The sequence below is a fragment of the Natrix helvetica genome (assembly GCF_964273705.1).
Source record: "Natrix helvetica genome assembly, chromosome: 2".
Taxonomy (NCBI): domain Eukaryota; kingdom Metazoa; phylum Chordata; class Lepidosauria; order Squamata; family Natricidae; genus Natrix; species Natrix helvetica.
This window is the reverse complement of record NC_138552.1, coordinates 35,692,413-35,826,193: the sequence shown is the minus strand read 5'-3', so window position 1 is coordinate 35,826,193 and position 133,781 is coordinate 35,692,413. Positions and strand designations below refer to the sequence as shown.

The 133,781-nt window shown below is 39.6% G+C and overlaps 3 protein-coding genes across 9 annotated transcripts; 1 reads left to right on the top strand and 2 right to left on the bottom strand.

Annotated features, from left to right (window-relative positions):
* Positions 1-19,805: 19,805 nt before the first annotated feature.
* CERT1 (ceramide transporter 1) lies at positions 19,806-99,941 on the bottom strand. Of its 3 annotated transcripts, none has more exons than XM_081941275.1 (18): positions 99,473-99,941; positions 84,028-84,162; positions 75,779-75,895; positions 45,955-46,062; positions 43,895-44,033; positions 42,307-42,390; positions 39,707-39,864; positions 37,551-37,643; positions 32,723-32,809; positions 32,231-32,323; positions 31,606-31,680; positions 29,008-29,103; positions 27,976-28,108; positions 27,678-27,748; positions 25,948-26,076; positions 25,584-25,713; positions 22,511-22,647; positions 19,806-20,175 (listed from the first exon to the last, which is right to left on the bottom strand). In XM_081941275.1, the coding sequence occupies exons 1-17, from the start codon at positions 99,566-99,568 to the stop codon at positions 22,520-22,522; spliced, it is 1,872 nt and encodes a 623-aa protein (XP_081797401.1). In that variant the 5' UTR covers positions 99,569-99,941; the 3' UTR covers positions 19,806-20,175; positions 22,511-22,519. The 3 variants fall into 3 exon arrangements, with proteins under 3 accessions (XP_081797401.1, XP_081797400.1, XP_081797402.1); XM_081941274.1 differs by having other exon boundaries at positions 19,806-20,079; positions 99,473-99,940; XM_081941276.1 differs by lacking the exon at positions 31,606-31,680 and having other exon boundaries at positions 19,806-20,079; positions 99,473-99,940.
* LOC309385719 (uncharacterized protein) lies at positions 50,997-58,739 on the bottom strand (the record flags this gene model as incomplete). Its single annotated transcript, XM_081940418.1, has 3 exons — positions 50,997-51,630; positions 52,063-52,486; positions 58,653-58,739. The coding sequence occupies 3 exons, from the start codon at positions 58,737-58,739 to the stop codon at positions 51,038-51,040; spliced, it is 1,104 nt and encodes a 367-aa protein (XP_081796544.1). The 3' UTR covers positions 50,997-51,037.
* POLK (DNA polymerase kappa) lies at positions 99,206-127,410 on the top strand. Of its 5 annotated transcripts, none has more exons than XM_081941270.1 (16): positions 99,211-99,352; positions 104,265-104,415; positions 106,415-106,586; positions 108,653-108,772; positions 110,191-110,343; positions 112,942-113,073; positions 114,469-114,613; positions 116,940-117,176; positions 120,820-120,944; positions 121,535-121,701; positions 122,264-122,296; positions 123,551-123,644; positions 124,607-124,778; positions 125,304-126,137; positions 126,699-126,750; positions 126,863-127,410. In XM_081941270.1, exons 3-16 carry the CDS (start codon positions 106,452-106,454, stop codon positions 126,945-126,947), a joined length of 2,484 nt encoding a protein of 827 aa, XP_081797396.1. In that variant the 5' UTR covers positions 99,211-99,352; positions 104,265-104,415; positions 106,415-106,451; the 3' UTR covers positions 126,948-127,410. The 5 variants fall into 5 exon arrangements, with proteins under 5 accessions (XP_081797398.1, XP_081797396.1, XP_081797399.1 ...); XM_081941273.1 differs by lacking the exon at positions 99,211-99,352 and adding an exon at positions 100,008-100,261 and having other exon boundaries at positions 112,942-113,061; XM_081941269.1 differs by lacking the exon at positions 99,211-99,352 and adding an exon at positions 100,010-100,261.
* Positions 127,411-133,781: the final 6,371 nt, after the last annotated feature.

Below are 133,781 nucleotides of genomic sequence, written 5' to 3'. Positions count from 1 at the left end.
CGCATGAGTGACTGTGCGAAGGGCGCTCTGGTCCAATAGGGGACGCAATTGGCACACCAGGCGAACCTGGTGGAACGCCCCCCTGGCCACGGCTGTCACATGGTCATCCATGGACAGCCGGGTATCCAGAAGGACGCCCAAATTGCATACCCGATCCACGGGGGCCAGACGTTCGCCCCCAATGGCCAGTGATGGAGTAAGCTGGTTGAACCGGGGCGCCGGTAGCCACAGCCACTCAGTCTTGGACGGGTTGAGCTTGAGTCTGTTACTTCCCATCCAGATCCGTACGGCTTCCAGACACTGGGACATCACTTCGATAGCATCGTTGGGATGGTTTGGGGTAGAGATGTACAGCTGGGTATCATCCGCGTACAGATGGCAATCTACCCCAAACCCACGAATGATCTCGGCCAGCGGCTTCATATATGTATTGAACAGGAGAGGCAAGAGGACCGACCCTTGTGGCACCCCACAAGAGAGCCGCCTCGAGGTCGACCTCTGCCCCCCTGCCAATACAAATTGCACTCGAGAGGTAGGAGGAGAACCACCGCAAAACAGTGCCCCTCACCCCCAACCCCTCTAATCGATGCAATAGGATACCATGGTCAATGGTATCGAAAGCCGCCGAGAGGTCTAATAGGGCCAGGATGGAGGAACAACCCCCATCTCTGGCCTTCCAGAGATCATCCACCAATGCGACCAATGCCGTCTCCGTGCTGTGGCCGGGCCGGAAACCGGACTGGCGTGGGTCCAGATAATCATTTTCCTCCAAGTGGCGCGGAGACTGTTGTGCCACCACACTCTCTACAACCTTCGCCAGAAAGCAAAGGTTGGAGACGGGACGGTAGTTGGCTAACAGAGCTGGGTCCAGGGAAGGCTTCTTGAGGAGGGGCCTCACCACCGCCTCTTTCAGGGCGGCCGGCAGAAACCCCTCACTCAAGGAAGCGTTGACTAACTCCTGGAGCCAGCCTCGTGTGGCCTCCCAGGATGCCAGTACAAGCCAGGAGGGACACGGGTCCAATAAACGTGGTGGCTCGCAGTCGCCTACGCAACCTGTCCATATCTTCGGAAGTAACAGAGTCAAACTCCTCCCAGAATGGGACCTCACGACCCGCCTCCGACGTCCCTTCCAGACCACTAGTAGGGACCAACTCGCTTCGAATCTGAGCGATTTTGTCCTGCAGATACTCCCCAAATTCCTCTGCTCTGCCCTGCAGAGGAGCTTCCCGCGGCCTCTGTTGGAGGAAGGAGCGGGTCACCCCAAACAGGGCGGTTATCTGCGGACGCAATAAGAGTGGCACAATACTGACGCTTGGCCACTCTTAACGCCACAAGGTAAGTCCGTAAATGGGCTCTCACCTGAGTTCGGTCAGATTCAGAGCGTGATGATCTCCATCTGCTCTCTAGGCGTCTCTTGTGGCGCTTCATCACCCTCAGCCCCTCAGTGAACCAAGGGGCCTGGGTGGTTCGCTGCCGCAAGAGAGGCTGCAAAGGCGCCACCCGGTCCAAGGCCCCCGCGGCCGCACTATTCCATGCAGCCACTAGGTCCTCCGATCGGGTGTGGGTCAGGGCTACAGGAAATTAATGGTATGAACCAAGCATCACTAAGGTTTGAATCAGTATTGTGCAAAATTACAAAACCAGGATAAGTATATGTGTGTTCAGCGATATCTGTGTACTTGAATTGCTTTCCTATTCATATTGTTCTACTCTTTGTTTTCTATTAAAAAGGAATTTAATCCAATTCTTAAGAATGCTACTGCAACATTGTATACAGCAGAAGATTAACAGATATTCCACTGGAGCCAAAAGATGTAAATACATCTTGGCCCATCTCCTCAGTTCCATGGAATAGACTGAGAAACATGGTAGATCTGAATTACTTGGAAGGCAATGTATGTACTTATCAAGATCTCTCCTGTAGGAGAATTAGCAAGTAGAAGAAGCAGACTGCATGCTTTCAAGCCTTAATGCCAAGTTATGTGCCAGTTTAGTTTAGAGGTTAAGGCATCTGGCTATAATTCAGGAGATTGTGAGTTCTAGTCCCACCTTGGGGCAGGAACACTGGCTGGGTAACTTTGGGCTAAGTCACTCTATCTCAGCTGAATATCCTTCAAGGATGGTATTGTGAGGAAAAGAGGAGGAAGGAGGGGTGTGTTTGTTCACCACTTTGAGTTATTTATAAAAATGAAAAAAGCAGTTTATAACTCAATACTACAAAAATAGTAGACAGATCACTTCCTTATTTCCTTTATATGGTCATTTCACAATTTCTCAGCTACTCTTCAAAGGCTGTTCCTCTACCTATTAGATTTCTTTTATTTCCATCAAGGAAGTTGAGTTATGTAACCCAAGATCTTCATTTGAGTTGCATTCTGACATTCCTCGTAAACTATTAGATGAAATCATTCACATCATAGCAATACATTCCAGTATTTTAAACCTATCAAGTGAAAACACCATGGCCTTGGTCTTATTTGTTTAATTTTACGCCTAGATCTTACATTAATGCATATGTCTACTATACATAAAGGTACAATACTAAAATGAAGAAAAAAATCAGAAATGCCACCTACTAATTTGTGTGGGCCTTCAGCCTGGCCACAGATTTCTTCTGCCAAGGCTCAGCCCACAAATGGATGGTTTCCTTAGATTTTTTTTTCATCCTGCTGAAACAAGAAGAGCTACTTTATGTATTGTGACATTGTGCAAGAAAATATTTTTTCCACAAGTCTTTAAAATTTTCTTGTGCAACAAGAAGTCCAACCTATCAAAACAGTCCAACTTATCAAAAACCAGCACCACAAAAATCAGATTAGGAACACAAATTGAAATAGGGAAGAAAATGGTAAGTGAGAGGGAGAGGAGGAGCCAATGTTGCGATGAGACGACATGCGATCTCTGCTCTGAGATCGCAGTCAATACTTTTGCCACTGGGTGGTCCAAATGGACCTAAACTGTCCCACAGAGATGGTGAACAGGAAGAATATGTCTTGCTGATCTCAGGGACATCGCAAAGTCCCTGATTGATCCAAGAGAAGTTCTTCAAGCCGGCAACAAAAAATCCAGCCATTAGGCTGAGGAAGTCAGGGCGGCTCCAAAACAGAAGGATACGGAAGGAGAAAATGTTTCCAGCTGGTGAGGAATTTTTACTGTTTTAAAAGAAACTGCCTATAAAAAACTTACAATTGATTTAAATTGGAGAACAGAAGAAATAAGTGGTGAAATTAAATTTGGAATGGGTTTGGACAGTAGGTTATCTGTTCTGACCCCCTCCTCTTGTATACCAAGACACTCCGACACAAAGTCTCTTCAAAGATGTTTATTGACATACAGGTTCCACCTTGGCAGCAATCCAGCCTGCCAAGGTCAAGATAGCACTGGGCAGCAATCCAGCTACAGCGACACCCCCCTTGGCAGCAATCCAGCTACCAAGCTCCAGATAATCACTTTAGCAGCACTCCTGCCTGCCAAGGTCCAGGGAACAGATTGACAGCAATCCAGGTAAACCCTTTGGCAGCAATCCAGCCTGCCAAAGTACGACACAGATGTGAGCTTCTCCAACTCCAATGATCAGTTGATTCCTGCAAAGGGTGTGTCCACAAGCAGTCCCTTTATAGTCTGGAGAGGAGTCTAATGATCAGCAGCTGAGAGCCATTACCTCTTGTAATTGCTCAATTGCTCCTTACGCCAGGTAGCATGTTGGTAACAAGCATCTAATAGCTCACTGCTGATGTCTGACTCACTGTCCTGTGACTCCTCCCCACTGCTCCAAGGCATGACATCAGGAGCCCCCTTCCTTTGGCTTTCACCACTGCTCCATGCCTCAGGCGCCCCCTGGTGGCCAACCAGCCTCTCTGCGCCCTGCTCAGCGTCGGAACCCTGTCTAGGGTCCCCCACTTCCTCTTGAGCCGACTCAGAGGACACCTCACTGTCGGAGTCTGGTGGCAGCGGCAATGGCAACGGCTGGGCCACAACAGTTATCTTACTTTTTAAATGCTATCTTCACGGATGGAATTTGTGCAAGCCCTTTAAAATGAATGGATTAAGTTTTCTTCTATTTTTTCTTTTCTTTTACTATTCTTTGTAACCTATGGACTAAAATTCTCTGTCATTACTGTGGGTGTTCTTCTAACTCATTCAAGAATTGAACTTCTTTTTAACTTGAAATACAAAAAAGATACAAAGAAACAGAAAATTGCAACATTGGAACAAACACTGGTACTCGGAGGCTGGAGGTTTGTGTATTGGAAACAAAACACTTACTTTTCTCACTGATTATCCTGGCTTGGCACTTCAAGGTCTTACTGCTTGTTTATAGAGAGTGATAAGAAGAAAAGCATACAGATGTCCCTTTGAAGTATATCTTCAACCAGAGAAAGGTGAAAATAAAATGTTATTGTGAATCTATGCTTAATCTTGTTAAAACCTTCCAAGCTAGAGCAGCAGTGTTTGTTAGCTGGAGATAATGGCACAATTTCAACAGCAGAAAGAAGTTTTAAGTCTGCAAAAGATATTCTCAGAAATACAGAAATTATCAAACACACATGAGAGGATAGAAAAGAAGTTGGAAGACAGTGCATCTAACAGCAAAATATGATGAAGTTGAAGATGTTTATCAAGTGGAAAAAGTGGCGGTTAAAATCCTAAAAATCAAAGAGGAAAATGAATATAAAGAAATTAAAATTGCTGATATTTATGGTGATTGGTTTGTCTCTGAAAATGGAAAGAGTGGAATACTGAAAGAGGAATTAAATGTAGGGAAATCTATCCCAGATGGCAAGATACAGAAGAAGAAGAAACAAAAGAATTTGTGGATTTAAAGAGAGAAATTTTATTAGCAATATCATTGATAACACTACCGACAATCAAAGATAAGCTGATTAAGGAAACAGAAGAAGGGCATCGAAATTACATGAGAGATTTTATAAGCAAGGAGTTGCTAAGAGGAGTCCATACAAAGTTGATTAAGGAGATGATTAGAAGACTGACATCACAAATGGCAGAAAATAGACTGTTTTGCTACTGGAAAGGTACAGGTTGATAGATGGAAGAGTATAATTTAAAACTAGCTAAACTTAGTGAAATTTAGTGACAATAGATATAGTTAAATAAATGATTGATAATGATAATAATGTGTACAATGTGTAGTGTTATGATAAGTAATAACTGGATATGAATATTGAATGGTACCCATGAAAGGAAGATTAGAAATCTTTTTGGATTATATATAAAGGTTAATTAAAAAGAACTAAATTAGATACAGTTAAGTTTTGATTATTAGGGGGAAAATATTATGATACAGGATATAGTTAAAGGAGTGATAATGATAACGTATATACAGGTATGGGTACAACATAAGGAAATTGAATGTAAATTGTAAACAGTGATTTGGAAAGAAGGATTAGAAAACTTTGTATTAAATATTATGGATGTTTAGCTAGAATAGGACATAAGAATTCAGTGTTATTGGAGGATTTTAGAAATAGTAAATGAAATGCCAGTATGTGGTTATGTATTAAATCTTGGTATATTTTATGATGAAGGACGTTTATTAACAGTTATAGTCAAATGAAAATGGAAGTATGATGATGGTAACATGTATAAATATCTGTTAAAATACTTGAGTTAATATGAATTATGTTTGTTGTCTGTGGAAGAGATGCACGAAAGCCTTTTTGTAACCAACTGATACATTTTCTACAGTATGTAAAGAAGGATGTGTTGTATTTGTTTTGAAAATAAAAAATAAAAAACATTATTAAAAAAATTTATGGTAAGTGAGCACCTGTCTACCCTAGACGAGTTCAAATCACCAGGGCCGTATGGATTACACCTCAGGGTTCTGAAGGAACTGGCAGACGAGATCTCAGAACCATTGAACTATATCTTTCAGAGATCCTGGAGCACCGGGGAACTGCCAGAGGACTGGAAAAGAGCTGATGTGGTTCCCATCTTCAAAAAAGAAAAAAAATAGATCCAGGAAACTATAGACCTATCAGCCTGATTTCAATACCAGGAAAGATTCTGGAAAAGATAATCAAGCAACGAATTAGTGAACACCTAGAAGTAAACAAAGTAATAGCCAAAAGCCAACATGGATTTGTCAAAAACAGATCATGCCAGACTAATCTTATTGCATTCTTTGACAAAGTGACAAAATTAGTGGACCAGAGGAATGGCAGTGATATAGTTTACTTGGACTTCAGTAAAGCATTTGATAAGGTAGACCATAAACTACTACTAGATAAAGTAGAAGAATGTGGGTTAGACAGGATCACCACCAGATGGATTCGTAACTGGCTGACCAACCGCACTCAACGTGTAGTCCTCAATGGAACTGCATCTGCATGGAGGGAGGTATGCAGTGGAGTACCCCAAGGCTCTGTTTTAGGTCCAGTACTCTTCAACATCTTCATCAATGATTTGGATGAGGGAATAAATGGGGAACTCATCAAATTTGCAGATGACACCAAGTTGGCAGGAATAGCCAACACATCAGAAGATAGGCTTAAGATACAGAAGTATCTTGACAAATGTGAACATTGGGCACTATCTAATAAAATGAAATTCAATGGTGAAAAGAGTAAGGTTCTACATTTAGGCAAGAAAAACAAAATGCATAGGTACAATATAGGTGGTACCTTGCTCAATAGTAGTAACTGTGAGAAGGATCTTGGAGTCCTAGTGGACAACCATTTAAATATGAACCAGCAGTGTGCAGCAGCTACCAAAAAAGCCAACACAGTTCTAGGCTGCATAAACAGGGATAGAATCAAAATCACGTGAAGTGTTAATACCACTTTATAATGCCTTGGTTAGGCCACACTTGGAATACTGCATTCAGTTTTGGTCACCACGATGTAGAAAAGATGTGGAGACTCTAGAAAGTGTGCAGAGAAGAGCAACAAAGATGATTAGGGGACTGGAGACTAAAACATATAAAGAACGGTTGCAGGAACTGGGTATGTTTAATGAAAAGAAGGACTAGGGGAGACATGATAGCAGTGTTCAAATATCTCAGGGATTGCCACAAAGAAGAGGGAGTCAAACTATTCTCCAAGGCATCTGAGGGTAGAACAAAGAGCAATGGGTGAAAACTAATCAAGGAGAGAAGCAACTTAGAACTGAGAAGAAATTTCCTGACAGAATGGTTAATCAGTGGAACAGCTTGCCTCCAGAAGTTGTGAATGCCCCAACACTGGAAGTCTTTAAGAAGATGTTGGATAGCCATTTGTCTGAAATGGTATAGGGTTTCCTGCCTAGGCAGGGGGTTGGACTAGAAGACCTCCAAGGTCCCTTCCAACTCTGCTATTGTATTGTAAGATGCAGTAATTCTGAGATATTAAGGGCTAATTAAAATCACATTATAGATCCTCCAGTTTTTAATAATAGCTGAAGAATCTATTCTATTGGCACCTTCTTAGAACGTCTAAGAAGTACTAAATGAATTTAAGGGTAAATCTACAAACACAAGTCCTCTTTCAAGACAATCAAACATACTCTGAAACAGAGCATTACAACAAGGGATGGCTGCTGGAGGTTTGCAGGGGTTCAGGAAAACCTCTAGCTAAAATTCTATACAGTTCGAAGAACTCCCAAATCCCACTCCTGGCTAGCCCTGCCCCACCCACCTTTTCCCTCCCAGAGGTCCCCAAGGATGCAGGTAAGTGCAGGGTGTACGCGGAGGCTCGGGAGGGTGAAAAACGTGCCCAGCCGAAGTTCAGGAAGGCTGGAAATGGGCCCATTTTCAGAGGGACTCCGGATCCTGGGGAGGCCATTTTTACCCTCCTGGAGGCTCAAGGAAAGCCTCCGGAGCCAGGGGGAGGGCAAAAATGCCCCCTCCCATGGTGCAGAAGACTCACTAGGCCATGACCACCAGGGCCACGCCCACCCAGCAACCGGGCAGAGAACCCTTGCTAAAAAATTTGAAGCCCACCCCGATCACAATGCATGACCCACAGAAGAGATCCCAATATGTTTTGCAGTTCCTAGAACTCCCCAAGAATGCACTGGCAAAATTTGGCAATTTGCTTTCCCAAGAATTTCCAGAAGAAAATCGAATAAGTAAGGTGTGTTATAAAACCCTAAGAAAGTAGGACAGGTTGCGCTCCCTTCCAAGCAAGAAATGCCATAGCCCTTGTAAAGATGAATGCTAATATTCATATCTTCCTGAAGGAGGATTCTTTGTTTATAGCTTCTGCTCTCTCAAATAAGAGGGATTTTTATTATCTTTCCAAGCTCTAAGTTGAACAGCCCTGAATTTGGCTGAAACAACAGACGAACGTAAGCGACAGAGTAGATTAGTTACTTAATATTAATTAAAAGTAGAAGGTCATTTATCATTTGGGAGGCAGGCTTTATAGCAACCCAACCTTATAGCAAACCAAGTACTGGATGACTATAGGTCCAACCAGCTTTGCTGTGGCAGCCTTTAAGATGCTCCAAAATGTCTTCAGGGTGGACAGACTATAGCTGAATCAATGCTTTTTCCCTTGAAATAACACTATATTATCATAAGCATACCTTGATGGCAATGAGAAATAGATGATTGCAGGAATTATTAAAAATCAAAATTATATATAATTAGCAGAAATCGTATTGAATGGCACCCAATAGCACATAATTACCATTTATGCAAATAGACGTCACTCTTCTAAGTTACTCCTTTTAAATCACTCTGAAGTACTGATTTATTGTGGGCAGAATCCTGGGAACTAAGTGGGTGAATCACCTCCTTCCGCTTAGTAAGCATCTTTTCTGAATTATTTATTAATGTATATCCAGTGGTGGGATTCAAATAATTTAACAACCGGTTCTCTGCCCTAATGACTAGTTGGGTAGGAGTGGTTGGGTGGCCATGTGACTGGGTGGGTGTGGCCAACTTGACATCACTCACGTCGAGGGGTGCTTCTCTTCACCTGGCCTCTCATGATGGTGGGGATGCTGCAATGGTCGTAGGTGTGAAAAACTATCATCAATCACTTTTTTCAGTACCACTCTAACTTTGAATGGCCATTAAATGAACTGTTGTAAATCAAGGATTACCTGTACAAAAATACAAAAAGCTTCTTTGCTTGCAAAAAGCTGCCCTAAATATCAATCATTAGATTAAAAAGACCTGCAAGTCAAAATTACAAATCATGAAGGGTGCCAGAGCACCTTGAGGAATTAAAATAGTTAAAATGCAATAACTATCAGCAGCCAATTCTTGCTCGTAAAATAAAACCTTTTAGCAGAGAGGTTATTTAAGCTCTCCAGAAAGAGCACACCCAGGAGAAGCAATCCTTAGATCCATTTGCAATCCATTTATTAAAAATATTGGAGCCATGGACGCAGTCCTTGGCAAAAAGTATTAGCCTGAAAAAGCAGAGATAAACAGTACAAATTACCAGCTATGGATGTGTGAAATGGTAATACTGCTTTATAAAGATGAGCTGGAGGAAGTCTATACCCTGATCAGCCAGGGACAAAACAGAGAAGTCAAAACTGGTTTATTGACTTTACTTAACTAGATCATGAACAGCTGATTTACATGTGAAAAAACACAGCTAACAGAACATGGGATTAGCACTTGAGACTGCAAAAGAGACTAATTTAAACTGTAAACTGTTATGAAAGATGCCTGGGGTAAGTCTGCAAACGTTCCAGGAAATGCAGATTATGTGAATATAATATTAAAAATTGTATAGTTCTTGGAGATAATCATGCAGCTGCTTTGCTCTTCTATTCCTACCAGTATCTCACAGCTCTCGGAGAAATGTCAAAGAGCCAAGTGCAGAATGCAAACTCATGCTAGGTCAGGGGTCTCAAATTTCTTTTTTTTTAAAGACAACAGCTGGGTTATATCTATAGGTGGCTTTTTTTGTACCCTCAAATCAGTTTTTGACTCCTCATGACTCCCTGGACTAGTCCCTGCAGTTTTCCTGGCAATTTTTCAGAAGTGTATTACCATACCCTGCTTCCTACGGCTGAGAGAGAATGACAAGCTTAAGATCACCCAGCAGGTTTTATGCCTAAAGAAAGATTGTAATCTCCAGGTTTCTAAATCCACGGTTATGCCTTGTACACAGTGGCTGATAGTGATGAGATGGATGAATGACAGAAATCAATGATGATGATGATGATGACGACAACAACAACAACAATAATAATAATAAGTGGGTGCAGCAAAATTTCACAAACTGACTACTTACAACGCAATGACCGAGTTGCTAAGATCATTCACTGGAAATTGTGCCAGAAGTTTGGATTTGAGTACAGCAAAAACCACTGGGAACATCAGGTTGAGAAGGTTCTTGAGAATGAAAAAGTCAAGATCTTGTGGGATTTCAGAATTCAGACTGACAGGCACTTGGCCTACAACACACCTGACATAACAATAGTTGAAAAGAAAAAAAGTATGGTTCATTGACAGTGCAATACCTGGTGATGTGCGAATTGAAGATAAGCAGCAAGAAAAAAATCACAAAGTACCGGGACTTGCAAATTGAAGTTGAGTGACTGTGGGGAAAAAAAATTGAGTGATGTCCCGATTGTAATTGGAGCCCTTGGAGCAATACCTAAAGGGCTACCTCGCTATTTGGAAATTCTAAATATATCGGACTTGAACATTCTGACTCTACGAAAAAACCACCCTACTTGGAACAGCTTATATCAGTGATGGCGAACCTATGGCACACATGCCACAGGTGGCACGCGTAGCCATTTGTCAGGGCACGCGAGGCGCTGCCCTGTCAACTGGCCAGCGTGCATGCGCACGCTGGGCAGCTGAGTTCACCCATTTTTAAAGCCATTTTTAAAGCCATTTCATGAGCTTCCCTGAAGCCTCCAGAGCGCAAAAAATCGGCCCTATGGGAACCGGAAGCCAAATTGTTGGGTGCCTATGTCTCACACAGTTTTACACTTTTATCCCAAGTTGAACCAAAGATGCTATAGAAACTCTCAACTAATTCCGGTTAGGAAGCAGTTAGGAATTGGCTGGGGAAAACAAGATGGAGCTCCTTTTCATTTGTAAACATCAGAATGTTCATAAATATAACTCCATTTATGAGCCAAACACTGATTCATAATTGGAGTTATACTCCCACTGAAAGAGGTGTTCCATGTTTGGGCTTCCGCATGGCTTTAAATACTCTCTTTGCTAGGGGCAAATTGCTAAAGGCAAAAATACCGCGGGCAAAAACTCTTTGCATTTTGCAAAGTTTTGAATTCTGTCCTGTTTAAGTGGGCCCTGATTAGATGTATTTTCATTCCATTTCTGTTTTTAAATCTACTTCCTTGCTTTGTTGTACTGCCCAGGATTAAAGTAAGACGGGAGCAACTTACAACATAGGGTCTTAAAAAAAAACCTTTCCTATGAAACATGATTCCCTTATCACTATTTCACTTCAGCCTCTTATCTGGTTTTTGTTTTTTGTAAACTACGTATCAATATTTGGCATGGTTTTTGAATAACAACATGAAACCCTTGAACATAATTATCTGAAACTTGCCAGGAATTATCCCCTCAGCAGTAATTTACCTGAAATTTATTTCTGATTCTGCTGAGATATATGGTAAAAAGGAGATGGACCATTCTCTTTAGAGGAAAAAGCAGAGTTACCGTATGTGTTATCCTCTCATATGGTGTTTTTTTTCAAATATAGCTTAATTTCAGATGAGGGTTAATAGAATGCAGACTAAAACAAAACCAATTAACGACATTGCGTGCATAGGGAAAAAAAACCCCACTGAATTCCAATGTAAGTCAGTGACCCTCTGAACTGAGAATGGACAGAAACTGTAAGGGGAAGTCATGGGTTTACCTGAAGAATTCAGGCATAATAAAGTTACAGTAGCCTATAGTTGGGAGCATAATGAGGTGGTAGAAAGAGAGACCCAACACCTGACAATGATATGCTGAGAGATGCCAACCTACTCGGCACGGACTGGGGAAAAGCAGTATCAACAGCTCTCTACAGGTAGTCCTTGACTTACAACCACAGAAACCCCACATTTCTGTTGGTGAGACATTTGTTGAGTTTTGCCTCCTTTATACGACCTTTCTTCCCACAGTTGTTAAGTGAATCCCTGCACTTGATAAGTTAGTAACCCGGTTGTTAAGTGAATCTGGCTTCCCCATTGACTTTGCTTGTCAGAAGGTCGCAAAAAGGAGATCACATGACCTTGGAACATCGCAATGGTCATAAGTATGAACCAGTTGCCAAGCATCTGAATTTTGATCATATGACCATAGGGATGCTGCAATGGTCATAAGTGTGAAAAATGGTCATAAGTCACTTTTTCAGTGCTGTTGTAAATTTGAACGGTCACTAAATTAACCTTTGTCAGTAGAGGACTACCTGTACGTATAATTGGAGAGGAACCAGGGGTGGGTTCCTGCCAGTTTTAACCTCTTCTATAGAAGAGGTTAAAACTGGCAGGACAAATCTACCAAGCCATTTAGAACCGGTTCCACTCCCTCTCCTCGCCCGTCCACACACTTGCCCCGCCCGCCGCTCACTGATTGGCTGGCTCACCAATCGCCTCGCCCACCTCTAAGAGTCCTATCTAAACCTTAAAGTCTTAAAGCTGTCAGGTTCTAACACCCCTGGGGTTTTTTCTAAAGGCTAGGGGTGCAAGGGTCATGTAACTTGACAGCTTTAAGACTTGCAAACTTCAATGCCAGAGTTCCTGAACCAACATGACTCGAGGAGGAATTCTGGGAGTTGAAGTCCACAAGTCTTAAAGCTGTCAAGTTTGAACACCAAAGTGTTAGGGGTACAAGGGTCTTGTAACTTGACAGCTTTAAGACTTGTGTGCTTCAAATGCCAGAGTTTCTGAACGAATATTTTGGTTGCTAAGCAAGAGCGTTGTTAAATGAGTTTCACCACATTTTACAAGCTGGCTATGCCCACCCGGTCCCATGGCTGGCAAGCCACTCCCACCTGGTCACATGGCTGACAAGCCACTCCCACAAAGCAGGCCACACCTATAGAAGAGGTTCTAAAAATTTTTGAAACCCACCACTGAGAGGAACCCACAGTGTCATGTCAATTAGGGCATAGGGCAAAAGTCCTATATAGACCTCAGGTTATTTGGCTGCAGAACCTATCCATAAATCCCAAAGGAGAAATGCTCAAAGGTGAGTAATGGAGCTGCTGTGGGTGCAATGGTGAGTCTTCATGAGACAAACAAAGAATACAAAGCAACTTAGAACTAAGGAGGAGTTTCCTGAAAGTTAGAACAATGAATCAGTGGAACAACTTGCCTCCAGAAATTGTGAATGCTCCAACACTGGAAGTTTTTGGGAAGATGTTGGAATACCATTTGTCTGAAACGGTATAGGGCCGTGGTGGCGAACACGGAGCCATATGTGCCAGCACACAAGCCATCAGCTCCAGTGCACATGTGTGAACCAGCCAGCTGATTTTCAGCCTTTTTGAGGGACGGGGGAGGCTGTTTCCACCCTCTCCAGGCTTCAGGAAAGACTCCGGAGCCTGGGGAGGGCAAAAAATGGGCCCAATGCGCCAACTAGAAGTTTGGAAACGATCTGGAGGCTTTCCTGGAGCCTGGGGAGAGTGAAAACAGCGTCATCGTCCCCCCGGAGCAAATACCAATCTCAGCTTGGAGGCAAGTGGTGCGGCAAGTGTGGGGGTCTGAATGTGTGTGTGTGTGTGTGTGTGTGTGCATGCTCATATGGGGGCACTTTGCATTATGGGTGCTGGCACATGCATGCACGATTGCATGAGCACTCTTGCATTTCTGGCACCCAACAACAAAAAGGTTAACCATCACTGGTATAGGGTTTCCTGCCTAAGCAGGGAGTTGACTAGAAGACCTCCAGGGTCCCTTCCAACCCTGTTATTCTATATTCTAAATCACAGACCCCAAACGTGCAAAGTAACTATTGTACACTGGAAAGTCGATGAGGGAAGAAATGGAAAGAACATAGAAAAAAGATGGCAACACCAAACATTTTTGTACACTTGCTGAGAAAACAACATGCATTCATGCAGGTTACGTGTACCCATCTGCCTAAATTGTACACCTGTGTACAATGAAAGAGAGAAGAGGGGTAAATAAAAATTTGCAGGTAAAAAGTTTGTCGGCAGGGTTGCATTTGCTGCAGATGCCTTGCGACAAAACATCCAATGGCACTCTTTTTGCACCATTTAACCTTCTACAAGCGAGAACGGTGGCTACACTGAACCACTGTCTGCCTGTACCTTTTTTTTTTCTTTTTCTTTTTTACCATAAGGAGGTTTTTCATCATCCTAGCTCAAGCGCTGCTCTGCAGTAACCATGGAAGAGTCACACCAGAAGCAGAAGAGCCAATCAGCTGCTCTTCATCGCATCACACCAGCTCAGGCAGAAACTCCTGTGCTTTATTGGACTGTTTCGGGGTTTGAAACAGGAGACAATGCAGTTCTGCTGCTTATTCTCTCTGGCGGTGAGCCCCAATAGGGGTAATAAGATGGCTTATTCTCACAGCAGTCCTGAAACTTAACCAGTGCTCTACTGAAAAGGAGAACAAATGTAAAAGCATTTCTGTGCCCTATTAACACCATAGAATTGTGTGTAAGTCCCGTGAGTTGAACAGAAATTACTTGCAGGTACATGCATAATGGGAACATGGCTTGTGTACTTTGCAGGCATTCATCTATTCCTGTGATGTGACACAAAGTAGAAATCAACTTTTGAGGGCTTAGAACAAAAGTGTGCAACGAGAGGATCTGGATTGCATGCGAACATGTATGCGGCATCGATTTGTAACTTTTTAAATCAACCACAACTGTTCCTAGTTTTGTGCTGTGGCTGCCAAGGAGAGACATTAAAATTCTGGGGAAAGATTTTTTTGAAGGAGTTGCTGACATTTGCTACATAAGCACCTCGGGTACTTCATATCATAGACTCTTCTCAAGTCCAGATCATTGCACAGCTTTACTGCTCATGACACAACAGCTTAACCTGTTAGCATTGCACACTGAAAAGTTGACGGGAGAAGAAATGGAAAGAACATTTCAGAAGAATATTTCTGCATGCTTGCTGACAAAACCACATCAACGTATTAATGCGGTCAGCGGGAGTCAAGTTGGACTCCGGGGAATCTTTACCTTCATATCAGAACATTCATCTATAGAATAACCTGAAATGTAACTCTCTGCATGTGCGCTGACCTATGAATACGATAGCATCATGAAGCCAAGAAAGGGGAATGATGCTTCCTCAAATGAAGCACTAGAGCATGGATGAAGTCTTTGCTTTGGGCTAAGGGTCGATGGATCCTACCGTCAATCACAATTTTTGAGATCAAGCTTAAACCTCTAAGAGGATTCTCTAGGAGTAAAAGTACTTTGCAGATAAATATACAAGCATGTCTCATTAACAGGTACTATGAGCTACATGCTGAAAAAGAAGCAAGATAAATTTCATGCAAGGAGACACATTACCTCCCTCCCTGTATAATTGGGTATCATCAACATACCGATGATACTTCACTTCATGGTGATGGATGATCTCACCCAGGGGCTTCATATAAATAGCAGCGGAGAAAGCACAAAACTCTGTACCATCCCACAGAATATGGGCTGAGAGCAGAATCTCTTGCCCACAATCAATACCGACTGGTATCAACCTTAGAGAAAGAAGAGGCAGCACAATACTGTGCCACTCGTTCCCAATCCTGAGAGTTAAGGTTGTGGCTGAGGAAAGTCAGAGAAGAGGACCAATCTCAGATCACTTCCCCCCAAAATTGCCTTCACATAAATTAAATAATTGATTCTCCACGTTCCTACATCCTATTCTGTTTCTCAGACAAATCAGATATATTTATCCCTTCCTTCCAGGGGGAATATCAAAACAGAAAAGAGAAGATAGGAAATTGAAATGTGGAGACTATTTCCATTCATGGGTAGAGCATTAGTAGTTTACTGAAGCAGAACAAGTATATATTATTGCCTCATTATTAAGTCCAATATTTATAATGCAGAGATAGTGTTTAAAGGAGAAGAGAAAGAACTCGTGGCTTCCAACTTTTTTCAGTGCAGTAAGATAGAAAAAAAAAATTACCCAACCTCAAGCTTTTGCTTTACAGTTCTCAACATTCCAGGCCATTTCGATAACAATTATTGCCATTTCTCGTTTCCTAATAATCCAGTCCCATATTGTACACAGCGGTGGGATTCAAATAATGTAACAACCGGTTCTCTACCCTAATGACCAGCTGGGTAGGCGGGACTTGGTAGGCGTGGCCAACTCAACATCACTCGCGTTGATGGGCGCTTTGCCATAGCTGTTACAATGTAATAAGGGTTAACCGGAGAGGCAGTTTCTGTAAGCAGGGCAATAAAGATTAGGCTAGAAACACAAGAATGTTTCCAGCCTTCCTTCCTTACAGGATTCGCCCTGTAAAGTGGGGGGGGGGGAGAATGAGATTTCTTTCAACAACTGGTTCTCCGAAGTGCTTAGAAAGTTAACAACCGGTTGTGAAGTGGCTAAATCCCACCACTGATTGTATAACTGTTTTTAGTGAGTGGAAATACAAATTTGAAAAATTCAAATGCATGTTCATGAAATAATAGCTCTTGCCTTTCTAAGTAAAATATTTCTATTTTACTATTATAAAACTGTATGAGGTGCTGAAATAACCCTGGATTCAGTCTCTCACTCACATCTTTCCCACCATGGATATAGTGTAATTCATTCTTTGTGCATTTGTAAGGGGGGACACACACACCATTGTTGGTGCTAATTAGATAACATATGAACTCAGAAATAGCCAAACCTAAATATTAGTCAAAGCATATAAAATTTGGTTATTCTATTATATATAAACTCTGAATCTCATTTGTTTCTATAGAGAAGGACGACATGTGTGGCCCTTAATATTTTTTATGGCTTACAAAGCCTCCTATGATTAAATATGCGGGGGGGGGGAGAGTAAAACACTCCAGAAACAAATATTAAGCACACCCAACCTCACTTATGGTACCTATCATTACTAATGGCTTTCACTCATTAGGTGCAGAGCCCAGTCACCAAAAAGTTTGGCCATTCTGACAGATCCACATAAAAGCAATAGCCTTTTGCAACTGCATTGTATTAGGAGTAATTTCTTTCTTAGAACAAAATAATGTAAAGCTAGTCTTGAGTATTAAAAAATAAATACAAAATAGAAATGTGTTTGCAATATATTTTAATACTTTGCACTTTTAAATACTGGTTTTCAAATCTGTGATTGTAATATGGAAGAGGCAACTCCATTTAGTCATTTATTTTTAATGTTAACAGGATCATAAAGCTATCATAGAAGAACAATCACATTTTACACACTCGGGACATTCTAGAAACTGATTCATAATTTGAGCATGTCATTCATTGAACATGGTAACTCAAATACAGCTTAATTTATATAAGGAACAGTTGACAAAAAGATTTGTGAAAAATTGACTTAACCATTTGATTAATGAGAACCAGTATAACTTCTTACAAGTCAGCTCAATTCAAACAAGGTAAAGAGAAATTTCTTTCAAGATGACCAAGCATTCCATCTCTAACCCCTTCAAGGATTTTATAACGTTTAGTCCAATTGCAAAATATAAGAATAATAATAAAAAAGGTTTTAAAAAACCAGATAGGTATCAATATGTTGTCCCTTCCCAGCTAAAAAGGAAAGTCCATCATTTGATAGGATTCTAACGTTAATGTTGGTTCTGGTGACCATTCAGTCTTTGGAACAATAAGCTAAAGAGATACAGTAAAGCCACCTACATCCACGGAATTTAACTGTAGAGTTTAGTTCATTAAAAAAACTGTAAGAACTATTATTTGCTCATCGGTTATTATAGCAAAAGATGTCACTTGTGAAGTCTCAGGTGGATGGGTGTGCTAGATGAAAAGAGCCAATAATCAAATGGAAAATAGAAATAAAAATTTGTTCCAGGAAAAAACATTAAGAACTACTAGGCGAGCACTGACTACAGATATTTTATTATACATCCTAAGAAATTTCAAGACAGATTGGGCTGGACTAGCTGTAACGAAGTGACACCACTTGTCTAAAAGTCAAGCTGAGTTTACAAATAGTATCTTTTAGTGTAATTTTTATTTACAGATTTGCAAAATACATCACATTTAGTGCAAATGCAACTAATGACATTAAGATTTATAAACTGCTTTGTAAACTTTTCATCTCTTTCTAAAATAAAGCTATCCAATTAAATAATAGTTATCTGCATGTGTTCCATGATCATAATCAGGAATGGCAAATTGTTGGTTTCATTTTCAGGGTCTAAGTAATTACTTTAATATTGAGGTTCCCATCAGTGGCTATGGTGAGCATGTATTTTTTTCCCAGTTGATTGCAAAAATATTAAACTTATCTGAGGTATAAGAAATGGTATACAAAATGCTTACTGGTGAATAGTAAACAGATCAAATTTATTATCCTTACTCTTTGCCTTGCCAACATTACCCTATAGGCACTTTTTTACATTTTAAATCATGATCAGAATTATTCTGTAGTAAGGCATTTTCCATGCACATTATTTAGAGAAAGGCAAATAAAGGATACTAAAAAGCATGAATTCTGTATACATATACATAAAACAACCTTAGAGTACGCCTGTTTTAGTGTACACATCAGCTTATACTCAAAACTAATTTGCTTCTAACCTTGAAGATTTTCATTAGCTGAATCTTCATTAAAAAGTATTATATTTGTTTTCAGGCATCAGCTACTCTATATGAAATAAAGACTTTCTGCTTTGTTTTCAAAAATATATCCAAATCTTGTCTCTTTCTTTATATATATACACAAGCTGACAGCTAAAAAGGTCATCTGGCTAATCTCACTTTAAAAGTACAACCCAAGGCATTTCCTCAAAAGGACCACCAGTCTTTTCATACAGTTCACCCTTCGTGTATTGCGTTTCTTGATGTTAAAGACAGTTAGATCCTTGACAGTTAACTTCTCATAGCAACTAAGGGGAACTCTCTTTAGATTTTATTTGTTTTCATATCTGACAAGGCAGGTCATAGGGCAAATGTTACAAGTATGGCAAGTTTTTATAGATGAATCTCAAAGCATAGCTTTACTCCACGGGAAACAACGTGTAGGACTAAACAACAACATTTTTTCCCCCAAGACTGGGAATGTTATCTTCAGCAATCCAATTTAACTCAATAAATATTACACAGTGTTAAAGTTCCAATTGCTAGAAAGCAGCCCATATTCACACAATCTGGGCAAGATACAGCAGTAGCTGTTTTCTGGCAGTCAGGTCTTCTTATATAATATCTAGTAATCACTTTAGATATTACCAAAAGATAATATCTTTTTGGGATAATGTTCTGGAATTAAATTTCTATAGCACATATTACACAACTAAAATTAAAAATAGAAATATAAAGATATCTGAAAAAAAATAAAGCTTTTCATGCCTATTCCATCAGACCCCCAGAAGGCCTTCATAGGAGCAAGACTATAGAAAAGGCAAGTCATAAAGATCCTGACAGCCCTCATATTTTAAGAGAAGTTTTATATAATATTTCTCATAGAAACTCAGCAGCAATGAACTATGATTATACAAAGCATACACAAATTCCCTCTGAAAGGACACAGAATTTACTGAAAACCTGATGAGAAAAAAAGTTATAACAATGTTTTTGTGTACATAAAGCACATATGGTATGCTAGATGTGTATTCGTCTCTTGTGCTTTTTAGACGTACACAAAAACAAGAACTGTGCAAGTGTCTTATGAAGTCCCACAGTAAATGAAATTTTCTCAAATTATTCAAAAGTTAAAGCAATGAACCAAGTTGGTGACCCAAAATTGTAGTATTCTCCTCTAGAGCAAGCAAACAGAGCCATATACATGTATCAACACATGTATTTTTATAATTACACATCAACTCAACAAAGTGAACTAGCAGAAGACAGTGAAAGTTCAAGTTCATGGCATTGCAGTATTCTTCAGTTGTGTACAGAATGCAGGACTTGGCCCATAAGACTGTAGATCCTACGTTCCAGCTTGGAGCCTTCATTTTGGTTCATTTCTCCAAATGGAATGTTCACACAGCCTTGTTCCAATCACTAGGTGGAGGGAGAAAGAGGAAAATAGATGAAGCCTCTCACTTGGGTCCAGAACCACTAAAAGATGGAATGAGGCGAATGTCTGCTGCCTCTACCCTTGGTAAGCAGAAAAGCAAAGATACAATAAACACATAGATTGGTTTAAGTCAATTGGTTTAAGTTTCTCTAGTTGAACAAAGACAGCTGTTGAATTGGGTGCAAACATTACAACTAATTTATTTGCAAGGTATTCTATTTATAATATCACAAAATCAGCAAAATTAAAATGGTTTTGATGATTTTTTGATAGTTGGTTCTCTGGGATTTTGGAATACCAAGTACTCTCCAAGTATCGATCAGGTATTCTGCAGGTGTTTTTAGCCTACATCCCACTAAAGCTTCTTCTGTGCAATGTTTCAGAAGTGGGATTTCCTTGCAGTCTTTGCAACTTGTTTAAGATCTGAAGTCAGGAACAATGGTTGCGGTGTCCCTGAGATCAGCAGAACATACTCTTCTCTATCACCGTCTCTATGGGATGGTTTAGGTCCAAAAGGACCGTCCAGTGGCAGAAATATCAACTGCGATCTTGGACCTCCAAGATCGCACGTCGTGTCGTTGCGATGTCAGCCCTCCTTCCTCCACTTATGCTTCTGACAGCTCTCCCTTGTGAAGAAACTGTCGGTTTGAGGACTGGGAAATGAAGGCATCAGTCATTTTTCTTGCAACTGCAGTGGAGCAAAACTGACTTACTAATCACTTTAGGAAACTGCCGATTAACTAAAACTTTTAGAGATCTTCAGAACGATAAGTCTAAAAAGTCATTGGGGGAGTTTTGTCTTCAACTCTGAAGAAAAGAAAAATTAATTATAGGCTTAAGAACTTAAAGAATTTGAGATAAACAGCACAAAAGCTATCAACTATTTATAAGCAGATTAAGAGTGCAGATAAATTTGGAATATTGGCTTTTACTATGAGATTTTAGGATTAACTATAAAAATAAATTGCTTCTTGTGGGAAACACTTATTTTGGGTATCCTGTCTATTGCAAATCATAACAAAGATAAGTAATTTTACAATTTTAGAAACTGGATCACTGGGGGAGGCTAATGATGCTAAGCAGAGAAAAAATGCAAGCCTTTCTTGATGTCAGTTAATACTGGGACTTACAAAATGACATCAAATGTTATAATATTGGGAATATTAAAGATCATTGAAGAATGGAGGCAGACATTAATAATTATAGTATCAACACTGTCAGTAATAATCTCTGCTTGCGTGAACAGACTATGTCAAAAATATCTTAATGAAGGAATGATGATGATGATAATGAATGACAGATCAACATATTCTATGTGACAAGACAAAGAAATGGTGGAACTACAAATGACTGGATTAGGGAATGATTTGTAGAAGGGCTTTACTGGATACCCAAAAGAAACTGGCCAAAGTTTTTAAAAATTAAAAAGAAAATATCAATGATAAAACAAGAGAATTATTTGGAAATTATTTTTTATTGGATGTACAAAAGAGGCTTGCTAAAAACTTCATGAAATCTGTGCAATGAGATAAGGAAGGATGAGATCAAATTCTATGATAATATTTGATTGAAGCTTAAGACATTTAGAAGTAAAAAGGAATATACAGTTGGTTTATTTGATCAAGGTTAAAATAGCTTTTTTTCTAATTTCCTGCAAAGTTCTGGCAATTCTTTGAGGACATTTTGGTGACACGAGTGAAATTTTATGGATTTGCTTATAGATAATACGTGGAATATAGGATGAAGAGGTCTGTTTGCAACCTTATATGGTGTGAAGAGATACTAAATTTGTTTATACATCTTTCCTAAATTTTTATTTTGTTTTCATATTCTATTCTCTTTCTCTCAGTTTATTGTATTCATTTTAATAGCAATCAAAATTCTTAATAAAATTATGGTTTTTTAAAAAACAAAGTAAATGCAAGCCAGTTGTCAAGTGCCTGATCACAATCACGACTGCAGAGACACTGCAACGGCTGCCATTTCAAGAACCAGTCATAAGCTTTAATTTTCAGTGTTGTCGTAATTTCAAATGATCACTGAACAAGTGGTTGGTAAGCGTGGACTACCTGTATAAAGCTAGTTATTTGGTTTGCAGCATGCAAAATCCCTAATTAGAGACAGAGAGAAAGGGAGGGAAGGAGGGAGGGAGGGAGGATTCAGTGAGATTAGGAGCCTAGAAAGTGCTGAGGAAGTTTTCAGAATGTTTTGGTATCAAGAACGTAACCCCAAAATTATAATCATAACTGTAATCTCTTATTTCTCCCAATTGTAAATTTGTCTTATCTCCCATACACCCACATTATTTAAAAATAATTTTAAGAAACATTTCAAATATTTCAGTATATCTGAAGTGACTATATAATTAATGATGAAATAATTATATATTACAAAAACCCAAGGAATTATATATACCTGATAATACTAGAACAAAATAGGCTTCCCAGATGTTTTTTCTTGTACGTATGATGTGAAGCGTTTTAAGAATTTGGGATACTCTCGTTTTGCTACTGCCCGTAGTACAGAAGCTGGTGCCCAGCCTCCAGGATTCACTACAAATAAAGATGAGATATTAAGTGGTTAATATAATTGTATTTTTGTGGAGTGGTAAATTCATGAACAATAAAATCTGATGAGAATGTAAATTACATAAATATTATGCCATCAGCTTTACTTTTGTAATGTTGGTAATATTGAAACACAAACTCATATTTTGTTATTCTGTAATTTCTATCAAGACATAAACAAAGAGTTCCTAACATCTCTTCCAATTCCATTTATTGGACAAATTGAAGAAATTCGTATACAATTCTTATGAGTAAATAAGGAGTGCAGGGAAACTTTTGCCATTGGAAAGTTTGTTTGCACCTGTAAAACCTCTACAGATAATCCTTGCTTAATGACCCTAATTGGGACTGAAATTTCCATTGCTAAGTGAAATGTTGTTTAGATGAAACCTCATGTGATTGCATTGCTTAGCAATGGCAGCTCCAGTAGTTCTGGTTGCAGTTGTTAGGCAAGGGTTATACCATTGTTAAGTGGGGACCTCAGGCTTCCTCTGCCTGAGTTGAAGGTCATGCTTTGATCATAAATCCAGGCAGGCTGTCAAGAACGTGATGTTGCAACAGCCTTAACTTCAAGGACCAGCCATAACTGCATTGCTCAGCATCATTATATTTTCAAATTGTCGCTAAACAAATGGCAATTAAGCAAATATTATCTGTATATTGTTGACATAAGATATATTTTTATGGCTTAAAGGTTAATCAAAGTTAATTCTAGTAAGTACTTGAACAAGAGACTGCCGTGGAATCTGGAAGTACAAAAAATGGCAAAAACCAGTGGCAAACTGCTTTGGTATTATTGCCAAGGATACTGCATGGATGTGATTACATAATCAGAAGGATTTCAATTTAAATGGAAAGAGGTTTGATTTTACCTTTTTTTATAGACATTTCTGTGAATCTTGCTATTCTATTGCTTGGAAGAAAGTTAGTCACTTGCTAATTTTGCCAGGTTTTTTGCCAATTTTTTTAACCATGCCAAAACATTGTGACTTAAAATACAAGATTGAAGCATAAAGATAGCTTATCTTTACTCCTACTTTTTAAGATAAGTTGTACTCTTGACATGTAATACTGGAAACAAAACCAGGACAAGATGGTAAACTATTAACATCTTTTTCTATGAGACTCTGTTTTATAACCTGCCTCTTTAGCATTGTTAAGGACTTATTAAAATAAGCAAATGACATCATGTATACATTTGTAACTTCCCGAGAGAGAAAAAAAGGAAGAGTCGGGCATTGAGAAGAAAAAAGAAAAGATTTTTGACTTGGAGAATAGGGAAAAGGAAGTAGTGTCATAGAGTGAGTCTTGGCTTGCAGCACTTGTCCAAGACAGCCAAACAACCAAAAATGAATGAACTTTTTCTACAAAAAGAAACAGTAAGTAAATTAACTATGTTTCTCATCTATAATACATTGTCTTCCCTGCCACCATAAGCAAATAGATTTGTATTTGATTGAGTGGTTTCCAAGCTTGCCTGGCATTATTTCTTACTTTTAAGCAAACTACTATATCTCACATATTACTTAAAATGAAATAATTTCTATTATTTCTATTCTTTTCATGATGGAGGGGTAACCCCCCCCCCACTGTTCAGCTCAGCTACTTTTGATCTATACAGTCTTCCAAATAATAAAACCTGTTGTTAATAACATTATCTTCTCTCCCCATTTGCCCTTGACTAAGCCAGGCCAGGGGAATAAGATAGATATGCAGAATGAGGCCAAGTCTAATAGGAACAAGCTGTGTTTATTCGTACCTTTGGAGCCCTGCCCAAGGTCCAGCAAAGTGATATTTTACAAAGGCTAGATAGCCTTAAGAGAAGTCTATTAGCTACTATTGATACCGCTGAGTCACTTACTGAGTTTGGTAAATGCAAGTTTGTTGCAAATGCCTGAAATGTAATAAATCACATACATGTAGAAGGATGCCACAATGTTTTGACAGTCAGAAGTCTTTATGGGCCATAAAGCATCTTTTCCAGTCATTAAATAATCAGTTATAAGGACTACCTGTATACCTCCAGCAATGTTGTAGTTTTACGACTGGTCTCATACAACCTTTAGTTAGTGTTGTAACTCTGCATAGACTTTTGAAGTTATAATTTTGTTTACTTTAAAGTGTTTTTTTGCTTTATGATTGACTTCATGCCTTATGCCTGTGGTTACAACAATGCACTTCTATTTATTGTGCATATTGCAAACTTTTGGTTTGGCTAGTTCAGGAGGGAACTGTTTACATAGAAGTTTGATTAAATCTCTGATGGTGATCATCCTCTTATTATTGATTTTGCATGTTATGATACTTTAAGCTTTGAGAGGGGGTAATTTTAAAATATAGTACTTTCAGAAGAATTTTAATCGGAATGTTTTATTTAAACCATAGAGTATCTTAACTACAGATCACTTTCCGTTTATTTTAAATACATTTTAAAAAGCTTGGAGCATCTTTCTGGGAAACGCAGTTACAGATTTTACAAACAAACAAAAAGCATTTGCATTAATTTCATTAATACAATAAACAAATAAACATGTTCATGTGAAGTAAGTAGATCACCTTTTTCCTATAGTAATTTGCTGATGTGTGGGGAAATTTAATCAGCAATACCACCAATAACAAAAAGCCAGTGCTGACAATGAGCTATGGTTACACCACTGTATGTTTTAAAATTCGAGTGTCATTTGGATTTAATTGTAGTTTCAACAGTAAACAATGTCAGAGCTTCCTGAACAGAATTAGTTGTTGCAGTATCTTTAGAAAAAGTAAGTGCCACGTGTCATGTATATAATACACAACTGTAGTATGTACACAGGCCTTTTGCCTTATTACTTGTAAGGTTCTTTATCGGTAAATGAGAAGAAAAAAATCCTTTTACACTAGCACAACTACATACGCATTTCAAGAAAGTAGTCATGCCTTACCATTTGCTACATATGTAATCTTGCATAGGAGGTTGTCTCTGCTTATTTTCTTGTTTCCTTCTGGAGGGCTTACCAATGTCTGGCAAATCATAGCAATATTTATTTTGGCACGAACACATCGATTGTTTGTCTGTCAAGAAACACAATCATTCACATTGTTGCTGATTAAATGCTGACTGTAAAGAAATAGGATGACATGAACTGCTCTTTCCTTTCCATTAGAAAAAAATCATTAAGCGAAATACCCTGGATCTTTTCCATTCTTTTCTTTTAAATTATCCTTGCCCTGGGGTTCACAAGCACCGCAATTAAGAAAGGAATTCTACAACAATAAATACCTTCAGAAACTAACATTTTTACTTACAGGAGCACTATCATGTTCTACAGAGAAGTTGCAAACAATCCATGTTTCAGTGTCGTTTTCATTTAAAACTGGTATTTTTCTAATAGCAGATAAATACAGCACATCACGTTGAGAAGCAGGCCATACTCGCTAGAAAGAAAACATTTATATGTTTTAAAGTATTCATTTAAAAAAAAAACCCACTTCTGCAGTATTCCTAATAGTAGAAAACAGTCATAAATTAAAATGTTAGTATACTGATTGTTACATATATAATCCCAGAGAAAAATATAAAAAGAACTACCTATTCAATAATTCTATGCAGGAACACATATAGGTACATACATAGTATTACAAAATACTTCATTTGTAGACTAAAATATGACAAATAAAACAAAACTTATAACCAAAGAGCAGAAATGTTTAAAATTCAACAGTTCTCTAAGACTCTCATATTGTGTTCTTCTAGTAATGCAATCCCCCACATTTTTGCTTGCCAACAATGCAAAGTACTTCTCAATTTTACATTAAAATTGTTTTAAAGATTTCTCAATTTTAGATAATACAGCAATAGCTTGTGTTGTACTGCTTTATCAATTTTAGAGGACTACTGCTATATTGCCAAAATTTATTAATTTCCAATTTGCTGAAAACAAAAATGTATTAAATACATATCATCACCAATCCCTTCAAATACAATATATAAAGTTTTGGATTGGCATAATGTAATTGTTAAAGAAAAATAATATTTATGGATTATTTTTAGATCTGGTTTTTGATTATGTGCCTGCATAGATTTAAAGAGAATTACCATATATAAAGAGTTGAGTCATTATGTTCAGATCCCTAACAATCTATACACTGAGACTTTCAAGACAGCTGGATTACAAGTTTTCTATACTATTGAAATGTTCCTTTGATTTTAAAATTACATTGTTTGTTCTAATTTTTAAAGCAAACCTGTAATTTAGTTCAATATTATTAAGCCTATATTGCAGAGATTGAGAAAATAACTTGATACAGCATATTTTAAGATCAGAATATTCTGTGATGGAATGTTTTGCACACTTTTGTAACAATTGGGATTTAGAATGTTACATCCAAGCAAGGATAATAATAATAATCAGTCATTGCAAAAGTAATTGTATGCTTATTATTAAGAGAGCACCAAGTACCCTTCATTTTAATCCTGAGTTACAAATATTCTTCTCTTATCAATATGGTAAAATTGTGTTTTTACTGCAAAATCAGTTACCCTTCAAGATGAAGACATCTCAATTTGTAGCTTGGTCTTAGCCATTACTTTGGCTTTCAATGGACCATGATAATTAGGGCATCATTTTAGAAATATTTTTAAATCATGATTTAGGAAATGACTTTCTTCCTCTCACCCATTCACAGATACATAGCATCTGGGGAAAGAGTGAATCTTGGAACTTTGAATACAAAGCTTATGTTCTGTTACTGAGCTATAGTCTCTCCTCAATTATTATTGCACTTGCTTCTCTAAAAACAAATAAGATCCGAATTTCTTGGAACAAAAATACATGATCAAGATTAAAGAAACTTCTAACCAAATTTTGCAAAATAATAACATCAATCTGTAACTCTATTTTTTCCTAATGATTCAGGCAATGTTCTAACAGGAAAAACCAGTTTAGCTAAGACAGAAATTTATAACCTTTAGTTGCTTTCTTTCTTCATAGCACTTACAGCACTTTTAAGTGTTATGAAATAATGCTAAGTATTACCTTATGTGTTTGGTAGATGATGATTGCATTATCAGCTAGAGTTTCTACAACACGGAAATTTTCAATGGTTGCTAAAGACAAGACAAAAAAAAGAAACAAATTAATTAAATTATAGCAATAATACCGTCACAAATCAGTTAGACCACAATTAGCCACATCTCCGTCCTCTGAATGAGTTAAAACTTCAAGTCCTAGAATTTCCACACATATTAGCTGAAAATGAGGAACTGGACTAAGCGGGTGTCAATTGAACAGTAGCAAATACCAATAAATAAACAAACAAACTACTTTTACTTACTTTCCCAATCATTGCGAACATCAACATTCCAGAAATAATTGCAGACCTCATGCCCTGTAACTCCTTTGACTGCATGTGTGGCCTTCAATGGATCTAGAACAATGCCATGTTCTTCTACCTCCCTCCTGTACACCTTTGAATAAATATTAAATATTTTAAAACTTTTTTCATATTCTTAATTCATTTTTGAAATTGGTGGGGAAAATCCTAGATTAGTAAAATTACAATAGAAATACCATTCATTTAAATATAGAACATAAGAACTGACTTGCTGAACAGAAACAAGTCCCATCGTATTCTGCCCTTTTTTTTTCTCACACAGATGCCTCTAGGATATTCACAAGTTGGGGATGGATATATAATGTGTCCCTCTATTGTTCCTCTGTTATTGGCATCTGTAGACATTCTGCCCCCCATGCTAAAGGTACTGAATTTTTAAAGCCAGTAGACCTTGATGGACCTATTCTTCGATGATATATTTAGTTCCCTTTAATCCTATCCAAGTTGGTGGCTATCACATCTACTGATAATTAATTTCACAGGTTAATAATGATCTGTATAAATAAATGCTTCATTTTGTTCATTTTAAATATTGTTCCGAACAACTTTATAAGTTCTAATATTTTGACAGGAGAAAAACTTCTTTTTTCCCCATTTTATTTCATTCAGTTTAATTGTGTCTCCACTTCCTATCCTTTTTTTAAGTTATAAAGTTCCAAACATTCCAGCCTTTTCTAATATAGAAGGAGATTGAGTTCTTTGAGAATTTTTGGAATATTTGTGTACTTTTTTAGTACTGTCATATTGTTTTTCAAGTGTATAGACTAGAACTGTAAACACTATTTTAGACAGAGAGAAACAAAGTAATATGTGTTCTAAATAGCAAAAACAAACAGCATCTTAAAGCTTGAACCAAAGCTGGAGATCCAATTTCGACCTTTTTACTGAATTAATCTCAAGGAAATTAGCAACTCTTTATCTAAGTTATCATTCATTTTAACTTATTTATAAAATATGACATATTCTGTCTACCTTCATTTCACCTTCTTCAACTACTAGTTGCCAGTTAGCATCACCCCCTACATCCTGTAACGAATATGTCATGTGGTTCTGCACCATCTCTTCCACCTTTCAAAACAAAATGGGGATAAATTAAAAATACATTTATGGAAGCTTCTTTTAGCTCTTCTGTAACTTGGAGATAATCACGTGATTGCCCAGAATGTGCTATTAAATAAATCATTGTACAAGTAAATATATAAGTAAAAGGACTGTGCAAAAATATAATATAAACAAAGAAACAGACTTGGGAAAAGAACTTCCATAATCGGGCAAGCAAGCAGGCAAGCAAGCAAGCACAAACAACATGGGATTCAAACAAAAAGTCTCTTAATTACAATACATTAATTTTTTTTGCTTTAGGAAACAATTTATATTAATACCCCGTTTCCCTGAAAATAAGACCTCCCCAGATAATAAGCCCAATCAGGCGTTTGACGGCATGTGCTAATAATAAGCCCTCCCCCCAAAATAAGCCCTCCCTGAATATATTGCAACACAGCAGCAGCCATGAGGTGACCATGGTCGCCGCCTCCCGCACCTCAAAAATAATAAGACCTCCCTGAAAATAAAGCCTATTTCAGGGGTCAAAAGAAAATAAGATCCTGTCTTATTTTCGGAAAAACACAGTATGATTTCTGGATATATTTAAACAGACTTAAATTGACATGTTAAATTTAAATAAATGTAAAAGTAAACATTCAAACTGGGTCTAAATTGGGAGTATGTTCCCATTAGTTTTAGGAACATTTGCCAGACTATTTCAAATTACCAGCAATCCATGTGCTTATCAATATACCTATCTCAATCTGCTTATCTCTGCTTTACTATAACTTACATGACATTAGAGAATGCCATTAAATGACTTTCCTTCCTATCATCAAATATCATTAGAAAGATATGACCTATTTGTTTATAAAATCACACAGCAATCAACCTAAGACCTCAAAGTTACTCTATTCTTAAAATTAGTTTTAAGAATAGAAATTAAGAAAATAGCCTGGAGAGCTACTAAGAACTTCTACTTTGTACAAACTGTACTGCTTAAAAGCTTAATTGGTTGACTGATTCACATTTTTAAAAAGGAACCTTCATTTGATATAAAAGCATTACTTTGAACAACAATATGCAAAAGTAAGAGAACACAGCTGATCATTCCCAAACAGTCTTCAATCAAGTCTCTTTCCTACTGTTAAGTATCCTAAGTTTTCTGTGTATAAGTAATTTAAATACTGTACCAAGTAAACAGGAACTTTTCCAGCCTCATAAATTATATAAGTTGTTCCAATTTTGCAGTCTTTTCCTGCCTATTTGATAAATTTTATTACCTGAATAATTTATTCTGTTAGCAAAAGAAAAGTAAGCTTGCTATACAATATGCTGAAGTCCTGTTTTCAATTACCAGATTGGTTTTTAAGGCAATATCTTTCAACATCTTGATAACTCCAAAGGTTAACATATATTTCAAGGAAAAGGCTTGATTCTTAGGAATTATATACTTTTTTCCTACATACAACCTAGAACCACATTATTTGCAGTATGATTTTATTCATGCAGTATCTTATAATTGAATGAAACAGACGTAATAGAAATCTAACTACATATTTATTGTTTCTTAAAGTTAACTCAACTCCATTTGAAACATTAGAGAGGACTGAAAAAAATATCTCCGAATTCTTTCTCTGAATCTAATATCTTGCAGAAGTCAAAATGTAATATCAAAGAGCTAACTAAAGAAACATCAACAACCACAGAAATTTGGACTCTAGCATGTGTTATTGGGAATTACAAATATTTTACTTTAAAAATATTCTTCCTTGACTCAGTTCTTAGAATCTTACATGGACTTTCTTTAAAATAGTTTTTAGTATTTGAGGGATATTCTCTCCAAAGACCACAGAATCAAATTGTTAAGTAAATATTTAGAAAAAGCACCGTGTTATATATAGGTTATTTAAGGACAGATTTATTTATATTGGAAGCTGGATAGAGTCTGCATAGTATCTTTTAAGTATTAAATATTTTTAAACAAATTTGAGAAATCTTCTCCGACTTGGAGGTCATTAAAAATAGAGGTGTTGGGCACATGACAAACATTGAACAAGAGTGAAAAAGCTGAGTGTTACTCTGTACCAATGTAATTTGCTCATGCCATGATCCAAATGTCAAATGAAAATTCGCATAGTACATCTCCAGCTCAAAGTACTTAAATGTTGGTTCATCAGAATCTTGAATTAATATGAATAATTTTAAATTAAATTTTCTGAATATTGTACAACGTTTGAGAAATTGCAAGAATATAAGGGACATTACTTAAATCACAAGTATTGTTTTTTACAGAATGGAATAAAACACATTTGGAACGTCTTGGATTGATATGCAACAAAACTTTTTCACATTTACCTTCCTCGCACTCATTACTAGAATATACAGTTTCTTCCTATAGTTTATGTGCACTTTGTTTAAAACAAGCGTAAATGGTTAATATAAGAAGAAGAAAAGAAGTGACCATGAAGGTGAAATACAGCAAGAAGACATGGTAAAGCCACTCTGCATGTAGAAATACAGTACCTGGGAGCTGAATCTGTGATCATCAGAGGTACTGACTAGATCAATGGAAGACATGGAGGAAGAGCGACTATAGGGCTAACAGAGACAGACAAAGAAAAAACCAAGTAATCAGAACAAAGGCACAACAGAGCATTTTGTACCAACTTCCACGCACAAGATTATGAAGAAGAAACAAAAGCACCATAAGCAGCAAGTACAGCAGCAAATGCTGACTTCATGCACCTATTATGTATTATACTCCAAACACTGCTCAATAAAGAATTCTTTCTCAGAACACTAAATATTGTTGCCTAGGTTTGGTATACCACATGTGTTTACTAATTCATAATAAACCATTCTCTACCAGAGTGAAAAATGAAAGCTTGCAGAAATCTAGGAAAATAAGAGTCTCTTTTTTACTGTTTAGTTAAACTTAATTTTGAAGCATGCACGCTTAGCAGAAAAACATTAAGTTCATCAATGTAGGAAAAGTAATTTTTCTTCCAGCCGATAGTAAAGCAGTTTGAATGGCTTTATTCATACATAATAGGATCTTTATATATTATATTACATAACCATAATCTATTATGTTAATTGGAACATAGAATTGATTAAACTTTCAGGTCACATTTTGGAAGCATCTTACCTTTGGGACAAATCTATGATTCCCCACACCAGAAAAAGCATCACCAGGTGGCATGGAAGTTGGCCAGTGTAATCTGACTTTTTCACTTTGGGACTATAAGAACAAATATATATATAAATATATTTATTATCCTAGAATTTTGGATGTACCATGAAAACATTAAATAATTTGAAAAACAATTCTCAGTAATAGGCACATTATGGGCTCTCCATCTTCCAAGTTAAGAACACAAAACCTTGAACATAATTCCTGCATTATACCAAACAGCAATTCTTTTATTTTAATGTAAACAATTAAGAAAAAATATTACTACAAAATAACATAAAAGTAATAAAGGCAGGATTAAAAAACAATCAAATATGCTCCTATTTATTCTGAAGCCCATTAACTGTATATTGTAGATGATATTTACTACAATATGTGTATTCTAAAAGGGGCCATGATATATCATAGAGACAAAGTTCTGCCTAGAACTTCATATACTAATATTACCTGTTCTTCTATTTTGTCTTGACGATCTAGAGCAGCTTCAACAGCATCAAAGAATTCTTCTTCATTAATCAAACTGTTGGGACCTTCCTATAGCAAAAATCAATAGAAAGTAAATTCAATAGCAGGTGCAAAATTAAGACAGCTCAAAAATATCCTGCAAATGAATAAAATCACTGCAGCAGATTTATTTGGATCTGCTCATATTGTTACATTTAGATACTTTTATCAGTTTGAAAAGAATATGGGACTTTATTATTTTGTAATAATATTAAAAATGTCTGAATCAACATATAACCTAGAAACCATACTGTTAAGAGGAGAAAGAGAAAAATAAACCAACCAATTGTAAATAAAAACAGATTCACTCTATGAGTAGAAGACAAATAAGAGGCCATCAATAGTGAAGTATAACAGAGAAGACAAAGGAACAATAGACACCTATTATATTTATGGAACGGAAATAGTTTAAACTAAAAATCCTGTACACAATTGGTATCCTTTGACTTATTACCTTATATAGACAAACAGAAAAAAAGAACTGCCTAGAATTTTACAAGTAAATGTTGCATAAAGATAGAAATAAATACATGTATAAGTTTCAAAAATAAAAAAACAGGATATGATCAATCAAAACTAGAACAGGCCATATTACTTTCAATGAATTTACTAAAAATATGCTTAAGTTTTATTCCTATCAAAAATAGTTCAGCAATTATCTCTGAACAATGCACACTTGCGCTGACCATTTAGAACTATGATACATCTTTTATTCATTTATTTATTAAATTTGTTTGCCGCACAAACCATGAGGTGACACTGGGCAGCTTATATTGTTAAATAGAATAAATCAATACAACAATATATACAATAAAACACTATAAAATATAAACGATCAGCTATCACTAACATGTGAGGAGCGAAGGAGTAGGATGAGCAGGGGGGGGGGAGGAAGTGGTATCTGTGATTAATCTATTGACTCCCTCCAGTATGATGTTCCCCCATTGAAGCCTCAGACCAACTGGTAGAGCTAAGTCTTCAAGTTCTTGTGGAAGGTCAATCTCTCTAAGGAGGCAAAATGTTCCAAAGGGTATCAGAGGTGCAGAGAAACCTCTTCTGGACCCTGCCAGGTGGAATTCCTTGGTCAATGAGGTCTGCAGCATGTCTCCTCTGCTGGCACCTATGGGGTGGGCCATTTCCAGTGGGATGAGATGGTTCCTCAAGGAACCGGGACCCATGCGAGTTCCGGTTCCGGCGGCGGCGGCGGCGGGCAGCTCTTTGCCCGCTCTGGCTCCCCGGTGGGCTTCCCCACTCCTTGGGGGGCACAGGACACCCCGCAGAGGGGTCCTGCCGGAGGGGCGGCATCGCGGGGGTCTCCTGCAGCAGCGGCGGCCGGCGGGAGGTCTCGCGCGCGCCCAAGGCACCGGGGAGCAAGATCGGAGGGTGCTTCGCGTTTCTGCGCCTCGCGCCTCGCTAAAGCCGACCGGAGAATGCAACAATAGAAGGACGCAGCTGCGGTGCGGTGAGGTTGCTTCTCTCTTCACTCCCTATTCTGCACGAAGGATTATTCAGCTTTCTTTAAAACAACTTTCGGAGCAAGTTGGAGGCGCGGCTGGAGGGAGGGGTTTCCCCCCCCTTGGACAAGCAGTGAGGAACAATTTTGCTCTCAGCCCCCGGGGGAGGAGGAGGGGGGAGAGCCAATGAATGAAGCCTCACCCAGGTTGAGATGATTTTCTTTTCAATTTAATTTTATATATTAGTGTGATTTGAGGACTTCTGGAACTTTTTTAAAAACTTTGTTATGCCTCTGTGCCCAAAACTGGCAGGGCAAGATGGCACACTTCCGTTGTCTTTATGAACTGTGAAACCTGACTCCACCTTTAAAATTCAGGCTTCCGGTCTTTGTCTCCGTGTCTCCCAGAGGAAACTCTTGTGGATTGGTATTTTTTGAACTTTCTAGGGGAAACTTTTCATCTATTGCCAGACTTATTAGAGAGATTCTCTTCTGCCTGGTTCTCCTGCTCCCGGAATTCACCTGGCTACCCTTCTTTTCTAACTGTTTATCTTATATATGGACTGAACTTTTAACGTTATAAAGGATGGCATCCAAAAGACCACCTCCTGGAAAACCTGGCTTTGCCACGTCTGCTCCAACATCTGCAACATCCAGTCCAGCCACACAGTCAAAGATAACAGAACTGATGCAACCCAAGACTACAGAGATGGACTTTCAACAAATGCTTCAACAAATTTTACAGGGCCAGGAGGAAATCAAGAAACAGCTAAGGGAAATGAAAGATGAAATTAAAGAAAATCAAGCCCAAATTTATAAGAACTCACAAAGACTGAACCTTGTGGAAGGGGGGGTGGAGGAGGTGAAGGGGGTGGTAGAAGCTGTGCAGAAAGGGAACAAAGATCTTGACATCCAACAGATGAAATTAGAATTTGAGAGAATGTCCTATTATCTTAGATTTCAAAATGTTATAGAAGAAGATGGGGGAAACATAAGGGACATCATGACAAACATCCTGGCTGACTACACACACAAAGAAAAACAACAGATGGGGTGGGATATAGACCTGGTTTATAGAGTGAACTCAGCTTATGCTAGAACACACAATGTACCCAGGGAGGTTCACATTAAATTTCTTAGAAAAAGCACAAGAGATGAAATTCTGGGTGTACAAAGGGGGCAAGCATTGACATATCATGATATGGAGATAACCATTCTGAAGCAGATCCCTAAGAAGATTAGAGAAAAAAGGAAGAATTATTCGCAATTAGCGAATAAATTATACCAGAAAGGGGTGTGGTTTAGATGGTTGATGCCTGAAGGTATGCTGATATTCTGGGAGGAGACAAGAATCAGAATCAATTCACCCATAGAGGCGCAGGCCTTTATGGAAAAAAATAAAACACTCCTAGAGAAAACACCAGACATTACAACGGACACGCAGGACACGGGAGGGGCCAGAGCTCTGCCAGTGGAGGGAGATGGGGCAATAGCAAGAAGACTCAGATCACAAAAATAAACAAGAAAATCATATTATTATAAATTGACCGAAAGTGATAATGGAATTATACTTGGATTTTATACTGTAATGTTTAATCTGATTGAATTTAGTAATAGAACTAATATGCTGATTGTAATCAATTATATACCAATGCATTATATATAAATGTATACTATGGGTATGGAGGGAGGGGCGCCTTTCACATTTTGCAACTGCCAAAATTTGTAGACCTGTCCATTTACCCTTTTCCCTATAAATGTTGAAAACCCAATAAAATTTTATTATTAAAAAAAAAAAAAAAAAGGAACCGGGACCCATGCCATGAATGGCTATTATCCTTGCTTATGGAAGATATCCATCCATGAATAAAATGCATCAAGATGAGAAGGATTAAATGGAAGTGATGAATATACATGCAGATTTTCAAACTATGAAAATCTGGCTCAATGCATATCTAAGCATTTACACACAGAAGTAGGATACTTAGGAATGCAGAAAAAATAATTGCAGCCAATCTGCCTTCTATTGAGGATCTGTATACTGCACAAATCAGAAAGACGGTTGAGAAAGTATCTGCAAATCTCTCACATCCTTAACATAATCTATTTCAACTTCTCCACTCAAGATGCCACTAGATATTGCATGCCAAAAGAACTAGATATAAAGATAGTTTCCCCCCTTCGTGCCATCACTCTGCTGAACACTTAATTCCCACAGTACTGTCTCTCGTGTCTCATCTTGTCATTTTTCCTACTATCTTCTCCGATTAGTTTATGACTTATCAAGTTACAAGAAAGGTAACCCAATCATTAATGAACAAAGTACAAAAACAGATTTATTTTCTCTATACTTTTTGTCCATTTAAATGTCACATTTATTTGTTTGTTTGTTTATTTGTTAAATTTATTTGCTGCCTATCTCATTGTGGGGCTAGTCTAGGCAATTTACCTAACCATAAAAACAGAGAAATTAAAAGAACTTTAAACAGAACAGTAGAAAAACAATGAAGCAATAAAATAAATAAATAAACAATGAAAATATGAGATTAAAAGATGGGTGGAGGGAAGAAAGTAATGCGGGCGGGGGGTAGATGGGGTTTGCTATCAATCTAATAGTCTTCTCCAGTATGGTACTTCCTCAGATTGCCCCCCCCCCAACCCGGCCAATTTGCAGAGCCAGATCTTCATGCTCTTGTGGAAGGATAGGAGGGCAGGGGGAGATTTCGTCCGGGGGGGGGGGGGAGGAGAGGCTGTTCCAAAGGGCAGATACTGTGGCAGAGAAGCTCTTCTTCTGGATCTCAACAGCTTTTTTTTTTTTTTTACTGTGTGAATTTGTACTAGGCCCACTCTGCTAGCATGAGTGGGGTTAGTCTGATCTAGAAGGACAAGAGTATTTCTGGAGTTACAGAGCTAAATGTAATGGAATTCATCATTTATAATACTCCTTTACATAATTTCATATTTTATCTTATTGAAGTTGTTCATAGTGATTACAAAACTGAAAGGTAGACTATATTGCTTTTCTAAGCTTTCTTATAAGCAGGATTGATAATTTGGAAGAGCTGTATATGTTTTAGATATACAATATTTAATACAGAGAACACAACAATGAGAGCACTGCGGGCTCTTATTGCTTTTTCATTGTGTACCCAACTCTTGTTTCTAGGTATTCTTAACCTAAGATAAATCATGAACAAACTAATATAATAATGGACCTCCATTGCTCAACATTTAAGTACCTGTTTGAATCTACCTCTAATGGTAGTATATAAGACCAAGCTTGACTTTAAAACAGAAAACCTGCAGATAAATGCATACCTCATAATCTGGTCCTCCAAAATGAGATTTTTTTTTAAGTTCTGTCATTGCATTTTTGTATGCTTCCTCTATTCGCCTCCTTTTTTCAACCTCCTACAAGAATATTAAAAAGAGACAGCATGTTTTAGTCCTAAACAATTCAAAACTTAGACTTTTACAAGTTACTTCAACACACTATAAAGTGTAATAGAAAGGTACACTCTCTAATTACAGTAAATGATCAGCATAAGGAAATTAAGAAGAAACTTTTGCTTTGGGAACAATTAGTTTCAGTCTTTAGCTAATAAAGGTAATATAGCAATGAAAAACAAAGGGGAAAACCTAAATAAATGTTATATGTTTACTGCCTGTTGTAAGGTATTCAGTGATTGCCTTGCCCTCAACAGAAACCATCAACTGGAGAGGGTCCAAATTATCATGTATTATTTTAAAAGTTAACAAGTTACAATGAGAAAGACCACAAGGTCGCATAGCTCTTATGCAGAATGTTGATTAAAGACAGTTTGAGTATCTGTATACATCAGCAGATCTCCCAAAGGGAAAATTTTCCCATACAACTGATAAGGAAACAAAGTAATGAGGAGTCCTTGGTGGTCTCTGAGTTTGGTTGTTTTCTTTCAGATGTTTCATTATCCAAAGTCTGGGTAATGAAATGTCTGCAACAAAACAGCCAAGCTCCGAGAGCACCAGGGATCTCTCATTTCAACCCTGAGCTACAAATATTCTCCTTTATCAGAATCAAGGGAAGCAGAAGAGAGACATGGGCATCTTTTATGGTGTGAAATAAATGACACCATTACAGAGTCCCAGGGAGGACACATAGTCGTTTTGATATATTAGTTGAGCCAAGGATTTATTAAAAGGCTGAGCTGAGTTTACAATGAGAGAAGAAGCGACATGGGAGGCACAGGGGCATATATCTTTAAATGCTGTCACTTTTAAAGTGTTACCTTTATGATCAGTTAGTTGAAACCAGTCATAGATTGTCAAAATAATAAAACCACATATCTAAAAGTGCTCCATGAGAGATATTACACAGAACATCCATATATAAAAGGAAAAAAAAAACTCTTAAACTACACCCATATAAATATGCATTCCATATGCATGTATAAGTATGCATCCTGTATGTACAGTATGTATATGTATGCATTCCATTTTTTAGAATGAAGAAGTTTTTCATTGTCACTGCTTTATGTTTGTATTTCTTTAGGGTGCAGAAATACAAACACAAGCAAATGAAACATTTCCTCAAACTACTTGTGAAGAGACAGGAACACAAAAGCAACAGCTATACAGTAAATGTAGTCGAATTGTCAGATGCAGCAAGCATATCTATACATGTAGAGTTCAAGTTAACTACTTCATTATATTCTGTGTATTATACAGGAATATCCCCAGACTGCTTGCCTTCACTTGGTAACAGATAAAGTTCTATGAAGTTCAGGGTAGAATCAGTTCTGGATCTCGTGCAGCTACATAAGGATTCAAAGCTAATTCCTTACTTCCTCACCTCGCTAATTCCGCCCCGAGTCCCTTTTTGGGAGAGGGGGCGGTTTAGAAATACGAAGAATAAACTTGAAACCTTTTTCCTATTGTCTTGGTGTTTCCTAACATAAATGCTGTTTTTATTCAATCTAATATTACGGAATTCCTTCAACTCTACTTTTTCAATTATTCAAATTCCAAAGTAATATATTCTTCGAAATCTTATAACTAAATATATAATACAATTGTATTTGCAAGCTAGAGGTCATCAATTTATTAACTTATTTTGGAAATAAGCCAATAAATGAAAATGTTCAAATGAGATATTAATTCTATTCCAATTATCAAAGGGTTGAGAGGTGATATCCTTCCAATGGTTTGATGTTGAATATTTAGTAAGTGAAGCTTACTTTGTTTAAATAAAAGAATATAGACACACACACATACACACACTAACTCTTCAAAGTCTTTCAGAACAAATAGACAATTTATTCATACCTTAAAAAGTCTCAGTATTTAACATTTCCTAAAGTAAATGCCTAAAAAAACCAAAGATAGTGAAGCCTACAATGAATCATACATAATTGAATGTACATACAGGTCAATACATCTGAAGTTTTTTTTTAAAAAAATCACAATTTTATCCTTGCACAAGGTAAGAGTCTTACCTTATCCAACCTTTTCTGCCAACTCTCCTCACGTTTTACCATTAAGTCAATACAATGGGAAAGTGTAGCAAGGATTCCAGCTGTTGTTGCTTTGAAAGTTATAGCTTCACCTTTAAAATCTATACCATTTATTCCCTTGGGTGCAACATGTGGAAACACTAAAAAACAGATTATAGATATATCAGTACAAACCTTGATTACTCAAATGAATGTTACCTGAAAAAAGTCTGAATGTAGCTGTGTGCCTATGCACAGCAAAAATCATTTGGCAATTAAAGTTCATTTGGAGAATACAGGGAAAACTCAGTAGGAGAAATGCCTTCTTCCAACTATATTCCTGTGTATTCTGTTTCTCAGTGTTTTAACTCTACTTTGAAAAAATGTGTGGGTGGCAGGAGTGTTAATATTCTTGTAACAATTGTAGTTTGACAGCTTGAAGTGCAATTTAATTAAAACAGAACCACCTTAAAAGCTAGCAGATGCAACACTTAAAACCAATAATTAATGTGAATTTGAATCTAATAATGAACTATAAAAGCATTTTAAAAATAATCAGGGCATGGTAATAATGTCCTATATAATTTAAATATTGTATATCTAAACAGATGAATGTTCCATAGCTACAGCTGATTTCAATATTTCACTGCAACAGCCATCTGTTGCTGAGCTTGTTTGAATAAATGATCTATTTAAAAGTATATGAGGTAGAATGTTACAAAAATACATCGATATATATTAAGGATGGGAAAATGTATCATTCAAATGATGTTAGATGTTGTCATATTAAGACTGGGCCTCTCCATTTGCTAAGAGTTGGGATTTAATCAGGTAAGATCACTATTGGTATACCTAAAACATCTATGTATACATCCTGTCAGATGTTTTTTAAATAAAATATAAATTTGTTTGTATAATCTAACTAACGAGTCAAGCCCATCACAACTCAGTATCACCGTATGTTTTCCGTTTCCTATTTGACAAGAAAAGAAAGACATAGAAAAAAATGACTGTATGGGAAAAAATCCAAAGATCTACATTTTAAAATAAATTTCATTTTAAGTAAATTGTTATGGCAATAACTATGCATAATAGAGTTATTCAACGGATTACAACTTGAAAATACAAAATATTTTAGCATAACAAATAAGATATAAGATAAAAGTTAAAAGATAGTTCGTTAATAAAAACAAAATGCAGTTAATAATTAAAACACTCCTGAAGGCCAGCAAAAAAAAAAATCTAATGAACTTCAAAGCATATTAAGAAAGTAGAGTAATAGATGTATAAAATACATGAAGTATACTGCAGGTTTTCCATATACAGTGGCAGTAATATGCTCTTATGGTATTATTAAAAACAGTTTTATCCTGAAGGCTGTTAATATAAAATAATAATAATATATGTAGGTCAAATATATCATTACTAGAAATTACCTAGATTAATAGCATAATCAAAGCTGAAAACTAACAGAATCAAAATGCAGTCTTCTGTCTCTTATTAGTCTTATAAACTTGTTGAAACAAAATTCTGGCTTATGCTCTGAAGAAGGAGAAAGGGTATCAGGCAAACAGTTCTGTGAGAAAAATATTACATTTAAGATAGATCACCTCTAGTAAGATCTTATATTTGGTAACCATAAAATTTGTGTCACTAATATAGGTAGAACATCTCTCTATAGGGAAATGGGAAAAAAAGCGCAAATATCTGAATAGCATTCTGAAACCAACTAGGCTAGTTGAATAGATATTGGTCAATAGTGCCCCTGACTATTTGTGTCTTGTTTCTAGGCAGTTGTCAAGGTAGAAACCACATTACAATAATCTAATATGATGTAAGCATAGCATGAGTGACAATACCTCAGGTGAATACTTATCAACAGCAGAAATAGCTAAGGCATCACCAATCAGAAATGTTTCTGAATATAAAGACAATGTAGTTACAATGTAGAGTATCAAGCATTCTACTTCTGTTCCAACACCGACTGCCAAGCCTTAAGTTCTATTGTTTTATTTATGGGAGCATCAGCATCATTGAAATCAAATTTCAAAAGTATTATAAGCTGCCTTGAATAGAATTCATACTTAGGCTTTTTCTTAAACAAGACTCGTTCCTAAACTTATAAGAATGTATATAACAGGAGAAAAAAAGACTGAATAAAACTATCCTGAAATTAGCAAGTAAGAACAGGGCTATTAATTGGTTTTATAAAACTGCTAAATAGTTTCAATAACTGTATTAGTTAAATGTAATATATGGTTTGATCCTATATCACTTTGCTTATGAATAAGTCTATTGAATTCAATAACAATTATTTGGTAAATATTAGATAGCATTGTAGGGCTGTATAGAAATGTTAATTTCTTTTCAAGCTTTATAATTTTAAGTAAAATGTCTTAAAATTATAAAATGTAAATTAGTATATTGCATATCTTCTGAGCATTTAAAATAAAATACATATTTAATTAAAATATATATGATTCTATGTTTGTTGGTATGTTTAGCATACAATGCTAAATTACTTCGTGATATACTCATGAAGTACTCAAAGGATCATTAATTCACCAGAGCATTTATATTATCATATATTTAAATATACCTACATTTTTCTTTACTTCCATTAGTATTATGCAAAAAGTCCCCATCTGAACGTGTTGTAGGAAAATCATCTTCATCATCTTCTACCACTACAACAAAGAAATAGATCAATTACTAAGGTACATAGCATAGAATCAGAAGATAGCAGAGAAATAATTTTATGTCAAATGTTAGCTAGCACTTCTGTAATAGTAAACCATGAAAACATTTTACTAAATCAATATCCAAGCAAAATATAAATTCTATGCATCTTTCCAGATATTCATACATGTATACGTTTTATATACATCAAGTAGGAAATTAATATTATTAAAAAGTGACTTCCGGTTTGCTCGGAGGGTCGTTTTAAGCGTTCCGAAGGCTTCAGGGAAGCCTCCGCACGGTCCCTGAAGCCTCCGGAGGGCCTCGGGGGGGGCGGGGGAGGCTCTTTTCGCCCTCCCCAGGCTCCTATAAAGCCTCTGGAGCCTGGGGAAGGCGAAAAATAGCTTTTAAAAAGGTGAACTCAGCTGGCCAGCACGCGCATGCCATAGGTTCGCCATCACTGCTATAGTTGATGGTATCAAAAGCTGATGATAAGTCAAGTAGGGGAAGGATGGATACACTACTCCATTCCATCCATGATAGAGGTCATCCAAACCAGAATTTATGCCATTTTCATCCCATACCCAGATCTGAATTCTGGTTGAAAAGGATCCAGACCTCTGAAGATATTAGGTAACTATCTTTTCTATCACCTTCCCCAGAAAGGGAGAGGAATCGTTGGACAAAGATTGTCTAATACACTGGGATCCAACTGTGGCTTCTTGAGGAGGAAGCAAACAACCCTCCCTTTAAGAGGCAAAGGAAACAACCCCTTCACTCAAAGAACAACCACCACCAGAATCCATTCACATGACACCCTGTGGGTGACATGAAGAATACTTGAGAGGCATAAACCTAAAAAAACATGTGGCCAAGCTCTCAGTCCTGAGGACTCTGTGCACTTCCTCAGATCCAACAGATTCAAACCATTCCCAGACAACCAGCAAGGCTCTTCTCTAGGCATCTCTTCGGGCCAGCATACAACTGGGAACAAATTCCAGTGAATACATAAATTCCCCTGCATACCCCTATAAGAGGATCTCCACATCTCCTTTATCCAGATGGCCCATGTCACCTGAAACAGGGTTAAGGCATGACAATAAGGGCAAAAAAGTAGTGGAGCTTCACTATCTGAACGTAGGTCTTAATAGTGACTCTGTTGATGAGTTTGTCCTTTACTGAGCACCAGCGATGCTCTCGACACCTCCCATTCTACCAGGTCCTTCATAAACATGAGGAGTGATGAGATCCCTGAGAGATGACAGGTCACATGGGCATGATCTGATCAAAGGCCTCAGCTGCCTTATTCGGATCAGCAACCCAGGCTTTGGATGGAACAGGCAGCAGACCAATAGGGATAACCCTCAGTTCCCTATGAAACTGTTCTTGGTCCATTATAGTCACCATAGTTTTATACGATCATATTACACCACCTAAAATGAATGTCAATTTGCAACATATACCATTTTAGAATGACGGAATCATTTAATTTAAGCATATTTAAATTAATACCTTTATCTCTCTGAAGCTCATCCTTGGAGACAGCATCAGCACAGGCATCAAAATATTTTTGTAATGTATCAACTTGTCTGCACAATATATCTCTGAAGGTTTCCATTTCAGCAAGCTTCTCGCGCAAACTGTGGCCCTTCTGAAAAATATTGAAAAATGTTCCATTATATTAACCCAAATATATGTTCATACTTGTAACAATGTGTTAATTCAGTACATATACACTATATAGATATATATGTATCGTATCTAAGCATTTATTTTATGTATCTTGTCTATTAATTCTATGACCATAAACATTTGAAATTGTCCTTTATATATGCAACCAAGTATTAGGGTTGATATAACTGTTTATAAACAGCACAAAAAATATACATTTGAGAGTTATAGTAATGCCAGAGGAATTCAGAGAGCTACAGTACTAAATCATGAGGTAATTCTTATTTAAAAATTGAAGTGTTCTTACCAGTCAAGGAGCCCCTCCTTCAAAAAAGCCCCTCAGTCTTGTGCTTACGTGTCATTCCTGTAAGACAGCCAGCTTGGTCTAGACCTGTGATGACGAACCTATAGCACGTGTGCCACAGATGGCATGTGGAGCCATATTTGCTGGCACGCCAGCTGATTTTCAGCCTTCCGGAGGTGTATGGGAGTTTTTTCACCCTCCCCAGGCTCCAGGAAAACCTCCGGAGGCTGAGGAGGGCAAAAACCAGGCCCAATGAGCCAACCAGAAGTTCGACTTCTGGTTGGCTTGTTTGAGCTATTTTTTGCCCTCCTCAGTCTCTAGAGGCTTTCCTGAAGCCTGGGGAGGGCAAAAAACAGACCAACGGCCCAACTGGGAGTTCATTCCTGAACTTCTGGGTAGCCCATTGGGCCTGTTTTTCGCCCTCCCAGGCCTTCGGAGGGTTTCCTGAAGCCTGGGGAGGGTGAAAACAGTCTTCCCCGACCCCCTGGAGGCCCTTTGGAAGCCAATTGTTTACAAACTTCCAGTTGGCCTGTTGGGGTCATTTTTCGCCCCCCCCCCCCCAGCCTCTGCAGTCTTTCCTGAAGCCTGGGGAGGGCAAAAGACGGCCCCATTGGGCCAACTGGAAATTCAGAAATGATCCGTTTCCAGCTTCCGGAGGCCCTCTGGGGGGCCTCCGGGCTGGTCAGGGGAGGTCATTTTCACCCTCCCCAGGCTTCAGGAAAGCTTCCGGAGACGGGGGATGGGTCATGCACTTATGCGCAGGTGGGCGGGGAGGATTGAATTGGTGTGGGCACGCCATAAGAAAAAGGTTCACCATCACTGGTCTAGACTCTAGTGGTTAAGGCACCAGGCTAGAAACTGGGAGACTGAATTCTAATCCAGCCTTAGGCTTCAAGCCAGTTGGGTAATTTTGGGCCAGTCACTCTTTTTTACTCAACTCACCCCCCAAGTTGTTATGAGTAAAATAAGGGAAGGAAGGAATATTAGATATGTTTACTGCTTCGAGTTACATATAAAAATAATAAAGGCAGGAAATAAATAAATGACCTGCCTAACAAACCAAATCATATGGGTCATATAGTTTTATTGTAATAGCTTTAGGTAAAAAATCTTTCAAGTCTGAATGCACTTTCCTCTTCCCTCCCTGTATCTTTATGCGAACTAGGAGTTTTTTGAAGATATTTATTCGAATTAGTTTCTAGGAATGGGCTTGAAACCCTTTTCTGCCTTGGTAGCAGTTCTTTTTCCTCTCCTTCAAGGCCATTCCCTATTCTTTCTACATTAAGTAATATTCAGATACATTGTTTTTGACTCCATGTATTTTTGCCTACATGAGAAAATGTAACAGATCTCATCATTAAAACATGCATTATCAAGGTATTTTCAGGGTTTATTTACATACACATTATGCCAGGCGTCTCCAAACCTGGGAACTTTAAGACTTGTGGACTTCAACTCCCAGAATTCCCCAGCCAGCCATGCTGGCTGGGGAATTCTGGGAGTTGAAGTCCACAAATCTTAAAAGTTCCCAAGTTTGGACACCCCTGCATTATGCACAAAGAAATAGGTTTCTTTCAAACGGTTTTTCATATCTAACCTTAAATGAAGAGGTCGATGTTGCAGAGTACCCACTTGCTCCAGATACAAGGGACGCCATAGAGCCATGACGTCGCAAGCTTGACTCCGATCCATAGCCAGATTCGGTCTAAAGAACAAATACATGCATTAGTTATGGAATAAAGAGACGGACCTTCACTGAATGAATTGCTCAAATTAGTATTCTAAAAGAAAACAGTGGACTAGAGAAAGGCATCCAAAATGTGCGCATGTGTGTGTTGTGTGTACACACAGAGACAGACACACATACCATTTTAAGACATACTCCATGAACAAGCCATCACCTGAAAACTTAGCTAGTTACAGGAAAGGAAGGGAAAAGATTATTACATACTATTTCAGTTGACCTTACGTACAGAAATTATCTAGTGAGAAACTAAGGAGAAAAATGTATCTTCATTAAAGCTATCTAAATACCAGGAAATAAGGAAATAAATACTTCCTAATCTCTTTTCTCTCCTCTCCCCCATCATGCAGCCCTTCAATAGTGGAAACGAGCAAATAGCTTGAAGGTATCTAGTCTTCCACATACTGGCTATCTGCCTTTTTAGGCTTTAGCTAAGCAAATTGCAGCCACTTAAACAAACAAAGAGCCAGTTGGTCTAGTAGTTAAGGCACCAGGCTAGAAACTAGGAGACCATGAGTTCAAATTCTACTTTAGTAATGAAAGACAGGTGGGTGACCTTGGACCAGTTATTCCCTCTCAGTCCAACTCACATCACAGAATTGTTGCTATGGGGAAAGCAGGAGGAGGAAGGAACGTTAGATATGTTTGTCGCCTCAAATTATTTATAAAAATAATAATGGCAAGATTTAAATTAAATAAAAAATAAACTGAGGTTATTCAGAGAAAGTGATTCTTGTAATAGCTGAATTCTGAATTTTAGTTATGAGTATAGAAAGTCCAGGGACGTGTGGTGGCTTAGTGACTAAGATGCTGAGCTTGTTGATCAGAAAGGTCCGCATTTGGGTAGTTTGAATCCCTAGTGCTGCATAACACAGTGAGTTCCCATTACTTGTACTATCTTCTGCCAACTTAGCAGTTCGAAGGCATGTAAAAATGCAAGTAGAAAAATAGGGACCACCTTGGTAGGAAGGTAACAGCGTTCCGTGCGCCTTCAGCATTTAGTCATGCCAGTCACATGACCATGGAGACGTCTTGGGACAGTGCTGGCTCTTCGGCTTTGTAACAAAGATGAGCACTGCCGCCCACAGTCAGGAACGACTAGCATGTATGTGCGAGGGGAACCTTTACCTTTACTTTATAGAAAGTCCACAACTCAAATTTCTGAACCTTTCTTAAATAATTTTCAAAGCCATTTGTCAGCCCAAATGCTCCATAACTACAGGCTCTGTAATTTACAATACAATAGTAGAGTTGGAAGGGACCTTGGAGGTCTTCTAGTCCAACCCCCTGCCCAGGCAGGAAACCCTATACCGTTTCAGACAAATAGCTATCCAACATCTTCTTAAAGACTTCCAGTGTTGGGGCATTCACAACTTCTGGAGGCAAGCTGTTCCACTGATTAATTGTTCTCACTGTCAGGAAATTTCTCCTCAGTTCTAAGTTGCTTCTCTCCTTGATTAGTTTCCACCCATTGCTTCTTGTTCTACCCTCAGGTGCTTTGGAGAATAGTTTGACTCCCTCTTCTTTGTAGCAACCCCTGAGATATTGGAATACTGCTATCATGTCTCCCCTAGTCCTTCTTTCTCTTAAGCTAAACATACCCAGTTCCTGCAACCGTTCTTCATATGTTTTAGTCTCCAGTCCCCTAATCATCTTTGTTGCTCTTCTCTGCACTCTTTCTAGAGTCTCCACATCTTTTTTACATCGTGGCGACCAGAACTGAATGCAGTATTCCAAGTGTGGCCTTACCAAGGCATTATAAAGTGGTATTAACACTTCACGTGATCTTGATTCTATCCCTCTGTTGATGCAGCCTAGAACTGTGTTGGCTTTTTTGGCAGCTGCTGCACACTGCTGGCTCATATTTAAATGGTTGTCCACTAGGACTCCAAGATCCCTTTCACAGTTACTACTACTGAGTAAGGTATCACCTATACTGTACCTGTGCATTCCGTTTTTGTTGCCTAAATGTAGAACCTTACTCTTTTCACCATTGAATTTCATTTTATTAGATAGTGCCCAATGTTCAAGTTTGTCAAGATCCTTCTGTATCTTAAGCCTATCTTCTGGAGTGTTGGCTATTCCTGCCAGCTTGGTATCATCTGCAAATTTGATGAGTTCCCCATTTATTCCCTCATCCAAATCATTGATGAAGATGTTGAAGAGTACTGGGCCTAAAACAGAGCCTTGGGGTACTCCACTGCATACTTCCCTCCATGTAGATGCAGTTCCATTGAGAACTACACGTTGAGTGCGGTTGGTCAGCCAGTTAGCAATCCATCTGGTGGTGATGCTGTCTAACCCACATTCTTCTACTTTATCTAGTAGTAGGTTATGGTCTACCTTATCAAAAGCCTTACTGAAGTCCAAGTAAACTATATCAACGGCATTCCTCTGGTCCACTAATTTTGTCACATTATCAAAGAATGCAATAAGATTAGTCTGGCATGATCTGTTTTTGACAAATCCATGTTGGCTTTTGGCTATTACTTTGTTTGCTTCTAGGTGTTCGCAAATTCGTTGCTTGATTATTTTTTCCAGAATCTTTCCTGGTATTGAGGTTAGGCTGATAGGTCTGTAGTTTCCTGGATCTAATTTTTTCCCTTTTTTGAAGATGGGAACCACATCAGCTCTTTTCCAGTCCTCTGGTAGTTCCCCGGTGTTCCAGGATCTCTGAAAGATATAATTCAGTGGTTCTGAGATCTCGTCTGCTAGTTCCTTCAGAACTCTGGGGTGTAATCCATCCGGTCCTGGTGATTTGAATCATCTAGGGTAGACAGGTGCTCACTATTTAATATAGTTGGGGTGTTTTTTGAGTTCTTTTAATATATCTATATTGATTACTTACAAAAAGATTTATTTGAGAATATTTAGAAAAAGTAAAGAAATGAAAATTTGAGAAATGAGCTACAGTATTGTTGCTATATAATCTAAGTGTGCCGTGATTTTAAAAACTAACAAAAGTATTATGGATATTATGAAGGGGAAGAGCCAGGAAAAGAATGCAAAAAGAATGACATAGATAAATAAGAAGATAAACTAATTCTTAAAAACTAGTTCTTTGAATTAAATAAGAATGTTATAAAAGTTTCACCACCAAGATAAAAATGCTGATATTTTGCTCTTTATGGATAACAAGCAATTATGCACCATTAGGTTGGTATTGATTCTAAGAACCATAAAGACAGGATGATCTATCTGTCCCTAGTCCAACTCTTTAAGTATTGTCAGTTACCTTCTCTAATATGAAGTTCAAAAGCATCAACATTCTTTCCATCCTGCTTCTTCAATTCCCACTTTTATACACAGATATGTGAATACTATTATACAATAATAATTCTATTTTTTTCAAAGTGCTCTGAAGTTGCTTACCAGTAGCATTTTGTTCTTGTCCTGAATCAGGCTCTTAATTAATCATAAACATTACAGTGTGCAGAAAATCAGGATTTAAGCAAACAAATGACCCTTCCCCCTGCTGGAAAGGAAACAACTCTAGACGTCTTTCTTCTCTCTTCTATGTAGTTCCAAAAACTGACACAAAACAATAAATAATTCAAACCTGAATAGAATGGGCGTTGGTTCTTACCTGATACGCTCATTTTCTGGTAGAGACAGCAGCCAGACTGGGTATGCTCTGTCCATTAACCAATCGGACTGAGTCTACACTTATGATGTCATCGGGCCCTTGTGGCTCCTCCCCAGTTTCAGATGAAGGAAAACTGTAGACTCAAGTGAGACTTGTGAGCAAAAGGTGAAAGTCCATAGTCACTGTATCTCTCTCCTCCGCACAAGGAATTCCCTTGTGTGACCCATACCAGGGCGGGGCTGGCTGCTGTCTCTACTCTACCAGAAAATGAGCGTATCAGGTAAGAACCAATGCCCATTTTTCTGTTATCATAGAGACAGCAGCCAGACTGGGACGTACCAAAGACTGGGCTGTCCACTAGGGTGGGAAATTGTAAAAGAGGTCCATTAGGGTATAAGCACTTGTTGTAGCACCCTGTGCCCAAAAGCCGTGTCAGCTGACGCATACTTGTCCAACTTGTAATGACGTATGAAGACTGTGGGAGACGCCCAGGTGGCTGTCCGGCAGACTTCTTCCAAGGTGGCTTGAGTGGACCAAGCCGCAGATGTTGCAGCGCTGCGTGTAGAGTGAGCTGTAATGTTTGCAGGGACCTGTATGGATTGAAGTTCATAAGATAGTTTAATACAGGCTCTTATCCAGCGCCCCAGACTAGACGATGAAGCCTTGGTACCCAATGAGGCCTGGCGAAAGGAGATGAAGAGAGCTTCTGAGTGGCGGAACGAGGCGGTGCGGTCGATGTAGATCTTGAGGGCACGAGGTACGTCAAGAGTGTGCCACTTGCGCTCCCTTTCGTGATGGGGAGACGGACAGAAATCAGGTAAGGGCAACGCCTGACCTCGGTGGAAACAGCTATTGACCTTCGGTATGAATGTCAGGTCCAGTCTTAAGACAACTCGGTCTAGATGGAACATGCACAACTCATGCCTGACTGAAAGAGCAGCCAAATCAGAAATACCTCTGGCTGAGGTTATAGCCACCAAAAACAGCGTTTTAAAGGACAACAGTTTAAAAGAAGCGGATCTCATAGGTTCAAAGGGCGTGGAAGTCAAAGCCTCTAGGACACGAGGTAAGTCCCAAGTCGGGTATCTATGTATGGCAGGGGGACGAAGGTTGGACGCTCCATGGAGAAATCTCCAGATCAAGGGATGAGAAGGTAGATGTTCGGATGCCAGGCTGTCCAGAACAGAGGCCAGAGCGACCATCTGTCAGCGTAGCGTGTTAGGGGTAAGTCCCTGATCAAGCCCCCTCTGCAGGAAGTCCAATATCTGCAGAATGGATGCCCTAAGTGGGTCAACAGTCTGGTTGGAAAAACAGAGAGCAAAAGTCTGCCACGTGGCATCATAAATGTGGTTAGTAGAGCTTCTGAATGGTGGCAATGACGTTGAGGAAGATGTTATCGGCTGTTAAGGCTTGCTGCTCAATCGCCATGCAGTTAATTGCAGCCACTGGGGGTCGGGATGACAAACTGACCCTTGGTGTAGAGACAGGAGAGCCCGTGGGATGTGCCATGGGGTGGAGATTGACAGACTCACTAGGTCGGCATACCAAAGCCGGCGTGGCCAATTCGGCGCTAGCAGCAACAGTTCTGCCTCCTGCTCCAGCATTTTTTGAATTACCCTCTGAATGAGGGGAAGGGGAAGAAATGTGTACAGGAGACCTCTGGGCCACTGGCATCTGAGAGCGTCTACTCCTTCTGCCATGGGGTCCATAAACCTCGAGTAATACCTGGGTACCTGGTTGTTGTCTGCAGTCGCGAGCAGGTCTAGGATTGGGAGGTCGAACTGTAGTGTCAGTCAATGGAAGAGGTTCGGATGGATGCTCCACTCCGCCTGATCTATCGTTGTCCGGCTCAGCCAGTCTGCTTGGACGTTGGAGACCCCTGAGATGTTTTCTGCCCTGAGAGATGACAGGTGAGATTCCGCCCACTGGCACAACAGGTTGGACTCCTGCATCAGGGACCAGGAACGTGTTCCCCCCTGCCTGTTTATGTGTGCCTTGGTCGTGGTATTGTCCGTGAGTACTAATATGTGTCAGGCCTGAGCTCTGTGGTGGAAGTGTCTGAGGGCAAGGCGAACCGCCTGCAATTCTAGCCAATTTATGCTATTTTGGCTCTCTTCGAGGGACCACTGACCCTGAGCCACTAGGTCCTGTATGTATGCCCCCCATCCTGTCAGACTTGTGTCCGTCGTAAGTGTGAGATGGCACAGCTCTCTGAACAAGGTCCCTTGCAAAATCACCAGGGACTGCCACCATTTGAGAGAGTGTAATACCTGTCTGGGAAGGGGGACCCTGAGAGAAGAGCTGCTCCTGTCGGCCTTTTGATGTGGAAGCATGAACCATTGAAAACTCCTGCTGTGAAACCTGTCCCACGGGACAATCCCGAAGCAGGATACCATCTTGCCCAAGACTTGGGAGAGAAGAAGAAGGGATGCCTTGCGTAGACGTAGCACCTTCCTGACAAGTTCCCTCAGACTGAGAATGCGGTCGTTGGATAGGAACACCCTCTCCGCCATGGTGTCTATCAAGGCCCCGAGGTGGAGAAGGCGAGTGCTGGGAACGAGGTGACTCTTTTTGAGATTCACCCCACACCTGTGATTCCGCAAGGTGTGAATGGTGAGGGTGAGATCTCTTTCTGCCTGAACCGGAGACCTGGACAACAAGAGGATGTCGTCCAGGTAACAGAGAATCCGAACTGGGGATGATCTGATGTGGGTGGCTAGTGCTGCCAGTACCTTTGTGAATACCCTGGGGGCAGAGGATAGACTGAACGGAAGAGCTCAGTACTGGAAGTGCCTCCCCCTATAGGAGAAGCGGAGATAGTTTTGGTGGTCTATGAAGACGGGGATATGAAGGTAAGCTTCGGTCAAGTCTACCAACGTTAGGAAGTCACCTTTCCTGACCGCCTGGAGGATAGTGTGCAGAAAATGCATTTTGAACCGCCGATAGACAATGTGCCGGTTCAACATTTTTAGATCTAAAATTGTTCTCCATCCCCCGGAATTCTTCGGTACTACAAACAGGTGGGAATAAAAAACCCGCCCTTCCTGATGGGGAGGAACCGGTTGGATGGCTCGGATCTCCAACAGGTGCTGAATGTCCTTTTCCATCAGTGCCCTTCTTGCGAGGACATCGAGAGACCGGGCATAGCACGAAGTGTTCCTGGGGGATGGAGAGGAATTCCAGCATGAGACCAAATTTGACAGTTTTGAGTACCCAGTTGTCTGTTGTGGTCTCCTCCCAGCGGTGGGCAAAGAATGCCAGGTGGCCTCCGATCGGAAGAGAGTCCAGATAGTCATTTCCTATGTGAAAAATGGTGGTTGCCTCCTCCACGGTAGGATTTCTTGGAGGGGAAACGCTGTGTGTTTCTATTGGACCTATCCAGGTGAGATCCCTGTCTGGGAGTGTATGATTGGTGTTGTGGACGGGGAAGAAGGTTCCCCCAACCGTTGGTCGAAAGGGCGACCTCCTATAGAAGGGAACGGGCCGACTGTCCTGTCTCTTGTAGATGGATGAAAGGACCTTGCGCTTGTCTTTAGATTCTGTGAGGTACGGGTCTAAGAGATTACCAAATAATTGGGTGCCACTAAACGGGAAGGCTTCTCGGCGCCACTTGGTACGGACATCTGCCTGCCATGGCTTGAGCCAAAGCAGACGCCTGGCCGTGACCGAAGAGGCCATGGCTTTAGAAGTGAATCTAGCAGCATTAAGGGAAGAATCAGCTGCAAATTCAACTGCTGCCCTGATCTTGTTGAGATCTCTATGTGATCTAGTGTCAGTAGGAGCGATGTGCTCCTGAAGCTGGTCAATCCAAACCAGGGCTGCCCTGGAGAAAAAAGAAGTGGCCATAGAGGCCCTAACAGCCCAGGCCCCAGCCTGATAGTTTTTGACTAAGGTTTCATCTGACCTTTTCTCCTCAGGCTTGAGAACCTCCTCAGAGGCTCCAGAGACCACAGTAAGTGAAGACAGGGCTGCAACTGGAGCATCCACTGGGTGCATCTCGAAGAACTTGGTGAGGTCCGGTGCAATGTTGTAGAGATGTTTGTTAAGGTTGGTCGGCTGTGGGCCTGGAGACTCCCACTGCCTCTTGGTGACGTTCAGGAATATCTTGGGAACAGGGATCGCCTCTTTTTCCACCGTGGGTTTGGTCAATGGGATACTGGGACCCTCAGTTGAAGCCGGTTCTGTCGGTTTATCCTGTGAAGTAGAAGCTGAAGCAGAAGATGGTAAGTTAGCAGCTTTAATGGCCTTAAGTAGAAGGGACTTGAATCGATCAGTTTTGAATAATCCGGTGAAGGCAGGGGTATCTGGGGTGACCACCTCATCATCAGACAGGTCTGAGTCCCGCAGGTTATCTTGCTCCCCACCAATTGAGGCCTGAGAAGTAGAGGCAGAGGAATCAGGTTGCTGAGCCGCAGCAGCAGATTTATGCTTATGGCCATGTGAGGGAGCAGGTTGAGGGTGCTCTTGTAGGCCAGCAGCCATGACCTGTTTAATGGTTTCAGCAATGATGGTCGCCATATCAGCAGGATAGGTGTACATGGTTTGGGGGCCCCCAGAACCATGTGTAACCGGGAGGCAAGCCTGTTCAAATGTGTGTTCCTTATTGAGAGGGACATCAAAGAAATTGCCTCTGTTGTCAGGTTCCATCGAAGATGAGGACTCCGAAGAAGACAATTCCCCTTCTGAATAGGCCGGGGGGGGGGGGGTTAGGGCCCATGGGAGGCAAGACAGGTGAGGCTGGGGATGCCACTTGGTGGTCCTCGGAGGGAGGGAGGGAGGGCTGGGCAGTGTTGTTGTTTTTGGGCCCTCTGAAATTCTTTCTCAAGGGCCTTAGGGCCTTCTGCCTGCGCTCTTCTGCCCTGGTAGTCGCTTTAGAGACCTTGGGGTTTACTCCTGAGGAAGGGAGTAATGGCCCTGCCTCCTCTAATCCTGCATTCATATCCATAGCTGGATCAGCCATTTCCCCAAACATAAATCAACACCCCAATAAGATTGGCAACGGTCGGATCCATTTGCTGGCCAGGCGCTCCTGATCTGGTCCACCTGGGGTGATCCTGCGTTGCTGGGCACTCCAAACTGCTGCTGTAGAGTTCGCGCCTTTTTTAAAGTGTCCAAAATGGCCAACTTTTTTCTCTGAGGCTTTTCCGAGCCTCAAAATGGCCACCGCTATCTTCGCAGGATTTTCTGACCCGCAAAATGGCTGCCAATACTAAGTGTGGCCAGGCGATCTGCAGAATGGCCACCGGACTCGCCTGGAACTGCTGCGCGCGAAACGGCTGGTTGCGCATCCCTCCGAGTGCCCAGAATCAAGGAGCGCCCCAGGGAAACAGCCGTGGAGCCGTAGCTTGTGAGCTGGCTGATCTGATTGCAAGGCAGGCTTCCTGAGTGAACTCGTGGCTGCAGGCAATCAGACGGCTGAGGAGAGGCAGCCAGAGATCAGTTTCGAATTTCCCTCCAATTTGTAGAATAAAGGATTATTTAAGGAACCAATTTAAAGGAACAAAATTTGGGGAGGGGGGAATTCACCAATTAAAGTTATAATTAAATAATTTGGAAGAGAGATCAATTCTCACAGGCAGTCCAGGTTGGACTGAGTCTGAAACTGGGGAGGAGCCACAAGGGCCAGATGACATGTAGACTCAGTCCGATTGGTTAATGGACGGAGCATACCCAGTCTGGCTGCTGTCTCTACGATAACAGGAAAACATGGATTCAGTTCCATATCAAATTGGCAGTTTTTTGTTGTTGTAGAGCCCTTAAATATGCATCTTGATGTCAGAGCTTATAGTATGTTAGAAAACCAATTAGTTCTACTGGAGAATTGCAGTAGTGGTCACATTTATTTGCTAGAATGGGCACTTCTCTGAGCATGGTCAACATCTGCACATTCTGAAATAGATTACTGTATTCCAAGCATTTAATTCCTACCCACAAAAGAACTTATTTCAGAGTCTGACACTTTAGAGCAGGGATGTCAAACTTGATTTCATTGACGGCCGCATCAGAATTGTGTTTGACCTCGGGAGGCCATGGCCAGGGTGGGCGTGGCCAGCTTGACCTCATTGTGTCAGGGGCGCCTGTGGTAGCCCAAGCACTCTGTCGGTGAAAACATGCTCCCAAGCTCCGTTTTCAGCTGCAGAGGTTTGCCTCCTGCAAACCTCTGCCAGCAAAAATGGATCTTGGGAGGGCCGCACATGGCCATCCCAAGCTCTGTTTTCACTGTCAGAGGCACCACAGACCAGTCCTTCGCTGTTTCCAGAGTGGCCTCACCGGTCAGATCTAAGCACCCTGCAGCCCTTAGGCCTTGAGTTTGAAACTCTTGCTTTAGAGATTCAGAATGATTGGAAGTGACCTGAGGAAGATGAGGCATGCTGTGCACATTGAACAGGGAGTAGCAAACAACAGGATGATGATAAAAAACAAATCTTTTTTGTGACATAATGACTAATCTGAAGAGCATAGGTCATTCACAGAGAAAGGGAGGAAAAGCATAGCAATATAAGTGGGTAGCAGCATGTAGTCCTTATGGAGATTTGTAGAACAAGATTAGTATGGGGGGAAAAGCTTTGATTACAAGATCTGCAAGAAATAAGGAAAAACCATCTTCCTTATAAAATTTAGTTCACTGCAAATCAGTGCCACATGAGGACATGTCATATGACTACTGCATCAGCCAGTCATATATATATAAACCTATTAATTGCCCATCTCCTCACAGCAGGGCTCTGGGCAGTGTACAATTTAATCAATACAATAAAACATTAAAACTGAATAATTTAAGATTAAAACTTTCAAAATGTATGATAGAAAAGTCTCTAGTACCACAAAGGAATTCTGAGGAAAAATTTGGATCGCTGAGACTGAAACTCCAGGTACCTTTCCTATCATGCTGCTACTAATGAATTCTATCCTAAGCAACTATCTACACAGGGATTGTGGAACTTACTATCTTGCTCCTATGCAGAGCCTCTCCTCTACTTAGGTATCCTGGGTGGGTGAGGGATCAAGATGATTACACCCAGATCACAGCTTGATCCTCACCTTCCTTTTACTAGAACTTTTAGTTTCAGAAAGGGCAGGATTCCTACACAGAGGTGCCGATCCAGTTATGTCCTCTGTGGCAACATTCTGTCTACAGACCTGGGAATGCAGCTGTTCACTCAGCTGCCATGCTTATTGGAAAGCTATTTTTCTCAACCTAAGGAAGAATACACAGAATGTCTGATGGTATCAGCAAGGTGCTGTACTGTTTCAGCTGTCATACTGTTGCTATGGATCAGTGAGATACTTTCTATTGTTTTGGGCGGCCAGAAAATCAGCACCCTTCTTTTCGTCCCATCTTTGTTTTCTTCGGTCTGTCCGTCTCATCAGTGCTTTTGTTTCTGTTGTGTACCACAACTAGGCAGAGAGAAACGGTGATGTCTTTTGGGTTACCGTATTTTTCAGAGTATAAGATGCACCGAAGTATAAGACGCATCAAGATTTTGAAGAGATACATTTTTTAAAAAAAGTTTTTGCAGTCTGCAGACTCCCAAATCCTCTGCACGCCTCATTTTGTTTTGTGAAAAACGGGGCATACAGAGAGTTTGAGAGGCCTGTAAAGTGCTCCTGGGGGCTGGGGAGGGCAAAAACGAGCAAACAACAGCCCATTCTTGTGAAAATGCCCGTTTTACCCAAAAAAGGGCATGCACAGACTTTAGGAGGCTTGTAGAGTGCTCCTAGGGACTGGGGGGCAAAAACAAGCAAAATATGGGTGGTTTTCCACTCATTTCTGGCCTCCCCAGCCCCCAGGAGCACTTTGCAGGCCTCCCAAACCCTCTGCACGTCCATTTTTGTGAAGGGGGCGGGGTTTTGGGAGGCCAAACATATTGTATTCAGTGTATAAGACACACCTAGATTTTCACTCTCATTTGGGGGGGGGGGGGGGAAGGTGCGTCTTATACTCCAAAAAATACAGTAATCCATAGCAGCTAAGAAATGGGGGCCCTTCAAGGCTTACTGTTCCCTAAATGTTGTGAAAGGCCCCAGAAGATAAATCAAATGACTAGGTGATCCCTGCTGTAAATGAATTAAGCCATGCGTTTATGTTTCCATATATATTCCAACGTATTACAATATATAAAACTAATGGTATACATGGTACTTGTAGAAATTCAAGACAAAGATAACTACAGGTAATCCTCGACTTACAACAGTTAATTTAGTGACCGTTCAAAGTTACAACAGCATTGAAAAAAGTGACTTGTGACCGTTTTGAATACACTTATGACCATTGCATCATCTCCATGGTCGCATTATCAAAATTCAGACGCTTGTTAACTGACTCATATTTACAATGGTCCCAGGGTCATGTGATTAACTTTTGCGACCTTCTGACAAGCAAAGTCAATGGGAAAGCCAGGTTCACTTAACAACTGTGTTATTAATTTAAAAACTGCAGTGATTCACTTAACAAATGTGGCAAGAAAGATCATGGGCAAAACTCACTTAACAAATGTCTCACTTAGCAACAGAAATTCTGTGCTCAATTGTGGTCGTAAGCTGAGGACTACCAGTATATGAAACTAATACATACAAATAATCCTGATTCTCAAACAAAGCTCAAGAGTGCCACCTAGAGTAGGTTTTCATTATGCTGGGATGCTTGACAATTTTTTCTCCCCATTTCATAGTCAAACTTAATTTCTTTTGCATAACAGCTTAGTTAGACATGCTTTAATGTGGCAGGCACCATTAAGCAATTTCACATTATTTTTCTTAAAATGAAACACAATCAATTCAAATACTTTCAAATTACATTGGTGATCACTTGGCACCATTTAGGGATACCGGAGGAGCCATGGCATCTGAGAGTGCAATGTTGCCAACTCCTGGTTTACTTAGTTGAAAATAATAAGATGTTATCATGTTAGGATAAGGAGGAGCTTCCGGTGATGGCGGTCGCCTGTTTGAGCTCCTAGCTTACCGTGGAGCGCCAATAGGGGTAGGAGGTTGCCGCCAGCCCCCATGGCATCGGGGAGCTGAGATTTGGATAGCCCGACCACCCTGGCATGTTTAGGGCTTATTTTAGTCCACCAGGGGTGGTCGGAGAAGCTTGGAGGCAAAAAAGAGCGGAGCGGAGCTGAGGAGCCGAGGAAGGAAGCTGTGAGGCAATGGCGGCGGCGGCGGCGGCGGCGGCAGCGCGGCGGCGGCGGCGGCAGCGCGGCGCGAAATTCGAAAGAGGAAAGGGGAAAAGGCAAGACAGCACCAGAAAAGGCAAGCCAGCGGCACCAGAGAGGATGGGGAGGCAATGGAAGTTCTGGAGCCGCCCTACAACGCTAAAAGACACCAGAGGACATCGAGTGGTGAGCAGAATGGGAGGCAGCAGGGAGCGGCACTGGGAGATGGCTGCGGTATTGGGTGTGTGGAAAGAACCGCAGCCAGGGACTCCTAGGGACTCCCCCATAACAGCTGGCCATATCCTGGCTGCTCCCATGCTCCTGGGAACTTGCTCTGGTGTCTTGATAATCTTGATAATTTTGGAAGCTTTTCCCAAATTGCTGCAAATGTTAAGAGAACTGAGAACTGAGAACTGAGACGCCGGATGGGGGGGGTCAAGGTGAGGATGTTGGGGAACCAGTAGAAAGAAGAAGACCTTAAATAATGGGTGGGGATGACCTGGAACTTTAGAGGTCACTGGAGACCCGTGTTAGGGCCATGGATGAGCCCAACTGACTGCCCAGACTAAGACCAAGAACAGCTGGGCTTAGAAGGCCACCCCTCATTCACTAAGGAACCCACATCTGTACTACATCTATTTTTAATCCACCTTGGACTGTCACCTCATTTTTATGATATCTCCACCTGCTTCACCTTCACGTCCTGGAAATATTTGGAGCATTTTTCCCTCCAGCTCCCCAGTAACATCTCAGCCTCCGGCTATTAATTATTAACTTTTACCATCTGCACCCTTACCCAATTGGGTTTTAATATTTTATCAATCTACTCAAGGCTAGACCTGCTCCGCCTGCGAGAGGCCCCTCTCTCGCAGGTACGGCCCTTGGCGCTTTCAAGGGCCTGCCTTGATGACGGGTTTGTGAACCCCGAGAGGTGGAAGAAACGGAGGCTGAGGGGCTTTTTATCTAAATGTTTTTTATTGTTATTAAGGGGCTCCAGGGAGGGGGGGTGGGATAACCAGGCCGGGAGAGGAGCCAGTGCCAGTGCCGGACGGGCAGGTGAGTCCGGGAAGGAAGTGAGCGGAGTGGGGGGGGGAGAGGGAACAAGTTATTCCAACAGGGGGTTGTTTGATTACAACGGTCGCGGGGAGGGGGGGATGCGAGGACAAGAGAAGATCACAAGGTCGGTTGGGAGACCGTGGCTGCTGGCTACGCCCGGTCGTTTGTACCAACCCCCGCAACCTAGGTGGTCGGGAACTACAGAGCCGGGGCCTGCGGCTGATGCTTTGCAATGCAAGGTCCGTAACCAACAAGGCCCCCCTCATTAATGAGTTGATCTCTGAGGGGGAGCTGGACCTTGCAGGGATAACGGAGACCTGGTTGGGCCACGAGGGTGGTTTACCCCTCGTGGAAATGTGCCCACCAGGTTTCCGTGCATTCCATCAGCCTCGGGCCCTGGGTAAGGGTGGTGGGGTGGCGGTAGTTATACGGGAAGGTCTAGAGCCGAGGGAGTTCACTGTTCCTCAGATATCCGGGTGTGAGTCCCTTGGTGTGAAATGGGGCCCAGGGAGGCAGGTGGGTTTGCTGATTGTATACTTGGCTCCTCGCTATACATCAGCGGCCCTGCCCGAGCTCCTCGAGCTGATCTCGGAGACGGCGGTTGAGATCCCCAAGCTTGTGGTTATGGGGGATTTCAACCTGCCGTCGACGGGAGCAGCATCTGAGGTGGCTCGGGAGTTCATGGCTTCCATGACAGCCATGGGCCTGACCCAATTAATTCAGGGCCCCACACACGAAGGTGGCCACACACTGGACCTTGTTTTTGTATCTGAGCAGTGGACGAGTGATCTGGGTATAGGGGACTTGGTTGTCACACCCCTGTCATGGTCAGATCACTCATGTCTCCGGCTGGACTTCCCTGGCGCTACCCCCCACCGCGAGGAGGCGGGACCAGACGGTCCAAGCTGGTACCGCCCCAAGCACCTGATGGAACCGGATAGGTTCCAGACGGAGCTTGGGCCATTACCTGTAGCCCTGACCCGCGCTCGGTCGGAGGACCTAGCGGCCGCCTGGAATAGGGCGGCGGCTGGGGCCTTGGACCGGGTTGCGCCTTTGCGACCTCTCCTGCGACAGCGACCCACCCGGGCTCCTTGGTATACCGAGGAGCTGAGGGTGATGAAGCGCCATAGGAGACGTCTAGAGAGCAGGTGGAGGTCCTCACGCTCCGAATCTGATCGAACACAGGTAAGAGCCTATTTACGGACCTACCTTGTGGCATTAAGGGCGGCCAAACGTAGATATTGCGCCGCTCTTATTGCGTCCACGGATAACCGCCCTGCCGCCCTGTTTAGGGTGACCCGCTCCCTCTTGTCACAGAGGACGCGGGGGGCACCCTTGCAGGGCAGAGCAGAGGAGTTTGGGGAATATCTGCAGGACAAAGTCGCTCAGATCCGGAGTGGATGGGCCCCCCTCAGTGGACCAGACGGGCCGCCAACAGCGAGTCTTGTGAGACCATCCTGGGAGGAGTTTGATTCTGTTGCCCCCAAGGATTTGGATAGGTTGCGTGGACGGCTGCGACCCACCACATGTTTAATGGACCCGTGTCCCTCCTGGTTGGTACTGGCATCTTGGGAGGTGACCCGAGGCTGGCTTCTGGGCCTGGTGAATGCCTCATTGGGTGAGGGATCCTTGCCAACCGCCTTGAAGGAGGCGGTGGTGAGGCCCTTACTTAAGGGGCCTTCGCTTGACCCAACGGAGCTAGCTAATTACCGTCCAGTCTCCAACCTTCCCTTTTTAGCGAAGGTTGTTGAGAATGTGGTGGCGCAGCAGTTTCCACGACACCTTGACGAATCCGATTATCTAGACTCACGCCAGTCCGGCTTCCGACCCGGGCACAGCACGGAGACAGCCTTGGTCGCGTTGGTCGATGATCTCTGGAGGGCCAGAGATAGAGGTTGTTCCTCTATCCTGGTCCTATTAGACCTCTCGGCGGCTTTTGATACCATCGACCATGGTATCCTATTGCGCTGGTTGGAGGGGATAGGAGTCAGAGGTACCGTTCTGCGGTGGTTCGGCTCCTACCTCTCCGACCGGAAGCAATGTGTGTTGACAGGGGGACAGAGGTCGACCCCGAGGCCACTCACTTGTGGAGTGCCACAGGGGTCGGTCCTCTCGCCTCTCCTGTTCAACACATATGTGAAGCCGCTGGGTGAGATCATCCGTGGTTTTGGGGTTGAGTGTCACTTCTACGCTGATGATACCCAGCTGTATATTTCAACCCCAAACCACCCCAACGAGGCTGTCGAAGTGATGTCCCGGTGTTTGGAAGCCGTCGGGGTCTGGATGGGGGACAACAGACTTAAACTCAACCCCTCCAAGACTGAGTGGCTGTGGCTACCGGCACCTCGGTTCAGCCAGCTGATTCCATCGCTGGCCATAGGGGGCGAACAATTGCCCCCTGTGGAACGGGCGCGCAATTTGAGCGTCCTCCTTGATGCCCGGCTGTCAATGGATGACCATGTGGCAGCCGTGGCAAGGGGGGCGTTCCACCAGGTTCGCCTGGTGCGCCAATTGCGCCCCCTACTGGACCGGGATGCCCTACGCACAGTCACTCATGCGTTGGTGACGTCCCGCCTGGATTACTGCAACGCTCTCTACATGGGGCTGCCCTTGGGACGCGCCCGGAGACTGCAGTTAGTTCAGAACGCAGCCGCGCGGGCTGTGATGGGGAGTACGAGGTACTCCCACGTAACACCTCTCCTGCGCGAGCTGCACTGGCTGCCTGTGGTTTTTCGGGTGCGTTTCAAGGTGCTGATTACCATCTTTAAAGCGCTCCATGGCACGGGACCTAGTTACTTGCGGGATCGCATCCTCCCACATACATCCCTGCGGCCAATTCGCTCACACAGAGAGGGACTTCTCCTGGTGCCGTCCACTAGGCAATGCCAACGGGCGACACCAAGGAGTAGGGCCTTCTCTGTGATGGGCCCAACCCTCTGGAATGACCTCCCCCCCGACATTAGAACCACTACTGACCTCCGCTCCTTCCGGCAAAAATTGAAGACTCACCTGTTCCGATTAGCAGGCCTGGCATAATTACAACTGTCCCTCCTGGCAAATGTATTAACTGGTTATTTTAGGGGTATTGTTTTTAACTTATTGTGTGTGTTTTAGGGGTTCAAAATCCTATATTTATATATATTGCTTTGTACAGTTCTTTTAATTCCATTTTTAACCTCCTCCATTCCAACTGTACATATTCAATTTTTATTGTATTTTGATATATTTGGCATGGACTGTACACCGCCCCGAGTCCCTTTTTGGGAGAGGGGGCGGTCTAGAAGCATGAATAATAAATAAATAAATAAATAAATGTTAGTACAGGGTCACTGAAAAGGCTGCTTTAATCCTTAAAAAAATCTGACCTCTAATATTAAAGATGAATGTATCCTTCAAATTGACAGGCAAGAGAGTACAGTCACTGACACTCGCTTAGAGAATCAAAACCTTTATGTTACTAGAAGATGATATTGAAGTAGACGAGGCATGATATGCACACACTGAACAGAGAGGAGCAAAGGGCAAAATGTTGTTAAAAAGCAGCAGACTCTTATGCCATAATGACTAAGCTGCAGAGCATAGGTCACTCACAGAGAAGAAGAGGAACTGCAGAAAGGTATGGGGGGAGGAACCATATATAGCCATTATGAGAAATTATTGAATAGGATTAGTATGGAGGCAAGTAAAGAATTTTTGGGAATTTAGCAAGGAAGAAAAGAAACAGCAAAGAACATATCAGAAAGAAAAGATAACCTGTACGCTGATGATACTCAGCTGTACATTTCCACCCCGAACCACCCCAACGAGGCCGTCAAAGTGATGTCCCGGTGTGTGGAAGCCGTACGGGTCTGGATGGATGACAACCGACTCAAGCTCAACCCTTCCAAGACGGAGTGGCTGTGGGTTCCGGCCCCCCGGTTCAACCAGTTAATTCCATCTCTGGCCATTGGGGGCATTCAACTCGCCCCCGTGGAGCGGGCACGCAATTTGGGTGTCCTCCTGGATGCCAGGCTGTCCATGGATGACCATGTGACAGCCGTGGCCAGGGGGGCGTTCCACCAGGTTCGCCAATTGCGCCATTGGACCGGGACGCCCTACGCACAGTCACCCATGCGCTGGTGACGTCTCGCCTGGACTACTGTAACGCTCTCTACATGGGGCTTCCCTTGAAATGCACTCGGAGACTGCAGTTAGTCCAGAATGCGGCCGCGCGGGTGATTATGGGGAGTACTAAGTACTCCCATGTGACACCTCTCCTGCGCGAGCTGCACTGGCTTCCTGTGGTCTATCGGGTGCGTTTCAAGGTCTTGATTACGATCTTTAAAGCGCTCCATGGCTCAGGACCTAGTTACCTGCGGGATCGTATTCTGCCCCATACATCCCTACGACCCATCCGCTCGCACAGAGAGGGGCTTCTCCAGGTGCCGTCCACCAGACAGTGCCATGGGGCGGCGCCTAGGAGCAGAGCCTTCTCTGTGGCGGGCCCAGCCCTGTGGAATGACCTCCCCCCGGATATTAGGACCACTACTGACCTCCGCTCCTTCCGTATAAAGCTCAAGACCCACCTATTCCAAATAGCCGGCCTGGCTCAATCATAACTTCATAACGCTCCTGATGGGTTTTTTAATTCAGTAATTTTATTTAATGGGATTTTAAATTGTGTTTTTTAATTGTCTTTCACTTATGAGTCTACCTCCTCCATGCACATGTATATGTCTTTGTTCTTTATGTATATATGTTTGTCTTTATCTGTATTTTATCTGTTTTGATTGTACGCCGCCCCGAGTCCTTCGGGAGAGGGTTGCGGCTAATCAAATAAAATTATTATTATTATTATTAAAAGCAGAATATGAACCAAGGAAGGAGAAACAGAGCAGAGATTTTTTTTAAAATTGGCCAACAAGAAACTGTCATTTTAATCAAAGCAGTTTCAGTACTGTACATAAATAAACCAATTTTATTGGATCTGCCAAAATCTATTTAATTTTCTATCTCTATACAGTATTTTTATTCTATTATCTTCCTGGTGCCTTTTAAACCTTAAGACTGCTAATTTTCTTCCTCTGAATCAATTCCTTTTTCTTCCTCTATAGTTTTAACATGTATGGTTCTAATTCCTCTAATTTACCTGTTTCTTATTTTCTTTTACATTTGAATACTATTTCCTACATGTCCTTATGTCTGACTCTGCTAGGAAATTCTTTAGTCTTATTACACTTTTAACATTAAAGAAAGTTTATTCTCTCCACTGTTTGAATCCAAATCCTGTATTTCTAAGGCAAGGATGGCTTATGTAACTATTGGTTTCTTACTTATAGCCACAGATTAGAAAAGATAGTGCAGTGCACAATCAATTACACCATATATCACAAAGTATGATGATGACACACGGGACATCGCTATCTCTACATTTAGCAGCAGCAGCAGGGAAAACAGTAACGGTGATTTTTTTCTACCTACTATTTCTTAGCTTAATGATCTCACAACCTGTCATGAAATGTTTTGAAATGTTCCTTCCATTTTGTTTATCCCAAGACATTCCTAACTTTGGCATTTGGACAAATTTGCTATAATAACTTGAAGCTATTTTCTGTGGTGACTTAGGACTGCTATTAAATGCCTTTAAATAACAAGATAATTGGATAACTAAGCCATAACAAATACACCTGTTCTTCATTTGTTTGTGACTGTAGTACCTTTCTGATCTATTTAAACTCAGAATCCTCAGTGTTTTTTTCTACACCCATGATATTTTACTGTTTCTCCCTCTTTTCTCTTAAAGATTCCCAGAACTATTTGATATATTTTTCTCCTCTCATTCCACTTTCACTTATTTTTCTACTTCATCCTGTTTAATTTGATGATACATTTCGCCATCCTTTAAAAATTACTTAGAGTCTATCCCTTCATTTCAAATTCTTTCATATCTTCCTTTCTCATCCAGCCAGATCTTTATTGCATTTGAACATACCGTTTACTCATTTTGCTTTTCCAACGCCTTTTTATTATCCTTCACTTTCAAACTTTTCTTATACTTGCTGTTCTTCCAAAGTACAACAGCCATTTCCAACCAATTGCTTCTTCCTGATTTTACCTCACAATCATTTCACAAAGGCCACTAAATATAAAATATAAATATTTAAATGTTTGTCCCAAGACTATGCATTAACAAACATGTTGCCCATTTATTGCTACTTCTTTTCCTGCTTGATTCTCTTTAACACCTAGAAAAATAATAGTAACTTGGTTGGTCATGAGAGAGAGAAAAAAATAAAGCAGAACCCAAAGAGGTAATGCTTTTACTAAACCAAATGAGATTTTACAGAAGTGTTCAAGTACTGTTCATCATGCAAGATGATTAAAAGCCATAAGAAAGGGACCAAAAACAATTGCTAGTCAGCTAGCATTCTGGATCACATTCCAGAATGTGATCTGGAATGTGATCCAGATCACATTCATGTAAGTGAATTGTGTATTAGCATTTTTGTGTTTGTCACAACATAATTCTACTTATTCTATTTATGACACAGAACCACATCCAAACACAATTAGCAATTTGGGGAAAAAAATAAAGTTTACAGTTTCCTGTAACAATAGTAGCCACTAGATGGCATCAACCAAAAGAATATGAAGCAATTCCTAGAGGTTACTATTGGTCAAAGTCCAGCAGTAACCTTTATCCTGCCTCCATTACATTTCAGTAAGTCTACATTTAAATGTTTTCAAGACTTCCTAATTTAAATGGTTGTGGTTTACAAATGTTCTGACTTCAGCAGCAAATCCTGAACTTTTTCAGGTTTTTAAAAATAAAATTATACAAGCTGCAACTCAGACAGGATAAGACTTTACCTGTAAAAACAGAATAGAATTACACATTAACACCAACATAAAGGCTCTGAACAAACCCTAACTCTATCAAGAGATTAGTAATACAAAATTTAAACACTGGTTAATAACCCTTATAGGAAGAAAGACAAGAGAAGCAGAGCAGAGTCTACCCAACCTTGTGTTCTCTGTGCATTCTGGGGCTGCAAGCCCCAAATTCATGGCTGAGAGCACTCAAGGACAACAAAAATATTAGGAAGAAGCCCACTGACAATGGGTTTGTCTAGTGGCCACTTTATTTATTACTAAAATTACCCATCTCACCCGAAGTGACTCTTTATCATCGTAAAGTAACACAAAAGTCTTGCCTGCACCCTTAAGGGCTAGTCTTAGTTACAAGCTAATGCTAACATTACCTAATGTCCTAAAAAGAAAAACAAAAAAGCCCCCAAACAGTCATCTCAGTGGACTATACACTCTCTCACTTCATAGCATTTCCCCTCCAACAATGTAGTGCTGGAAATAGCCAAACAAGGGGGCAGCTAAAGTGGGCATAGGATATGCCTCCAGGCTTGATGCTTCTTTGTATTCAAAGAATACTTTCACATTAACATTTGGTTTGATTCATGTAAGTCACAATGATCAGAATCCCTGGGGAAAAAAGACAGTTCAGCTCATGTTTTCCTATGTTACCAGGTTTCTTACAAAGCAGCCTTGTTCAGCAAAAATCAAACACAAGAAGTAAAGCGATATAATGGACCTATGTATCCCCCCCTCCCCATCACCGCGGATGGGGACTGCAGCCAAGAAATTAAAAGATGCTTGCTCCTGGGGAGGAAAGCTATGGCAAATTAGACAGCACCCTAAAAAGCAGAGACATCACCCTGCCAACAAAAGTGTGTATAGTCAAGGCTATGGTTTCCCCAGTTGCAATGTATGGCTGTGAAGGTTGGACCATAAGAAAGGCTGAGCGCCAAAGAATTGAGGCCTTTGAACCATGGTACTGGAGAAGACTCCTGTGAGTCCCTTGGACTGCAAGGCAATCAAACCACAGTCAGTCCTAGAGATTAACCCTGACTGCTCTTTAGAAGGCCAGATCCTGAAGATGAACCTCAAATACTACCTAATGAGAAGAAGGACTCTCTAAAGAAGAGCCTAATACTAGGAAAGATTGAGGGTAAAAGAAGAAGGGGACGACAGAGAATGAGGTGGCTCAATAAGAGTCACCGAAGCAGTAGGCTTGAGTTTAAATGGACTCCAGAGGATGGTAGAAGACAGGAAGGCCTGGAGGAACATTGTCCATAGGGCCGAGAAGGGTCAGACACAACTTCGCAACTAACAACAAAAAAACCCTCCCTCAGCATAGGGACTGGACAATGTTGGATTGTGGTCCAAATTGTCTTTTGGGAGACAGCGCTCTCCGTATAGCAACGTATCTTATTTTACAATGTGGTAAGCCAATCCTAATGCAATTTTTGGGCTCATTCTCCTAAGGAGTTCTAGCCTCCTGGCCCAAAGCCCTGCTCTGCTGGCAATTTAAAAATAGTCAAATTTGTTATTGTGTAAATTTCATATATCTTCTATAGAATATCTTTTTTGTTTTAAAAAGTATAGAACTTTAAAAATACAAAAAACTAATAAGCAAACAGTGCAGAGAGAAAAAAAGTAAAATAGAAAGGGAAAATATGTAAAGAAATGACTCTTTTCCCTTCTTCAAGACAAGTATAATTTCAGTAACTTATCTTCTCTAACATTTCAACCTAAAATCTCTTTACTTAATCTAAAAGCAAATACAGCCTCATCAATCTTAATCAGCAAAAATGTATTAAGAGCTACCAGAAACGACATATATTTTCACATTAAACAAGTACATCAATTTCATATTTTTGATTTATCTTTACAGTTATTTATCTCTCTTTCAAAATACCATCTTCCCTCTTCTTCCCATATCTTATCTTACATCCATATCTTATTAAGACTCTCTTGTCTAAAATCTTTAACTAGGTGAAACAGTGCATCATAGAGCAACAATTTTTGAATTAAAATACCTGAAATGGGATAAATTTATAAATGTGTCCTGGGACCGATCTCTCCAGTGGAACTGTAATTTGCTAAATTTCTGACTGCTTTAGTGCTGCTGTAGTTTACTGCTGTGCCACTGCCCAAAGGTTTAGTAGGCTGACCCTATCCTAGTCCTTTGGAAGGAGACTGGGTAGACTGGTCCCTCCTTCCACCGCTGGAGATCAGGTGCAGACTATAGGGGATAAGTTATGAGTACATTGTTGCCAAATATCCTTGAATTCTTCCAGAATTAAAATACTTGTCTCCATTCTGTATTAGTGGGTAATTATAATCTTTAATCCTTTCTGATTGTGTCTAGTAACCAGCTTTCAAGGTCTCCTCTTCTACTTTTCCCTAAGCCATATTTTTTCAGGAAAAGATTTCTTATACACATTCAAAATCTTCATATATTTTAATAGGATTTTGAACAAACCACTTATTCTAATTATGCCATAATCTTATTTTTAGTTTCTCTAGCCTTTTAGTCCATTTATTTTTTTACAAAACCACCATTCTATTTACCTTTTTTGCTACTTATTTTCAAGCCATTCCCAAAATTTTTCTTTAAGTTCTTAAACTTACATGAAACCCTTTTTTGTTGTTGTTGAGGACTGAAGGTAGAAAAAAAAGGTCCTTATGTTGGTTCTTGATATCCAAAAATCAATTTTCAAGCCATTTCCAATGAAAGTGATTAAGATAGGAAGTGGGCGAACCCAGTATCTCTTTGAAGGCTTTGAACTGCAGCTTGGGCAAAGCTAACTTTCCCAGCTCCCAGAGCTCTAAAACCTGCCAGAGACCACTATTTTACAGTTTCATCATGTGGAACCATCTGTTATGAAGCACTATGGGTCGTCCCAGATCCTCTCATTAATCTGGATTCATTCACTGGCTCTTTTTTCTGATGCGGGCATCAGTTCCCATCTTCAGTTCATCCTGCTTCCCATAAAAGATCTAAAACAAATCCTCTTTATGCACTTAAACAGATGCATTGAGTATAATTCTGAGCATTATATATAGTAAAGATATTTTGTTGTGGGAGAGACAGACACAGATAAGAAAAAGGACGTAATTAAAGAAGAAGTGAGAGATACTTCCTAAATATAAAATATTTGAATTTTGAATTTTGAATTTTATTGAATTTATAGACTGCCCCCCTCTCCCCGAAGGGACTCGGGGCGGTGTACAGACAGCAAAATAAAAGCCATATACAGATATCCATATCCATTAGTTAATCAGTAGTTACAAATGATACAGGCAATCTTATGCTGAATATACTATATGTGGAATGAGATGAAATTTTGGCCTCTGCTTAATCAGCACAATTGTTTTATTGAAAAGGTTCAAAAAGATTCCTACTAATGGGTCAGTTTGTTGACTACCTCAATAAAAGTTGGTACTATTCATGCAACTGCTACCTTGTGATGCAGTACCATAATTGCAAGAATATACTTGAAGCATGCCCTTGCAATTACAATTCAAGGTTCAGCACTTAATGATATAAAACCACGTGCCATTAAAACAGAGAATTTTAATATCTTTATTGTTATACAACAGCAAACCTGCTCAAGTTGTATGTTGACACAGAAAATTATTTTATTTTCAAACTTCTGATCTATTATCTTTTAAATAAGAATGCCAGTTACAATATAACACAATATGTACAATATTATATAAATATAAGTTAGATAACTACAGTACATGCATTTTGAATTCTCAAATCTAAAATAGTTCTTTTTAGAAACTGTTCTTTGCAGACAGAACACCAATAGATTCAGGATAAAACAGGTCAATATGATGCCCTCCATATTCATTTATAAGTTGACAGGCCATATTTTGACATACCACTTCAGGTCTTCTCTACTTTTCCATAAAGCCATACAGTGAGGCCTTACAGAAGGACTCAAGATACTCTATGTGCTGAAATAATATTGTAAAACACCCAGATATTATTGCTCTCTCTTTTTTCTCAGAAAAGAAACAAAAGGTGATATAATTTTTAAATGATCCTTTATAAATCTGAAATCATGTTGTTATTTCAAGAAAATAAAAGATTATGTAATATATTAAATTATTAGCACAGGAAACAATGATTTTATATACAAATATTCAATGTAGTGATATGAATATTTACAATGGAAGTAAAGCACTTCATAATTTATTTCCCCTCAATTCTCTGGGAAGAAAAGTAAAACAGAAAACTGTATCTTTTTAAAAAATCCTCTTTTAGGAAGATGTTTTACACTGAACTTAAACAAGATTTATAGTCTGTCTTCAAGACCAGATTCACTTCACTTTGCAATAACAGACAAACCTCAGATAATACCAATTTAGAATAATTTAGCAAGACTTTATCTGAACAGTATGAACCTTGCTATCTAGGTTAGGCTACTCTAATGCATTATAAAGTCTTTAATTATGATTTTAAAAATTCCAAATATTCTAAACTATGGCTGTCTATATGCTAGGGGTATACCATTTTCCAGCCTAATATGAAGCCTTAATATTTTGGCAGCTTTACTCAAAGGCCCATATCCATCCATGTTAGCCTGTCCTGGTATAGAGACAGAAGTAGAAAGAGAAAAAGTCTTTCTCGTTGTTTATTTTGTGTGCCTCTGTGAAAGTCAAAAGGCACAGAAGCTTTGTTAGCTGTGGTCTCCAAAATGAAACTTGGGTTACTGAGTGAGTATTATAGGCTTTTTAAGTATGGAGTAAAAGTTTCTGTCATAAAATAATAGCAGCATTCAGCTGACCTTGGCAGATGCAAAATAGGTCAGATGCAAAATAGGTCAAACAAAATAAATAGGAAGTTTCTGACCTATGCATGGACGACACTGGGAAGGCAAGTCAATGGCAAACCACTTCCATATTTCTCCCAAGAAATGTTGAAAACTGTTGACATGACATTGAGAATGACTAAATATAAACTTTAGCTTCACCTGTCTTCTTTAAAAGATGTTATTTGGTTTGCTTATCATCTCTGGATGAGCTTAATTTTAATTTCATACAAAGTTGTTAGTAGTTCATTTTGGTATGACTATGAACTTGAACTCTAATGCTTCAATGTAAATAATTGTATATTTTGTAAATTGCCCTGGGATTTGGGGGGTATAGAATATATATTTCCAGATATTTATGCAGATGACACCAAGCTAGCAGGAATAGCCAACACTCCAGAAGACAGGCTTAAGATACAGAAGGATCTTGACAAACTTGAACATTGGGCACTATCTAATAAAATGAAATTCAATGGTGAAAAGAGTAAGGTTCTACATTTAGGGGGAAAACGAAATGCACAAGTACAGTAGGTGGTACCTTGCTCAACAGTAGTAACTGTGAAAGGGATCTTGGAGTCCTAGTGGACAACCATTTAAATATGAGCCAGCAGTGTGCAGCAGCTGCCAAAAAAGCCAACACAGTTCTAGGCTGCATCAACAGAGGGATAGAATCAAGATCACGTGAAGTGTTAATACCACTTTATAATGCCTTGGTAAGGCCACACTTGGAATACTGCATTCAGTTTTGGTCGCCACGATGTAGAAAAGATGTGGAGACTCTAGAAAGAGTGCAGAGAAGAGCAACAAAGATGATTAGGGGACTGGAGGCTAAAACATATGAAGAACGGTTGCAGGAACTGGGTATGTCTAGTTTAATGCAAAGAAGGACTAGGGGAGACATGATAGCAGTGTTCCAATATCTCAGGGGTTGCCACAAAGAAGAGGGAGTCAAACTATTCTCCAAGGCACCTGAGGGTAGAACAAGAAGCAATGGGTGGAAACTAATCAAGGAGAGAAGCAACTTAGAACTGAGGAGAAACTTCCCTGACAGTTAAAACAATTAATCAGTGGAACACCTTCCTTCCAGAAGTTGTGAATGCCCCAACACTGGAAGTTTTTAAGAAGATGTTGGATAGCCCTTTGTCTGGAAAGGTATAGAGTTTCCTGTCTAGGCAGGGGGTTGGACTAGAAGACCTCAAAGGTCCCTTCCAACTCTGCTATTGTATTGTAAATGGTTGTCCAATCTCTTCTTAAAAACTTCCAGGTTTGGGGCATTCACAACTTCTGGAGAAAACTTGTTCCACTGATTAATTGTTCTAACTGTCAGGAAATCTCTTCTTAGTTTTAGGTTACTTCTCTCCTTGATTAGTTTTCATCCATTGCTTCTTGTCCTCCCTCAGATGCTTTGGAGAATAGTTTAACTCCCCTCTTCTTTCTGGCTACCCCTGAGATATTGGAACACTGCTATAATGTCACCTCTAGTCCTTTACATTAAATTAGACATACCCAATTCCATCAACAGTTCTTGATATGGTTTAGCCTCCAATCAACTAATCATCTTTGTTGCTCGGCTCTGCACTTTTTCTAGAGGCTCCACATCTTTTTACATTGCGGCACCCAAAACTGGATGCAGTATTCCAAGTGTGATCTTACCAAGGCATTATAAAGTAGTGTTAACACTTCACATGATCTTCATTCTATCCCTTGTTAATGCAGCCTAGAACTGTGTTGGCTTTTTTGGCAGCTATAGTACACTGCTGGCTCATATTTAAGTGATTGTCCACTAGGACTCCAAGATCCCTCTCACAGTTACTACTACTGAGTCAGGTACCACCTATGCTATAGACCTGCGCATTTGTTTTTTCTTGCCTAAATGTAGGACCTTACTTTTTTCATCACTGAATTTCATTTTGTTAGATAGTGCTCAATGTTCAAGTCTGTCAAGATCCTTCTGTAACTTGACCTTCTTAGATCCAGCACTTTTTAACCCTTGCTGCAACCATGAGACCTAGGAAGTATTTATGTGCATGATTGTGTATCAATCAGATTATCTCTGAAAAGAGAGGCTTTAACCAAAACACATAAAATTGCAATTAAAACTCACATTTCTTGACAATTTATTTTCATTCTCTACCAGCAATCCTTGACTTATGACTGGAATTTCTGTCGTAACTAATTGAGGTTGTATATGTCGGACCCAATTGTATAACAATTTCTATGGTGATTTTAAGCAAATCACACAGTCTTTAAGCAAGTCTAGCTTCTTTAATGGCCTCTGTTGCCATGTTTTTTGGCCAGGAATCAGCAAAAAAGGTAGCAAATTGTAAATACGTTAGCACAGGAGGCAGCAATCTCTAAGAAATGCAAGATGGCTGTCAAGCACTAAAATTCTGATCATGCAACCACAGGACTGATGCAATGGTTCCAAGTCCAAGGAAATGTCATATATCAGTTTTTTCTAAGACTATTGTAACTTTGAACCATTATTAAACAGTCATAACTCAAGGATTATCTGTATTATGTCATTTCCAAGGATCAGGGACACTTAATCTATGGAATGATATTTCACAGAATATGTCTTTTCTAATTTTATAACTGACTAAAATGTCTCTTATTAAATATTCATTTGAACATTATTGATTTTGCTGGCTTTAGTTTTATTCACTTTAACATTATTTGTATTCTATTGCATATTATTTTACAAAGATTTGAGCAATGCTGAGGCATCCTATAAGATCTCAAATAAAAGCAATCTAGGATTTTTTCCTATAGAAATAGAAAAAGCTGTTAAGTGAAAAAGAAGGTTATTTTCCCCATCTGTTACCTATAAAAGCATTTGAAAAATTTGCTCCTAGTCATTCACACCATTATACTGGTACAAGACAGTATTCAAACCCAAGTCAGAAGATTAGAACAATTAATCTTAAAGCTGATTATAAACATTTTTTACCCTTAATCATACTAGAGAGGAAAAAACATTTTGTTTGTTTTACCAAATCACAGATTTTTTTTACCAAGCTTTGCTAACTGTATTGTATCCAAGTATCACCGATTATGCCAACATACTTTTGAACTTTATGATCAGTGCGGACAAAAAATTAAGCTCCACTTGCTGGAGATAATAGCTCGTGTGTTTTCCATATTAAGGCAAAGGTAAAGTTCCCCTTGCACATATGTGCTAGACGTTCTCGACTCCATATTTTCCATATTACCACACTGTAAATTCCTTACAGCTTCCCATTATTTCATTAACATTTCTTCAATGCCTCTCAATGGAAAAATGTTAACACAGGTAGTCCCTCAGCTTCTGAACAGTCATTTAACAAACCTTCAAAGTTAACATGGCCGTGAAAAAGCTGCTTACAGTACTTTTCTGGCAACTGTAAAATGTCAGTTCCTTCCCTTTCCACCCCTACACCCCAGCCCACCCCCACTTTTTTGGTACTTGGTAACCAGCTCACATTTACGAATGATTGACAAGCTTCCCACAATCATGTAAATGCCATTTGCAATCTTCTCTGCCAGCTTCTCCAAAAAAAGCCAACATGGAAGCTGTCAAGGATGGTTGCAAGCAAAAAAGAGCTGAAATCTTCAGAATTTCCACTCCATGCATGGAAAAGAGGGAAAGCCTTTGGTAGGCTTCAGGAGTTGTTCTGGCAGCTCCACAAAGGATTTTCCCGCAATCCACCAAAGGATTATTCATCTGTACACAGATGGGAGCAGAAATCCTTTGGTGGTCTTCAGGAGAATTTAGAGTGAAAGGGCTATCTGCCAGGAAGATTTCTGCTCTGTGCCTTTAGGTAGCTATTTTGCTCTGTCTGCTTAAGAAGTGCTGGGGTTGCATTGATTGAGTAAAGCAATCATGTGAGCATCTTGCTTATTTACTGCTACATCAGCAACTGGTCTCAATTGTGGTTGCAAATAAAGGACTGCCTGTATACCAAATTTTAATATATCTGTATTATTCATTTCAAAACCTTATGTTATAATGTTTCTGGTGGCTGAGTATTCACACTGGATTATTCAAATTGTTAATCAAAATTTAGAGCAGCCTTTCCTGATTTATTAACTTGGTTCCCCTTTGGAACTACAACTCCCAGACTCAGCCACATGGGCTATAATTCTGGAAGTTACAGATTCAGCAAATATAGAAGGTGTTAGCCAGCTAGCTAATTCATCACTATAATGTATTAATTGGAAAGAATAACAATCCTTACCTTGTGCTGTTCAATTGCATCTATCCATTGCTGCCTGTGGTCTGGATCCTGAGCACGTAGATACCAAACACTATCGTTTACACTAATATCAAATCTGCATTCATCAAATTCATGAGGCTGTTGGATTAAATATATATATATAATTAGGGGCACTAGAATTACATTTTAAGTGGCTGATCCACGAATCTTTTAAATAAAAAAATCATTTTATTTATCAACGTATTCATTAGTCCCCATTATGATCTAACCCAGACCTACCAAAATCTGTACAGGGGACAGGGCCACTGACAAATTAAAAATAATTGTAGGCCACAAAGAATAACTGGCATGCCCATCAATTGTTTGATAGATATAGCTCTGGGGCAGTGACAGAGCTGGCAGTGTTGATGAGCATGGATGCACTGGAGATGCTCAGCAGCATATCTTTTGGGTTAATGGTGGCAATATTTGGTAGCAGCAGAGTTATTGGTTTTTTTAAAAAAATACTGAGAGGCCACATGTAATCTGCAGGCCTTACATTATATAGACTTGATCTAACCAAAAAATTTGAAAAAAATGACTTTTTGAAATTAGGAAAGAAAAACACATGATGTAAACATAGAACAAAGATCTGTAAAATAATTTGCAAACCCTAGAAATTACAGGTTGAAGAAGCATGCTTTTTAAATTGAAACGTCGCTATACACTGTTTAGAAACAAGGCTTCCAAGATAGAAATTACAAATATAACATGCCTTACTTGTTTCAAACATGCCCAATAAGTATTTCCACAAGGGCGAGATGGTCTTTGTGCATACTATGCACAGAAAATTGGATGCCAGAGTTTTCCCCTCTTCTAAACACTGGGGGTAGGGGGGAGAAATAGGAGGGCTTTGGAAGTTAGGTAAAGTCTCATGCATAGAGGTATTATATATTGTAACACCTATATCTATCTCCTCTGAGAGCTGAAGATGGATTACAATGGATATAGAAAGTCCATACACCCCTGTTAAAATGTTTTTGAGATGTAAAAAAAACAAACCCAAATCAGACTAAGATAAATCACTTCAGAACTTTTTCTACCTTTAATATAAGGTATAAGCTATACAGTGCAAACTAAAATCTTTCAGGGGAGAACTAACAACAAGCTTAAAATAAAATGGTTGCATAAATGTGCATATCCTCTTCTAAGTAGAGATGTGGAAATAACCAATCATGTTCAAATAGATGTTAAATAGTTGCCAGTACACACCTGTCATCATTAAAATGACTGTGATCAAGCTCATATAAAATTCAGCTGTTCTAGCAGGATTTGTCTGACATTACCCAGTTGCCTCTTACAGCAAAAGCCATGGTCTGCAAAGAGCTTATGAAGTAGCAAAGAGATCTTATTGTTGTAATTATCAGTCAGGAGAAGGGTACAAAAATATTCCCAAGGCCCTGGGTATACCATGGAACCCAGTGAAGACAGTCATCAACAGGTGGAGAAAATATGGCACAACAGTGACATTACCAAGAATTGGATGTTCCTCCAGAATTGATGAAGAAGCAAGAAGAAAACTGGTCTGAGAATCTGCCAAGAGGCCTACAACAGTATTAAAGGAGCTGCAGAGATTTCTGGCAATTATTGGTTGTATTATACTACATGTGATAACGGTGCCCCATATTCTTCGTAAGTCTGGGCTGTGGGGGTCAGATGGCAAGATAGAAGGCTTTTTATATAAAGAAAAGCATCCATGCCCAGCTACATTTTCCAAACCCTACATGGAGCCTGACAAGGGCATGTGGGAAAATGTGTTATGATCTGATGAGATCAAGATTGAACTTTTTGGCCGAATTCCCAAAAGTATGTTTAGTGCAAAAACAACATTGCACATCGTCAAAAGTAAACTATACCCAAAGCAAAGCGTAGCGGTGGCAGCAGTATGGTTCGGGGCTGCTTTTCTTCAGCAGGAACTGAGGCTTTAGTCAAGGCGTAGGAATTATGAACAGTTTCAAATATCAGTAAATTTTGGCACAAAACCTTCAGGCCTCTGTTAAAATATTGAAGATGAAGAGGAATTTCAACATCATAATGACCCAAAGCAAATCAACAAAAGAATGGATTCTTGAGTAGAAGATCAAAGTTTTGGAATGGCTTCAAAAGGCGCTTCAACAAAGAATTAGTTTAAGGGTGTGCACACTTATGCAACCTTGTTATTTTTAATTTTTCCCCTTAAAAGATTTCAGTTTGCTTTTCAATTGAATTGCACAGCTTATAAGTTATATTGAAGGTGGAAATTTTTTTGAAGTGGTTTATCTTGGTTTGATTTTTTTTACTTCTCAAAACCCTAGCATTTTAACAGGGGCACCCACACTCACACACAATTCTGATAGCACATCTAAGTATCATTTCTGAAAATGCTGAACACTAGTTTCAATTCCTGGCAGAGGGTTTGAACTCTATACAATAATAGCTGATGAGTCCCAATAAGGAGGAAAAACTGGAACTGTATAGAAATAGCTAAAAGCATTCAAGCTAGAAATTTATACTGGGTTCTTGATTTGAAGATCTGTGTTGTGCTCAAATCAAAATATCCATTTTTTTTGCTAAATGTGCCCTATTTAGTGATTTTATTATCTTGAACCGTCTCTGTGCACCTGCTTATAGCTCCCCCCCTTTTCCTGTCACATCGGAGGTAAATCTTCCCGAACCTTGGAAATTTTTCAGCCTCATTTATGAAGTTTCTTTGAATGATCTAAAACACATCTTCCCAGATTTTGCTCCACTTGGGCTAGGCTGCCATTTATATGAGACAAGGTGTTGACTGATTCACCTATTACTCTTAATTATGCATAGCTGATCTCTCCACTGTCTACTAGGCTACACAGGCGGTTGACCATTTCTCCTACCCTCTGAAGTTAAAATTTGTGATGAATGCTTTATTGAAATAGATGCATATTTAGGAAATATTACTAATTAACAAATTATAATCTATTAATGATTTTAAAATTCTAGAATATTTAAGAATTTAGAATATTCCTTATGAATATTCAAAAGGAAGCAATTTTAAAGCTAACATTTAAACAATGTATACTCTTACAAAGAAACTAAATCTGTTCCTTTCAGTAAAGAGAAGTAAAATTTAATATTCAATGTTAATATTCAGTACAATGATTTTAAAACTTCCCTTTATAATTCTTTCCTTTATCCTTCCCGCTCAGTTCACTAAAATAGCCAGAAAACAGAATTATGAGAACTGTATCATGTAAGGAGTCAATTTTACACATCAATGTATGATACTCCATCAGTTATGAAGTAATTTCACAAGGGCTTTGAGTTGTTTCTCTGTTACAAGAATGGTTGCCTATTCTAATATTATGCAGACCAATGACCAGACTTTTTAAAAATGTAACTGCACAATTATAAATTATTGTGATCATACACCATGTTAATCTTTTGTTTGCTTAACAATGGTTTGTTGAATGAGCCAAAAATAATAATAATGTGGTGAGAAGTGCAAACAAGGAACCATGGTTTGTATGGACAAGTTTTGATTTGATCTGTTTCTTTTTTGCAGCTGCTATTTCCTGATATTTCTGTGGATTAGTTAGATATTCAGGTCAGATACACAAACAAAGCAAGAAACCATAGACAAAACCCGAGTTTCTATTTACACATGATACTGAAAACTTCTTTAGGATTTAACAGGCAGGGCCAGATTTAAGTTAAGGCTGAATAAATACTTGTCCAGGGTACCAAAGCTTAAGGAGTGCCAAAGCCAACTTCCTTCTGAATCACTCCAAAAATGCAAATCTTCACAATGGCAGGTGAATTACCAGCCAATGTAGCCTAAGGATGCCCTATAACCTGAGCCAGCATTGACTGGTAACCACAGTAAATGGCTAGAATGAAGAAGGCAGTCCAAAATATATGAAGGGCACCAAATTAGACAGTCTTAGTTTGGTCTTTCAAATAATTGACAAATTATCTCCTGAATGTGAATATGGAAAGAAATATGGGAAGGCATTTTAAAACTGGTTATACATGGTGGTTTTGCAGAAACTTTTAAAATCAATTTTAATTTCTCTTCCAGTACATCCTACAAAACAATTATAATAATCATCCATTAATGTCCATTACCTGGTCTGTTTCTTTGATATGTTAGCCAAAGCTGTATAAAATTACTATTTTGGAATCTAACAGGAAGACCAGGGGTTTTGAAGACAATTTTTCCAAGGAGATTGCAACTTTGTTTAAAAACAGAATTATTCTCTATTCCTAGGTCAATCAATTTATTGATAAACAATATTTTCATTTTGCCTGGAAAAATCTTTATTTCCTATGTCCACTTGACTAAGAATGCAAGGCATCAGTTCAAAACTCAGTCTCATTAACTGAGGAAGAAAGCTAGAAAAGAACTGTACAGCATCAGTACATTGATAACTGCAGAATAAAGATGCAGTATCAATTGCTCTGTTATTGGCAAGAAAAAGGACAATAACTGCAAAGCAAGGTCTTCTACACTTCTTATATGATTTCACAGAATCAGAATAAGATGATAATATTCTGCCCCTCAAGGTTTTACCGTTGTAACCATGTACATTATATATTAAGGCAGTACCCACCCACTTACAACATATTGGGCGCCATGGATAGCTGTTTCATGGAGGACAGTTTTTCCACAGCCTGGGGAAGGATGATTTCACGTGCTTATAATCTTACTTGTATGTTAATTGTTTTAAAGGCTATTTAAGATTTGTTTTAATTGTTGATTATCTGTTACCTATTACTTAAAGTCATGTCAGTCAGCTGGATAAATTTAATTAAATAAAATAAATAAAACTTATACAGATTTATTTGTACGCACTCAGCTTTTTAGAAAAAAATATACCCCATTGGTATTTTATGAATGTTTGAAAATAGCATAATATCCTGCAATTATTTCTATTCCATGGGTAAATTGCTACTTTCATCAGGCATAGAGGCATATAAGCAGTGTATGATAAGCAGGAACCATAGTTAGAATGCAGTATTACAGGCTAACACTGCCCACAGCTAAATGCTGACATTTGTAATCCGCTCAGAGAGTGCTATAAAGCACTATGGAGTGGTATATAACTCTAAGTGCTATTGCTATGATAGCCTGCTGTAACTTCATACATTGCTTTACAATTTTCAAATGTTTCTCTGTTCTTTGCATCAAAATTGTAGATTATGTACTGACTGAGAATTTTGGTTTTAGAAGATTGATTCTAATTTGGGCCACATAATTTTAATACATTTTTCAAAATTCTTTTATTGAATAGTCAGCATTTTTCAAATCTTATTACACCTACATGTTTAGTTTTTAAAAGTTGACACTATTTAAAGGCAGAAATGAAATCATCCTGAGCCATGGTGGCACAGTGGTTAGAATGCAGTACTGCAGGCTACTTCTGCAGACTGCCAGCTGCCTGCAATTTGGCAGTTCAAATCTCAACAGGCTCAAGGTTGACTCAGGCTTCCATCCTTCTGAAATCGGTAAAATGAGGACCCAGATTATTGGTGGCAGTAGGCTGACTCTGTAAACCACTTAAAGAGAGGGCTGTAAAGCACTGTGAAGTGGTATCTAAGTCTAAGTGCTATTGCTATCAGTCTTGAACAAATAAATATACCCTGCAAGTTTATTATTTAAATAGGTCTATGACTTGATTAAAGATATTTTAATTGAGTAATGAGCTTTAAATTTGCATACATTTACATGCAAATAAATCAGTAGCACTGCATAAAAAGACCTTTTTTAAAAAAAGGGATGCATGTACTTATCTCACCAGGAATCATGCCAGTTATGTAATTTCATTGTTTTAAGGTTTTTTAATGTCATTTATCTGTATAGTACCTTTCCAAAACATAGTTCTATATGGAAATGGAAGAGTACTCTCCAAATTTTATGGATTTCAAAAAAATAATAATAAAGTGTTAGTGGCATATTCCCCCAAGATGCCATCCTGAGCAGCAGGTGGATTTTGTATTGACAAACAGCTGATTTTGCTGCCAAAGAAGGATTTTTGGCAGCTGGCCCTCTAGATCTGAATGGGAGCTGCTAGGAACAACCCAAGATGACTCTTGGATGACTGTGGACCCTCCTGAGAAGAGGAATTTTGAGGATTGCAATTCCTGATAGGGATGGTCAGAGACTTGTGTCGCCATCTTTCCTCTCAGCTTTTTAAAGTGCGCTTGGGTTTTAGCTGCACTGTTTGAATTTTCTTTTTTATCTTGATTTTTCTCTTAAAATTAATTGTCTGGTTGAAGGCTAATTTACTTTAATCCCTTGCTGGATTTTAATGTGAATTCTTTAATGTTTTTCACTGTTTCACTGCTGTTCTGAATTATTTTTGCTTTCTCCTTATGGAAGTCAATAGAGATTTCCTGGGTAGTGGAAGTGACCTGTTTGGATTTTTATTTGCATTGAATTTTCACTACAGGGATTTCGCATTTTCTTTATTATTATTATTTTTAAAAAACTATGGTTTAATTTTTTAATGTTTCATGGAAATTCTTTCCATCCTTTATTGTGAGAAATATTATCTCAATATTCTTTATGGCTACTTTGTTAGAAAGGAACTGTTTATGTCTCACTATAAATGCCCAGTTACAGGGCTATATTGAAAATGAAAACCATGTATCAAGTTACAGATAAAGCTTTCTGGGAAGACTTTGAAAAAAAGAATGCTTTTTAACTTATAAAGTCAAATTGAAAACTTTGGTTAAAAGTTTGATGAAATATCAAGGGTTTTGAATCAACTTAAAGAAGATATCCAGACACAAGCAAGTATAGCCTAGCCTAATCAAACCAAACTCAGAACTGGATGGATTGGAATCTAAATAGCTTTTTAAAGATTTAAAGAAGAAGGATCATGATATGGAGACTTCAGGTTCATTGGAGAAGGTTGAAGGGGATATGGATTCTACAGATTTGGAGTTAACCGAATTGATTAGTGATGAACTGGACTTTCTTAAGATTAATGGTGATTGCGGAATGGACTTACTCTATCTGGAATACAATTTGGACTGATTTTTTGGGGGGAAATGAATCAAGAAGAAAGGTTTATGATTTTGGGGCATAAAACACAATTGTTGGGAAAGTTTTCAACCAAAATCTCAAGCAGAAGTTTTATTATTAAGAATCAAATGAGGTTATTTGATCCCAGACGATCATAATAATGATTGTGGTGATTTATGGTAGATAAGAAACCATTGTAGACAATCATAGATTAAATACAATAATAAATTGTTAATAGCGAACTTTGCCTTTATATATAGTAGATAGATGACAGGTCAAGTTGGTTGCAAATAAAGGAAGAAGTTTATACATTTTGGGCCTGTTTCACCAGGGAGGTGGGGACTCATTGTTCCAATGCATTTATCAATATTCAACTAGAGGAGATAATATAAGTACATGTGTTTTTGCTTTTTGTCTTATTTAATGCACTTTTTTCTAATATTTTGTCTATCTTTGTTTTGTTTTTGTAAAATTTCTTTTCCCTTTTTTGGAGTTTATATTTTATCTTAATTTTCTGAATAAAATAAAAAATATTTTAAAAAGTGCTAGGAACTTTTGATAAATGATTAAAGGCTTAGAGAATATTACAAGGCAAAATTTAAATTAAATATGAAACAACTGAAGAAGAGATCTTGTGGAACACTGACATTCTCAAGTTAGTCAGTTAGCAGATCAGGGAGGCAATCATAATAACAGAACAAAAACAGCATTTATGTAATTATTGCTGTTCCCAAGGCAAGCCAGCAGTAGCATGTGAAGAAATCATCTGATCATTAACACATAAATACTTCCTGATACATTAGCACAACCAAATAGCACCACCAATACTTCAATAACTGTTATGCTTCTGTTGCCAAAACGTTAATCGTGCTTCAGATATCTTTATCAAAATGTCTCTTAAAACATACTGAAGATTCAAAAGAAAAATTAGCCCTATTTAATACAAGTTTAAATGCCTTATGTTTTTAAAGGTTGCATTTACAATATAGCTCACTTGTTGCTTTAATTTTATACTTTAAAAGAGACAAGTTGTCTCTTTAAATTGTAAATATGTCTTACAAGCATCTTTTTTCCACATGTATATTTCAGAAACCTGATTCACATGAAATATTTTCTATGATCAGTTTAAAAATTATTACCACTTTGTCCATTGTGAGATTAAACCAGTTTGTTGTTTCAACCATTATTGAAAAAAATATTAAATATATCAATGAGGAAGGCTAATCAAGTTTAAGAAAACACTTACTGTGATGACAGCTTTACTAAGACAGATTGAGCCTCTGCAGCCATATTCCGTTTCATCTTCAGATTTGTAGTAACTTAGTGTGTTGTTTTTCAATACCACCCAGCGGTCCTGCCACCCATGGATGTAGTTGGTCCACTAAAAAGAATAAATATGTATGTTTGAATAAAGCAAAATAATGAGCATATTTTTATGTGGCACTATACTCAGATAATAAATGTATTTATTTTCTTATATCCTTGCTCAATTTTATTTTAATAAAATGAATCATATTTATTCTAAAGGAATGTAACTGCCAACATTCAATATATTAAAAATAACAATTATAAATAATTGTAAAATATTCTTGAACCTTTAGAGAAAACAGAAAATCTTGTAAGAACTCTAAATAAACAAGATTCTGAAAGGCTTATTTCCAAGAAATAATTAAAAATCACCATATTACTAAAAAGCTTCATAGCTAAGAATACAGGTCTGCTGAATTTGGCGATGAATTCCAGATAATCATGTCACTATAGTAGTGACATTATTACCTCATATACTGTATATTTATATAAACTGGTTGGGGATCATAACATTTCTAATCCAACATTTGGATTAGAGCAGGGGTGTCAATTCACAGTCACGGGTATGTCACGTGATGTATTGGGATTTTACCCTGCTTCACTAAACTGGACATGGGCGTGGCCAGTGTGTGACATATCCAGCCTGTGGGCCAGGAGTTTGACAGCCCTGGATTAGAATATCAGATTACAGAAGGACATTCCTCTATGTTTTTTTAAAATTTCATATTCTTGTCTAAATATTAGAACAAAAACTATACTATCAGAATGAGTACTTCTAGCACAACTATTGTTACCAACAGCAATAATAAATAAATTTGTACATTATAATAAAAGGAATATTTTCATTTTCCAGGAAGTGACTTCATAGGAATTTTGCAATTGAATTTAGCAAGCAAATTTCTAACAAATATATCCTCTAAGAATTGGGTTCTTAGCTAAATTGAGAGCCTGTGAAAAGAAGAAAAAAGAAAAGCCCTTCTAGTAGGGGTAACCTGAGAAACGAACTTAAAGGTGAATACACATTATCTCAGAAGTTATGACTTGCAATGTTTGTGGTATACTTGTGTTCTAAAACTTCCTTATCAAGTGCAAATTTATAACAGAGCTTAAAAAAATAAAAAATTAGGTTTTCGTTCATAAATGACAGATATCACGCCAGGTTTGACAATACATTTCTATTCTTTAGATACTTAACCCAATACTCATGTGACTTGCTCACATGTCAACATAGTTTTGCATGAACTGAAGACTGCATTCAATCCTAAAGATATGTCTGTTCCAGGATTTAAAGCAGTTTTTTCCTCTTGCTTTTTTCCACGGAAATTGAAATTTCCAATGGAAATGTGGTCACTCAATTTCCAGCCTTGAGATTAGGGCCCACCTATGCAACATTTATATATTGTAATGGTTCTATCCTATCTGTGGAACCATTTGCTCCTGTTTTGTCAGTTTCAGCCTTAACAAGAAAGCAGAACAAAAATGCATTAGATCAAACAAAGGAAATGTAACCATAGAAGCTATTCTCAGCAAGGAAAATTAAACAGTCTAGTGGATGAAAACTGGAATCAGAAACACAAAGTATTAACTGTTGGTCTTTCCTAGAAAAAACAGACTTTGACTCTTCAAGAGAAAAAGTAGTTATTCTGCTGAACAGAAGATAAGAAAGTGAATCTCTTAAAAACAGATAGGATACTGTTGTGTTCTGCAAGAAAGAAAGCATAAGAGCTGTGGAAATTGTTGATTGGGGAGAGGGATTCCCAGCATCGGCATCAGGAAAATTAGCTCATGAAGTGTGGTATCTGTCTGGATCACAGAATATGAATGTTCAAGACTGATCAATTTCACTGAAAATTATTCTGTCCCCCTAATCCATCTGTGAATAAATTACATTGCAAAATAACCAACACATTCATATCCCCATAACTGTGAAGACCAGAGAACCTGGACGCTTTCAATTCATGCAAGGTGAAAAACTGGTTGTGCAAAAGGTATTGATAGGATATTTGATTTCTGAGATTTAAGATCTGAGGTTTTGTCCTATTCTCGGGCTGGAGTCAACTGATAAACAATTTAAAGTAGAAAATTTATCAGGCAAAGAAATGGTACTGAATATGAGGAAATTCTATTTCATAAAGTGCATACTTAATAGCTTAACTGGAAAGTAGCTATCTGTCCAGGTAATGGGAAGATTCAATAGAAAAACCATACACCAAGGGGCAGGTTAGGATATAAGTGGAGGGAGCAGTATCCATTATGTCTTTCGAGGTGGGTGGTTATATGCGTGTTTTCCTTTAAGGCAGATAGAAAGACAATATCCAATTCCCAGCCAGCAGCAGGGCTGGATCTAATGAATTTGGACTGCATATTAGGTTCAGAGAAACTAGGAGACTGGAGGCTAAAACATATGAAGAAGGTATATCTAATTTAATTAAAAGAAGGAGTGTGTGTGTGTGTGTGTGTGTGTGTGTGACATGATAGCAGTGTTCCAGTATCTAAGTAGCTGCCACAAATAAGATGCTGCACAGCATCTGAAGGAAGCAGCAGCAATGGATGGAAACTAATCAAGGAAAGAACCAATTTAGCAATGAGAAAGTTCCTGACAGAAAAATTAATCAGTGGAATGGTGTTTTTTTTTCCTTTTTCTATATTTATGTAAGTCTTTGACCTTATTTTATATAATGCATACAACATTTAAAATTCTGAATAAACTAGTAGTGCTCCTTCCAAGAAAACATTCTAGCCTTTAGGAATCTTCAGAGACCCAAGCTAGTGCAATCTATGTGTGTTCACACACCCATTATAGGAATAATTTGAAAGTATCTAAGTACAAAGGAAATAGAGTTATACCTGTAGTTAAAATTCAGGAAAGGCAGTGTTTGTAGTCCAAGTCAAGGTTCACAGCAAGTTTCACAGATAAGACAGAGTAGCATGTAAGTAAAGTTAAGATCATAGGTGGTACCGTGCTCAATAGTAGTAACTGTGAGAGGGATCTTGGAGTTCTAGTGGACAACCATTTAAATATGAGCCAGCAGTGTGCAGCAGCTGCCAAAAAAGCCAACAAGTTCTAGGCTGCATCAACAGAGGGATAGAATCAAGATCACGTGAAGTGTTAATACCACTTTATAATGCCTTGGTAAGGCCACACTTGAAATACTGCATTCAGTTCTGGTCGCCACAATGTAAAAAAGATGTGGAGACTCTAGAAAGAGTGCAGAGAAGAGCAACAAAGATGATTAGGGGACTGGAGACTAAAACATATGAAGAACGGTTGCAGGAACTGGGTATGTCTAGCTTAAGAGAAAGAAGGACTAGGGGAGATATGATAGCAGTGTTCCAATATCTCAGGGGTTGCCACAAAGAAGAGGGAGTCAAACTATTCTCCAAGGCACCTGAGGGTAGAACAAGAAGCAATGGGTGGAAACTAACCAAGGAGAGAAGCAACTTAGAACTGAGGAGAAACTTCCCTGACAGTTAGAACAATTAATCAGTGGAACAGCTTGCCTCCAGAAGTTGTGAATGCCCCAACACTGGAAGTCTTTAAGAAGATGTTGGATAGCCATTTGTCTGGAACGGTATAGGGTTTCCTGCCTAGGCAGGGGGTTGGACTAGAAGACCTCCAAGGTCCCTTCCAACTCTACTATTGTATTGTATATGGGATTCTAATTCTAATACCAGATTATACTCAGATAGGAATTTCATTGGGAATTGCCAGCTTCCACTTCAGCACAGCTGATATTGAACCACCCCCATTTTCAGAATGAGGTAGTCCCTGAATAGACCTCCCTGTGCCCAATGCTTCTCTATAAACTGAGAATTCTCCTCTAACTTCCTGTTTTCTAACTTTTCATACAGAACTAGTAGTGTTTTCATAGTTGGTAGATGAACCTTCAGTTTAAGGATGGAATTATACACACCAGAAGGACTGGTTCCTAATACCATCTCACCTCTGGGTACAACACTTAGGGCTTCTATGTCTGATTGCCTGATTATTTTGTTTCGGTTCTCATCCTCATCTGGAGTTAGATGAGGATAAAGACTTTAGAAAGAAGCAGGACAGTTATCTGGGTGGATGGCCTGCTGTAATGAAGTGATGTATACTGTAAATAAATTTACCAAAATATTATTGAGACATAGTGAATTGGATTAGGAGACCTTTAAAATGAATCTTGAGTAGGCTGGAGTAGGCTAAACCTTGGAAGTGAAAACCTTGAATGTCACACAGAAACCCAGCAGCTGTTTCTTTATCACCCCGAAGCAATGAATTTAGATTATAGGAAGAAATTTTGAATGAGCATTCAGAAAAATTTCTAAGCACTAAGAGGGGCAACAGTACAACCATTTATAATGAGAAAGAGAGAAGTCCTCTTCAATGGATGTATGCAAGCATATATGTTGTGCTGGACTATCTATTGTGAAAACTTTAATTTGGATTCTTGCCCAGAATAGGATATGTGATCCAATGACCTAAATATTCTTTTTTAATTTTATGATTTTACATCTACTAACTTATATAGTAACATTTACACATTATAAAAAGTATGTTATGCTTCATTTGGGCACAGAATGCAGTCGGCTTTGATTAAATTATATGATCCCTTTTACATTAACTTGTACAGCATTCTGCAAGCTACATTACGGAATGCATAGCATATTCATATATAAGCATGTGATACATTTGACATTAATACTATTTCAATTATAATATAAACATTGTATTCATTTTTTTGTAAATAACTTCATATAGTGATATACATGGCCTCAGCTTCATAACCTTAACTGGAAAATTCTTATAACATGCCAGACCTCAGCAGCACACCCCTTCATCAATTGGAAGCATGTATTCCAATTACTGTCTTATTTTTGCCTTCCGTTATTAAGGCCTCCAACAAGTAGACAGAGTAGCCAATATTTTTCCCCCTTAGTCAGATGCACAATCTAGCACTTTTTTGCAGGGATTTTCATACCCAACTTGGAAGATTCTAGGTGCTTATGTTCTGATCATAAGGGGGTAAACTGCTCCACAATCAAGGGGTTATACAGAGAAAGTACATTTCCAGATACCAATGTCCTTATTATGGACTCATCCTCTGATTCTGAGACTGGAGAATGAACATACCAATAAAAGTGTTGGAAACGAGCTAAATGAGTTCTGCTTTTGCTATTCAGTTAGGTGTAGTTCACCTCTTTGATCTTTCAAGGAGTGGATACTTGCAGCATTGTGTCTTGACCAGATTGTGTGTGATGGGCAAATTCTGCCTGGGGAAGATAGGTTAAGGAATGCATGGACTTTAATATCAGTGCTTTGTTCTTGGCCATCTAACATAGTATAATGATAAGTTAAATTTATGACATGCTCCATCATGAATTATTTAAATGCTACAGTATAGGAAGCCTATCAATTCTTGATCATTTATAGTAATTAATGTCAAGCTACAATTAGTTGAATCACAGTTTTTAAGCAATACAATTGTTGCAGTTTGCGCAAAACACTGAATTATAAACCAATTACATTAGTTGGGTTTATATAATATTTAACCACAAAATAGTTAACGTATTTTAGCTTTAGGAACCCCTCAAGAATGACCGTTGTCTTACCTGAACGGTCGTTCTCATGGCGCTGCGGAGAGTACAAGGATTGGGTTAACACAGCCTGTTTGCCCATGGACTGAGTAGATTTTTTCCCCTCTGGCCACGCCTCCTTTGCCTCTTCTGGCTCAGTTTTAAAAACGAGGTCTTGTCCGACGAAGACGTTCTCAGCTCACACCTGTGCAAAGATACAATCTCGGTGCTAAACAATCACCCTGGGTGGGTCTTGTACTCTCCGCAGCGCCATGAGAACGACCGTTCAGGTAAGACAACGGTCATTCTCCATAGCGCTGCTTGGAGAGTACAAGGATTGGGACATGCCCAAGCTATTGTGTCCCAGGGCGGGAAGAAGTGACCTTGTCCGGAGCCTCAATAACCTTCTGTAAAACTCTACGGCCAAAGGAGGCTTCGGCAGAGGCAAAGGAATCGATCTTGTAGTTTCTAATGAAAGCCGTGGGAGACGCCCACGTGGCTGCTCTGCAAATGTCCAGAATAGATGCTTGAGTCGCCCAGGCCGCGGTCGTGGCTGCACTTCTGGTGGAATGTGCCGTTACCCGAGGTGGAACCGGCTTGCCCTGAAGGTCATATGTCATCTTAATGCAAGCTCGCAGCCACCGACCTATGGTTGAAGACGATACCTTGCGACCCAGGGAACCTGGTTGAAAAGACACAAAGAAGGCCTCGGAGTGCCTGATATCCTTAGTTCGTTTCAGGTAAATACTGACTGCCCTTCGCACGTCTAATTTGTGCCACCTGCGCTCCTTGGCGTGTTGAGGGCTGGGACAGAAGTTCGGGAGGATGACCTCCTGAGACCTGTGAAAATGAGAATTCACCTTCGGCATGAAGGCGGGGTCTAACCGTAGGATGACCCTGTCTGGGTGGATGATGCACAGCTCTTCCTTGGCCGAGAAGGCCGCAATCTCAGATACCCTTCTGGCTGAAGTAATGGCTATGAGGAAGGCAGTCTTAAGAGTCAGATGTCGAAGAGATACCTTCCTCAAAGGTTCGAAGGGAGCCGCTGTCAATGCCTGCAGGACAAAGGGTAGGTTCCAGGTCGGGTACCTGTGCACCACCTGGGGTCGGATGTTGTAGGCCCCCTTCAAGAAGCTCTTGACCTGAGGATGGAGACTCAGGGATTGAGGTTGGTGTCTGGCTAAGATGGTGGATAATGCGGCAACCTGGCGCCTGAGAGTGGCTGGTGCCAGTCCTTTGTCCAAGCCCTCTTGTAGGAAGTCCAATAACTGAGGGATGGACGCTTCCACACTGTCAATGTCCCGTTTGCTGCACCAGGAAGAAAAGGCAGCCCAAGTCGCGTCATAAATGCGAGTAGTGGCCGGACGTCTGGAAGCTTGGATGGTTTTAATGACGTTGTCTGAGAGGCTCTGGTCCTTCAGGAGCTGCCTCTCAAGTGCCAGACGGCTAACTGCAACCATTGGGGCTCTGGATGGTTGATGGCCCCTTGACGCAAGGATACCTGGTCTGGAGGAATTCTCCACGGTTGCTCCACAGACAGATCGACCAGGTCCGCGAACCAGGATCTCCTGGGCCAATGTGGAGCCACCAGAATGAGCTCCGCCCCCTCCTTCAGCAGCTTGTAGATCACCTGCGGGATCAGAGGGAGGGGCGGAAACGCGTATAGAAACCCTGGAGGCCAGTTGGACCTCAGGGCATCCGTCCCCTCCGCTTGTGCTGACTTGTAGCGGGAGAAGAACCGCTGGAGCTGTGTGTTTGCCGCCGAGGCAAACAGGTCGACCTGTGGGAGACCAAACCTCCTTACCACCTGTGCGAACAGGTCCGGATGAAGTTGCCACTCCGAGTTGTCGATGGTCTGACGGCTCAACCAATCCGCACTCACATTGCTGGTTCCGGAAATGTGATCCGCCCTCAGCGACGCTAAGTGGATCTCTGCCCATCGTCCTATGGCCTCCGCCTCTGACATGAGTCTTTTGGAGCGGGTCCCTCCTTGTCGGTTCACGTGAGCCTTTGTGGCCACATTGTCGGTCAGCAGCAGAACGTGGTGCCCCCTCAGCTGTTCTGCAAATCTCCTCAGCGCAAGCCGGGCTGCCCTGAGTTCTAGCCAATTGATGCTCCGGGCTGCCTCCGCGCTGGACCACCTGCCTTGCGCCAGCTGGCCTTGGCAATGCGCCCCCCAACCGTAGAGACTGGCGTCGGTCGTTACCACGATCCTGTCGGGTTCTCTGAATAGGCAACCCTTCTCCACTGCTCGAGACTGCCACCAACTCAGAGACCGAGTCACTCTTGGTGGGATGCGAACTTGCTTGGTGGAGTTGCTGATCTTTGCTCTTTGCATTGGAAGTAAGAACCATTGCAGTTCCCTTGCATGAAGACGTGCCCAGGGAACTATGTTGAGACAAGAAATCATGATCCCTAACAGTTGGGATAGCTGCACTACCTGCCAGGACCTGTTCCTGCGACACAACCGGATTCTGTTCCTGATGTTGCGGATTCTTTCCGGAGACAGGGACACCTGGCAAGACACCGAGTCTATTATGGCGCCCAGATGTTGTATGCGTGTGGCAGGAGTCAGGTTGCTCTTTTCCATGTTTACGGAAAACCCGTGGTCCTGTAAGGTGTGAACTGTGACGTTTACATCTCTCACCGCTTGCTGCTGAGTTCTTGAATGGATGATGATGTCGTCCAGATAGCACTCCAGGCGGACTGGAAGCTTGCGCAGGTGGGCCGCCACAGCTGCAAGAAGCTTTGTGAACGTTCTGGGTGCAGAAGAAAGTCCGAACGGAAGCGCCCTGTATTGGAAGTGCTTTCCGTTGTAACACAAGCGCAGGAACTTCCTGTGTGCAGGATGGATGGGCACATGTAGGTACGCCTCCTTGAGATCGATGGAGGTGAGCAGATCCCCTTGTCGCATGCAGCTTAGGATCGACTGGAGAGACTGCATTTTGAAGCGCTTGTAGGCCAGATGCCTGTTCAGGCGCTTCAGATCTAAAATGGCCCTCCACCCCCCTGAATTCTTGGGGACCAGGAAGAGAATGGAATAGAACCCCCTCCCTTCCTGTTCTGGAGGAACTGCCTCTATTGCGTTGATCTGCAGAAGATGATCTATCTCTGCCTGCATGAGAGCCCTCTTTACCGGGTTCTTGGATAGTGGGCAGCGAACAAAGGTCCGCGGAGGAGAGGATAGAAACTCCAGGGTTAGACCCCTCCTGATGGTATTTAATACCCACTTGTCCGAGGTTGTTTCCTCCCAACGGTCTGCATAGAATTGCAGGCGGCCCCCGATGGGAGGAGACCCCAGACGGTCACTTCCCACGTCTAAACTGACGGTTGTGGGCTCCCCCACGAAAGGGCTTCCGAAAGGACCCCTGATTGGATTGTCTGCCCCTGGAAGAAAAGTTGTTTCGTTCCTGGGACCTGTCAGAGGACTGGTTAAACTGTCTTTGGGAGGAATAAGAAGAGGAAGAGGCCTGGCCACCTTCCTGTGCCCGAAAGGCCTGTTTCCTGAACGAGCCCTGACCTTTCCTGTCATGCTTCCTGAAGGTGGAAGGAAGAACCTTCCTCTTATCCTTTGTCTCAATTAGGAATTTCTCTAGGGAATCCCCAAAGAGGTTCTCTCCCTTGAAAGGAGCTGAAGCCAGCTTCCACTTAGCCTTCATGTCCGCCTGCCAGTGCCGAAGCCAAAGCAGGCGGCGAGAAGTGATGTTGGACGCTAGTGCCCTGGAGGCGAATTTCGCTGCGTGCAGGGACGCATCAGAGGCGTATTCCACAGCCGTAATGATCTTGTTAAGATCATGTCGCCAACGAGATGCTTCAGATGGGGGCTGAGATCTGAGTTGGCGCAGCCATAATAAGGATGCCCTCGTAAAGAACGAGGCCGAAGTGGAGGTCTTGATCGCCCAGGCAGCCGCCTGGTGCGTTTTGAGACAAGCCTTTTCTGCCCTCTTATCCTCTGCCTTTAACCCTTCTAATAACTCGGCCGGGAGATTAGAATTAGAGGTCAGAGAGACCACAGGGGCATCCACTTCTGGAGGCTTCAAAACATCCTCCAGTCTAGGTTCTAAAGGGTACAGAGATTTGTCTGCGCCACTGGGATTGGCCAGGGTACCAGGCTGAGCCCATTGGCGCTGAATAACCTCCATGAACATGTCAGGGACTGGTATCAGTTCTGGGTCAGGGGTTGTTTCGCTGAACAACCCTGCCATGAGGTCCTGGGAAGTAGAGGGGACTTCCTTGTCCTTAGGTTTGGCACCAAGCTCAGTAGAGGCTCTGGCCTTGTGTAAGATGGACTTGAATAGGGCTGGCTTAAAGAGACCAGTGAAAGAGGGCTTGTCTGGAGGCATGTCCTCATCCTCCGAGAGGGCAAAGTCCTCAGCAGCCTCCTCCTCCCACGTAGACACCTCTGTGGTGATAGAAGTGCCCGGGGAATCGAGTACTCTGGTCCTCTTTTCCCCCAGGGGGCGAGTAGGCCTAGAGGCCTTGCCACCCCTGCCTTCCTGTAGCCTCATGGCTTCTACCACACCCTGGGAAATAGCCTGCGTGATGAGATCCCTCATCTCTGCTGACATAGCTGGGCCCTTGTCCTCTACAGGTCTGGCTTGGGCATAGGCCTGTCCCCTGGCACCCCTAGGAGGATCTCTCTGATCCTCTGCATGAAAACAATATTGAAAGGAGGGGAGATCCTCCCTGACTGAAGAGCTAGGAGAACCTGGGTAACCCAGAGAGGCTGCAGGGGATCCTGACATGGAATCCCTATCACAGAAGGATGGGGATCTATCCCCCATCTCCTCCCCCTGCTCTATCTCCCTCTGGATGGGTGGGGAAGGAACTGGCCCAGCCTCACTTGGTAAGGGTGCAGAGGGAACCTGGGGCCTAACAGACTTATCCTTCAGGGAGTCCTGCCCCTTGTCCCCTTGAATTTTGGGGGCCTTACTCCCAGCTGCAGAGTGGGAAGCTTTCCCCCCAGCGCCCTTGTTTCCCTTTCTCCCCTGGCCTGAGGGATCTGGCCTACTGCGCTTTGCAGATGGCCCTGCCAGCTCCTCCCTTCGCTCCAAACCTTCATCAGCCATCCTTGGTTGATCTTGAGTCGAAGAGGTCGCTGCTGAGGGAAGGGCAGTGGACGCTGGCCCGACGGCTCCAGAAGCGTCTGCAGACTCAGATGGGAGGCTGGATCAGGCACCAGGACACTCCTTGCCGCTTCCCCTTGGGTGGCTGGGGAACTTCAGGCTTGCTGGAGACCCAGACAAGCCCTCGCAATCCTCTGCGGCTGTCTGTAGAGGCGGAGAGGCTCTGCTGCTTGCTGCTGCTTTCCGGAGGCAAAAAGGACTCAAAAAAATGGCCGCCGGTTCTTCTGCGCGCCAAAAGCCTCACTTAAGGGCCAGGCGCTTCTCATTGGCTGCAGCCGAAAAGCGCGCCAAAGCAGCGCTTTTCAAAATGGCCGCCGCTCTCCCGATCGGCAAAAGACGCCGTTTGGAGAAGCAAGGGCTTTTTTTAAAAGCCTCTCCTCCAAAGCGACCAGGGAAGCACGGGGATTGCCGTCCTTCCCTGCGCTTGCCAGCAGACGCCGGACAAGCGGCCTCGCTTGTTCCCCCAGCTGCGACTAAGCAGCTGTGGAACCGATCGCTGCCTCAGCCTTAGTTAGGTAAATCCTCTTGATAAAAAATAGAAAAAAGGGAAAATAAAAAAATCAAAATAATAAAACCTGGGGAAAAATCCTAATAACAGCTAAATATCACATAAAATTACTATTGGAGAACCCAGCCTATTTGCTCAATGCTGAGTGTTCCCCAAACTCGTCCTATCGGGCGGACTGAGTTTTTAAAACTGAGCCAGAAGAGGCAAAGGAGGCGTGGCCAGAGGGGAAAAAATCTACTCAGTCCATGGGCAAACAGGCTGTGTTAACCCAATCCTTGTACTCTCCAAGCAGCGCTATGGAGAATACTATGTTCAATGGACTATATTAGACTATAATAGACTGAATTCTTAATGCTATAAGATTATATACAAACACGTGGGACACGTGTTTGTATATAAAAATATTCCTTGAACAATTGTTTGTCTAACATTTTTTGAATAGCCTTTTCTGCAATGGTCCCTGCCTGTGGAACATTCTGCCACTGGAGGGGAGATCTGGCACCACCTTTTTGGCTTATGTAAGGGCCTTAAAACCTGGTTTTGCAACCTGGCTTGAGGCTCTGATGGGTGAGCTCTTTGCTGGAGGTGGTTGACAGGATAAGAGAGAAGACCCTGTGCTGTCTGTCCCTATGCTGTGCTGTCGGTCCCCTTAGATTTTAGTTCTTTTTTAAGTAACAATAGAAGGGAATACTTATAGCTTATAGTTTAACTGTGGGGTCCTTGATGCTCTCTGAGCTTGGTGGTTTTTTATAGACGCTTCATTACCCAACATTGCACTGATGTTATCTATTTGGGTAATGAAACATCTGCAAGAAAGCAATCAAGCTCAGAACACCAAGGATCCCACAATCTTATTCAAGTCTTAATTTCAACTCTTTTTATGCTTATCTTTTTATCATTTTGTAAGCTCTCCAGAGTTGTATTATTTATGAGATGAGTGGCATATAAATTTAATACATAAAAATATCTGAAAAACACAGATAAGTGGAATACAAAACATGCAGCAGATGCATAAGCAAGAATCTTTCTTTAAAAAGTTTCCCTCTAATAACAAAGCAGGTTCAGCATGCCATTAGTTTACAGAAGAGAGGGGACTCTGGTCCTTTGCTCATAGATCATCGTCTACTTTCATATTAGGAAGTCATAAGAAAATGGTAACTGAAGAAAGCAAAGCCTCTTCCCTTTTCCATAGGCCTTTTATGTTGGACTTTTGAGATTATGACCCTAAAGGCAAGAACTTTCTCTTTTAATTAATGTAGGAAATTGTTTGGTTAGGAAAAAGTTTAGGAAAGTTCCTGCCTCTGTTACATATGGATGGTTCAGTAGGAAAATAATTTAGTTATTACTATTATTTATATGCAATTCAATTTCCAAAAGGCTCCAGACAGCTTTTTGGAACTGAAAACTTCTTAACACTTTTAAAACTCCTCCTTAGCCCAGGAAAATTATAAAAGACCTACATGATATAGGAAGAGATTGCTGTATTTGAGGGACCCCTTCTCCCAAATATACTTGCCAATGCCACATGCTTCCACAGACTCTGTGGAAGTCTTCGACTCCATGTTCTTTTTTTAAAAGTCTTGTAATCTTATGGGATGTAGAAAACATATATCTTCCATGGTTGTCCCTGGTCTCTGGAATGATGATCCTATACCCAATATATGACAGGTTCTAGCCCCAAACATTCCTTGTCTTTGATAAAGCATTTTTAAGACCCTTGCCTCTTCTCCCAAGTGTTAGGGGTTGGTTGAATGGCAGTCCACTTCTATTTGTTTTGCCCTGTACTTGATTGCCATTTTACATTTTAGCTTTTGTATTTATATATTGTTTGCTGTAATTTCTGTTTATGTTGTACACTGCCTGATATATCTTGAAATAAATAAAATTATAATGTAAGTATTTGGTGTGTCAAAACTAATATAACTTTGAGATAAAGTTGCTATGAAGTGCTTAAGAGTTTAGAAGATTAAGAAATTTCCAGAAGTATCATTTCAGAATTTAATGAGTATACCAAATAGATTATAACTGTATTTTCAAGGAAATATCATGAATGAATATTGGATGATAGAATTGTGAATTTCTGTGAATTCTTTAAAATTTTATTAACAGGTAAATACAGTTAATGCAATGAGAAGAACAGCTTGTAAATATTGATCTGAACTAAAGAGAAAAGCCACCATTACTATATTATTCATTCTGAATTATCTGCTCTGAATTTACTAAAAGGCAAACAAAAGTATTAATAAAAATATGCACGATAACATGGATAGATAAGGCGTTGTGAAGTTCTTGGAATACATACTGCAGTTCTTTCCATCCATTCTTTACAACTGCAGTCAAACCAAGCTGGTAGAAAGAGCAACAACTATGATAAGGCACATTTAAAATGTCATACTGATTTTGTCCACTTTTTAGAATTCTACCTGTTCTTATGAGCTCAAGCTGTTATGCTGATTATATTTTTAATTTTATCCTTCAACCAACAACCTGTGAAATAAGATTCAGATGAATGGCTTCAGGTAACTTGGAGAACTCCAACACCAGATGTGGACATCAACCCGAGTTTTCTTGACCCTAGTCTAGTACATAATTCTTGTGTTAAGCCAGTTACACATTTCTAAGGACCATGTATAGTAAAATGCTACAACCTAATGAATACACTTTTTAGCTTTTACTTGAGGTTTTTGAGCTCTTAGAAAAATCTAAGGGAAAGCCTTTGTTATAATAGATCAGCAGTGCTCCCACTATTCACCGTTACAAAATACCAAACTATATCTGAAAGAGAGCTTGTCTACATTTTAAAGAATATTTGAAGGAAACATGTAGTTATTAGCAAATAATTGCACTGACTAGATTTTGTTTATACCACTGCAATTCACAAGCCAGTGTTTCTAAAAATACATTGCTTCCTAAACTATTTGCTGCACTTTTAAAATAGGCAATTTTAGAGTTGCAACATTTTCTCCCCAGGATGACTTTCAGAAAAATTGTAAGATTTCCTTTAAACTATGTTCAATATTAAATGATTTTATGGATACATTAATGTAGTTTTCTTGGCATCGATACAAAACTCCTTGCCATTGCCTTTTCTGTTATTTTTTCCCTAAACTTCTAATCCAAGTGATCTCTATCTAAGTAGCAACCATGCCCATCCCTTTTAATTTCAAAGCAAGGATTCATAATACAGATGAGAGAGCACAGAGACTGAAATCTTCTACTATCTTCCAAGCAGCCTTTTTTATGACACTATTTGATGCTTTGCCCAAAGGTCACAGAACTCTTGTCTGATATTGCCACAATCTGTTATTAATTGCAAACGCACAAGATTTTTCTTCCCCTTATTAAAACGAAAAATAGAAAGAAATCTTGGGATTTTTTTTGTTTTTGTTTCAGGGGACAACAATGAAGTTAGCTTTTCCTTCATATATATATATATATATATAACCTGGGCAATCCTCTCAGCAAAGGCGGTCACCAAAATATTTAGTCAACCAAGCAATGGTTGCAAGTGTGGTCTGCAACAGTGCTCTACCAGGCACTTGCAAAGAGAGGGATAAATAAGAAAAAATGCCTCCTTTTAACACAAGACAAAATAAATAAAAGGAGACTCACGCGTGTAAGTTATTTTAGCAAGTCTTCCAAGCAAAAAATAAAAATAAAAATCCATCAAGGAATTTCCCCAGGGACGAGGGTCATTTCAGCGAATGCATCGTTTCGGAGACAAGCAGCCCCTCCTCGGATAAAAGATCCTCAGCGTCTTTTTTTTCCCGACTGCGCTTCATCCCAATACATACTTGCATTATACATATTTTACATACACACCCCGGGCTTCGGAGGTGGGCGGCGGAGGAAACGTGCGAGGACCTCCCTTGGACTAGGAAGCCAGTCCGACAGCAGGCCGGCGCCGCCCCCGGGCGATGGGCACCCGCGAGGTGACTCAACGTCAGGCTCTCTCCGTTGCCTACCAGAGCTTCTTTCGCGGAAGGTGCCGCCCTGGCCCCCAAATGCCTTCACAACCCCCCCCAACCACTGGGGGGGGGCGAGAGAAACTGCCTCCCCCAGCAGCTCAGGTAAGGCAAAGTGGAGCTCCCTAAGGCAGAGACGGTCGTCCAAGCTGAGCCCGAGGAGCCACAGCGGCGGGGAAACGAAACGAAGGGGCTTTTAAAAATAATAATAAACATTATTCTTACCTTGCTGAGGATTCCACAGAGCTCAACAGGCGCCCCCGACTCTGTCTCGGGATCTTCTTCTGAGCCGGAGGAATGCCAGCTTTGGTTGTCCGACATGGAGGCACTTCCCTCTCCGCTCTTTCGCCGGAACGCCGAGACCACCGGAGCTCCTCTCGCTCTCTACCTGCTTTAAGACGCTTCGCTGCTCCGGAGCCGCTACTGTTGCTACGTCGCCCCAGCCTAAGCCACCTTCAGAGCCCTTCCGTCGCTCGGTCCCCTTCTGGCCACCGCCGGCACAGCAGCTCGCCCAGCTGCCCCACACCCTTCCGCGCACGCCGGTAGCCCTGACCATGAGCAAGCAGCCTTTCCGCGGAGCCGAGCGCGCCTCTTCCCCTTCCCTACACTCAGATCAACCTTGTGGCGGCGGTTCTTGCGACTAGTACTACTGCCTCCGCCGCCATCTTTCTCGCCACCCCCTCCCTTTTTTTTTTTTGGCCAAGTCCTTTTAACGCTTCTCATCAGATGGAGTAAGCCTTTAGAACGAGAGCATGCTGGGAGTTGTAGTCGATTGAAGGTGTTTGGCGGCGCACCGCCTCCTGGGAAAGCGGGCGAGGCGGCGGGCGTTAAACGTTCCCCCTTACATTCTCCAGGGTTTCCTGGTTTGTTGCGTTGGGTTTGCTTCCGCAAAGTACCGGTGTCGCTTCTTTTCTCTCTCTCTCTCTCTCTTTTTTTGAAAACACAATTGGTCGCCATCTTGGTGCGACTTAATTATTGCGGAAACGGGGGCTGGTGAAGCTTCTTGGGACTGAGGTGTGTTGGAGAGCTTATGGCTGCGTTATATGTCATTAGGAAGGAACTGGTTTTGTGGGAGATTTTTTTTTAACCACCTTTGCATGGGTTTTAGATTTCTCCTACTACGCCATCCTCATAAAGGGGATGATTTACATTCTTGCACCACTCTTACATATACACACTTAAAGCGAAAGAAAGGCAATGAGGGGTTTGCTTTTTTTCCCCCGTAGCTGAAACAACTAGTTGATGAATTACTTGGTGGAAGCATTGTAGATCTGGAAATATATGAAACGGGGAGGGGGGAAAAGCTACCTGTGTTGCTCGCTCCAAACAGAGGGAGTCGAAATTGCAACCTAATGCGAATTTGCTCAAGAGGAAAAGTTCGTTTTTGAACTTATCAGGGCTTATAAAACATCTGAAATCTAGAAAAGATAATGTTACCCTTGCTATACTGCGAGTCACAGAAGATGATTTAGGGTTAATGTGTTGATGCTGTGGCTACTTCTGTGTGTATGGACGTTTTGGCTTGGACGAGACAAGGTTGAATATAGTTCAGATTGTAGAATTGGTTTAAACCAGACAGATTCATAAAATGGAATCTTGTAGAAACACCGTATGTTTACAATTGAAACCTAGTTTTTTCACCCCCAAAGCTGTCCTCATTACCGTAAGAGTTCTTATTTTGGTAACATAAATTTGCTTCCTCTTATTAAATAGAAATCATAAATCCTTTTGATCTATGGCTTAAGAATCTACTGGTAACTTTGGTGCAGAGCACAGATGGTTAATGGAGAGTAACGATACATAATGCCTCTTGTTGCAGTAGCTGTCTTTTCACAAATACTTTGTCATCAGTGTGTTACGGATAAAGCACAAGGCTTATCTGACTGGTACTGCCAGGCACAACATCCAAAACTTACTGCAATGAAATTACAACCCCTGTGAAATATGTGAAAATCTAAGCTATTTTTCTCCCTTGAAAATCTTATTGGGCTTGTTAGAGCCAAATAAAAGTGCTCTGAAGACCTCCCATTCTCAGTCTTCAGCTGTGGCCTGTATTCAATGAGCATGTATGCCTCCTGAAACACAGGCAATTCTAGGCAGTTTATTTTAGTTTTAAGGACCATAAGATAATAAAAATAAGCAAACTGTAAATAAGACCAACAATACATTGGGGAAAAGAATAGAACACAACTTGATCATGATCATAAAAGTGATCTATTACCAATGAGTGAATCATAATTCAAATGCCTCAGGCCTGTTGAAAGATTTTAAAGTTTTGCAAAAGCACAAAAATACAGTTGAGGCTGTATAGCTATGTAGCCACAGAGCCCGTGAAAAAAATTCCAGAGAGATACTTTTCAGAATTCATTGATGGCTGCTTAAGTACAGATAGTCCTCAACTTACAACAGTTCCTTTAGTGACTGTTCAAAGTTACAGATTACAATGGCACTGAAAAAAGTGAGTTATAACATTTTTTTCACATGACCATTGCAGGCTCCCCATGGTCACATTATCAAAATTCAGATCCTTGCTGTAAGTTGAGGGCTATTTATATATCATCTTGAAGTGTTGATTCAACGTTATTTAAAGGATTCATTGGCTGATTCAAAAGAAATTGCATGTGCATCCAGCAGCTAATGCTAGTGGAAGGTCTATACAAACAACAAAAATATATTTCAAAGTAGCTATATATGGTTGCTTTAAGATTTCAGGAGTGGCAGTTCAATCAACTAGTGCTTTGTAAAGTAGATCCTTTGAACGCTTCCCAAAGCCATATCATATCATGTCATATATGAGTAGTTTTAGTAAAAAAACCCTGGCTGTGAACCGGCACTGGTCTGCAGTTTGCCAGGAACTGGGCCAGGCAAGTGAATGAAGCTCCCCCCTCCCCCGGGAAAAACTGGCCTCCACAGAACTGGTTCCTAGTGCTGAAAAAGTTGGGGGAGGGGCACTGAATTTGACCATGGCCATTACAGACATAGTTGAAAATGGAGGGTAAGAACTATATCAGCTCTTGATCTCATTCCAGCAAGGTAGTTCTTATTTATATGTTAAAAAACCAAAAAAAAATGAAAATGTCTTGTTTTAGGAAGAACTAATGTGATGTGGTTTGACTACAGATTCTGAGGGAGTAAATAACAATTATATTTTTTGTGCTTTTGCAATTATCTTCAATCATTTTTACCCCTTGCAACATCTTATCCTTTTCCTTCCTTATTGATCTCGGTTTTGTCCGTGCTTCAGCAGTTGCCTAAAATATCCATTCTGTGCCTGGCTGCATTTGATAAACCTCTTAAAGATATTGGCAAGTTGGTTTGAAAGTGTTCATTCCTGCCTTTAGGGAATTGGTGAGGTAGGTAGGTAGAAAACAAGTTGGATGAGTTAAATTAAGTTTCAGGAGATGGTGCAGTTTCTCTGAAAACTGCAATCCATCATGGAACAATGCTCCAATAGCTTTGGCCACAAAGAAAAAATATTTCCAACTGCAGCAATATTGTTTATGTTAGGGTTTCAAAGTCAATAGCATTAGTTTCAGCTAACACGCTTAAAAGATTACATAGGATGAAATCTGCATACTTTAAAGATTTTTGTTTCTATTATATTTGAAATGTTCTTATCTACTGTGTAACTGCAAATAAACATTACAGAAGACTTAATACAATTAGCCAGCAGTCTCCACTGCCATTGATCGTGATATTTTTCTGGCCCATTTCAGGAATTGGGAGTAGAAAATATAGCACTAGTCTGATTTTCCTCCTTTCCCTGAAGCTGGTTCTTTCTGCCTTAGGACTCTTCCCCTCTCCCCACTCTTATTTAACGTCTACATGAAACTGCTAGATAAAATAATCAGATGACATGGCTGCAATATGAGATCATTGATGATAGCCATTGGTATTCCCCTAGGCCAATGATGGTTAACCTTTTCGGCACCAAGTGCCGAAACTGGAGTGTGCACGTGCCAGAATGCCAGAACCCAGAAGTGAGCAGCTGGCCAGACAGTTGGTCTTCACGCAAAGACCAGTTGGCCGGCATGCATGTGTGTGCCAGAACCCAGAAGAGAGCAGCTGGCATGCCGGATCAGCTGGCCAGCGGGGATGCGTGCAACGGAACCCAGAAGAGCAGCTGGCAATGGCGCATATGCCCACAGAGAGGGCTCTGCGTACCACCTCTGGCATGCATGCCATAGGTTCGCCATCACGGCCCTAGGCCAAGAAAAATGATGCCACTAGGATCTTTCCCGGTACCCAGAGAGTATGGGGGTTTGGATAGGATAGGCTTTAGTTCAATCATGGCTAGACTAGTTAGTGGCTCTGGGTTTTAAGGCCACCTGATTCTGAAGATTTTGAGGGTCACTGAGTATAACAAAGGTTTTGTTTTGATTTGGAGATTTTCTATTGTTAACTCTGCCTGACTACAGGTAGTCCTCAAGTTACAACCACAATTGAGCCCAATGTTTCTGTTGTGAAGTAAGTTTTGCCCCATTTTACGACCTTTCTTGCTTCAATTATTAAGTGAATCGCTGCAGTTAATAACCTGGTTGTTAAGTGAATCTGGCTTCCCCATTGACTTTGCTTGTCAGAAGGTCATAAAAGGGGATCACATGACCTTGGGACACAGCAGTGGTCATAAATATGAACCTGTTGCCAAGCATCTGAATTTTGATCACATGATCATGGGGATGCGGTAAAGGTTGTAATTGAAAAACGGTCATAAGTCACTTTTTTAGTGATGTCGTAATTTTGAACAGTTACTAAATGAACTGTTGTAAGTCGAGGACTACCTGTATGCATTTCTACGGTCAGTGTTGGTTTGCAATTTGGGGCTCCATCTCTTGTTCAAAAAGCAGGTGACTGCTATGGCCATTTCTGGGCTCTCAAATTACAATTGCATTGTTTCTTGATGCTTTCTTAGTCATCTTATTCAAACAATCCAACTTCATTGTTCCTCATAGCAGAACATTCATTTGTTTTATTATTTTCAGACGCGAACTTAACTTTATTTTTTGTGTCTTCAAAGGATTCTAATTCCAAGTGGTGTCAGATGTGATGCAGTAAAATGAACTGTCATGAATGAAAAATACTAGCCCAGATGAATGTCAATCTGACATTAAAGTTTTGGGCTATTTCATGCAAATTGTTGTTGGGATTTCTGCTTAATCAAATCACAGGTATGATTGCACTAAAAAAAGGCTACAAAATTATTAGAGTAAGTTAAGGCCTAAGATAAAGCAAGCCTCGTAAAACTTTTAACACAGGCAAGCTAATGACAACATATTTTTTCTGTATCTCCTGGAGCAGCAGGAGGTTGAAACTAACAAAACTAACAAAAAAATTATGTTCTAACATGACTCTTCTAAATTGCAAAGTTCCAGTGATAGAAAGAAAAGGTCCAATAGTGCAGGAGGATTATACAGTATGAGGTGCTTGTGGACTCATGCCTAAATTCTTGGAATAGTTAGTCTTTGTATAGTGGGACAAAACATCTTTCATTACAGCTTCAGCATTTTATTAAAACTCAGAGTCCTTAGGAAAACATCATCACTGTGAAGAATATAATGTATCTGAAAAATAACATAATTCAGCAGAATAAATAACTTGAAATAATAACTAATCCTAATTTAGCAACTATTTTCCTTAACAACTGAGTTGCCGGTTCCAAGTGTGGTCACTAAATGAGGACTTCCTGTAAACTATCATTTAAGTCATTTTGCCTTGTGATTTAAAATAATAAAATCAATTATATAATTTAATGTTGCAGTCCTGGTGTCTAAATATACGCCGAAATAAGACTTATCTGGTGGTTTTTTCCCCTCAAATTTACAGATTATCCAGATTATTGTGTAACAGAGAACTGGTACCCTGATAGTCTTGCGCTATTGTTTTTAAAACAGCCATAAAATTATGCAATACCAGTGTCATCATCTGCCTATATATTTCCTATCATGTTTCCTATTTGAAATAATTTCTGTCCAAAAGAAAGTCACCAAGTGGCCATATATTAATATAGGTAGTCCTTGACATGACCACAATTGAGCTCAAAATTTCTGTTGTTAAGTGAGACATCTGTTAAGTAGGTTTTGCCCCATTTTACGACCTTTCTTGCCACAGTTGTTAAGTGAATCACTGCAGTCGATAAATTAGTAACCCTGTTTGTTGAGTGAAGCTGACTTCCACATTGATTTTGCTTATCAGAAAGTCGCAAAAGGTGATCACATGACCCTGGGACACAGCAACTGTCATAAATATGAACCATTTGCCAAGCATCTGAATTTTGATCACATGACCATGGGGATGTGGCAAAGGTCGTAACTGTGAAAAATGGTCAGAAGTCACATTTTTCAATGTTGTTGTAACTTTGAACGTCAGTAAACGAACTGTTCTAAGTCAAGGACTGCCTGTATTATATTTTGGGTACTACATTTCAATTAGGGGAATCCATCTTTCCAAAAAGATACTCCACAAACGCAATAGACATGAAGTAGTTTTTGTTGAATTGTAATTGTCAATATTTAGAAACATTATATATGTGATGCCAAATTTTTATTTATTTATTTGTATTTCACCTTTCTTTTTACAAATAACTCACGACAGTGAACATATCCAACATGCATGCCTTTTATTTTTCGCACAACAACTCCTCTGTGACGTGGGTTGGGGAGAGAGTGTGACTGGCCCAAGATCATTTAGTTTGTGTTCATGACTAAAGTTATGCTATTGTTATTGTTATTGATACTGGTTCTTTCTATGTCCTCTTATTGTTGTTTTTATTTTTTTATTTATTATTTAGAAATCATTATAAACATATTTATTATACACATGTGTTTAAAACAACAACAAAAATTCCAACATTAAACCACCTAGTTATAAGAGAAAATTCCAAAGTATCCTTGTTCTGCTGGCTTCATATCTATCTGAAGATAATTTAACCAAAAACATTGCTACTTTCCACTTGTTTGGCAAATGATATTGCAATTACTAAGATAAATTAATAAAAGATAGTAAATGAAAATAAGATGTATACAAGCTTTTCCCAGGTTCCCAACTGAATATATTTCTGTTATTAAAAAATAATGCAACGTTGGGTGCATGTGTAGATAATTCTGTTATATTATGGTGATGTGAGAGTGTCAGCGATAGACTCTAAAATATGCAGTTTTTATTTTTCAGGGTAATAATTGAGAAACTGTTTGCCTGGGGTTGTACAATGGAAAATGCAAACCAGGATAATGCTTCTTCTAGAGAAGGGTTACTTCTTCGGATGGGTCTTAATGACAACAAAGCTGGAATGCAAGGGCTGGATAAAGAGAAGATCAACAAAATCATAATGGAAGCCTCCAAGGTTTGTTTATATCAGTTTTTTAAAAATGAACAAAGGTTGTAGTTATTCACATTGGCTTTATTCAGTAAAAAATGTAGAGTATCTACCAACATGAGATAGATAATAGGCATGGTCATTACAATTAATGTTAAAATTAAGTCTATAAAGTTACTGCACATTTCTACACAAGTTTGCTTCATATCATATTTTTCACTGTAGTAGTAAGCTTGTATTCAAGAACAATCATATTTTAATTCATATACCCAGCCAACTTTAGATAAAACTAATAATAGTGTATTTCAGTATCCTTCAGAATCAGTGGGACAGTTTAAATAATTGATTTAAGACTGCAGTCTTCTGGACAGTACCTAAATATGGGTACATATGTATCCTCCTGGAGGTACAGATCTAACTCATTTTTGTTTAATAACATTATTCTTCTGATGTGTATTTTTTCTTTATATAGTTTTATCTTTTTATTACCGTATTTTTTGGAGTATAAGATGCACCTTTTTTCATCAAAAAAGAGGCTGAAAATCTGGATGCGTTTTATACACCGAATACAACATTTTTTGCCTCCTATAGCCCTGCCCCCTTCACCAAAATGGCCATGCATACCCTTATGGAGGCTTTCAGGGAGCTTCTGGGGGCTGGGGAGGGCAGAAATGAGCAAAGAATGGCCCGTTTTTGCTCCTCCCAGCCCCCAGCAGCACTCTATAAGCCTCCATAAGGCTATGCAGGCAATTTTTTTGACAAAAAACTGACCTTTTTTGCTCGTTTTTGCCCCCCCCCAGGAGCATTCTGCAAGCCCCTCCCCCCAAGGCTATTCATGCCTTTTTTGAAAAAGAAATGGGCCCGTTTTTGTGAAAAACGGGTTGTTTTCGGGAGGTTTGCTGAGTGCAAAAACTTCTTTTTTTCCTTTTGGAAAGCTCTTTAACTGATTGATGAGAATTACATTGATCAAGTGCTATGCCAGCAGAATCACCTACCTATCTACTGTATTTGTCTCTCTCTCTATTTCTCTCTCTCTATCCCTTTACCTACCTACCTACCTACTTACCTACACACTCACTCTCTCTTCCTGCCTACCTACTGTATTTCTCTCTCTCTATTTCTCTCTCTATATATATATCCAATTATCTACCTACCTAACTACTCTCTCTCCCTCCCTCCCTATCTACTGTATTTCTCTATTTCTCTCTATTCCTCTCCCTCCCTACCTACCTACACATACTCTCTCTCTCTCCCTACCTACCTACTGTATTTCTCTCTCTTTCTCTATCCCTTTCTCTACCTACCTTACCTAACTACTCTCTCCCTCCCTACCTATCTACTGTATTTCTCTCTCTCTCTCCCTTTCTCTACCTACCTACCAACCTACCTGCTCTCTCTCTCTCCCTACCTATCTACTGTATTTCTCTATCTATCTATTTCTCTCTATCCCTCTACCTACCTACCTACCTACCTACACACTCTCTCTATCTCTTTCTATTTCTCTCTCTTTCTCTCTATCCCTTTATCTACCTACCTACCTACCTACCTACTCTCTCTCCCTACCTACCTATGGTATTTCTCTCTCTTTCTCTCCCTCACTATCCCTCTATCTACCTACCTACCTTTTTAAAAATTTGCCTATTCAAAACCTTGATGTGTCTTATATTCTGGTGCGTCTTATACTCTGAAAAATACGGTAGGTATGAAATGTCTTAACCAAAATATTGCACAAAATATTTATATGTCTAAATACTATATAATTCTGACACAGTTCAGTATACCTATTTGATTTGTTATTTAGTAATTCCTATTTTCTTCTATGCTCTAAGGCAGGGATGTCAAATTCGATCGCGTCCCGTGACTTATCGCTACATATCTCAATGGTTTTTGCCTTTGCGAAGCTAGGGTGGGTGTGGCCTGCATGTTAGGCATCTGGTCTATGGGCCGCCTCCTCTAAGGAATGCCACTTTACTAATTAATATAACAAATTTGGAGGTCAAAGTCCTTTGTAGGTGCTTTCCTAACAACCTTCACAATGTAAATATAATTAAATTGAGTTGTATCTGGCTTAAATAATTTTAATGTTTTGGCAGGGTTCTAGATTTTATGAAAATGAACTTAAGAAAGACCAACAGGTTAATAAACGGATTGAAAAAATGCTGAAACTAAAAAGTAAAATTACAGAACAACAGATTTTGAAAGCACAATTGCAGGTAATTTCACTAAAGATCTTAAATAGACCAGCCAGGTAAGAAAAAACGTGGAACGTTTATTCCATTTAACTTAACTCCATTCTGCATAGGTTTGCTTGATTTAATCTGAAATAACTAGTATATCTTATATAAAGGAAGTCCATGATGTCAGCCTCACATATTAGCATGCTGTTAAGATAAACTTCAATGTAAGGCTTTCTATTTAAGTCAACGTAAGTCACTTTGGTTTGTGACTTACTGAATCCTGCCAATCTTCTTTGTCTAAACCAGGAGTCAGCAACCTTAAACACTCAAAGAGCCACAAAGGTCCTAACCGGAAGCCTCCCATTCAATTCTGGAGCTGACCGGAAGTCTGGTTTCCCCTCCATAAAATCTCCTAGTGCGGCGTCCTTTTCCTCTACCTGTCCTAACCAAAAGCCCTATCAATTGTGGAGCTGATCAGAAAACCCGTCCCTTGCCATAGAGTCTCCTCCTGGTGTGCCCTGCTCCCCCCCCCCCAAACCGGAAGCTCCTCTCAAAATTGTGGTGCCGACTGGTGACAGGGAGCCACAGCAGAGGGATGAAAGAGCCACATGCATCTCCAGAACTGCGGGTTGCTGATCCCTGGTCTAAACTCTAGGAGGTCTGGCTTTCTGTTGTGGTGCTTCAACTAGTGTTTCTGGGGCTCCTGACTGTCAACTTTTAAAGCCCCAGAAGCTTTTATATTTCTATACAACACTTTATTCACATAACTGTGGTGCTGGTTTTAAATATAGCTCCAATGTTTCCAAGAAGTATGTGGGCAGTTTCTCAAAACTGTATGATTATGGTGGGTTTTACTAGTATCCTATGTATGTAGGAATGTTATATTATTTTGAAATTAAATGTTGGATGTTTCTACATCAGTGATGGGAAGGCGTGTATTTTTCATCAATTACACAGTATTCCAAAAAACAAAAAGCTCTTGGAAAAAGAGCTTGGTAGCAGTTAATTGTGATTATAGTACAGCTTCATGTGAGTTACACTTAGTTCTTGTTTACTCATACAAAGAACAGCATTGTGGACATTAAACAAATTAACCAGGAGAGCCATAAAGAGAATCCCAGCATAATTACTGCATTAAACATGCCACTTTCTCATGCCACAGCAAATTAGTTTAGAGCCTTTTTGAAATGATCCATATCATGGTTGGTTCATGTGAGAATTTCTGTTACTAAGGATACAAATTAAAAATTAGTGTGCAAATTATTCCACGTTATTGCAGATGGAAGACTTTGAAGTGATAAAACGGACCATGGAACAGTGTTGATACTATATGTATGTATATACTGTATCAAACAACTCTGAAGTAATTTGTAGTTATTTTATAAACGTATCCAACTTTGAGTAAGAGAAAAGCCTCTGCCTTTATTTAGTTTTGTATATCTATTTGTAAACAGATGGATAAACTTGCAATGGAACTGGATCAGAATCGTGACCTTAGTTGTACTATTGTACACATTGACATGGATGCCTTTTATGCAGCTGTAGAAATGAGAGACAATCCTGAATTAAGGGACAAGCCCATAGCAGTGGGTTCACTGAGTATGCTGGTAAGAAGAAATACACCATTTACATGCTTGCATAAAAAACGCACATATGGTTTCATTGTGTACAAGTTCCTTATTTCTAAATGTGTGATAATAGGGAAGCAAAATAAAAATTATTTTTGCAAGTGCTGTAAAAATGTTTTCTTTAGATTAATATTTTGCCTTTCCTGTTCTTGTTCATCACTTGGTGCTACAGTTTTAAGCAAAATAGTTCTTTGGTTTAACTTACAACATGGTAGCACAAATATGGTTTGTGTCATTAGAGCAGGGTCAAACTTGACTTCATTCAGGGTTGTGTTTTGACCTTTGGGGGATGGGGTGGGCGTGGCCAACTCAACGTCACTCATGTCGGGGGTAGTTGTGGTGGCCCGAGTGCTCTGCCAGCAAAAATGGGCTCCCGAGCTCTGTTTTCTGCTGTGATGGCCTCCTGCAACCTCTGTCAATAAAAAAGGAGCTCGGGAGGGCCACGTGTGGTCCCCCTGAGCTCCATTTTCTCTGGCAGAGGCACTGCAGGCCACTCCTTTGCTGTTTCCAGGGTATCTCCACAGGCCGGATCTAAGCACCCCATGGGCCGGAACTGGCCCCCAGGCCTTAAGTTTGACATCCCAGCTCTAATGTGACTCTAGAACTATTTACACTGTTCTAGCAGTTTCCTGGGAGATTTCCCTATCCTCCCTTAAAGAGCTGGGAATTGAATATTTGATATTTGCATGAAGGGCACTTAGAACTATCATTTAAATTAAATAGAATAACTGCCCTGGTGGAAAATTCTACTTGTTAGGGTTTTTTTATAAGTCAAAACAAGATACAATGGGGTTTTGAGGGTTGGGCACAAGATGGAACTAGAGGGTAACAAAGAGTACAAAGAATGGAACAAAATATCATAAAATTGAGTTTTCAGGTGGAAATTTATAAATTTATTCAAAATTATTGGATATGAATGGTAGATGGAGTGCTAAAGAAGTAACAAACGAAAAACAAGCTATTCTAGCTATGTTTGAAGTTAATTTGTGGGTATAAATGTGACAAGCAGTGAAAAGGATATCGAAAAATGTACAAGTGAAACTGGTTGTGATGGAATGTAATAGTCTGAATACCCAGAAGGGAGGGGCTGCATTCCAGAGGAATAAAGGGCAGCTCAGTCCAGATATTGTTTTGGAAAAGAGGGTGAAGACAGCCCCCTCCTAATAGTTCTTGGAGTATATGATAGATGCAGATGTTAAGAGTGCTTTAGTTTGGGAAGATTCTGTATGTAGGTATGGAATAATGAAGTACTCAACTTGGAAGAATCACTACGTGTCCTTCTTAGTTCTCTGGGCCTGACATTGGTTAATATTTCATTGCCTAAAAGAGATACAAAACTACTAACCCTATATATATTTGTGTTGTATTTGTACTGATAAATAAATAAAGGCATACCAGGGGTTGTAACACAAATACATATATATATATATATATATATGTATGTATGTATGTATGTATGTATGTATGTATATATATATATATATATATATATATATATATATATATATATATATATATATATATATATATATATATATATATATATATATATATATATATATATATATATACATACATACACACCCATCCCCACCCCCCCACACGGATATACATCCAAAATCCAAAAATCTCATCATTTGTTCCTTATCAGCAACAGTTCAGTAAGGGATGCTAGATATTATCTATCTTGATCACTTTTTTGTTCCTGGATGAACAAAACTCATCTGTTGAACTCTTGAACAACTTTTTGAGAAATAATCAAGGTAGATAATATCTAGCATCCTTTACTGAACTTTTGCTGATAAAGAATGAATGATGAGATTTTGGGATTTTGGTTTTAGTAAGAGATGAAATATGGGGTGAAAAGTATATATTATAATGTAAGAGATGGTCTTCAGACCCCTTGTCATCTTTGTTGCTCTTCTCTGTACTCTTTCCAGGACCACATAATCTTTTTTGTACTGTCGTGATCAAAACTGGATGCAATATTCCAACATTGGTATCACAAGCGCGTACTATCATTTCACGTGAAGCAGTTTTGGACTATGTTTGCTTTTTTGTAGCTCTAGCACACACTGCTGGTTCATATCCAAGTGGTCGCCCAGTATGACACCTAGATCCTTCTCTTGACACTACTGTTGAGCCAAGTGCTGCCTATTTTGTACCTGTGCATTTGGTTTTTCCTGCCTAAGTGCATGGCCTTACTTTCTTTACCACTGAACTGCATCTTGCCATTGGGATAAGGCCTGATGCTCAAATCGACAAGATCCTTCTAAATTGTGAAGTTTTATTTTCTGAAGTTTTAGCAATTCCACCTAGCTGGTTGTAATCTGCAAATATGAGCATCCCTTCAATCACATCATCAATCCCCCCACCTTTAAAACAGAGTCTCTTTAAAATGGAATGGTTTTCTAATCAGAGTTGATTTCACAGTAGAAGCTAATTTCCATGTTTAAGTAGTACTTGAATTAATGATTCTTAAGTTTTCCTAACAGCTTTGTAATCTAGTTGTAATCCAATCCATTTCAAAAAGCTTTTTTGGTAAAAGAAAAATATCATGGTTTTGTCTTTCTTAAGTCCACTTCAAATTACCATGCTAGAAGATATGGGGTACGTGCAGCTATGCCTGGATTTATTGCAAAGAAACTTTGTCCACATCTTACTATAGTACCATTAAACTTTAAGAAATATGAAGAAGTAAGTAAACAGGTATGTGATACGTTTGCATAGCTGAATGTATATTAGTTTAATTATTTTAATTCGTCTGCAGTTCACCTAAAATTAAAAATGGTTACACTTTTCCTATTATTCCATATACTATTAACTTTGTTTCCCATAATTAATAAATTATATGGTTGGATGTGGGTTTTTTTTCATGTTTGTATTATGCTAACAAGTTGTTGTAGGTTTCCAGAGAATAATTCTTCTTGTTCATGAGTGATTGAAGCATAGTCTGGAGCCCCTGTAATATTATTGGTTTGCTCTGCATTCAGACTGAGATTATTCTGTCATTTTGGGGACTTGTGTCTTAGCGCTGAGTCAAGTCACCTTCTGTTAATAGTAATGGCTACATCATCACTGCTATGAATTTCTTACCTGCAGAAAGAAACAGACACTCTCTGATTTGAAGTGACACAGGATTCCAGTCCATTTTACTATGCTGATATCCAAAACATTACTGATCAATCTTCACTCTGACATCAAGTTTATTATGGTTCATAGTTCTGACATCTCATAAAAATTGTGTGCATATCTTTGTAGCACTGAACTAGGAGCATGCATTCCCATAGTATATCTTTAGCATCATTAAGAAATGCAGTCTGTTTTATTACTTGCTGTTAAAAGGGTGAGACAAAATAAAATAACTGAGATACCCATCCCTGGAAGCAGCCAGTTTGAATGTCTCATAGGGAGATATTTCTGTCTTAAAATATTTTAACTATCCAATTTTTTATTAGATCTCTCATTTTATTACATTGAGAACAAGTTTTTCTTGTTAATAGCATACCTTCAGTGAAATTTGATCAAGATGCTATAGTTAGCAGGCAGTGGAATCAAAAATACTTTTCAATAATTGACCTTCCTCCCTGATGTGTGATCGATCCATGATGTATGCCAAATGTTACGGTGCTGATACAGGTAGTCCTCGACTTACAACAGTTCATTTAGTGACCTTTAAAAGTTACAATGGCACTGAAAAAAAGTGACTTATGACCATTTTTCACACTGATGATGGTTGCAGCATCCCCGTGGTCATGGGATCAAAATTCAGATGCTTAGCAACTAGTTCATACTTATGGCCATTGCTGTGTCCCGTGGTCGTGCGATTAACCTTTTGCAACCTTCTCACAAGCAAAATCAAGGGGGAAGCCAAATTCACTTAATAACCGCTTTACTAATTTATCAACGGCAGTGATTAACTTGACAACTGTGGCAAGGAAGGTCATAACATGAAGTAAAACCCACTTAGCAAATGCCTCACTTAACATCAGAAATTTTGGGCTCAATTGTGGTCGTAAGTTGAGGACTACCTGCACTGATTAGATGGTATATTTTAAAAACATGAGTAAATAATAGGGCAACTTTATATTTATATTTCTGAAGATTAGGGAAATACTAGCTGAATATGATCCTCAACTCATGCCCATGGGCCTGGATGAAGCCTACTTGAACATAACAGAGTACTTAGAAGAACGGAACCACTGCTCTCAAAGAAAACATCTCAGTACATCCAAGTTTGGTCTAAATGGTATGTAATTATCAGGAGTTATCAGGTCAGAATAAAATGTTCTGTTGCTTTTATGTCTGTGATCTAGTAAACCTGGAAACTGACACATGAATATTTTAAGTTTTAATATTTGCTTTCATGGTTATTTTAAATTAATTTCATGCCAAGGCAAAAGCTAGTGATCAAGATCTTAATCCACAATTTTAAGTGTATTCTGAACACTTATTAAATGTTAACAGTCCTCATTGCAATGGGAGAAGGTTCTCAAGTACTGGTTGTTAACTTGGGCCATTGATTTGGTCAAGGAAAAGAATTGTGATCCTAAACTGGATTTTTTATTTACTCACCTTAAGCAGAAAATCCTAAAAATCTTACTATTTTACTATAATTTTAGATTGCCCTATACCAGTAAGTTATTTGGTCATCTTGATATATACAGTTGTACATATACAGTATGTATACATGTAGAGAGATGCATTGTTTTTTTCAGTGCCAATTTTTAGTTCTGTCAACGTGCCACTCATCTGTGTGAAGGAATGCCTTAAATGCATATAAATAGCAATAGCATCTAGACCACAGGTGTCAAAATCACTGCATCACGTTGCCGTCATGTGATCTATCATGAAATTTTTTCCCTTTGTGGACCTGGGTGGGCATGGCATGCATGTGACACATCTGGTCTATGTGCCCCAGTTTGATACTCCTGTTCTCCAGTAGGTGGAGACATCATCCAGGCATGGGTATGACTCCATCTAGGATCCAATAGGACTGGGTCTACAAGTATTAAAGACACGCCCACCAGGCTACTCCCCAGAAATAGACTCAGTCGATCCTTTGATTAGCTGTGTCTCCCTAGCTCTCCTTGCTATTTCTTTATTTCACAAAAAAAAAAAAACCTTCTCTTCAAATTTCTTCAATTGGCTTCCCTCTCAAATTATTACAATCAGGCTCCTTCTCAGCCAATAGTGCTTTATAGTCCTCTCTAAGCAGTTTACAGAGTCAGCATATTGCCCCCGACAATTTGGGTCCTCATTTTACCAACTTGGAAGGATGGAAGGCTGAGTCAACCTAGAGCTGGTCGGGATCGAACTGCTGGCTGTCAGCAGAGTTAGTCTTCAATTTTGCCTTCTAACCACTGTACCACCATGGCTTTTTCTTTCTTTTCCTCCATCGGACATGACCCTGCAGCAGTAACAATGAGAACACTGCCATTTCTAAAAGCAATATATGCAACAATCTTGCCAAATAAGTGATTTTGAAGTCTAAAGCAGCAGACTCCAGCCATTTAGCCACCGTGGACCAGTTTTATGAAAGACAATTTTTCAATGGACCGGGGAGGGTGGGGGAATGGTTTTAGTTTTGCTTGCTCATCTGCCGCTCACCTCCAGGAAAACGGTCGGGTTGCGGCCAAAAGCGCGCAAAACCCTTGAAACGGTCGGCGCTGACTCGGAAAAGCGGCGAAAAGCCTGCGAAAGTTCCTAAAATGGCCGGCGCCTGTCAGGGGAGCGGCAAAAAGCGCGCGAGCCCCAAGCGGTGGCCACCGCAGTCGCTGGGCAAGCTAATAGCCTTCGCCACGCTGGAGAGCCTCAGCGCTCTACCCAGGTAGCGTAAAGGAGCGGAGGCAAGCCAATACGGAGGAGAAGCCTCCCGCTGTCAGAACGAGCGCCGGCAGCCGCCGGTCAGCTCTCAGACCCCCGCGCTCCTTACCAGCGTTTCTTTTAGCATTCACTCCGGTTGTTTAATTTTCTCTTATTCTCCGGCGTGTCAACGATTAAAGAATTTTATTATATTTGATTACTTATTAAGTTCTGGGGAGTCCAGTGTAACTGTCCTAAACTGAGGAGCTCCCCTGCTACAGTCCAAACGAGCGGACTGAGTTTTTAAAACTGGATTGCAGAGGCAAAGGGAGGCGTGGTCAACAATAAAAAACTCACTCAGTCCTAGGGCAGTTAGACTGTGTTAACCCATGCTTGGACTGTCCAAGCAGAGCACAGGAGAACACTGCCATTTCTAAAAGCAATATATGCAGCAATCTTGCCAAATAAGTGCTTTTGAAGTCTAAAGCAGCAGACTCCAACCATTTAGCCACCGTGGACCAGTTTTATGAAAGACAATTTTTCAATGGACCGGGGAGGGTGGGGGAATGGTTTTAGTTTTGCTTGCTCATCTGCCGCTCACCTCCAGGTGTGCAGCCCAGTTTTGAACAGACCATGGACTGGTACCAGTCCTTGCTCAGGGGGTTGGGACCCATGTTCTAAAGCTATTTCTGTTATTAGCTTTACAAGAGAATTTGAAATGACTGTTTTACTTATGATATTCTGATTTTTACTTTAAAAAAAAACACCAGGAAAACAAAATGAATCAAACTTGAGTGAAGATGTGCATTCCTGTTCACCAGTATTGTTTGACAGTGACACTCTGATTGATAAGCAGACTATTCAGCCATCTTTGCCCTTAGAAGAACAGCAATGTCAACAGTCAAGAGTTCAGTTAAAGTCAGTTGTCTTGGAAGCATCAGCTGAGGAAGTTGTAAATGAAATTCGTTTGAGAATTCAACAAAAAACTGGGATGACTGCTAGCGCTGGTAAATACATTTTTATTATTTAAAATACTGACAGTTCTAGAATAATTCTGATTTACTGTGTTCATAAAATATCTGTCGTATTGATTAACTAGAGTTGTAGCTGTGATTCTTTGCTGCTGTATCCAGCCATATAATATCAATCAAAAAGTGCAAAGCTGAATAATTACCGTGTTTCCCAGAAATTACGACATGTCCTGATAATATGGCCATGCCATATTTTTCCTGTGGGAAAAAATATACACCCTCTCCCAATAATAAGCCCCTTGGACAATCCCCCCCCTCTAGCCAGGCAGAGCGCCACTCACCAACCTAGCGATATCCCGAAGGCGCAAAGCCGCAGGAGCTGGGGGAAGGGGGGCAAAGGCGCTCACGTTGCTTGATGCCTTTGGGATTCCGCTAGGTTGGTGGATGGTGCTGTGCCCAGCTGGAGCGGGGGGTTGCCAGGCAGCTGCTCTCACAAGCAGCCACCCAGCAACGCCCCATTCCAGCCGGGCAGAGCTTCACTCACCAACCCAGTGATATCCCAAAGGCGTTAAGCCATGTGGCGCTCTGCCTGGCTGGAAAGAGAGGTTGCGCGAGCACTTGTTCTGCCTCCAGCTTGTGTGGCTCCCAGCCTCAACATGCTCAGCTCTCCCTGCAGGGCTGGGTCAGGGCACTGCCGCCGTGGCCCCGCTGCCGCCACCGTGGCCCCACTGCCACCACCACAGCCCTGCTGCCACCGCCGCCATGCTCCGAGCATAACGGAAGACTCGGCTGGGCATGGTGAGGTTGGGTGGCATGTGAGCTGGAGGCAGAACAAGTGCTCGCGCAACCACTCTTTCCAGCCAGGCAGAGCGCCACGTGGCTTAGCGCCTTTGGGATATTACTGGGTCAGCGAGTGGTGCTCTGCCCGGCTGGAAAGGGGGTTTGCTGGGCAGCTGCTCATGAGCGTGGTCACCTCATGATGGCTTTGTTGCACTGATGTGACAGCGCAACACAGCCGTTTGCCCCTGAGGCTGTGCCCGGCTCTTCAGGCGCCTGCTCGCAAGAGAGCAGCCACCTGGCAACCCAAAATCAATAAGCCCCCCCTCCCAATAATAAGGCCCAAGCAAAATTTGGGTGGTCAAAAGAAAATAAGACCCTGTTTTATTTTCTGGGAAACACGATATGTTTTACTTCTAGTGTGTGTTCTCTTATTTCATTTACGTGTCTCCTGTCTATAAAAGGTTGTACAATTTATTGGATATGTGCATTGTCTTGGTCCCAGTGCAAATACTGACCATTAAATTATTACTCTGGACTCAATTATTCATAGATTTTGTGCATTTGCTTATGCAAAATGAAATGGCTTTCAGACTGATTCTCCCTATTACATTGTTGTTTTACCAGGTTGTTTTACAATGTTGTTTGGGGGAGAAAGAAGGTTTTATACCTGGAATGTTACGTTCATAACTAACAAAGTTGCAATTATGTAATTTTCATTGATATTATTCAAATATTCTCCCATTCACTACTGCATTGGGCCACAACCAAAGATTGTTAACACTTACTCCCTCAATTAGTTACTCACCTAATCTTTCCACCTACTCTCTTCAACATAAATTATATCTATTGCCTTGATTTTTATCTGGAGGCTGGCTGCAATTAGTGACAGTGACTCAGATATTAGTAAGAATTAGCCCTGATTTTTTTCTGAATAAATATAATAATTTGGGTGTAATCAAAGGATGTGAATATATTGTATATATTTAAGAGATCTATAATAATTAAAGAGAAAGACATTTGTTCTTACATTGTTTGTAGGCAAAATTTGAAACCAGCAATTAGATAATGGCCAAATAATAGCTGGTTACTTTTTTGGGGGGTGGAGGGAATGATCCTTTGTATAGGATTCAATTGTTTCATACCAGAAGAGTTAGGAATACAAAAATAAAAACTGGTTATAGAAGACTGTATCTTGGGAAACCCTAATAACTAATGGTCCTCTAAAAAGCTAAGAAATGTAATGTTGAAAGGAACTTTGGAAGTCATCCAAATCCGTGACAGCTGTTCAACTTCTGCTTAAATTCTTTCAGTAAAGAAGAACACATTACTCTTTAATTTTTTTCCTCTTTTCTACCTTCTGGAATAACAGAGGTCTGGAAATCAGTCTGAATTGGTCTGAAATTATAGATCTGCTATTCTGTCAATAGATATGATTAAGAGCTAACCCAAATAAAAATACTTAAAATGAAAAGAGATAAACACCCCATGAGAGGCAATGCTATTTAAATAGCATACATTTTAATGTAAAGCAAATAGATAATGAAGTTGAATATTATCCAAGCATAGCTCAGAGACTGTATCTAGAAAGGCCTGTAATGGCCTGTTCAGATGAAGTTAAATAAGATTGCAGGAAAGAAGAATTTGGCAAATGAAGTCAAGGGAAAGTAAATGAGATAATTTCCCTCTTTCTTTTCCTTTTTGCTCAGTGATTTTCTTCTTTCAGTCCAGGCAGGTCTTTACCCAAAGAAGCAGTTTATGGGAGCTTGAGACCAGAGAAGGCAAGCAAGCAAGTTTTGCACCTGGAAGTTGATAAGTAACTTAGATAGGAAAGTGCAATTGGTGCTCAAAATCCTTATTATTCATGCAAATTAAATGGGATCAGAGCAGCAGTGATTGATGAGGAAAGAGATTTTGTGGTAGTGCTGAACAGTTTCATCAAGGTGTCAACACAGGGTACATCCATTCATGTTAGAGATAATTAGGAATGGTATTAAAAATAGAAATGCCAATATATTAACACATTTATAACAATCAGTGGTGTGTGTGCATCTGAAATATTGTTTATAGGTCTAGTCACTGTACCTTAAAAAAGATAGGATGGAATTATACAAATTGTTGAAAAAAGATTAAGAAATAGTAAGATAAAGAAATTGAGAGGAAGATTTACACTATTCATTCTTCTTCTCCATGTTTTCTGTCCGTGCAAATGAGCCTTGCTTTTGTTTCAGTTCATTGAGTCATCCTGCATATATTTGTTTCTCGTTTCAATCCTCATACTGTCTATATTAGTGATTTGTGTTGAAGTACACACTTCCTAAAGTTGCCAAGTTTGAAAAGCCCTGGTCTATATGATCAAATCACTCATTTTACTGCTTTTATACTAGTCACTCATTTTTTAATTTAACCCATTTAATTTAATTTAATTTAATTTAACCATTCATAGTTGATAAGAGGCAAGTGACAAAATGTTGGCCTGAAAAGTTTCTATTCTAGAGATATTAGCTTACATTATTTTAGCACACTTGAGATAAAACTAGGTATTGGTTGTGTTTGTGGTATACTGGCCAAAATATAACAGAACTATCCAATATTATGACTGATATGATGACCTCACATTAACATGGAATACTGAATGAGATGTAGATATGACAGTTTGGTAACCTAGCCTCGATTTTGCATAACCAAAAAGTATTATATTTTTTACCTCATCTCCCTGTGAGATGGGCACCCATAATATCGATGTTTTGATGGCACCTGTGGCACTGCCACAAAAATATTCTTTATACTCAACTTTCATCTCAAATCTGGATTACTTCGTCTTTTACATAATATGTAATTGAAGCTGGAAAGTGATAATTCTTTTTTGTTTTTATTTGATTTTTTCCCCATTTGATTGTAGGCATTGCTCCCAACATGATGTTGGCAAAAATGTGCAGTGATAAAAATAAACCTAATGGCCAATATAGAATCCCTCCAGAAAGAGATGCTGTAATGGACTTCATCAAAAATTTAGCTATTAGAAAGGTGAAAAAAAATATGATTTATTTAATGTTACTACTTTTATGAATGTTGTATTCAGGAAATAGTGTTGGTATCTAATTTACTTATCAACATTTTATCTTCTATTTCTGCCACTGTAAAATATTGCACTGCCTTCCATGGTCATGTGACTGCATTTTGGACAGTTAGTAATCAGCTCATATTTACAACTGGTTGCTGTGTCCTCTGGTCACATAACCATGATTTGTTATTTTCTGCCAGTTGCCAGTAAAAAATATGCCCATTTGGGAGGGTGGATTGAGATTTACAACCACGTTTCATGTAATGACTGTATGATTTGCTTAATGACCGCTCTAACAACTGGTCAAAAAATCAGTTACTGTCGCATAGTGCCTCACTTACATAAGTCAATGCACACAGTACAACAAATTCACCAGTTATGTGCAGCAGTTTACCAAGTTATGTAATTATTTCTGTTACTTTAAAAAAAAACGCTCAGTTTCCAAGGTGATTGTTAATAATAGATGACAACGGGATATATATTGAAACTGCTAAAATTAAGATTTCACATTAAAACTTCCTGTGTCACTGGTATAGAATTCATTCTCATTTAGGTACCAGGCATAGGAAAAGTAACAGAGAAAATGTTAAAGGCTTTGGAAATAGAAACTTGCACAGAACTGTACCAGCAGAGGGCTTTGATTTCTCTTCTATTTTCTGAAACATCCTGCCATAATTTTCTTGAAATCTCTCTTGGTCTGGGTTCCACACATTTGGAAAGGTATTTTATACAAAATGTACTGATCCTTATTTTACTTGTTTTCTAAATATTTCATTAATTGGCTGCATTTCACATGAAATTAATAACTGTATTATTCAAGTTTATCTGTAATCTAGCCTAGTTTTTATTCTAATTCCCAGTAGAATTGCAGAATCTTAGGGCTTTCCCTCAACTCTCCTAAGATCCTTAAGCCTAAAATAGATCACATATATTTGTAACTTTAAAAAATATTCAGTGAAGTACTTCAATTTTCAATATTGAAAACTATTTTAAAATTGTTAAGTAAATTCAGTTCCATCACGTGCTAACAAAGGATAAACTTTCTTATAAAGACAGTGATATTGAATACTTACATAAAATGATGACATTTACTAATATTTCTTACCTTTGCTTTATCTTGTTTTTCAGACAACTGTTTTTGTCTAATTTTGAGTAATTATTTTTCCATTGCTTTTTCCCCCTCCATGATGCATGTGTGTCTGCTCATAAAATTTGACACTTATTTTATTGTGAAGTTACCTTTGAAATTTAGCACTCTTGAATGTTCTTTCTTTTTTTTAAGGGATGGGGAAAGAAAAAGTATGAGTACAGAAAGGTATGTACTCAAATGTACGGTATATCAAATATAAACATCTCACCTCTTGCATTTAAATATACTGTGTGGGGTTTTTTCCCCCCATGATGCAAAAATCACCAATACAGTGCCAAAAATTTACCAAATAAAGTTTGGTGTTACCTGAATTATGGTTTAGCTTATTTGTTTGTTCATTTATTTATTATTTAAGTGTATTCATTGCCCAACATTCATAAACAGAAGAAGCATTCATAAGTAGAAAAACCATAAAAGCAGCTAAAACTCTGTCCACATAAAGATAATAGACAATTAATCCAAATACTGGTACCAGCACTCTTTTCCCATCATGTAAAAGAGATACTGATTCTTTGGAAATAAAAATTATGGTATGTAACTGAACCTCTTTTGAGACATTCTTCTAGAAATCTTTTTCCCTATTAGAACAGTAATACCAAATATAATTATGGTGACTGTGCCAAGAAGACATAAGATAAAAATAGAAATTTCCCTCCATGTCTAGATATGCTGCTTCCATCAGTGACAGGCTTCTGATACAGGAGAAAAGTTCAACTGATCCAGACAGAGGAAGATTTGATTTTCATTGATTCCTCTTCCTTAATAAGCTGTCTATACCCTTTGAAAATCTGAGTGTTAGGTAATCCTCTGAAATAGTGGAGAAGATACCAAGAAATTGTGATCGTTCTCTTGACCCAACCCCTAAGAAGCTTTACGAGCAGAACTTTATTCAATGACTAATTCCTTCAAGTAGAATTAAATATTGGATCTCCAAAGAACCAAAATTTATTTTTCATTGTGCAGGTTTTTTTTTAAAAAAACAAAGTCATTATTGAGTATTTTTAATACATTAAAAGGTTTAAACTGGATCAAGACTATTTTTTTATAATTAGATCCAATTGAAATAATTGTAAAACCAGTGTCTAACTTTAGTGCCAATTAAATCCAATTGTAAATCTGACCTCCACTATTAAACGGAAGCTGGACTGTTACATTTGTCCCAAAGCTTAAACTTCCTTTTGATATTTACCATAACAGACACATGAAATCATATTGTGCTTTTTAATTTTTGTGTAGTAAGTATGTAGCATCTATTACAAGCTGAAACATTCATTTTTTAATGATGCAGTGGATTTAAAGAACTCTTTTTGTATTTAGGTATTGTTCAATAGATTTTGCAAATATTTTCTGCTTAGTTTAAACTTGCTTGGATAATCTCTCAAGGACAGAACATGCTGAGGTTTTCTTCTCTCTTGGCAGGACGTTTAATGAAATAAGTGCATCAGAACAATACAGGTTATGTCAAGAACTCTGCAGTGACCTTGCTCAAGATTTGACAAAGGAGGGACTTAAAGTAGGTAACTTTATGCCTTCTGTAATTTCTCCTGTTTATTAGCCGTCACATCTTCCATATTTATTGGTGTATTGTTTTGGTGGGAAATACTTTTTATTTCTCTGCATTCCTCTTGGTCGTAGGAATTTAGATAGAACAGAATTTATGCTGAAGGTGAAGATGATTTGTTAGATTTACAGGCAGTCACTGGGTTAAAAATGAGTTTGGTTCCTAATGTTGTCTTTAACTTAAATTTATATATGAGCCAGAACGTGTACTTACGAATGGACTGCTTATTAATAAAAATGGTATATGGCCCCCGTTCTCCTTCATTGAGCTGATCTTCCTCTTCACCCTTACTGCAAGACACTTCCCACCAGGAGCTATAAGGGCTATAGATCGTTGGTAGACATTTGGCTTTTCAGTGTTGATTTCTGAGGTTTAATTCCTAGCTGCAAAATATTTCACTGAAATTCAGGAGAAATGTTAAATGGAGCTATGGTTTGGACTCAGTTTACGGTAAATTGCAGTGTTTCTATGCAAGAACATGGAGACTTATTTCTTGAATGATGAAACTTATAAAAAAGTGGTGTTGCCAAATAAGCAACTGAAAATAAATAGAAGGAAAGGGAACTAGTATTGCAAAAATGACTTAACTCTCTTGGAAGTTCACTTCTCATTTAAAAAAAAGCCTCACACTCTTTTTTTTCTATTTGTTTTTACCAAAAATTCTAGTTGAGCATTAAAAATTAAGTCTGTTCCTATTTGTATAGATCTGCTCTGGCTTTCGTTTTTTTGGACATGATTGCATATGATGAATCAGAGTGCCGAGAATTTTTGTAAGATTTGAACTGAACAAAATGAGACATTAAAATAAACAGTTGCTTAACAGTCTTAAATATAAAGAACTAATGAAGATAAGATACAATTTCTGTATTTCAGAATATAGAAGCTTCATAAAAATTGTCTATTGTTTCTAATAGGCTAGAACCATAACTTTAAAACTGAAGAATGTGAACTTTGAAGTGAAAACAAGAGCTAATACAGTACTTTCTGCAGTTTCTACTGAAGATGAAATATTTGCTATTGCTAAAGATTTACTTAAATCAGAAATGGAGATTGTGGCCCCAGAACCTCTACGTTTAAGATTAATGGGTAAATATCATTTCACATAATTATGCGGATTAAAGGCTTGCATGATTATGCCAATTATTGTTAGTTATTTGAGTGAAATGAACGTTTTGATCAATAAGCAATTGCTGTTAAACTTTGTTCTTATACACTTCTATTATACCTTTACAATTAAATGGTTACTGAAAGTTCCTCAAATCAGCATTTCTTCACTATTAATTGTTAGAATATATGTTTAAAATCATCCTTTACTATCTCCTTCAAAAAACAGTTGTATTCTTAACACTTTCCCATTATCAAAAGAACAATTGGTGCTTCACATATTGCCTCATTACTTAGTTTTTATCCAAATTTAAGCATGTGAAACTGGATGGATAAAACTGTGTTTCTCTCTATCTCCCTTCCTACCATGAGTCTTCTAGGGGTAGGTTGTTCCAATGGGGAATCATTCCTATATATGTGTATGTGAAGCAGACTGCAATTCAGCATTTGTTGTTTTGATTATATTTTTAAACACTTATCTTTTTGTGGCTTGTCTGTCATATTCAGGTGTAAGAGCATCCGGTTTTTTAACCGAAGAAGAAAAAAAATACCATCAGAAGAGCATTGTTAATTTCTTAGGACCAGGAAAACAAGCCTGTGCTTTTAAGAAAGCTGTCAACATTTTCCCAAAAGTATCTGAAGGAGAAAGCTTTTTCAATAAAAAGAGAGCTACAAGAGAACAAACCAATCAAGGGATATTTTTAAATGAATCTTCAAACAAGAAGAGTCTACAAGATACAATGTCAACAATAGCTTCAGGAGATCAAAGAAAGGATGATGAACATCAGATCTTTATTTGCCCTATTTGCTTTGAGGAGCAGCAAGATAGCACTTTAGAAACATTTAATAGACATATTGATATGTGCCTTAGTGGAACAAAAGAAAAAGAAAATGCAGAAATTACTGATAATAGCAAATCATGGAAAAATGATCCTCCTGTGGATATGGGAAAAAAAGAAGAGATACAAATTAAAATAAGTAAACCACCAGTGAATGAACAGTCAACCAATAAAGCTGATTGTGTTTCTTCAAGTAGCAAAGATGTTTCACCTAAATGCCTAGTAATTCATAAGCACAATGAGAATGGATGTGGTCCTTCTAATGCTTCGGTATCTGAAATGCATGCTAAGGATGATTTCTCTTCCGGAGCCTTGTTAATAGATAAAGAAGAGTCAAATTGCTCAGGAAGTAATTTGCAACGTTTTTCTGGCATTAATGAAAATGTTTTTGTTTGTCCAGTTTGCAACATAGAACAAAAAACAAAGGATCTTGCCTTGTTCAATAGGCATGTGGATGTTTGTTTAAACAAAGGCATTATCGAGCAGTTGACAGAAAAACCAGGTAATGGTGAGCCTTTTACCAATCATGTAAATAAAAACTTTTAAACTCATCTTTTTGGAATGTTAAACAAAGTGCAGAACGCAAATTTATATGAGGTTTCTATAAAGGAGTTGACTGTTTCTCAATTTTGTGTAGAGAGTGGCTGATGTTTCTTTCTGTAGAAAAATAAAAGGTATTTTGTCAATTGTAATAATTTAATTTTTAAATGCAGGAAACATAAACATTTCTGGGCTCTTGTCATACACAGATTGTGCAGGAGCTATGCAACACACTGTCCTATAACTCATTTGTTATTGGAAGTATAGACTATCTGCATAATTGTTAAAAGGGCAAATATTTATTTTTCCTACCCAAGCAAAACTGATATAAATAGGAAGAAAGAACAAAATAGCTATAGAAAAGTCATGGTTTATATAAAGGTTTATGAACAGTTTATGAACAATTTCTGTAGAGGAGAAGAAAACAATAGTAGATGTTTTTGTTAATTCCAATTTGTTAATCATAATTGTACTTGAATACATTTTTGCTTTCAGTTTAAAAATGTTAAATATTTTCCCCCAGAAATCTTAGATAGAGGACAATATAATACAAACCTTTCAGCAGGAACAAAAAGGTAAGCTCTGAGTGAGTTTTAATAGAATATTTGAATATTTAGAATATATTAATGTCAAAACATTTTGTTGTCGTGACTGTTTATTTAGTAATACATGTTTTGTTCTTTTCAGATCTGGAACAATAATTCCCCAGTCAACATCCAAAAAAGTCAAGTCAAGCAATCCTAAGTGCACCATAGAATCATTTTTCAAATGAACACAATGAATTAATTTAATTATTGTTATGGTACTAAGGCTTAGAATAAAATATGTCACTTGGACCTTATGTATTGTGTATAAATTATGTAACTTTAAAGAATTATATAAAATATAATTATATAAAGTTATATTATAGATTGTATTACTTACGTATATTGCATATATATGATTTTGCACCAGCTAACCCATCATTTTATTTCGGATGTACAACATATTTTAAATAATGCATGAAATGTATGGAAGTTGACATTTAAAACTGATAAGCATATTGTTATTTATTAAGGAATGTTAAGCACTTTTAAAAGCCAGTTCTTTGAATGACATGATGGTAATGGCTGTTATCTTCACAACTCTTACATAAGAAGGGAAAGGGGAAAAAATTGATTTCATTTAAAAATTAAAACTTGTCCTTTATAGATCAGGCACTATTATGAAAATTTCAGATTTGCTTTGCTTTCCTCGAGTCTGTATAAAAATATTAGAAAACGTGGAATATTTAGCACCCAAAATTCAGACACAATTTTTGTACAACTGTGTAGCACTTTTAGCCTTTGTTAATTGAAGCAGGAACTTGCTGACTGTCCATTGATTAACAAAACTTTATGTACTACATATAATAGATGATATTAGTAAAAGCAGGCTAAATAAACTTACATATCCTGAATAGAGCTACTGGACTGAACGTCCATCATTACATGAGTCATCACATGACTGTTCCTGATTTTATGACTGTTGCCAGGGTTGTTATGTGAGTCTGGCTTCCCCCACTGACTTTGCTTGGCTGGGAAGGTCACAAATGGTAATCGTGACCTTGGGATACTGCAACTGTTGTTAAATACATACCAGTTGCCAAGCTCTCAAATCATGATTGTGTGACCATAGGTATGCTGCAATGGTCATCTGAGGGCCAGATGTTAGTCTAGCACTTTGAATAGTTGCTAGACAAATGGTTGTAAGTTGAGGACTACAATGGTACCTCAGTACTTGACTGTTACAAAACTCATTGAATTTGGTATTCATCCTTTGTTTGGTACTCGTACCATGAAAATGTCCCAATACTCATCGTTTGTTTGGTACTCAACGCACTGTGATAGGAAAAGGAGGAGAGTCACAGAGAGCAGATAGGAAGTTAGCTATGCTGGGAAGATTGCTGCAAAAGGAAGAGCGGGGCGACCACAGAGAGCAGACAGGAAGTCGGTCATGCTGGGAAGATCACAGATATAGGAAAAGGGACAGACAGAAAATCCTTCCTGGCTGAAACAAAGGGTCATGTGGTAAGTCATAGGGGTTGTTTGGCACTCATCATTTTTAGTACTCATTGTACCTCCCAAAACAAATCAACGATGAGTACCCACGTATCACTGTACTTGTATTTACTTATAAATAAATTGCTGTTATATTATATAGACTTACATGAAGTTCAAATTGTAATTGAGCACAAGCTGAATATGCATCATCAGACAAATGTTAATTTCATGTTGCATCCCTAAAAATCTAGGAAAAAAATTGGTCCAATATATTCTGTGTTGGCCAGGTTCCATCTTAAGTAACCCCCTTGTGCCCAGGTGTCAGACAAATTCATAGAACATGGAAGAGATATAGAGAAATGCAGTGAAGATAATCAGCAAATCGGAAAGAGGTGAAATGGAAATGAAGAGAAGAACATATATTAAGTGTCGGTGGGAAGGAGATTCAGTTGCACTTTTAAAGTACCTTACATAGAAAATCAAGATGTATGTATCAATGCAAGACATCGAATAAATTATCAAAGTAAATGGTGAGATAATTTTCTACTACGATATTAAGTGCAGTTCATTGAGGGAGTCAATTACTATGGGACCTAGTGAGTTTGAACTCTCCTTTAAACAGAATCGGGTGGGGTGGGTCTATTACTTTGAAATCCTGCACTGAGATGGACTCCATGGTCTAAATGAGCCTGGCAAATTTATTATTCTGTGGAGTTTGTGTGCTTTAAAATAATTCCATTTGTAATTTATTCAATGTAATTTTGCTAAATAATTTTAATCTAAGATGCATTTTCCCAAAAATTGTGATACCAAGTTTTTTTTAACCGTAAAACTCAAGGTGCAAAATAAAGCAAAATATGTAAAATAAATACACATTAATGAAACTGTAGTTTGCATTTTCTGTATTAATCATAAAGATATTTGTTTCAGTTTTTCCAATTCTGTATGTCTGGTTCATGCTTTAGTCTATTTTATTCAATTTACAGTCAAAGACTAAATTAATGCCTCATTGCATTAGTCTTCAGCTGAGTTCCTCAACCATCTTAAGCCAGTCAGCGCATGTGTAATTTTGTTAGGTTGAAAGGTTGGCTTCTGAGTGCTGGCTAATCACAGAATGTCCATTTATTAGCAAGTGAAACAGGCTGTTCTATACCTCTAGAAACCATAATTGACTTTATACAGCAGTCTGTTCTGCTTATATTTTCAGGATAATAGGACACACTTTCATATTGGGGTATTTTACAGGCACCTGGAAAATAAAACAGTTGCAAAATGGAAAAGCTGCAACAATTTCTGAACAGACAGGCAGCAACATCCTGGGTGCTGATATTAACACCCTATGAACAACAGCCTTGGCTTTGTCCCAAAGGTGCTTTTTTAAGAGTCACCTTTGATGCCTTCAGCTCTGAAGAGGCTTCTTGGATGAGAACCAAAAGAAGCTTCTTGGATGAGAAGTGAAACGTCTTCAAAGAAAAACAGGAAAGTCCAGTTGCCGCTTGAAAAAAAAAGCACCTTTGGGACAACCATGACCTGGATGACTGAGAATCTCCATAGACATTGTCTTGGCTTGTCATACTCCACAGCGCCATATTGTGCCAGCATGTGGCTTAATGGAGACTACACCCAAATGGTTGATGTCCAACTCCACCAGACAATGTGTATCATCTCTGGCACATTGTGTCCCATTCCTATGCATTGATTATCATACTTAGCAACATCATACCACCCACATTAGAAGACAACAAGCTCTCATTTGGCTATGGTGGTTTTGGGGTTGAGTATCACCTCTACGCTGATGATACTCAGCTGTATATTTCAACCCCAAACCACCCCAACGAGGCTGTCGAAGTAATGTCCCGGTGTTTGGAGGCCGTCGGGGTCTGGATGGGGGACAACAGACTTAAACTCAACCCCTCCAAGACTGAGTGGCTGTGGCTACCGGCACCTCGATTCAGCCAGCTGATTCCATCGCTGGCCATAGGGGACGAGCAATTGCCCCCTGTGGAACGGGCGCGCAATTTGGGCGTCCTCCTTGATGCCCGGCTGTCAATGGATGACCATGTGGCGGCCGTGGCAAGGGGGGCGTTCCACCAGGTTCGCCTGGTGCGCCAATTGCGCCCCCTACTGGACCGGGATGCCCTACGCACGGTCACTCATGCGCTGGTGACGTCCCGCCTGGATTACTGCAACGCTCTCTACATGGGGCTGCCCTTGGGACGCGCCCGGAGACTGCAGTTAGTTCAGAATGCAGCCGCGCGGGCTGTGATGGGGAGTACGAGGTACTCCCACGTAACACCTCTCCTGCGCGAGCTGCATTGGCTACCTGTGGTTTTCCGGGTGCGTTTCAAGGTGCTGATTACCATCTTTAAAGCGCTCCATGGCACGGGACCTAGTTACTTGCGGGATCGCATCCTCCCACATACATCCCTGCGGCCAATTCGCTCACACAGGGAGGGACTTCTCCTGGTGCCATCCACTGGACAATGCCGGCGGGCGACACCGAGGAGTAGGGCCTTCTCTGTGATGGGCCCAACCTTCTGGAATGACCTCCCCCCCGACATTAGAACCACTTCTGACCTCCGCTCCTTCCGGCAAAAACTGAAGACTCACCTGTTCCGATTAGCAGGCCTGGCATAATTCAACTGTCCCTCCTGGCAAACGCACTATATCTGGTTATTTTAGGGGTTTTTTAATTCACTGTATTTGTTTTTAGGGGTTTGAACTTATTTTAATCTGCTTTGTACAGTTCTTTTAATGGCATTTTAACCTCCTCCATGTCAACTGTCAACTGTACATACTTAATTTTATTGTATCTGATATATTTTGTATGAACTGTACACCGCCCCGAGTCCCTTTCGGGAGAGGGGGCGGTCTAGAAGCATTAAATTAAATTAAAATTAAAAAAAATTATGGTCAAGGATGCTGATCAACAAGGCCTTCCCTATTCACCAGAGCAATGCACAGTCCATCACAAGATTGAAATCCCATTGTCCAGCATGGAAAACAACTATTTACTGAATGTCTTGCCCAGTTTAACCTGTGAATGCCTGGAGAGAGAAATGGGCCAAGGTACTTTCTTAGGGCTTAACCATTAGCGATCAGTCTACCAAGCCATTTGGTTTTGACCTACCTCATTCTGTCTAGACAAAATTGAACAAAATTAGTTGTGATACTGGAAGAAGTGCCTCTGGCCTGTATCAGTGGGGATGGAAAAATTCCCCTTGTTGCGTTTATGGTGCTGATATGTAAACTATTAACCATATTGTGCAAGATTGCCCACAACTTACATTTTCTGGTTCCCTGGAACATCCCTGGAACTGGAACTGGACATTCAGTTTTGAGGCCATATCTCCATACAAGTTTTGAATAGAATTACATAGATTATGTGTATATGTTTACTTCCCTTCCATCATTTTATCATACACTAAATAATTATACAGGCAGCCACTATCATCTACTTGGGGCTGAGAAACAAGTTGAATATGAAGAGAATGTCTGAGGCTGGAATTTTGTTGTGAATAATGATAAATTCTGATTTTTTAAAAATTATAAATAAATAATTTAAATTGAGGTAGACTAGGTAGCACACTAGATAATGGCATGGGACACTATTCCAGTTACTTGCATTTGCACTCTATGCTATGTTGAGGACCAAAGGATGGATGGATGGATGGATGGATAGATGATAGATAGATGATAGATAGATAGATAGATAGATAGATAGATAGATAGATAGATGATAGATAGATAGATAGATGGATGATAGATTAAGGGATTACAGAATTGTAAAAGGTTTTTTTTAATTATTTTGTAAAGCTCTAGATCAGTCAATTAGCCCAGTCCCTTAAAACAGAAATAAAATTAGCAAATTAGACACACTAAACTTCAAGTACTCACTGTTAGCTACAGTCACTGAAAATTGCATGCAGAGGAATTAACAAGTGGCATAGATTTAAGATTAAAATTCAAGGAGCTGATCAAATGATTAACAAAATATGCAGCATCTGAGCAACACACAGAGATAATCTACAGAGCCTTTCATTCTTATAATTAAAGTAACTGAAAAATGGGCACACACCATTCTTTCAACTATCCAGTTTTAAATACATTATGTTTTGCTGCTTTTGCCCAAACAGAAAACAGATCAATTGTAATTCTGTATGGCCTGCATCTCTTAAATATTTATGTGTTTATTGGAAACTTGCAGCTGTTTTATAAAACTCTACTGTGTTTCCCCGAAAATAAGACAGGGTCTTATTTTCTTTTGACCCCCGAAATAAGTGCTTGGCCTTATTTTCGGGGAGGTCTTATTATTTTTGAGGTGCAGGAGGCGGCGAGCGGGGTCACCTCATGGCTGCTGCTGGGTTGCAATATTTTCGGGGAGGGCTTAGTTTGGGAGGAGGGCTTATTTTAGCGCATGCGCTCAAAAGCCCGATTGGGCTTATTATCTGGGGAGGTCTTATTTTGTGGGAAACAGGGTAGCTTTATAAAAATGGTATTAAAAGTTATGGTTAGTATTTAAAATGATTTAACAAATAAAGAATTAGCAACAATTAGTCTGAATGAATTCCCTGAAATACTATTTCCTGTTTGCTTTTTCAGAATGGCCCTTCTTAAAACAAGCTTACTGTATTTGATTTATGGGACTCTAATTGTGTTTATGGTTTTTTAAAAAAACAATTTAAATAAGTGAAATTGTTAGCAAAAACATACAGGTTGCTGCTTAACCCTTTCCTCCTAGATGTTTTCACCTAGTAGTTCAATCTTTCCATATTTTTCATATATATAAAATAAAGTGAAATACAATGATACGAAGGTTTATATAATCTATATTTTTGTTGTAAGATATTTGTAAGCATAAGTAATGGATTAAAACTAATAGTTTTAAAACAACTGTTTCTTGGCTAACTATTTTTATGTTACAAATATGACTCATTCACAAATGTATTTATTTTCATGCTGAGTCATTTTTGTCAATATTTATTTAGAGGGCGGAAAATTAGCAGTTTTATTCACTAAAACTGAGCATGGATCTTAATTTCAACCATGAAGTAGTCTAACCTTGGGTCAGGAGCAAGTGATCTACAGCCATAGTAGTAGTAAGTACTAGTAGCAGTAGTAGTGTGAAATATATTTTATTCCAGTTTAAACCCCAACCGCATTAAGACTTCGATAATCTTTTGGACTTACAGTCTAACAACTGTAATACAAAAGGAAAGGGACTGAGAGGAAAGAAGAAATAAGTGAATACAGACAGTACGTACATACAGAAGACTTTTCAAAGTGTAACCGCAAGGACTAAAAATGGCCAAAGTTGCTTTACAATCAGTCATCATAAAATCTGGAATCGGACTCAGGGAAATCCATACGCTTTAGCTGAAAAGTCAGTTGTGGTCATAAGGGTGTGATCCAAGTTCCATCCATTATGTGTAATGCACATAATTGTGGCCAGCTTGACTTTTTTTTTACCCTATCATTGGGACATCCCTTAGTATTGTTCTTTTTTTAGTCTGTTGATTCACAGTGTAAATATTTCAGTAGTGGCAATACTTTAAACAGAGCTAATAAGAATTTGGAAAGGATCG

What these genes read in the sequence shown, in the direction of transcription:
- CERT1 (XM_081941275.1), bottom strand. Translation starts at nt 99,568, where the DNA reads ATGTCGGACAACCAAAGCTGGCATTCCTCCGGCTCAGAAGAAGATCCC. An exon ending in TAATGGAAGTAAAGAAAAAT is followed by an intron (nt 39,865 to 42,306) that starts GTAGGTATATTT and finishes TCTGTTTTTTAG; the next exon opens with TGTTTCCACATGTTGCACCC. An exon ending in GATTACATATGTAGCAAATG is followed by an intron (nt 22,648 to 25,583) that starts GTAAGGCATGAC and finishes CTTTATTTGTAG; the next exon opens with TGAATCCTGGAGGCTGGGCA.
- POLK (XM_081941272.1), top strand. Translation starts at nt 106,452, where the DNA reads ATGGAAAATGCAAACCAGGATAATGCTTCTTCTAGAGAAGGGTTACTT. An exon ending in TGGGATGACTGCTAGCGCTG is followed by an intron (nt 117,177 to 120,819) that starts GTAAATACATTT and finishes ATTTGATTGTAG; the next exon opens with GCATTGCTCCCAACATGATG. An exon ending in GGTTCCACACATTTGGAAAG is followed by an intron (nt 121,702 to 122,263) that starts GTATTTTATACA and finishes CTTTTTTTTAAG; the next exon opens with GGATGGGGAAAGAAAAAGTA.